This window comes from Centroberyx affinis, unplaced genomic scaffold (assembly GCF_046629955.1).
Source record: "Centroberyx affinis isolate AG114_WGS23_722 - 3 ecotype Tasmania unplaced genomic scaffold, CSIRO-AGI_Caff_v1 ptg002148l_1, whole genome shotgun sequence".
Lineage (NCBI taxonomy): Eukaryota > Metazoa > Chordata > Actinopteri > Beryciformes > Berycidae > Centroberyx > Centroberyx affinis.
Window position 1 is genome coordinate 1 of NW_027280465.1, and position 144,179 is coordinate 144,179.

General features: G+C 41.4%; 2 protein-coding genes and 1 pseudogene across 2 annotated transcripts; 1 reads left to right on the plus strand and 2 right to left on the minus strand.

The window, feature by feature from the left end:
* Nucleotides 1-61: 61 nt before the first annotated feature.
* plekha7b (pleckstrin homology domain containing, family A member 7b) lies at nt 62-82,977 on the minus strand (the record flags this gene model as incomplete). The annotated part of the gene is made up of 16 exons (XM_071531904.1): nt 82,895-82,977; nt 82,709-82,785; nt 82,544-82,601; nt 27,619-27,702; nt 21,127-21,238; nt 19,404-19,508; nt 18,366-18,438; nt 17,645-17,745; nt 12,305-12,483; nt 9,768-10,196; nt 8,907-9,447; nt 5,185-5,268; nt 4,388-4,522; nt 3,317-3,370; nt 1,383-1,451; nt 62-142 (listed from the first exon to the last, which is right to left on the minus strand). Coding segments are annotated over exons 1-16 (2,265 nt in total), but the record flags the coding sequence as incomplete, so codon positions are not given.
* Nucleotides 82,978-90,275: 7,298 nt separating this feature from the next.
* On the plus strand, nt 90,276-100,860 carry nucb2a (nucleobindin 2a). The gene is made up of 13 exons (XM_071531889.1): nt 90,276-90,337; nt 90,705-90,845; nt 92,047-92,154; nt 93,591-93,723; nt 94,941-95,044; nt 95,622-95,807; nt 96,050-96,140; nt 96,281-96,339; nt 96,423-96,515; nt 96,628-96,717; nt 96,868-97,038; nt 97,878-97,938; nt 98,024-100,860. Exons 1-13 carry the CDS (start codon nt 90,314-90,316, stop codon nt 98,251-98,253), a joined length of 1,491 nt encoding a protein of 496 aa, XP_071387990.1. The 5' UTR covers nt 90,276-90,313; the 3' UTR covers nt 98,254-100,860.
* A 141-nt stretch (nt 100,861-101,001) lies between these two features.
* LOC139654735 (caprin-1-like) lies at nt 101,002-114,562 on the minus strand (annotated as a pseudogene).
* Between the last annotated feature and the right edge of the window lie 29,617 nt (nt 114,563-144,179).

Sequence of the window (144,179 nt, forward strand, 5' to 3'; positions counted from 1 at the left end):
CTCACTAATACACATACAGAATACATACTAGAAAAGTAACGATAGAAATAATAACAAAAACCTTGTCTTCCTTCAAAGTGCGTATCCTGGCCTCTAGCTCCTGTAGAATCTTGTCTTGCTCACACAGTCGGCTTAATTTCACCTACAGGAAGAAAAAAAAACACAGGCAGCACTTGCGGAATACTGAGTATAAAGGAAAACTGGGGAGAAAAGAAACAGCCTGATAAAAACTCCTTTTCTACATCACAGAGGCGCTCTCTTCCTTGATACTGTGTGTTTACCTCTATTAATACCACAGAGTATAGACATAACACAACAGAAGACTGGGAAGAGATGAAATAGGCGTGATGAGATACAGTATCTGTTTACATCTGGAACAGAGGTCTACTCCGCTTTACTTGTCTTCATGCAACTGTATTCTAACAACGCGGCCAGATAAGATGAATTGATCGTCTACTGTAGTCTTCACTGTCTGTAAATATGTCAATATGGCTCATCTATATGAAAAGCCCTGAGGAATTGCTCTCATCAGTGCAGTGTGAGATATCAAAAGGCTTTATACTGTCTAGTCTGGGGGGCGAGATGCTGGTAATACCCATTATGAGTAATCATAATCAAAAATCCATATTTTCAAATTCACTTTTGGAGAAAGCCGTGTTTATTGAGAGTGACAGATTTGTTTTCCCAGAAATGGGTTATGTGTTTATGAAAACAACATAAGACTGCCTAGTTCACAGTCTTTCTCACACAGTGTGTATTTTTTCTCAGATCTATTTATCATTCTGTTCAATTAATAATTAAGCTGTTTTTATTTTGCTGCCGTATATTGTTGTTTTTAATTGCATGAAATATTCATTGTTCAGACAAATTCACTCGCAATTTCTTATAAATTGTTAAAGTGGAACAATGCTAATGATGAAAAGCCAGGACATCCATCTTATTTACCTCTATTCAGCACAAAACAAAGAATGAGAAAAGCAGGATCAGGCAAATCAAACTGAAAAATTTAACAGCTCAACATCTAAAACTCCCATTACATGTATTTTTCCCTTTAAATTGCAGGGAGGAAAATAAAAGCTGTGGTCGATACTCTCAGGCCCTCACTGTGCAGCGTGGATGGATGTCCCCACAGTGTTGCAATGTACATACGCTCCCTTCCCTCCACAGCCTCTGTTTACCACTAACTAAAGAACATACACACACACACACACACACACACACACACACACACACACACACACAGACAGAACTCAGCTGTCTCTGTAGTGGATGGTAAGAAGTAGGAAATGATAGATCTTTACAAAAAGAAAAGAGATGGATAAACTGGGTGCTTATCAGACTGCTTCTTTGGGGGCTGAGGAGGATGGGAATGACTCACTTACATCAGCATCGCTTTCTGCTATTTTCACAGGTCTTGATGGTCTTTCTTTTAGGCTTTCACGTCCAGTAACCTGAAATGCCCCGTATGCACAAATAAAACCAAATCTTTAATACCAATAATTGGAATGATACCTCAAATACCTTTACCGTAAAACTCCCATTTAACAGATAATTATTGCATGGAATTTCAAGAAACGGCATACAGTGAGACCGCTTGACACGTCAAGCTGGATGAATCTGGACAAAATAAAACATGTAGGAAAAAAAAACAAAAAAACAAAAAAAACAATCGCACATTCGAGACACAGTGAAATGCATAAGCTGGTATAACAAAACTTTGTGCAGAAGCGGAGCAAAAATATTTATGAGGAGACAGTTTCTGTATCTTCGAGTTTGGGGAAGGCCTGCAAACCACAAAGCTGCTCTTTCCTGGCTGCTTATTACTGTAGCAGGTTTAACCACCATGTGCTTGATATGAACCACAAGGGAGGAACATACTGTATGAGGCAGGAATGCACTTCCTCAAATGATGTTACTATGATTTACAAACTACTTGGTTAGAGAGGGAAATCATATTTTTTTTTTCCAAATAGTGAATGATAATTTTATTTAAGATTTCAGTTGGATGAACACTGAAAGAGCCATTGATTCCATTATTTCTTCTTTTAAAAGGCCATGATATATCACTTGAGTATAACATATACTGCAAGCTGTCTATGTCATATAATCAGAGTGCCAGCATATTTCTCAAAGAGCACCCTTGGGCCATCTCTTTAGCGCTAACGAGCAAAACAAAAGCAAAAGGGTGAGGTATCAAACATACATTCACTACATCCAGGAGTGTTTCACGGCATGCAAGGGAAGCTCCTTGTCATGAAGAGCTCCCATCATCGCATCTCATAAATGTGTTTCAGTATCATCCAATGAATGATCAGACCAAGGTATTCATATGCAAAAGACTACATCATTTCCTCTGTCTTCAAACATTGCCAGGGATGCATCGCATTCCATTTGAAAAGCAGTGGAATGGTCTGTTTCACTTTGTATGCACACCATCCTTACATTCCAACTGTACCCAAAACTTGGAGTGGAGTTTTCAAGCACATTGTGTATTGAAACGATCATCGGGTCAATACTTTGGATCTGTTTTGAAACAGGAAATGGAGAGGTGTTACAGGATGTACTGTACACATCAATAGATGAACTCCCTCCATTCCGCAAAATAACACCCAAAATCTTTATGTTTTGTGGTGTTAAACATACAAATCGATGCTTTGCATTGTTGTGAATGGGAGATATATTCCTTATAGGTAAAGGAGAAAAAGATATTGCTCAAAAATATAGCAGTAGTAGGCTTATGTCACTGTACTATTTGTGACACCCAAATAGGAATTGGAGTTCACATGACTCATAATATTGTTTTGAAATGCAGTCATGTGCTTGTAAAAACTTCAATTCCCATCAGTACAGGCTTAACAACACATACAGTATGTTAGGGTAACATGTAGCTTCATTACCCCATATGCTGCATCTGAAAGTACAGTACTATTATCAAATTGAAAATATCCTGACACATATTAAACATCAGGACTCCATAAGTAAAGGCAAAGAACAAGTCAATCATTGTTGTCACTTACTGTCAGTAAGTTGTGTGTAAGTTTTGTGGGATATTTGCTGAATTCATAATAAAAACCGGGGTGTTAATGCAAGAATGGATTGCTATCGTCAAATGGAAAATTAGCATCAACAGAAGCAAGTAAACACAGAAATGTTATTTCCATCATAAAGAGACAGTGGACAACAGAGAAAAGACAGGGAAGGGAGAGAGGGAGGCAGACATTGAAAGCAGCAGCAGGAGAGCAAGATAGCAGTCCAGAGAAGGGAGATGAGAGGAGGAAGAGAAGGAGAAAGTGACATGTACTTTCTTGGGGCCCACCTTCAAATCTAGATACTCCAGGTCCTTCTTCAGTTGTATGTAAGTATCATCAGCCTTTAAGTGAGCAGTGGAGAGATAAATCACATGAAATGAAGCTGCAAAGGATAATCCGTGACTAGAGGACCCTTCAGGCATTATCAAGTTTGTTTGTTGTTCAGGCTTTGCTAACAGGGCTTGATTTTCACTTGAACCTAATTGCAGTTCACTTGAACCTCTGTATGTAACTCCTGTTAGTAAAGCCACATTGTAATTAAGTAATAGTGCCATTTTTCAACTTCTTTAACTTAAAATGTATGCAGTAACGTCTTGTATTTGACCCCATACAGAACAGAGCAGCAGATGGCTTGTGCCCATGTGCATGTGGTCAAAGTGAGTGCTTAGGCATGGATGTTTACATAAGCATGGAAAATGGCCAGAGCATAGTTGGATATTAGAAACTGGGTGGAGTTGTCATTACTGAGCACCGTTGCAGCTTCACTCTGGTCTGCTAGTCGGACAGCAATGCACTGTTTCTGGACAGGATCTTAAGGGAGACTGAGACTGTGGCCTGAAGGCTGCTTCACAGCAATAATACCCATCTTTCATAGTTAGAGATGTATCAGTCTACACAGGAATGTAGAGACAAATGTGTTGTATTCATGACACATTTCTTATGGTGGTTGTGTAAGTCTCAATAGTTCTCAAACAAAGAAAAGCATAAAATGGAGGGACAATGCACAGTCAACAAGCAACATGCTTGGAAGATGGCATATTACTTTTTTACAAATAGACACAAGGCTCTAAAAGCCTTTAAAATGCTGAACTAGGTGGATGGGTGAGTCCAACTATTTAAAAAAATTGACTGATATGTAGCCAATAGGCAATTTGCAATCTGCACAGTCTATAGTGCAGTGCAGCCCATGCTGAAAAGGTTGAATCACCGACACAACAAAGCAATACCAACAGACCGCACAGTCTTATGAATGATGGGGAAAGAATGTATGGGTTTGGCTGGGGAGAGGGGGACCACAATGCACTGGCAGGGGCTGCAGTGTGCTGAAGGGGGGGTTGGGAGGTACGAGGACCCCTGACCTGCATGCTGGGGCCTAGAAGGCCGTTGTGCTGGTGGTGCTGCAGGTGAGCAAACGCATCGCTGGGGCTATGCACACCAGCCATCTTGGCCTGGTGCCTCCGAAGCTGAATGAGGAGCAGAGTCAGCTCCTCTGGCTGTAGCCAGGCCAGGTTTAGGGGCCAGAGGCCAGTGAAAGCGCAGAAGGGTGAGAGAAAATACTTCAGAACCATCTGGGCAGTAACAGTGGCTGAGCAATAGCAGTAGCTGAGAGAGCCAAGTGGTAGAGAAGCCAACACACTTCAGATACTATGCATGTCCTTTTACATACAAGGTGCCCATGAGCCTAATAACACTCAAAATGTAAAATCTAGAGCTGCATCTATGGAGACTGGTTTCTGAAAGATGAGAAAGGGTGCTATTAGATCAGCCAAGGGGCTTCTCTACAGATAAGGCTGTATATTCCAGTTCAGAACAGACAACACTAAAACAAATCTCATACGGCATAAAATAAAAAAAATTACAGCATAAAAATTCAAATACACTTTATGTGGATTCACAAAATCAGTCTCCCATTCTTTGTTTATGGAGCAGCTCCAGATTTTACATCTTCGTAGTGTCACAGATATGAGTCTTATTTACCTGGTTTCTGGCTTTGGACTGAGTTGTTCATGTTCACACATATTGATTGTGTTGTACTAGACTACAGGGAAACTATTTTTTTTATTGAGTGGTATTCTGCTTTTTAGTGTGAAAATGTCATCTATTTTTTAATACTATATGCCAGATATATTTGAAAATGTAATAAAGATGATCATACCGTTTTGCCATGCAAGCTGGGTGCACTGACAGTGTGTGTGATGTAGCCCATGGCTGGCATTGACCTTCTCTCTATTTGAGAAGTCTGTGGAGAAACAAAATTCATCAACACGTTATTCCAAATTTTATCAAATCAAACAGAATGTCTAATACATAATCACTAATGAATCTTCAAGCTTGGTTAAAATCTGTGCTGTATGTGTGATTGTTAGCTCTGCTACAGACCGCTCTATTACACTGTATCAAAGTTAAGCCATTGCCTGCAAGTTTGCAAACAAATTTGACTACACAGCAGATTTACTTTTTCATCTATCCCTTTCTCCATTTCATCCCTCCTACTCTTATTTGAAACAAGGTGTGCCCTGAGTTTTAGATGCTACAGGGCTCGGAAAAATTGACGTTTTTGCTTAACACACAGAATTAGTGAAGCCAGGCCCACTACAGCACCCTAAAAGGACACAAACAACAAGAGATTTAATTAACTACACATAAATTATCCCAAACCTGCTTTCTTAAAATAACATTTGTTTGCTACCAGCAAGAGAAGCACTGTAAGCCATTCCCTTTGAGATTCCCATGCCACTATTTTTTTGCTGTATAATAGGTTTTTTATTTAAATGCAAGATCTAAAGAAAGAGACCGCTGCTGATGTTTGAGATACAGTAGAGATGTTTATAGGGTGCTGAGAAGCCCTGGGCAAATTGGATTAGCTGCTAATAACACATACTCTTTAATGATATTCCACAGAGGTACATAGATCGCTATTACTCAGGCGTACTCCAGCCAGAGAGCACCATCAGCCTCAAAGATGCTGGGTCCACCAAAACTAAGTTCTGCCAACTAAATTTAGTTCCCATAAACCATTGCTCCCTTGGATGGTCTCGCACAGTCACTGCGGCTCCCTTTGTTAAAAATGTATCTTCTTCTGGAGAGTTTTCCATAATTGTGTACCATTCTATTTCAGAGTTATAATTAGTGTCTTGGCACTAGGGGTGAATGATGAGCAAACAGAGCGTCTGCGACACTTTGTTTACTCGTGTAAGGCCAGCGGGTTGGTTATGAGGCTTGTGTGTGTCGGCCAATGTGGTGATGGATTGCAGAGGGAGCTTCTTACATGTGGAGGGTGTGGTAGGGAGACAGCGCAGGGTGTGGATGGCAGGACGGCCCCTTGCTCCGTTTCCTGTGGCGATGGTGGTGGTGTGTGTGTATGTGTGTCTGTGTGTTCGAGCGCTGGGACGGCTCGGGGAACGGGGGAGTGGCAAGCTTGCGCTCACACACACTCACACCACCTGTGGAAGAGGCCTGGGTGTGGACTGTGTGAATCGCTGAGCGATTCACATGAGCATCAAAGTGTGTGCGCTGGGAAGTCAGAGCCTTCTCATGATAATCTTCCCATGGTGACCCCTCATTTCCTAGTTAACTCATAATGTCCTTGAAGTCAACATCAATAGGCACCTCTCTTACACTATGCACAGCTACCGTGAGAATGAGACCTTTGTGCTTTGGTTCATTACATGTGAAACATCGAGTTTTACCACTGTCCCATGCCAATGATAGGCTTCTGCCATTTACAGTGTGGCTTCTGTGTTAAAGAACCAATGACTGAGTATCGGCACCTAGATTCTCGAAGGGTGGGACTTGCTTAAGTAAAAAAAAAATCACAGCTTTCACACCCCACTATAACACAAAATATAGGTTCCATTTGCTTGAATGTTTACAAACAAAGCATGCAAACAAAGTATTTATAGGTTCAAAATAAATGTAACACTGTTTAATTGTCAGTTCTTGTATGAAGAACTTGTGAGAGGAAAAAAACATGTCCGTTCCAATCAAATAAACATAAACAAAGCCAGATGTGGGGCAGGAGGTTCAGCATAGGAGACACTACACTCCAGTTGAGCCTTTAAGATTTCCTCAAGGCAAGCAGGATAACATGAATTAAGTTGGACAGAGACATGTAGGCCTCACTATGGGCCTGACTAACTTATTGTCAAAGTCCAGACTTTTATTGTAAAACTCACACTTTAGCAACGTAGCATTGAGAAATCTACACTCTGTATCCAGAGATGAGCAATGGTTTGAGACCTACCAGGGCCCCATCTCTCATTTTTCCACCTTTGCTGTATGTATCTCTCTAATTATTATGATTGTCAAAGGAAAAGAAAGAAATACTTGAGGAAAGCAGAGTGCTTAATGTTCTTTAAAAAGAAAAAAAAAAAGAAAAAAGAAAGAAACACAACAATAACACATTTTCCCCAGCAGGAGCCACCAATGGCACAAGTACCACCACCATGGCAATATAGAATGCCATTTTATTCTTCCTCAAATGGGTTTCTATGATATGCACCCTTCATGAATATTTCTTTCTTGGGTAGGTGAAAGCAAAGAAACCTTGCTATGATAACAAGGTACTTATCAAGGTACCAAGGTACTTCACCTACCACCAAAAACATATTTACTTTCTCCCCCCCTTACTACTGTACAGTTCCAGAGGATACTATTTACCCATGTGATGTAAAATATATTTAGTTCTAAGACTGAGACTGCAATTATGATACATGTACAATTTTAATTCTTTTTTTTGGATACATGTAGTATGGCCTTTTCTGTTAGGGCCCCTAAGATAAAGCTAAGGAGCACTCAGTCAAGAGAAGAGAGGGAGAGGTAACTGTTGAAAAATACCATACTAACAATTCAATGGGATTACAAATACTACAGAAGTGATAGCATGATCCCAAAGTAAGGTGACACTGCATTGCAAAATGTTGTTAGCAATGACTTCACAACAATGACAAATAGTTTCTTCATGATCCTTGCTGAGCTCTGCCCAAAACAAGGATTATGACAGCACTATTTCATTAAATTGTCACTAGCAAGACTGGAGAATGGGCATTGCTGGGTCATTGCTGCTACAAAAACAAGCAAGCAGGAAGCACGATTGGATTGTAATTTCAGTCATGTGAGCATCATGTAGAGGTCACACGCCCAGTTTAGAGAAAGGGGAGAAGAGGTCCCCAGGTATAACAGCAGGTATGTTGTGAACATTTTTATTGTATTTATTAATCTCTTATTTTTTAACTGTAAATAACTGTGCTGTCACATGTGTTATGTAGCTAAGACACTGTAGCTAAGATATAACTAGCTTACCTACAATAGGTTAGTACCCTGCCAGCCACTCATGATTCAGCTGAACTTTCTCTCAACAGTAGCCTGTGCAATTATGACTTACTTGTCTCCCTCTGTAACTTCATCCAATACTAGCCTGTATGTTTACACAATAATTAGGGCCCAATTAACTTTTGCAGCTAGCATGAGATACCACTATGAAGGATTGCTGTAAAATTCTACATTTTATAATTATTCTTTGAATGGAATATTTCTTTCTTTATTTCCAAGACATTGCATTGGAAATAGACTAATGTAAATTAGAGTATTTAGAGATACCTTTAGTACTCTCCACCTCCAAAGTTGCTTGGAAAAAACATATATGCTACTTTGTATTTAATACTACAATGGTTAATACTTGGGGTAGGTTACATGGCAAAGTTTAAGAGTGATAGGCATTTATTGTCAGTGTTAATCAAGCATGCCTAGACTTTTAGCAATATGTACTCTGGATATAGTGAGTAGTAATAAGTTGTGCTCAGGTGCAGGTCTAAACTATCTTGGAGGACATTTCTAAAAATGCCTGGGATGCCTCTACTCCCCAGATGAGTGTCCTACCTGAGAAAGCTGGGCACAGATAGGTCTAGGGGAGCTGGATCTTGTGCTGTCCCCGGGCGCCACTTCATCCAGCGGCCTGACTGTCACCCTGTCCAGGGGGGTGTGCGGCCTGCGAGGGGACAGGGGTTTGAAGGAGGACGGGACAGACGGGGGGACTTCACAGGGCGACGGGGGCACAGAGATGGAGCGAGGCATCTCCACAGTAACCCTAAAAGAGGATGTGTCCGTGAAGTTGGGGCCAGTGTAGACAGGTGCGGTGGGGCTGCCGTGACGGAACTGCTGCCGCTGCTGCCACTCGTACAGCTGCCACACCATGCCCTCCTTGGTGGCCATGCGCTCATCTGTGGACATGCGGAAGTGGCTGAGCCGGTCATGGGCGTACTTGTAGTCGCTGGGCAGGTTGCAGGTCGCCGGAGGAGAGCTGCTGCCAGATGGGAGACGGGGAGTCTTTGGCAACGACTGATAGGTGACTTCCAGTGTGCTGGCTTTGGGCTTCAGGGGTGGAGTCCGCCGAGGGAGATTGTACTCTGCAGAGGGAGTGCTGAGGAGGAAGGAGAGAGGGTAATCTTTCACTTTCATATCCATTAAATAGCACATGGATGTCAGCATGGATGCTTACTGCACAGTATGAAACATAAAACAAAATAAAATCAAATCCATACCATACCAAAACATCCATATCAAAAGATAAGGCAGTTCAATGCTAAAAAAAAAACTCATTTCAGCCACTAGAGGGAGATATTTGCTCAAAATTCTGGTTATTTTCAAAAATGCATGAACACTGTCCATACATGATTTAGTCCTGTTGTGATAGTGAAATTTCGGTTGTTTCAAAATGATTATGTCAATGGCCAAACTGACCTCTTCGGCGGGTCGCCTTTCTGAACTTTCACCCAGTGCTCCACCTGAGCCAGAGCGGTCTTCCTCTGCACATGTTTCTCAGTATCTGTCCGTGGAACGAAGCCCCTCTTATAGACGACGTTTCCATTCTGTTCCGGTGGCAGAACCACTTGGACTACAGTTTGCTGGCCATTCTTGTGGGAAGGACCGGGGACAGAGTCTGGAGAGAGTCCCTCTACCCTTTCCTCCGTGGCCGGCTGGGCGGGCCTCCCTTGGATCTCCAGCCCATACCTCACCTCCTCTCCAGGAGCCAGTCGGATACCGTTATCCTGAGGTTCCTCTCTGTCCGGCCTGCGGAGGCTCTCTGAATGGGCTGAGTTCTGGCTGACGTTGATGTGATTGGTCTGTGGGACTGCCTGCTGCACAGCCTTCTCTGGCCTCTCCACCTCTCTGTCAGAAGAGAGAGAGGGGATGACAGAGGGAAGGATGGAAGTAAGATCTAACTGGAATATGACATGACAGTTACTCCTGCCTGTTCAATAACTGTGGGGTTTGATAATATTAAAAAATGCAACAAATTGCTTCATACAGCCTAGCTTAAGTCACAGAGCGTATGTACTGAAGTGTTAAAGTACTTACAACTAGTCCACACAACTTCACTCATAAAACTATTGATCAAACAGCTCATTCACCCTCTTCAATATACATTCTGATGAAGTACAGCACTATTCTAGAAACAGGGGGATTACACAGCTTGCTATCCACATTAAGCAGTGGATAACAAGCCACAATGGGCACTCCAATTAACCTGAAGTGACCCTGAATGTAATTTTTCACTCCACTGGCAGAGACAGAGAGAGTTGTACATATGGCCCGATTCATTGCCGAGTCTCTCTGAGGAAGGATGAGAGACCACAGGGAGCTTTTCAATAACTTTGTAACCACACATTTTCATATTTTTCAGAAGAGAGGAGTGGAAGAGAGGAGTGGAAGAGAGTAGCGCTCTTGGCAGAGACGCCAGACTGTGAGTGAGTCCCCAGGGAATGGAGATGACAGTCATTTTGTCTTAAACAAATAGCTTGGGGCAGCCAGCCTCTCTTCTCAATCTGCTCTAATGATAAGACTTCTAATTCATTAGGTTTCACAGCTAAATTCAGCTTTTTCCCAGTTAAGGGAATAAGTCATATGATTGCTTACACTTTCAGGTTGCTCAATTCTGTGGAAATATTTTCCAAGAGGCCAAATTTGAAGGGAGGCATGGTATTAAAAAGGGTAGTTTAGCTGACTGAGAGACATGCCCTGATGGTAGATCTCAATAAAATGATCACATCACACAGGACAACGTGGAACTATTTAGTTGTTATCATTCATTGATAATTCATTAAAGCAAAACATTCCATATATTTTATCTTTGATTATGAGTAACAGAATTAAGAATATCATGTGGGAAGTGAGTGTTTTCAAAACCACATTTTTGGGAGCACTGAGCCACATTAGCCTCTAGGTGGCATGACTGCACAGAGCATACAAACCATGTGTCACTTCATCTCATCCAAAAACACTTCCACGGTCCAAACTCATACCTCTGGCTGATCTAAGATGTCTAACCATGCAGTTACCACAGAGTTTCATACAGCATTAGACTATATTGCACATTAGTTCTGCCGTAGAGAATTGTGAATACATTCTAAAACAAAAGAACCTTGCTCAAATTTTTTGCTTTAAAATATCTGTAAACTGTGATCGCATTCTGCTGTAGATATGCATGCTGCAGTAGAACAGCTCTTGTGACTGGCCTGTGCTCAGCTGCCAATGGGCTGGAACAACCCTCATCCATGCAGCAGCCAGCTGCAGCGCGCACACACACACACACACACACACACACACACACACACACACACACACACACACACACACACACACACACACACACACACACACACACACACACACACACACACGTACACACCCCAGACACCTTACTGCCCCAGAACAGACGGGCAGCGCTGGGTCTCACTACTGGACCTGCAGTGGATGACTGCTCACCCTTTTAAACCGAATAAAGCCCATGAAGGCATGGAATGGGAGGGAATATTCGGCTGTGAAACTGACATTAAAGCATGTGGCTTTTTCCAAAAAATATTCAGCTGCATTGAGAAGAAGTGTGAATACCGCAGAGCAACACTGTAGTAAGGGCATAAAAACATCAACACATCATGCTATGGCAAAACAGATGGACCTTCGTCAGACTAGTAACGTTACTTCATAATAAAAAGGTGTTGCAAGTAGCAGAGTGCGGGAGTTTATTCCATTGTGTATTCTACTGCTTTTCTCCGATGGACCTGCACTAACCTTTTTTTGGATGTTTTCCACTTGCAAAACCGATGGAAAAAAATTCAGCACTATTTGGTTGAATGATACCCAAGTTACATGTATAATATAATCTGGAAACACACAGTTCATGGTGGCTGTTGTGCTCCATGGGGAACAAGATGTTGATACTACTAGAAGCCCAACCGGTGGGAGAAGTGAAGCCCACTCTGTAGAGAGAGACCAACCTCTTTATGGTGTGACTCTGCTGCATCAGCGCCGCCTGGTTCATGGCCCGGATCCAGCCATTCATGTCCTCTTGTGTGTCTGCGCTGAAGAAGTATGTCCGCATCCCACAGTGTTCTGCCTGTGAGCCAATCACAGAGTTCTTATTGTAAATGTAGGAGCGCATTCCTGTGTGGCTCGCCTATCAGAAGGAGAGAGAGAGGACACACGTGAGAACGACTTACTGAAGACTGTACCAGGCGGACAGTGAAGCTGATGAGTAAATAATAACAAAACTTCAAAATGAGCGATTCACTAGTGAGTAACTCAGTTTGCTTTCTTGTTTACTGAGACTGAAAGCAATCACCACAGTGAAGACAATGATTACAGCCACACTTCACTGAAGAATTAAAATGTGAGCAAATTGCTGCATCATAAACATTCTGCAAGCATTCTGCTGTTACGGCATGCAAAAGGCGGAACATGGGTTTCATTTTCAGATTGCTTTGCATGAAAGCATCCACAACACAATACAATCTCTTTAGCACGCAACTGAAGCAACTGAAGCAAACAACCATAACAAACAAAAAGCAGTGAGCAGTGTCTGTCATCAGCTTAACACGCGCACACACACACCGACACACATACCGACACACACAACGCCATAATCATTACTTTACCTTTTGTAGCTTTTAATGTAGTGTTATGGAACACTGCTCCACTGTTGAATATATTTACCTCATGGTCTGCCCTAACAGCCCAACTGCATGGCCACCAAATCCCCCGAACCCCAACCCCACCCACTCTGCCAGGCATGGGGCCCGCTGACACAGACAGCCAACTATCCCATAGCAAAGGAGCACTCAGCACTTTTGCACTGGTCCACAGCAAGGCTATTGCCTGGTGTTTCCACCCCAACATTATTTTCTTCCATGGCAATCATACAGACTTTCTACCCATTTTAAATGAAATGGTAAATATGTTGTCAACAAGGTTACATTACATATAGCAGTAAGGTACAAAAGTAAGTAAGTAAGTAAGTAAGTAATTGTAACTAATTGTAGCCAAGTTTGAAACTCACTGTTGCTCATGTGGAAAACGTCTTGGTCCAACACAGTCATCTACCTTCACTCTATGAATTTAACTACAAAATTCACACAGCTGGAGACTGCCACAAGAGCACTGACTAGCATTATTTGACAACGTAATCATGGCACATTTCTGATTGTTTGGCATCTTGCCTAAATGTACAATAACACTGTAACAATCTTACATGCACCACCGTGGACAGAGCGTGATCTCAACTGAATCCCCAAGAAGAAAGTGCTGAATAGACACAGGCAGAAATCCATCTACAGTGAGGGAAAATGAGCCCTGCACACCAAGCAAATGTGTTTTCATTCGATACCAGTATAGATACAATCCCACTTTATTATTGTCATATCCCACAAATAGCCCTCCACCCACAACAATGTACTGAGATGTGTAATGAGTGCAACACTGATATGGCTGCAAAGGGACAAACCTTTATTACCACTTTTGCTCTCCCATTATGTTGCTCTGTTCTGAAATGGTGACAGCACTTCATAATTGCAATAGCAAATGCACAGGAACAATGCATTTGCTATTGCACTTTTCAAACTTTTTAGTGAGCATATATGACCACTGAGCTCTTCTCTAGCTGAAGCACCAGAATATGAACCAAGAGTCAGAATATGAACCAAAATAATCTTTACCATAAAATCACCATAAAAATCTGTCAATTGTGAAGATTGTAGAATGATTTCAATCACTCACTTACTGAAAATCTTCGGGACTCTTTTAGGCAAAATATGGGGAGCCAATCACTGCGAGAGTCAGAGAAGAGATGACTGCTACATCACAGATACAGTGAAACACATTATAGCATGTAAAATAATATGAAATGAATTAATGTGGGGGGACGACACGTTGATGGCGATGAGCACCCAAAGAAAGCCAATGAAACCAGAGAAGAGTGTGGGAAAAATGGTTGAGACTATGAGATGGTGCAGCTCACCGTGGGACCCTGCGGTCCCACCATTCCCATGGTGATGAGAATGTGATAAGTGACATGGAGCTTGGCGGGACAAATACCAGAGCTATTGAGTCCATACCTTTCTAAGATTGATCAAATGGCTGATAGGTTGTTCTCTCCAGTGGCAACCCGCCCCTAACCTCATGTTCTACCCATTGAACTACACAGAACCACAATTAATGTAATTGGCAGTTCTTCCTTGGACCTATATGTATTGGAGTGTTGGATTTTTAAAACAGAAGATATGGGCTTTTTTTCTCCAAATGTTCAAAGCCAAACATTCAGTAAAATAAATGGCTTTCATTTGTGCTCTGGCATTGTCCATCCATGACTGCTGCTGTAGTCATGTCTATAGATCTGACATTGATGCACATTAGAAATGTGCATTCAGTGGCTGTTAGCAGTGATGTGAAACAAAATCAGCTGAGGATGGCGATTTGCCGATGAGGCTATGGTGAAATCAAATACCTATTCATGCAAGACAGGAAGCCTGTGTGTTTCAGGATAGCCGCCCGCAGAGAACAGTACTCACTCCGCCCGCGCACACACACCGGGTCACAACGGGAGGCAATTGACCAACAGGGAATGAGAGAAACACAGTGAGATGAGCAAACAGAAGAGAACAGAGCACAACAGGAAGGTACTGCAGATCACTGCTGACTCAATCACAAAGAACAGAAATGGCTCTGGCTGTGGTCTGTTGGCAGTCATCATATAAGCGAGTTAATTAGATTAAGAATGAGCAACAGTGAAAGCGCCAAAAGTGCTAAGACACCAAATTTTACAATCAGACACATAATTGTAGCAGTAGCCCACAGTACCAAACCGAGTTAAATGATGGGTATGGTACAGTACGGTACTGCAGTATTGCACAACTTAGTTCTTTTCTCATAACTTCTCCAATCAGCTGCTACTGTATATGCTATACAATGCTTTTCAGTGTAAACATCCCTCGTCCATCTTTTCAAAACATTACTTCATAACAGCATATTCCACCACATACATGTCACTAACTATAACATCCCATGGTTGAACAATGCCAGACATCCAGTGGGCAACTTTAAGTGTTGTGCCCAGACACTTAGCAGTAACTGAAATTTGCCAAAGCAACAAGGATAGATCTAATGAAATACCCCACTCTGTAATGTGTGATAGCCCAGGGAGAGCTGAGGGGAATAGAGATCTCTCACTGTAAATACTAGGTAATACAGCAGAGCGGCACTGAGCACAGGCTCATCTCACCAGGCCTTTTATACATATTCCCCCGGCAAGGGAAGGAGGAAAAGGTGCAATGGTAGAAAATAGTTTGAATGTATAATTAATATTCCCGGCAGCACAATCATCATACAAATTCCATTGTATGTAATATGAGCTTGAAAAAGCAGGAGATACGCTGTACCACACACTCGCACACACACACACACACACACACACACACACACACACACACACACACACACACACACACACACAGAGAATCCAAGAACAAAAAGCCAAAGTACAAAGGAGCTGAAATGATTGCAATAGAATGCCCTGAAGCTGCAGAGCATCAAACATTCAAGCACTATTGCTCTTTGCAACGAGCTCTGCGCTTCCACAAAGGAGGAGCTGGATAGTGTTAACACTCTGCTTGTAACCAAAAGATAGAAATCCCATTACTGCCCTGTGGCAGATTTCACAGAAGGAAAAGTGAAAAAGACTCTGCTGCCCGCAAGGAAGAGTTCTGTCGCTTTCAAGTGACAAAAAGGAACAATTACCAAATGTTTCCTGTAATTATAAATACCTAATGGTACATAAAAGCAGCACACACAGATTCATAAGTCTGTGTCACAGATTATACCAATTATAGTTTTTTGTATTTTTTATGTTTTGTATCCTACAAAATCAAAAAGCATCAAAAGGAATTCTATGTGAACCTGGAATAGTTTATGTTCATTACCCAACACTCGAGTGGATAGATACTGTTGTTCCCATGTCGTGCTTGTGAAAAAAGAGCAGTGTGTGGACAGTGCTGTGGGATGGGAAGTTGGGGGAGGTGATAATGCTGCTATCCCCCAGTCCGATAGTGATAGCAGCAGCCTGCTGACAGACGTGGAAAAGGAGGAACTGGCAGCAGAGCAGGAGGAAACCGAACATCCAGTATAGACTATGCTGAAGTCTTCAAATATCTCAATATTAATTTAAACCTTTGTTTAAACAAGGCAGGCACACCAAGAGCATAAAATGCAGGGTTTATTTGTTTTGTCAGCACTGCAAGCAGAAATGGGGCGTCCAGTCTGACAGGAACACCAGCAGCTACAGCTTCACTCCATCCGTGAAAAGTCACCAAAAGACAGATTAAGATGAAGGTACCTGACAAAGCCCATTGGTTGTGGTAAAGGTTTGAGAAAGGCAGGTAACAGATGAACAGAATTAGCTCCACATGGTATTTCTCACATGATATTGGATTGTATGGTAGCACTTATATGGATTTGTACAAAGAACGAACACAGGAAGCTCTCATGCCAACAGTGACACAGGTGGCTCCTGACAGCCCAAGCTGAGGCAGCAGACAGCAGACAATCACTTTGCTTGATTGGCCATTCTGGTCAATCAAAACAAAAAAAAAGTATATTACTGCAGATTCACTAGACATAAACTGTAGCGAAATAAAAGTTGTAACTTACTGTGGCAAGCCAAATTCTACCAATTATCATAAGCAAGTTAACTGGGTGGTGCTGTTGAAAAACAATTGTATTGCTTCCGCCCACAGCTTAAGATCTCAAAGCATGGTAAGTGAATAACATGCAACATGTCTTTGTGTGGTTTTGGTATTCTCTGAGTTACAACTCTCTGTAGAGTTGATGTACAACTTGGTAAATTCTGAAACACATAGTAAGAGCTTTACCTCCATTTTGGAAATCATGACATGACTACAAGGATGATCGATGCACTAAAACTGCCTACTGTAAAGCAACTGGCTCCACGTTGAAATGTCAGCAACTGGGGTTCAAAGTTCAATTGATGTGGCCATGCAACTCTGGCCAGTGAAAAAAAAAAAAAAACTGTTTTCATTGAACTCACGTTAGTCTAAAGGAGGTATGAAAATCAGATGTAGCCAGTGGGGAGTGTACAACCGGCCCCAACCGAGAGAAACCACAGCAAGAGGAACCAATGCGTGGGAAATTTTATCCCACGCATTTATTTTATTTATGATGGTGCCATAATAATGCGTTCTCAGAAGAATTATTATTATTATTCGTGCTACACATACACACGATAACTTTTATAGCTCCAATTCAATACCACCGTTGCACTTAGGTATTACCTTGAATGCGTATTTGCGGCTTATATGGTCATCAGGCTCAACTGGTGCAATGACATAACTGGGCAGAGGGATGCTACCCAGCACTGTCTCCTCTCGGCTGTCTGTGAAGTGAGCGCGCGCGCACGCACACACACACACACACACACACACACACACACACACACACACACACACACACATGCACACACAGAGTATTGTTACATTGTAGCAAAAACAACACAATCTCTTACTCTGCCAAGATCTTTTACTAAGTTTACGTTTGACCATAGATTTATGAGCAGCAGGATAATTAGTGAGACATAATTCAGGGATGACTCTAGTTTGCATGAGGCCATGTGGCAGCATGTGGCATGAGGTGGCATGTGGCTTATCTATTATTCAGTATGATTAATGGAGGAGATGAGCTAGATGCTATGGCAACACAACCACAGATTACATCCCATAATAAAACATTAAGGTTAATAAGGAAAGAAAAGTGGGAGGGAGGAAGGAAGAGAAAGTGAGGGAGAGAAAGAGATAGCTAGATAGTGAGAGAGAGGGGGGGGGGGGGGAAACTGCAATATGACAATGTCTAATTACATGCTGCCATTAATTGAGAGATTTATCTCCCCTCAGAGGAGATTGCGGTATGTCTGATTCCATAATCAAGTGGACGCACCATGAGACTCTCTTAATTGCTCTCTATTAAATCTCGGCCAAGTGCACTTTTTTCTGGACTCACCTTTGTAATAAAACAAGCAGTAGTCCGACAAAACAAACCATTTCCGTTTCCACAGCCGCATTCCAGAGCTGTCCTGGAGGTGAAGGGGGGAACACAACACACAATGCATTTAGAAGTCCTCTCTGCAGAAACACATTTTAATTCAAATTTTAATTAAAAAGTGGAGTTGGGGAATATAGCACTCATTAGTATCGGGCAGAGGGGAAAACAGGCTTCATGCATATCATTACAACAATAATTTCATTCCATTTAAGTTTTTCTCCTCATCACAGGACTCATTTCTTGGCACAAAGCTGCAGTCTCTACATTTAACAAGGTAGTCGGATGAAACCTTGTATCTCCAAAATGTCAAAATAGCCTTGTTTTTAGCTTCAAAGAGGTTTGAAAGGGTTTCAAAAGCCGAAGTGTCGTAGAATTTTCTCAACCAATAGAGGAACATGTAATCCCTTAACTGAAGCTAAAACATGGAAAACACCAAAATTGTAGAAACTGTTGCGAGGGGAGTGCATTTCGGTTGCAGTTCACATCAAATCATACATCATACATCTTCCACAAGCTATGGACCACTGATTAAAGTACCGTTGAGCAGAATTAATACCTAACCCTATTAATACCTAACCCAGGCCAGGAGGGCATCAGTAAGTTCATTTACCTGGGTTTCATACTAAGATAACTGGGACCATCTCTCACGGTTCCCTCTGTCCTCTGGGTGTACAAAGAATCACACAGGGAAGCACTCATAATGAGGAATGATCACATTAATCATTACGTTTACCCAGCTATGGCTTACAGGGTTGCTTTCAAACACCACAGCAGACGAACACACTCATATATCAGCTGTAAAGTGAAGTGTGTCACCATATTGCAGAGAGGGCCGACTGTGAGTTAGGTGGATAATGCGGCAACTGTGATTGACATTCTACAGTGTGATAGATTTGACGTCATGTTTACTTTTTATTTATTGTGTTGTTCTTAGATAAGCGACAGGTGGGGTCTATTATTTATAACATGTCTATCAGTCTCACAACCCCGGCTCACCTGTTTGTAGAGCCAGCCTCTCACCACCACTGGGATGTTGAGGTTCCGCTTGATAGCATGGTCCCTCTTGCCAAAGCTGTGTACCTTCCCCGAACCTCTGGAGCCCTGCAGAACAAAACAAAAACAACAAAAGTGTTGATTATGCAGCGGCTTTGCTGAAAAACTGTGGGGCAATTTACCATGCTTTCTGACACTACCTGAGGTAAGATACAGTGATTAATAGGGAGGAATACTGTGTACACCGCTGCATTGTGCTTCGTGGTGCAGAGGATCAAACCACAAAAAAATTCACAGTACTTAAAATTCCTAGATTAACTTTTCTGAAATGACCTCCTCTGCTTGCAGTAACTTTTTAATGGCAACACCTATAAAGAGAAGTAAGTATCAACACCAGCGAGTTAGCTGTACGCTGCAAGTACAAGGATGTGTGGGGCTGTGTGCATCTGTCGGAACAGATTCATAAATTATGTTTGTATATTTTCTAAAGAAGGTCATTTCAGACTAGATATTTTCTGTGAGTATATCATTCTCAGGTGTTTTGCTACACAAATATCTAGGACAAGGAATAGGACAAGGAAATGAAGTTGGCTGGCTGGCTGGCTAAGAGCAGATAAACACATGTTGAGGGTCAAATATACAAGACTAAAGAGTCATATGGTCATGAATGTCCTAGACAGACCTAATGACAAACAACAGGGCTTTCGATCAAAGTAAAACTGCATTGCTCCAGAATTGTGACTATTTGATCTGCATGAAACCTCAATGTAGACAAATCAACTGCATGTAAGTAAATGAGAGAATTCCATAACTTATAGTTTATAGTTTGCTAAAGCCACCTCCTGGCAATATAGAGTATATATTCTATGGAACAAATAGCAATATTTTGACCAATCAGACCTATTGTCATAGTTAACATAGATCAAGTATGGGAAAATAAATCATACCTCAGCTGTTTAACCCTTAGTCAAATGTACTCCAAAAATAACTACTTTTACACTGTATGCAGTAAGGGTAATTTAGTCAATAAAGAGGAAAACTGGACATAAAACAGTGAAATAACATTTATATCACCTACAATACTGCCCTCTTTATGCTGTAGAAATTTTGATTTGGCATCTCTGTGGAAGGTGAAAAGCGTTCCACTGGGAACTGGGAAGTGACAACAGGATGAAAGCTCAGCCGTTTCTACATGATTCTATGACTTTCCTATTTTTTTGTGGTGCGACCCATTTTCAGTGATGCAAATGGAAATTCTGTGATTGCATAATCACGGGAAAAGCAGGGGGTCTATCTGATTGATGCACACACCGCACCCATGTCCAGCCCCTGGGGATGTGTACTTGAGTTTCCTTGTGCTTGAAAAATTGCTAACGTATTGCGGTCTGCAGCCATTAATCAGAATGAGAATGAATGAGAGAGTGGTCTGGAGTAGATTAAACCAATTTGTCAGCATGAGCATTAACAGTTGGCCAGAGAACTCCGAAAGCAAGTATCCATCCTAAAAAATAATTTATGTTATTCATAAAATTTTTCTTCAGTTACACATGTCATCAAGTGACAAGACCTGGAAAAAAAACATACGTGAATTCTATTTTAGGATGGATTTCCATTCAAAAGGTTAATGTCAGGTTAGGCTCTGCATGAAAAGCTAAGAACAGACCCAGATAAAACAAACTCAACAAACATGGTTGAACTCTCAGAGAAGAGAGACACTGACACTCACCTTTGACCCTGAGGTGGCATCCACTGCTGTTGAGGTCACAGCCGTGGAGGACTCGGTGACCATGCTGGGAGCTCTCTGATTGGCCGCTGACTTGGACATGCGGGATTCTATCCTGCAGGTGAGGAGGCACCATAGAAGAAGATCAATAACATGGAGAGGATGACTAGCATTGGTAGTCAGACAGTGATATTCCCTCTCATTCCTCTATGTTGGGAAACTGCAGAGGTACAGTGGAATAGAGCAGGGCCATGTGCTAGATATAAAGGATATGACTGTTTCCTGACACTGCCACACGACCTGTCACAGCCAATGGCTTTGCTGTGGATCCGTTAACAGTGGGAGCTTTTTGTTCCAAGTGACACTTAGTCTGACACTCACCCTGGGGCAGACATCTTAAACACACCAGATAACAACCAAACAAAAAGAAACAAACAAAAAGCCCCAGGTTAAACTAACTCTAGTCTAAGCCATGTGTGCAGATGTGATCTGGCACACACACACACATTGCCGTTCTGGGTGGGGATCTCCTCTCTGGGTGTGTCCTGACCTTCAGATACGAGCAACATATTGGTTACATCAATCTGATAACTGCACACACATGCACATGCACACACGCATGCACACACACACACACATACAGACGTGTCCTTGGAAGCTCCTAAGCATTCCACACTACACCTCACATTTCCTCATGACATCATCACATTGTTATGGATCCAGGAAAATCAACGTGGAAGAAATACAGTATGATCTATCTCACTGAGAGGTTAGAATCAAAGAGCAGTATTGTATTACAGATCTCACAGCTAACAAGGCTTTCAGCTGGGTGCTTCTGGCTTCAAGTAGACACTGTACATACATTCCACTCCGGTACAAGGTGCTAGGAGCTTACTGCATGAGGATAAGCAGGAATCTGATCCAACTGTGCAATATCCAGGAGCAGGTAAGCCTCTGTTGTTGTAGAATTACAGGCATGGCAGCGGGAAAATACTGAATGAGAGGAAAATCTGTTTGTACCATGCAGGCTCACAGAGCTTTGCTATCTATATGTGTAGTGTAGGGATGTGTTGGTGGAGGGTAAACCCACTTAAGCTCAGTTTACCCACCTTTTTATCTGTGGAATAGAGTTAACTCACCCTTTTAATGATGAATGAAAGGTTCATGAATAAATTAATATTTATTTATGAATCTTTATTACATGAATTCATAGTGCACATCATAGTAAGTAGCATCAAACAGGTGTAGGGTGTAAGTAAAAAGGCATAAATTCATGCTCTTCTGAAAATATAATTGATTTTTCTTTATGGCAGGGGTTGTTTTCCTTATGATAATCACCGACTGGTGACCGCATTTTTATTTACCACTACATCACTGGCTGTGTGTAATAGTGTTCAGCAGAAAAAGAAGTATTCAGTAGTGCTATCAGCCTAATTAGGGATGCTGTCTCCCTAGCTGTACTTAACGTGACTGAGCATGCTCATTAAATGTGTCAAGAGAGCCGAAGTCAGCATCAGGACTGGTATAATTCTCATAAAGTCTCATTCTAAACGACAATGCTGGTGTTTCTAAAAGTTTTGAACAAATCTGCTTGGTTTAATTGTAAATGAAACAGAACCTTGTGGTATTGTATTTAGAGGATTATTTATTGCTTGCTTCCACCAAGCTCCTTAGTGCTTTACTTCTCTTTTGTGGCATTACTACAAAATTGGTTTAGGAAAGAATTTCCACAAAGATGTTGGGATTTTCTCATTACTATACTGTGGTCAAATTAGTTGTGATTGAAAACATTTTAATATTTGGTTTAAATATGTTATTGGTTTTGTATTACGCATACATTCATCCATCCAAGAAAACTGTTCCGGTGAACTCTTACTGTAAGCCATGCATCAAAAGCAGCAGGGAGGGGAAATAATGATTTATGTCAAAGCTGACATTCTGCAGGGGGCTTAAGAACACAGTACCAATAGCTATTTTTGCAGTTTGTATATACAGTATTATTTAACATCTTCTCTCAACTCTTAAAGGCAAATACAGGTTACTTCCATGGCTACTGAAAACTTACCCCGTTCAAAAACAGAATTACACAAAGGCAGCCTATGTTTAGAAGAAAAAATAAGACTATTTTTGTTGTCGTTCAAGTGCTTGTGGTGATTTAGTCTTCAACATCCCAATAACAAAACTGATCAACCTCGAAAAATTCAAACAACCTCAGTATAAAACTCTTAGAGCCATTACAAGCCATAATGGCCACCAGTATTCTAATATTATCCTTGTTATGACTACCTTTTTACATGATTAGTACATCATAGCATTCAAACAGTCAGAAAATTAGGTGGATCTGTAGATTGTCTTAACCGAAAGTGTAGAGCAGCAACAGTCACTGTTACACTGTTACAATGATGTTAAGTGGCAGCAGTGTTGCCTGGTGGTTAGAGTGACTGTCAATAATGGAAAGGTCACAGGTTTGATTCCCGTAGCAGCCATTTGTCCTGTCAAAGTGTTCAAATCTATGACGCTGAATCACTACTTGCTCACTCATTGTTAGTCTCTCCGGGTAAGAACGTCGACAAAATGCCTAAAATGTAAATGAAAAGTGAATGTGTGTCAGCAGCTGCAGGTGTGGGGAGTCAGGGCGTCTGCTCGACCTTTCAAACTACGATGTCTGATGTGTGCGGCGAGCTCCACAGTTCCTGTGACAGCCAGTGTATCACTATGATAGTGCTGCCTGTGAAGAGTCCTCCTGCACACAATCATCCACACACACGCTTGCCATTACTGACACATTCATCATAGATCACACACAGCAGTACTAATAAATATACACAACCATAAGCATATCATTCAGAAACTCATCCACGCATATTGCCTCTCACAAGCCTAACAAATCATGTGTAGCACTTTATACAAAAGTTGTATCCTAGTGTAACGTCTACAACATTTGAAGTAGAGCTCAGTATCAGCTGCAGCCACTGAGCAGTAAAACTGACATGCAATTGTCCAGTATTTAGCAGAGCCAACAGACCTTGTCTTCCTGACTGCAAGAGCTTGCTTACTATAGGAAACGGTGTGTGACCTCGCTCTCTGACAACACTGCCACTAGACCCCAGCATTGTTCCGTAAGGGAGCTAAAAGCAGCTCTATCTCTGCTGTTTTTTCCTGCTTTGTGCGCGGCACTTCTACAAAGCTAAGGAAAAGGCGATGGAGAGATGTGTGTCAAAGACTAAGGCAAAGAAAAAAATAAATAAAATGCTAGTAGAACAGAGGGAGAAAGAGGGACCACAGCGGAACAAAACATAGCTGCACGCTTCACTGGCTGGACCGCAGCCAACATTTTTACAGGATGTTTCCGCCGTATCAAGGGGACTCTGCTGTTTTATGTGAAGCTTTCATACTGTTTACCACCACTGTCATTTGAACAGTTCCCCAGGAGATTTGCTGTGGGATGTGGCGGACAGGAGTGATATTTCACATCATGTAGTGGATAAGGAGAGAGAGAGAGAGAGGGCAGGGGGGAAAGAGAGGGGGAGAGAGAGAGAGAGAGAGAGAGAGAGAGAGAAAGAGTGAGTTTCCACAGCCCAACTAGGTTACCACCTGAGAGAAATAGACATAGAGTCACCTACTGTGTGTTTGCACTATTACTATGGCCTCTAGCTGTGATGGAAGGATGGGAATATTTGACATTTTATAATCCTTCCAGCCAGTGGGGTGGACGTGGGGAGAGTTGACTTATCGATTTAAGTGTGATAATCAATAACAAAGTCCATGCCTTCGGGTCAAAGAAGGATAGGCTGATCGACATCTGGCGGGGGGAGCGCCTCCTGAAGCTCCTTCTTCCTGCTCTGTCCTCGATACGATGCCTGTCTCCTGGGAGTGCAAAGAGGTTTCACATGCTTGGGAGTGAGTCAGTGATTAGGGGGGGACCTACTTCCTATTCAGATATGGGTCTAAGTAGAATGAAACCCACACCACCACCGTGACAGTGAACAGAAGCACATTTTGTGGTCAGTGCCTGAGCTTTATGGAGTGAGGCCGTCCCTGTGTCGCACATATTCCTCACCATGACCGCACCACAGCTGTCACAGGCTCCGCTTAACCCTTCAACTGGATTATGACAAGGAGAGGCATGCACAAGCATAGGGAGGACGAGTAAACACAAGTTGGTCCAGGAATAAAAAAAAAAATAGTAACCTAAAGCAGCAGTTAGTTACTCAGCACAGTTCATAACTCCTTCCACTTAAGCCCCTGGAAAATTCCAACTATCTGAGCCATTAAAATGAGGAATACCAAGGGGAGATACAGTCTGGGAGATGGAAATTATAACATTCCCACACCAGCATCAACAAGCAACCATGTGTGGTTTTGTGTGTGTGTGTGTGTGTGTGCGTGTGTGTGTGTGTGTGTGTGTGTGTGCAAATAATGGAGCTCTTGAAACCTGATCCAAAATCTTGTCTGTTACAATATATGATGTCATGCAACAATTATTTTACAACCCCTAATAAAGGTTTATGATGTGGTCATTAGTATGCCACACTAACAAGAAGACATTTACAGTAATAGTAAGTGTAGTAAATGTAAATGCATATTGTTAGTTGTCCTGATTTCTTATAACAGATCATTTAATTTCACTTTACTTTAGATAATGCGTTCACAGATTACTTATAAGACTTTGTGGCACAGTAATAAGAATTCCACAGCTCGTAATACATTTGATGTCTTATAAACAAAATAAATATATTGGTTCCAGTGGTAAACACATTACTTATAACAGCCTCATAACCTGATCACACCAAATTCATAATACATTGTAGTGTACTATGACATTTTCTGATGTCATTATGATGAAATAATAATGTGCTTATGACCTGCGTATGATACCAAATCATCGTACCAAATATTTAATTTCTGAATGTGGATGTTATCCACTAGGACAATCTAAGTCAGATGTTTTTATTTAGCTTCTGTATTCACAGATTAGATGCGAGTTGGCAGTCTAAAATAAGACTTTATTTTCTGAATTATACGTTTTACACAGTCTTTTATGAAAACTCCTCTAAGCACCAAAAATGTGCTGTGAGGAGTTTCCTTAAGTAAACGTGACATCTTTCTCATGTTCTTGTGGGAGAGGCATAAGTCTGATGCTATTCTCAGCATGACAAGCTTAAAGAGATTAGGTTGGGCATTACAAAGTAACAGAATGATTCTGTTACTGTTGGAAATATGCAAGTGAGGGCACTCTACCTTTTAAGCCCCTGATGGTGTACAAATCCATGGCTCAACAGTACCGAACAGGGGATAATGGAGAGTTAGAGGGAAAGGCGGTGGAGAGTGGAGATGAATCACAATCAGCTTTGCATTGCCTCAACAAAACAACTTTCAGACACAGAGAATGTAGAGGTCAAATGCTCGTCTCTCAACCTGCTTCTGCCTATACTTGGAATCTGAGCAATGCAAGCGATCATCTAACACCAGCCAGCTTAAATATGATCAGACACCTGCTGCTTTATATTCTGCTCTAAACCTGTCATAAACTTGGGCAGCTTTGCAGGATAATGTACACACAATGACATGAACAATGATGAATAAAGCCAACTGCCATGATATAGTAAAAATAAATAATACAGCAAATGAGAACACTGTAATGTGGTCATTCTTTATGAAGAACGATCATGAATATTGTGTAATGGGATCAGATTATGGACACGTTCAACATGAAATGTTGGTGCTATTAAACATTCAATAAATCAAAGTGAGAAAACCAAAGTCAAGCGATAAAACCAAACTTGCCACCGAGAAATCTTTCAGTGCTGTAATCAACCTTGAACAAACCTTATTGCTGCCTGAGTCACAAGCACGCTGTCAGACAAGTTTACTTTATGACTTTATCATCTGGAAAGTTCCTCTCTATCAGCGTTATGACTTCAACTATAAGCTGAAGAAAACAGACCAAATGGCCCAGAATAAACTAATTCTAATAATAATAATAGCCATCGTTAGCATTACTTGGCTGATGTATGAGACAGATTCATGGCTCCAGGCGTGACGTGAACACGGTCAAAGTCGCATGTGAGCGCTAGTTGTCTCATTACCATAAATTCTATTAAGGCAATAACTTGAAGAAAAATGCTTAAAGAGTCTGCAGGATTGAAAGCCGATGATGTGCAAGTGCAATCAGTTATGAATACCATGATGGTCATGAATAAATTCAATTCCATTAATAAATTAGAATGCTCATCCTTTAGTGTTATGGTAACCACTGCTCATTATCCTGATGAACAGTTAATTGAAAGCCTTTTCCTCTGACTCTGGTTTTACTCCGCCTGTAACTGCAGACGAGAGAACTATTTTCCCCCGCAATCTGCTCCATCAGGGGGAATGACAGGCTATTTCCCAGTCTATTTCCAGACTCCCACTGCATGACCTTGAGCTAACCTATCTCTCCGCTAAAGCCCACTGTGTAAGCATCCTTCCCGACAGAAAAAGAGATACACTCACCTGTCCTGTAGTGTGTATTCTGTGTTTTCAGGGGATATCTGTCCGGTCACAGGGTGTCGAAACGACGTAGTCCTCTGGTTGTGGCTGCGGGAGAGAGGGAGCGGGAAGAGAGGAAGGATGGAGGGAAAACAACACCAAGGGAGAAAACAAAATTAGTACCAAGTCATTAATCATATTTCTGCTTGATCGGAACACAGCACCGCTACGGGCCTGCGCTCGCTCTCGGCTGATGGTTGAGCTTACTACAAGACCACATCAAGTTTCTTCGCTTACAATGACTGCCCCAGTCAACTGTAAAATATGTGGCAGTGCTGAAGCCAGGTCAGGACCCAGAGCTCGTATTATTTTACACAAAGTGTAAGGCTCAGCACTCTCCCTTACCCAGCTCACCAGGCTTTATTGATTTCAATTACATGGGGTCATTCGTTGTTTTAACTAGGGCATTAAAACATGTCACTGTCACAGGATGAAATAAGAAACGGACAGGTGGCTATAGTGTTTGTGTTGAGAGGAATGAAAAATGATGCTTCTCTCTAAACTATTCCATCAATTTGCCCTTTTTCACACACTATAACAGCCATCCCTGTCCTATATAAGTGTAATTCTATGGCACATTTTCTGCTTCAGTGACTGTAAGCTATAGATCCTGTCAGCTGGATTGGCCTCCACAAGTTGGGTGACCCAGGTCCCAGAGCACAGGTTAAAATTTTAGTTCTCTGGTAAAGGTAAAGAGTAATTAATGTAAAGAGGTGTAAAGAGGTAAAGAGTTATTCATGTTCACAAATATTGATTGGGCTGTGGTAGAATATATAAATAATATTGGACATCTTAATCTAGGAAATCTTAAAGATGATAATGTACAAAGTGCACTTTGTCACATTAACATTGATGTATTTTTTTTTCCAACTTTTCTGCCTTATTGGATAGTTTACAATGTTACAGAGGAGAGAGAGGGGAGATGACATCCAACCACAGTCCCAGGCCGGATTTGAACCCAGAATGTCAAGGATACACAGTATGTCTCTTAGCCAACTTAGCTGCCAGAACATAACGGTGCCTGTCTTTGTAACATTACTTTTCAATATACTACTTATTCATGTACTATAATTTTATCACTTGACATTTAAAGGATAACGCTGGTGTTTTTTAATGCATTGCTTACCGTCAACAAATCCTATGAAAATAACAAAATCAACAATGCCTTTGCTCTACTCCCGTTACTTTCTGACTTCCCACGTACCGTTTTTAGCCCTCAACCCGGAAGTCATTGGCTCCAATTGTCAGCTACAAACCTTATACAAACCTTAAACCTGAAATACAGCTCACAAAGACATAGTTTAAATTTTAAAAATCACTAACTGTTACCATGAAAAGTCAGACTGTTGTAGTTATTACCAAATCAACTTCAAATGGGAACAAATTCTTCATTACGCCGGGGACTATTTTCGGTGCTACGGAACTACTTTCCTGAGATCACAAAGTGTTTACAGCCGGCTTATTAAGTTGTTTGAGGAAAAAGTCGGCCGGCCCGGTGCATCGCGATGATGAAATATGCTGCCCAGAGCAACAGCATGGCTCTGTGACGTGTTTTTAATGTTTTTTTAATACAATGGAGTTCTATGGCTGCTGGGACATGGCTTCATTGGGCACTGGCTACATGGATGAGATTTGCTGGCAAAACAAAATCATTGCTGATTTTGTTATTTTCATAGGATTTGTTGACGGTAAGCAATGCATTAAAAAACACCAGCCTTATCCTTTAAAGAGTAATTCTGTACCCAGTTTGAGTTTCTCTCCACCTACTGTGCGATTTTAAAAAATGCAAGACTGTGGGCGTGAAGAGCAGGGGAGAGGAAAGGGGGTTTGGGTTTGAACTGGATTGGTAAGAAGAGCAACAGGATGGAGTGTCCGTGGGCATATGAATGGAGCTGCTGATGGGCTGGGGTGGTAAAATTTTTTTACTAAATGACGTATCTTAGGAGTACGGCTGCATCTCCAACTGAACACCGCCCTGCTCATTTTATCCACTGGAGGGCGAACTGAGCCAGGTTTACTGAGATAAATACGGCACCGGCACATTAGTGCTCAAATGTTGACAATATGACCGGTGCTGTTGTATTTCATAACTACATAGTACTAAATACAGGTTTAGAACTTGAAAAAAAGTGTTTTAGAATGAACATGGCGTTAGTGCGTAGGCCTGTCATCTTTTAGATCCTTATTTTACATGTTTATAGATCAAACTTGCATTAAGCACTAGCTCCAAGTTGATATATTCAAGATTGCTTTGGTGTCAAAAAGGTCACAAAAGGCTGTAGCTGAAAAGTCACACATAGACTAGATATAAGCATATCTTGCCCTGTCTAAGATGTTTCCCTGCCTTCCGCCCAATGAATGCTGGGAAAGGCTCCAGCCGGGCGTGACCCTGAATAGGAATATGCGAGTGAAGAGAATGAATGAACATACAGTATCTTGTTGCTCGCTTGAGTGGCTCCAATCTTCCTTTAGAATTTTGATGTAGTCGTATGCTTGCAATAGAAATTATGCAGTTAATAAAATAATAATCTCTCTGCCCCTCTCTTCATGCTAACTGCTAAACTGCACTGCTGTATCTGTAAAAATGTTGAGTATGTTGACAAGGCGCATATCAACCTCTGAACAAATACTTTGGCTAGGCTGTGATTCAGCGACAGGTTCTGTGCTCAGAAAGTGAAGCAGGACTAGTTGGCTCCCTCTTCAACTGATTTATAAGTAGCACTCTTTTGTGGTGCTTCGATATCCTACCACACACAATAAAGAGAGTATGCAATACATGGAAGTCTGGCAGGAACATAATGTTAGCTGGCCAATCAATTCCATTTTCTTTTTAATCTTTTGCTGTATTATGAATCAAAATCAAATATGACCTGCATTGTTTGAATGTTAGACTAATAGCAAGTTTGCAAGCTAGGCTAAACTATTCTGCTCTACAAAGGCCAACAGCAGGAACTACTTTTTTTGTTTAAAGGTCATGACTACACTAGGGTTTATATCTCATATCAACCAAAATAATACCATTAAAGCATAACTCTGGCAATTTGCATTTCCTGGAACCTAATTTCCCATTGCAAAATACAATCTCTTGACAAATGCTTCACTATAGTTTCAATTATGTCTTGCTTGCCTGGGTCCAGTCCTGCAGGGCCAATGCACACTAAAAATCAAGCCCAAAGCACCCAAAAGCACCCAAAGCACGTCTTTTTCAACACCTTGATCTCAACACACTGAAGCAATGTAATAATGGTGTCATCTATGATGACAGTCATAAATATAGACAACACCTCTAACCTTTTAGCAACACCTTTTACTGAGACGACAAAGGGTTTGGAGTTAAATATGTTATGTCATTAGTTTATAGTCTTGCAAATCTAACCAGGTGAAGCTATTTGATATATTTGATCTATTTGATCAGTGCCTAAGCAAATAAAATGGCAAACATTTATCAAAAAACATTGTACAATTATTGTTATAGTTATACAGTACCATCTTAACACACCATGAAAGTGATTCCTGTACAGAAATAGATGTATATAAAGTTTGTGCATACGTTATAGTGACAGCGCTATGAGGTGCAATCTCATTGATAATACTGTATAGGCCTATGCTATCCAAGTACTTAATCAGCACCACCTACAGGCCAGTCAGTGTTATGACAAGTTCAAGCACCTCTGAGGTGCACTAATCAAAAGAACCATCACCTGGCCCTTAAAGCTTACTACCAGTTGATTCAGATACTGCAGTTCAGCATTGCCTCAACAAAATCTTGCAGACAAGCCATGATCTAGACACTTGCCAGCATTGCTGTCAAGCATAAAAATGACCTCTATTATAGCTAACTAGCTAAGCTAACAAAACAGACACGGTCATTCTTCATTTCACCAAGTCTTCAATCTACTTGATTTAAGACATTCCACCATGAGTTAGTTACTTGGCTAGCTAGTTCACTATTCCTCCTCAAAGAAAAGATTTGATTGACTTCATCTGTCATCACAACGGAGATATGTTCATCCAACCAGCGTCTTGCAGTATGAGGGTAAACCCACTTCCTTATTGTCAAATACACCAGCAAAGATCAACTAACCTTAAACAGGGCCTTTGACATGACACAGGGAAGCATAAACCAGATTACTTCTTTGTCATACTTTCATGAAGTTCCTTGTGGCCTTTAAAAAACAGATTTGGTCCATCAGTGATCCCCGATGTAATCTTCTACTCACTAGCGAAATGCTTCCACAAGCAATTTGAATTGTAGAGAATATATCCCATATGCCATATGTCCCTAAGACATATTCCATATGTCTTAGTGACATCAGCTAGTGTAGAGCGAAGGGCAATTATAAAAATAAATTTGCGTTGTATTAGCGTATCGATTTTTTCACCCTGCCATAGATCTTACATGAATTCAGCTCAGCTCAAACTGTCCACTCACTATATCCTAATGGACTGCGATAACACAAAACAGCCAAAAAAAAGCATCTCTCTTTCACACTGCACCATCAAATTCAACAGCCTGTGAGAAATACTATATCAATCCAATCACTGTGGGCATGTGGAAAATGCCATGGTGCCAAGTATTTACCAGTTGGTGTAGCAATTAGTATTGGAGGGAACAGGTAAAATTGGCGCAGCTTTCATTACAGACTATTGCAAATGTTAAAAAATCACTTTTTGTTCTTCTGTACTGGCCTGGCAGTGATTTTCAGTCAAAGTTCAAAATACTGTGAAATAATGTTCAATGCACTGTAACTCAGTGCAATAGGACTACGGGTTTATCTTGGGTGAGGCTGTTTGCGATGAATGTCTATGGCTACCTATGTTTTGTTATGTTGCCACTGATACCCAGTACCGCCTCTCAATAGCCTGGAGCCTCAGAAACATCTGTTCTGTAAAAGTAGTAATGTCACAACAGCATTGTTATGGAGGAAATGTCCTGCATCGGCTACTCCTGTGTCATTACTAATGTCCAGCCGCACAGGCCTCTCCATGTTCTCTACTCAAGCGTAGCTAAGGAGGAGACCGGGCTATTTATCTGAGTGGGTGGATGACAGCTCTAAAGTGCTGAGGTTCTTGTCCCGTGTAGGCTCGGGAAAACTGGGGAAAGGGGCAGGCTGCCATATTCTACTGTACTGCAATGTTATGCTTTCGAGTCTGGCTTGTGCACTGTCGGATATTATTCCCTCTCAATCATTCCTATCTTCTCCCATCCCCATTGTACAGATTCTATTAAAGCAGAAATGCCATAAAACTCATCTTCAACTGAAGCTGGGACATACTGTGCAAATGGAAACACACAGTAAATACTGCAGTGCATTTTCGATCAAGCAAGGTCTCTGCAGGAAGAACTCAATTCAGAGAAAACAGGCTGCTTTATCTCTCTCTCTCTCTCTCTCTCTCACTCTCTCTCCCTATCTCTCTCTCTCTCGCTGTCTCTAACACACACACACACACACACACACACACACACACACACATACAATTACACAAATAGCAGTGATAAACATGTTTACACTACCATCAGTTATAACAAGGGCAAATAAATGACTATCTGCCTCTGCCAGTAAAGGGTGAACCCTCTGAAGGACAGCTGCAGAGCTTTACTATTGAAAAGGTGCAGGATGATACAGAAAAAAACCTGGTGCTTCACTGCATCATCATGCAGCAAAGGGAGAGGAGACAGACCGAGGAGGGAGATTTATGAGTTGACATTTCTCAAAAGTTCACAGGGTGTATTAAATGGGAATGTTGCTAAGTGATTCTGCACACACACAACATGACATGAAATAACAAACAATACAAAACATTCACACTTATGTGCACATACATACCCAAAAAAACAATAAAATCACAAAGGCAAACACACACACACACACACACACACACACACACACAAACACACACACACACACATAGTAACACACACACACAGGCCTGTCCCAGGCTTTGTTCGTGGTAAAAGCACATAATTTGCTGAACTGCACTGGGCCCATACAGCACTGCACCAGCATCCCCTGTTAATTAGGAATCTGCATTCTTTGAGGCTTTTGTTTTAGCCGCATTACTTCTGAACTATTTGTCATGGAATTCACAGCATGCCCACTTATTGAACAAATACTGCAGCACAGTAGATCTGTGTTTGTTTGCAGAAAACCCGTTTCCATGCTGACTATATTATCCTAAATGGGAAAATGAGCTCCTGCTGCAGATGAGCTAGCACTTTGCCTTTAAGATTGTGTATTGGAGAAACAGCCTTGTTGGCAGTACTAGTGGGATGCAATCACTAGAATTTAATGTCTTAAAAATATACATGAACATATGGTACCATTAGGGCTGGACGATATGGTTGAAATCAATATCACGATAATCATAAAGATTTTTTTCGATATCGATATATATGACGATATGGCTCACATAAGCGAAATCACGTTAAATTTTCACATAATATTCCTTCCATACTTCATTTTGTCTGAATTTCTAAATAAAATTAGCTTGTTCTCATCAGTTCAGACAGCAGAATTGTGCGTCTCGATATGCCAAAATCACCATATCATCACAATATAATCCCACTGAAAGACGATAAACGATAATATTGAATTATCGTCCAGCCCTAGGTACCATATTCTGATTGTTACTGTAAAAAAAACATCTGAGACAAAACAGTTCATATGAGAGGTAGGTGAGCAATTAGATAAGTTTTCATTCATATAGGTTTCTCTCTTGAAAGATAACTTAGACATCACATCAACTCTGTTTTCACCCTTCACTTGACTGATCCTTTACTGAATTTCCTCTGATCAATTTAAGGATGAAATATTTTCAAATGCAAGTCTATGAGCTAATTTGACAGTGCCATTGTTGCTCCTTTTCCATCTCTACCACAGAAATGTAAAAAAAAAAATGACACAGTACTTTTCATTCAGTCTTGAACTGGCCATTGCAGTGGACCAAATGTTCATTAGGGAGCATGTTTGTTTACATGTTCAGTGTGTTTCTATGTAGAACTTATTAGGGTATTTTAGGGTATTTTAAATGCAGAATCTGGAACTGGCAGTGGAGCAAGTACATTTTGTAAATATTAGTTTATAGATAAGAAATAGCATGCACTGGGGTGCCCCGGTGGCTCACCGAGTAGGGCACATACCATAAGGCCCAGTCCTTCCCGCAGCGACCCGGGTTCGAATCCAGCCCGTGGTCCTTTGCTGCATGTCCTCCCCTTGCTCTCTCTCCCATACCTTCCTGTCTCTATCTCTCAAATAAAGCATACAATGCCAAAAATAAATCTTTAAAAAAAAAAAAAGAAATAGCATGCACTGTAAATGATTAAGAATCCAACAGACCAATAATAGTAAGGCATCTGTAAACTTTTTCCAACTCAACATACTTATGTTAAGATATGGGAAACTGATGGGAGTGTTTCTCAGTGCAAAACATCCAGGTTTCAGGGAAGTTTTCCATCCAAACACAGGTATTCCCTCACACTTACTAGCATGGGGAATCAAAACACTAACCTTTAGGGCAAGTCGTGTTTCTTTTTCCATCAGGCCTGATAAACAAGAGAAAGAATGACTGGCAGCTCTCCTTGCAGAGAGCCTCAGGAGAGCATTTCTCAGCATAGCAGTGTTTACATACAAGTGTCACCGCAGTGTAAACCAGACCAGGTTTAATCCCAGATGAGTAATGAAGAAGTTAGTCTGTTATACACTTTCTAAATGGATCGAAACCTGTTTTCATATAGGGACGGGATTCCTATTAGAAGCTATTGTAAGTGGCAATTAAAGCCAGACATGAAGTACACCAAAATACAAAATACTGTTGGTCACAAAACCTTATGCTTAAGTATGGACCTACCCAGCAGCATATTAATGTTTTTCTGGGCTGGGAACTGAGCTGAGGTCCTTGCGTTTCATGGAAAGTGGGCTGAACTGGATGTAAAACCCAGTTTTGATTTCAGTCAAAGCTTCTCAGCTACTCTCAGCTGGGAAATGCCTCCTTCAGTGAGTGCATTTACACTCTATGCAGCTCAAATCAAAGCATGCTCTCTCTCTCTCTCTCTCTCTCTCTCTCTCGCCCAAATGCACCACTGTGGAGTCCAAAGGTTCAGCTCTGGCACGCCATACCAATTTACTCAGCAAAACAACGGGCTCAGGGTAATCCCTGTTCCAACAGTAGGGCTAAGTCTTGGCAGCATGGGCACAGGGGGCAAGGCATCAGGGTTTGAACACCTCTCTCTCGCTCTCCCTCTCTCTCTCTGTCTCTCTCTTTCTCTCACACACACATACACAGGCTCTGCATCGCTCCACCAACACACATCAAAGACTGGGATCACACCGTCCTCTTACAACCCAACAGCGTAAAACCATCTCTCCACCCTGCTCTCCCTGTGAAACACCAGTGAGTAGAGTACAAACTCCTGAACTTAATTCCTGGTGTATTCACAGCCCAGATTTCCCTGCTCTTCTCCTGTATAAAATGTCTCTCTACTTACTCTTCTCTGCTGTTTCACGTGCAAAGTGGAGACAGTCTCACCTGCCGTGTGAGAGTGAATCATTGTGAATCAGCTGCTAGTCTGGCTGTGGTGCTGCAGGTCACAGAGATCCTCTTGGCAGTAGCAGGACAGGTGGGGGATGCACACAGGGTCTCTCATAGCAGCTGGCATCCGCATAGCGCAGAGAAGAGTGGAGCCAGCGGGAGGAAAGCAGAAGGGGAACTCTATCTCCTCTTTCTCCCGCTCAGGCGCGCTAGCTGTCTCTAGGAGTTTCACCCCAGACTTGCAGTGTGGATGGTAGAGATCCAACTCCCTCCCATCAGGGGAACGCCTCGCTTGCTTATCAGACCCCCCTCCCTTCCTATTCTCTACCTCCCTCTCTCCACCTCTCTCTCCCCCACTTTCCCTGAATCAAATTAGCCTAACATCAGCTCTTTGTAGGAAAAAGTAAGTTAGCTAGCTGCCGTAATACTTCTGCCCTATATGTGGCTGGAGAAAAACTGTTCACTTTTTACTGGCAAATAGTCAGCGAGTTCTTTTTCCCACTCAGATCGATCATGCTCACTTCCCTGAAGTCAGGGTTTGTTATTGCATCATCAAGGAATCATTGCATGGTGAAACTGTCATATCTTCCAATGTATTTTGCCTGGTGTTTTTGTACCGCTTGTATCCTCTGAGTGGCAGCACTGCAGCTAAGGTAGTAAAATACAGGAAGGAATTTTGGCACAACTTCAACTTTTCACAAATAGAAAGAGAACCTTGGTTTTGGTTTTGGATTCTGATTGGCTGAATCATCCACATTTTGGTTGCTCCATATACACTTGCATAGTTCCCATCAGACATTATAACAGTGGGCAGAGAAGTCCGATTTCCCATTAACAGACACCTCTTTGAGGAATGAAGAGGCACTTTTGTTTGTTCAACTGTCTCTCACACACATGCAGGATTCACCGCACCTTTTGCGAAGCCTCTGCTGTGTGGCCAGGTGTAGGCCGGGGTTCTTAAAATTATTCATGCAAATGGATCCACATTAAACACAAGACAACCAGAGTGTTCAGCACTTCAACTTCAGCACTTCAACCACGACCTCCAAATAGATTGTAACTTGTAAATAAAAATCTAACAATTCATTAATTTTACTTAATTTTTCTGGGAAACAGCTGCGACCCCTTCAAGGGCACCTTGGGGTCTTCCGTACAGACTTCGTGAGGAACTGGTTTAAGGGCAACATCGGCCTGTGACCTGGGCTGAGAAGAAACTGAAACTAATCCTGTGGAATGCAGGCCAGAGGAGCAGGTGGTACTGACATAGGCCTAGGGTAAATATTGAACCTGATAGATAGACAACCAAGAATTGGGAGCTACAGCTAATACACGCTATTCAATATACAACAAACTCAGTTTCACACAACCAGATATTAGAAAAGGGACCCATTTTCAACAAACCACATTTAATAGGTCATATTTATTCTGTCCAAGATGCTGTTAATGTGGGACATAGAGACAGCTCTCCTTTCAAAAGAAACAATAGGGTAAATGTTTGGTCAATCATTAAGCTCAGGCATATACTGATTGATCAATCTGTGACAGCCACCGCAGCAGAATAGATACACGACCAATGAAACATTGTCTTATAATAGATAATAATAGGATTGAAGGATTTCTTGGTCTTCTATGGCTTGATAAAAACCACGACCCCTTGGACTAATTAAACCCTCTCAAAACCCATTGGATAAACTTAAAAATGCAAGGTGCTCAATTTGAAAACAAGGCTGTTTTTCTTAATTTCTGAAAAACTGACATTTGGGAGATACAAGGTTTTCACCCGACAGCGACAACAGTAGCCTGCAGCGTGCATTTCAGAGTAGATCTGAGCTAAGTAGGACACAAAGTCCCATCAACTGACTAATTGTTCATCAATGTTGTGCAATTCAACTAATCACCAGAGAACACAGGCAATCATTTGATTTAGTTGGGCTGCTGAGTTTATGACCAGCCCAATCCAATTAGCTGTAGCAAATTCAAAATTAATATCAGCAAGCCCTTGGTAAGCAAATGATGCTAATTTTCTATAATATAAAGAATAAGATGAAAGCAAATGAAAGGAGGGTTGTAAATATGCACATCATTATATGAACTGTGACAGGGCAAATGAGGCGCCAGGAAGAGGTACTGAGCGCTTTAATGGCAGTCATTTCTGTGTATGACAGCTCATCCAGGCGGTGTGAATGTGTGTGACAGGACATTAGACAGTCAGAGAGAGCTACCACGGACCTCCAGAAACATCCTGTAATGTCCCAGGCCTGGCTGGCAGAATGAATTAAGCTACAGCAGCAGTGGTTAGTGTGCAGTATACCCAGACACGGGAAGTTGAAGCCATTAAGGAGATAAGCATTCTGCAGCAGGATTTGCACATGTCCGTTGACCTTTATCAGTTTCCATAGCACTGCACTGCACAGCCAACTCCGCTTCATTTCCCTGACATTTGTGGAGAAATTATCAGTGCAGTCTCTCGGAAAAGCTATTGGGAAACTCCATTGTCATTCAGTGTGAAAATGAGACTTCCCAGGGAGAGCTGGGAAGTCGGCACCCCACCTAACACACACATCACACTGACTGACCTTTTCTTGTCACTGCACTCATTCTCTAACGTCATCATCATCATCATCATCTCATCATCATCATCATCATCATTCTGGAGCATTGTCTACAATAGCAGAAACTGTGAGCTGAGTTGACATCGTAACCCTGTTATTACAACCCTACTGGAGAAAACCCTGGCATGCAGTCTAAAATAGCATCAGTGAAACCCTGTGGTCCAAGCTCTGCTGTTCCACGGCAGCCGGCCATCCGGCAAACCACTCCAGCAGCACCGGGCACACTGGGCACAGAGTGGCACAGACAGGCCTTAACATGCCCTATGGAGAGCAAAAACAAGTGGTGGGACTTGCCAATGTCTGTGCCACTGGAAGAGGGAGCTTTTGGGGGAAAATAAAAGAAAAACAAAAATTAACATTCAATACACACATGGTTCTGACACAGCACATTTCAATGCAGAGTCACAGCGGGCCTCTAGGCAGTGCTGTTCCAAAACAGAAGCAAGTCAACAGCTAATTGCATTGCAGTGAATGCGAGAAGGGCCCGCGTTGGGCCAATAATGAGGGATTAGGATGAGAGAAACGCTGCCCGTAGAATTTATTCTCCATACACAGAAGCCTTCGAAAAAAGAAGCACCACTCGGACTGATGTTGCTGTTACTGTTATTAAGATGGGGCGAGTTGGCAGACGTCAGGGGAAATGAACTAACATCTATTGCCAAAAATGGGTTTTACTGACCAGTTTCATTTCATTTCATGTCTGCTCAATTGGAAAGAATGTGTTTCAAACCCGAAGAGGACTGCAAAAAAAGAAGTTGACTAATGGAGGCTTAACTCCAGCACACAAACAAAGAGAATGGCCATCTCAGCAGCCCCCATCCTCCATCCTCCACCCTCCACCCTCCACCCCCCACCTGCGTTGTTCCAGTCTGTTTTATAGACCCACATTAATAGCTTGTCCGGGAGAAAGTTTGCTCTTGGTTGCATTGTGATAAACACTTATCAACTGACCTGCTCTCTCTTGTCATTGTTCCAGCCACTGCCTGCAGTCCAAGGGGGAGTGAGAAAATGGCCCGAGGGAGGGAAGGAGAGCTGCAGGACTGTGTGCACATCAGCACTTCTATTACTCCACTGGCACGGAATTAGCCAACTGATAAATATTTATAAAGGATGATTTGAAGTAATTCATCAAAGAAATTGCTGTTTTATAACCCCTCCAACCATGACAATAAAATGACTTTCAAAAGCACTTATCTTGGGGATCAATAGAGACAGGGATATGCTGTGGCAAAAGAAAAGTTAGGAAGTCTTCTGGAGCAAGCGATCTCTGGGGGGTAAATCAATGAAGAGTCCTGCAGCTTCAGGTCAATATTTAATGCCACAGATCTATCCAGCACCTTACTGATGGCCACCCAAAGCAACCAACAGTCACCTTTACTTAAGCTGTGCAAACAGGGATTGGTCGAAGCTTGTGTGTGTGTTTGTGTGTGTGTTTTATAAGGGGGTAAATGCAGGGGTAAGAGTACAGCAAGTTAGGTGCTCTCTTGCGCACTGCATCCAAACTAAACTTAGATAATCTTAAACTTAAAGTTGATACTGTGTGTTTTTTGGTCTGTCACTATCCCTGGAATGTCATGAAAAGCATACTTGGCCGTTGCCGTTGCTGAATATTGATAATATGAGGAACATTTGTTTTCTATCTGTTGTGGTCAATTAATATTCAAGAACAAGATCTTTATCACATATTTAATAACATATTATATTTAGAATTACTTACGGTGTTAATGTTGGTATAACTTTGGTATGTCCAGCTTTCTCTAGACAGAGACAGTGTGTATTTCACTCTCAAGTTTAGATTCATCACCTTCTGTGGACGAAGAAATGCCCATCCCCCCTCAATGAGGGGGGATGGGACGCTCTTCTCTATTGCAGCCACACTTTATAGGCTGATAAGACCGGCGTATTTTAAAGTAAAAATCTTGCCTAGTGTAACTTTAAACATCCAAGCAGCAGAGTTGGTTTGAATGTCATGACATTTTATCTAGCTTGGCAAAACTCTTCTTGGGAAACTTAAAGCCGCATCGAAAAGTAAACTCTATATTTCTAGCAGACATGCAATCCTCTGTCCTACTGGCCAGTTTCCCTTCAGTTCCTAAAACATCTATTTCACTGCTGGGGTGAAGGTTTGGCTTAGTAAACCTTATCACATTCCAGAACAAAAATACACCATCAGCAAAAGCATCATACAGCTGAGAGTGCAAGACAAGAGAGAGACAATCCATGCGAAGAGCATCAGGGAACGCTATTATCTTTTTTTAAAACCATAAAGCTTTAGCTCACATAATTGGTGCTCACATCCACTGATTACATTTTTTTAAATAAATAAACCCTAGGCTCTAATTAATGAGACAAACTGATAACTCAGTCAATCACTCACTAACATGTTAGTTACCATGGAAGGTCTGACCTCACATCCTTCTCTTTCAGCCAATTCTGAATCAAAAAGAAATGCAAACACCCCACGCCTCTTTTCCCTCCTGCCGCCATCTAACCCCCACTGTGATCAGCAGATCAATACGGATGCTCATTATAGGGCAGGAGGTTCAAAGGCACTTTGCCTCCCTCCTGTGACACACACACACACACACAGACACACACACAGACACACACACAGACACACACACACACACACAAATACGCACACCTCCATAGTACTGATTCAAGCTTCATCACCAATGGCCTGAGCCAATCTCAGGTCAAGAACAACATGGCTCAGCCAATCTGAAGACAGACACTACTTGCCTCAGGAAATCCCAGGTTAATGAAACTAACACAATGACCTTTGACCTCCAGTCCCCAGAGACTCAATGAGCATGGTGCATAGTATTCACCATTGTGAGATAGAAGGGGATGTAGGTAAGTGACTGATACAAAATGGAGAAATAAGACAATGAATGAATGAAGTCATCATTTTCTAAAGAATGATCATTTGTAATAGTGAGCAATAATGACAGAGAAGGAGAAAAATTATATTGCAGAGTTACCCTGCCTGCCTCTTTATCACTTAGACGCGCCGCCCAAGTGATTTTAGCCTGCAATCAAGTGAGAACAGCCAAAATCCTGCCCAAAACATGCATCTGGCATCATTTAGAAAAGAAAAACCTGACATTATTCTTCTTTATTGTGGTGGCATTTCTTTTGGGTGGTCGGCTCTAGGCACACTCAGGCTGCTAACGTCATCAAACCAGCTCACGTTCACATGCAGCGATACCTAACAAGCTCTACTCACTGAAAATATGAGGTTGTAAACTGGATTTGACAGCAACGACTACAGTAGATGGGAGACGATACAAAAGAATTAGGGAGGAGGAAGAAGGGGGAGAGGTGACTTATGGAAATTTTAGGATGTGATTTCTCTGCATATGCGCTGAGACCTTTATGGCCAAAAATGTGACATTAATCATATTGTAGTAAAATGGTTTGCTGGCAGCCATATCTGACAAAATGCAACGAATCCTACAGTTCTGCAGTTCAAGTAAAGCTGCAGGAAACGTCAGATAAACAGAGGAGCTTGTTGATAATGAGGCAGAGGAAGAGACAGGGTCCCATAAAACAGGGTGAGCACAGATTTGATGGTGATGATGATGATGATGATGATGTTGATGATAAGCTTTTGATCAAGAGGTTGTAAAGTTAAGATTGCAACTAGGGTGAAATGCAGCAAACAAGACCGCAAAATCTGCACAGACATTCACAATGAATGACAGTAAGGCGTGTATGTGTTTTTGGCAGGTTATGTGTGTGTGTGTATGTCTGTCTGTCTCACCAACTTGTTGATAGCCAAAGGCGATAACATTGTCTCCTCCCCTCCTGTCACTGCAGCTTCCAGAATGAAGAACTAACACACACACACACACACACACACACACACACACACACTGGGGAATTATATAAAAAGGCCTCACTGTTTCTCTGGCTCGGCTGACCATGTTGTTCTTGCATTTATTAAACTGGGATGTTTTCAAACAGTATGCATTTTGTATCACTATGCAATATAACAGGGAATTGCAGGGACTGCGCCAAATTAACTACAGATTTCTATCATTCCAAGCTGTAGCTCACTGTAACTCTTGGGACGACATCGGCTCACCTTGCAGCCTTTGCCACCCAAGTCCCTCAAAAAGCCAAGGAAATTGATTGAAATTTATGATTATGATGATGATGGTGATGACAATGATGATGATGATGATGATAAAATACAAAATATCAGCTATCATAGTGGGGTAGGGAGTAGGGATGTGACAATATATCGAAATTCAATATATCGCAATACAAAAATGTGGCAATATACAGTTGAGGCCATATATTTAAATACACCTAGGCTAAAGACATTCAAACTCAATTTTTCTCCACATATTTCATGTTACCATACATTTCTTGTGTTAAGTCAATAGGGTGTCTACTTTATTTCCATAAGAGATCATTTCAAAATAATAGCCAAGAAAGATATTTATTTCAGCTTTTATATACTAGAACAGATTTTCAGTGGGTCAAAAGTTTAAATACACCAAGTTGACTTTCTCTTTAAACTGTATGGAAGATTCCAGAAATTGATGGAATTACTTTTGGAAGCTTCTGATATGCCAATTGTCATAATTAGGAGCTAATTGGGAATGCACCTGTGTTTTAATGGGGAGTGCACCTTTATTTAAGGGCCTACCCTCAGAGTCAGTGCCTCTTTGCACTTGATACCATGGGAAAATCCAAGCAACTTAGCCAAGACCTCAGAAAAAGAATTGTGGCGCTCCACAAGTCTGGTTCCTCCTTAGGGGCGATTTCCAAGCGACTGAAGGTCCCACGAGCGTCTGTGCAAAACATTGTACGCAGGTATAAAAATCTTGGAACCACACAGACACTGAATCGTTCAGGAAGAAGGAGAAAATTATCCCCTAGGGCTGAACGAACCTTGGCCCGAAAGGTTCAACTGAACCCCAAGACAACAACAAAGGAGCTGGTGAAGGAGTTGGAGGCACAGGGTACCAATGTGTCTAAATCCACTATTAAGAGAGCCCTACATCGCCAAGGCCTGAAAGGCTGTCGTGCACGGAGGAAGCCCCTACTCCAAGACCGGCATAAAAAAGCGAGAATGAAGTTTGCAGATGATCACCAGGACAAAGACATAGCCTTTTGGAAGAGGGTTCTCTGGTCAGATGAGACAAAAATTGAACTGTTTGGCCACAATGATCAGCGCTATGTGTGGAGGAAAAAGGGTGAAGCTTTCCATCCAAATAATACCATCCCAACTGTGAAGCACGGGGGTGGCAACATTATGTTGTGGGGTTGTTTTGCTAGAAATGGGACTGGTGCACTCCAGAAAATAGATGGCATCATGAGGAAGGAGGATTATCTGCAAATACTGAAGCAACATCTCAAGACATCAGCTAAAAATTTGAAGCTTGGTCGTAATTGGGTCTTCCAGCAAGACAACGATCCTAAGCATACTGCCAAAGTTGTGACAAAATGGATCACAGACAACAAAGTAAAAGTATTGGAGTGGCCATCACAAAGCCCTGACCTGAATCCAATCGAGAATTTGTGGACTGAACTGAAAAGGCGTGTCCGAGTAAGGAGGCCCACAAACCTGACCGAGTTACACCAATTCTGTCAGGAGGAATGGGCCAAAATTCCGGCAAAGTATTGTGAGAAGCTTGTGGAAGGCTACCCTAAGCGTCTGATTCAAGTGAAACAATTAAAAGGCAACATCACCAAATACTAACAGAGTGTATTTAAACTTTTGACCCACTGAAAATCTGTTCTAGTATATAAAAGCTGAAATAAATATCTTTCTTGGCTATTATTTTGAAATGATTTCTTATGGAAATAAAGTAGACACCCTATTGACTTAACACAAGAAATGTATGGTAACATGAAATATGTGGAGTTGTGAAAAATTGAGTTTGAATGTCTTTAGCCTAGGTGTATTTAAATATATGGCCTCAACTGTATATCTATCTATATATCTATATATGGCTTGCCCATCACAATTTCACAAGCTCTCCATCTAAATCATATTATTTTCAATTTGGAATTACATTTTTAAATAGTTGTGTACATTCTAGTAAGCCAATGTCATTGCTAGAAACATCTGTGGCTCAGAAATAAACATTTTTACATTGTATCATGGTTGTATCAAATTGTGAACCCCATATTGGGTATTGAATTGTATCATGTGATAGGCATATCGTCCTATCCCCAGTAGTCAGTCAGTCAAAAATCCATACTTTGTATCATGAAGGGGAAATTCCACCCTCAGATACTCTGTTATATATGATCAATCAGAGTTATTTTGTAGTGTTGTAATTTACTTTTTTGGTATACACAGTTTCCCTCAACCTGCCTCGTCTACCTCTACTTCAGTTTGTGATTCCAACATTTCCCAGAATGCCTGTTGGTTTTACGTGTCGGTGGAAAGGACAGTAGTGACAGTGACTGTTAAAATGGTGAAACAAGGTATACTGTGCCCACATCAGAATCTAAATCCTTCCTCCTCTCAGCCTAAAACAATAGCTTGCCAGGCCTGTCTTGAGCTGACACAGCCTCCTCTCTTACAGACACAGCGGAATGGCAGCCAGGCAGGCAGGAAGACATGCTAGCTCATTCCACCATCCAGAATTCAATTCTCTCCCTCTGATGGGCTACTCCATCTTGATTGTAGCCGATTTGCAGGCTGTAATTGGGATATGTGATATGATGCTCTGATCTTCTGCAGTCAGCCATTCAGAAGGGCTGAGGCGCAGGCTTCATTTACCAGTGTAATGAGGTGACAGCTAGGTCTTGTCTGAGACCGCTATGGGCATCCTATCTCAAAAAATGCCCTTGTCATATCTACACAAAGCAATAAATATGAATATGAATAACGACCATACTCAGCAGAAATGGATTGATCTAATCTGGAGTGAGATAGTGGATCAAATTCTTGTTTCCTCCATACCCTGAAATCGCTGAGTCTTTCAAATCTGTAGTTGAAAACATAACACCCCACAAGAGCATCTAAAAGCCTTTACTTTCTGAGGAACTATGAAAACATGTCTTAGCAGCTACTGTATATCTCAGCAGTTAAACGCAAAGAGAGTCCGCAATACACACAGAGACAAATCACTTAAAGGATAAGGCTGGTGTTTTTTAATGCATTGCTTACCGTCCTATGAAAATAACAAAATCAGCAATGATTTTGTTTTGCCAAGAAGTCTCGTCCATGTAGCCGGTGCCCAATGAAGCCATGTCCCAGCAGCCATAGAACTCCATTGTATTAAAAAAACGATTAAAAACACGTCAAAGAGCCATGTCGTTGTTCTGGGCAGCATATTTCATCATCGCGATGCACCAGGCCAGCCGACTTTTTCCTCAAACAACTTAATAAGCCGGCTGTAAACACTTTGCGATCTCAGGAAAGTAGGTCCGTAGCACCGAAAATAGTCCCCGGCGTAATGAAGAATTTGTTCCCATTTGAATTTGATTTGGTATTAACTACAACAGCCTGACCTTTCGTGGTAACAGTTAGCGATTTTTTAAATTGAAACTCTGTCTTTGTGAGCTGTATTTCAAGGTTTTTAGCTTACAAGTGGAGCCAATGCTAAAATCGATACGTGGGAAGTCAGAAAGTAACGGGAGTAGAGCAAACGCATTGTTGATTTTGTTATTTTCATAGGATTTGTTTACGGTAAGCAATGCATTAAAAAACACCAGCCTTATCCTTTAACCTAGGACAGAGGGGGATGTGAGGGGCTGGGGGACGTTAGAGCTGCAGTCTCAGGCAGGAGAGAGAGGGAGGGCAGTGAACTCTGGGTAGGAAAAGAGTGATAGGCAAGGCTAGTGCATTCATCTGCAGCCACACAAGATGAAGCCACCAAGAATATAATGAATCTTAAAACACATAAATGATCGTGTCAAATAAAATGAGTCTTATTCATTATGCAAAAACATCACCAACGGTCAAAAATACCCCCATCACAAGAACATTCTCATGGTGTAAAATAGTGATGGCTGATCAAAGATTTATTTCACCCCCAAGAGAGAGATTAAAGTTTTAATTCATTCAAATTTGACCAGAACTCACCCTTGAATTCCTCCAGGCAGCTCCTCCCGTATGTAGGAGGCATAACCAGCAGAAAAATCACTGCATTGTCAGCAGTATATAAATTAAGAATATTAGAGAGACTTTTGAGGTTCTGGCTGATAAAGAAACACAAAGAAAGAAACAGACTAGACGAAGACGCGGTGGGCCCTACGTCGCTTCTGCTCAACATCATGCTCCTTATCCACAAGCTCCCATCTGTGTGGCTTACTGACCAAAACAAGGCGCTGGATAATAGGGGCAGTGAGTCATTCTGGAACCAGGACACAGTCTGACCAAGCAGGAAGACATTCATTCCTCCCAGGTCATAGACATCCTGTTCGTACACACCCCACCTCGCCCTCTGATCTCAACCAAAAAACACAGGAACACACAGCGATTCAGAGGCAGCCGGGCGGCGGAGTGAGTAGGAAGAACTGGAACATCAACTGGAAGAGCCAGCAAGCAAGCATCCACCCTGCTGAAGTGTCCTTGAGCAAGGTACTGACATCCTAGACATTGCTGGACACTCTGTGGAGCGGGACAGAGTGAGAAGAGGATTTTCCCACAGGGTCAATAGTGTATCACAAAGTCCCTTATCACTTTACAAAGGGCGATGTGGTGAAGATATTCAATTTCAAGTGCAACAAATAGAAGAACTACGATATGTGTTGTCATGATGCACAACATGGAAAAAATAATAAACCTAATATATCAAATAAACCTTGTTACCATGCAACTGAGTGCATAACCTAATAGAAAAAAGGAAAGAGAATCTAATGCACCCTTCCCATAGACTAGTCCATACCCGGGGATGCGCGCGCCACAACTCCGTGCAGACTTGCCAAAAATGCGCATAAACAGCAGAAATTTGGGAAAATGGAAAAATCAGGTTCGTCAGTCCCTGCCTATGCCAATGCTCAATGCCCATGTGCAGTTTCAGATTGATTGGCCAACCCAGTGAGGAGCAAAATGGATGCAGACAGACAGACAGACAGACAGACAGACAGACGGATAGAGTTTTCCTCAATTTATAGTAGGATAAAGTTAAAAAACCCTTAACGTAACTGGATAACAGCTTGCATACAATTTAAAAAAGAAGCCACAATACATTGTGAAAACATAACATATACTGTAATTGCCTGACAAGGGATCACAAGGTGCTAACTGAACTGTCAAAACAACAATCCATAGTTATGCGCTACATCTAAATCCTTCATTATCCTACCTTTCAGCTCCAAGCTAAAGAAACCCCTGAAACACCAAAAGTGAAATAAACAAAAATGTATTTCAGTTCAGCACAAACAGATAGTCACAAGAAAGGAGTAATTTAAAAATCCTGAGTGTCTGCCCAGCCCTTTGAGAGAAATGCTTCAGTCCACCCCCCATCTTAAAAAGGTTCTGTTTACCAGTAATCTTGCCGACACAAATATAGTCCAGGTTTGCTTTCTGCTCCAACAGCAGCTCTGCCACAGTTCCTTTGCAGAGCTGCAAAGGAACTGTGGCAATCCTCAACCCATTCACCATGTCCAACATTATTCTCTCCTCTGGACATTCATGGGAAAGCCATGAAACTATGTTTACAGTGCTGTGAGATTATTAAACATTCATGCACATGTGAACACACACACGCACACGCACACACACACACACACACACGCTGTCACGAGCACAGGGAGTTTTCTGCTCATCTCATCAGATTAAATATGTTTCTTCTCATTTCTCTGATGAGTGCCAAAGCACAGTCAGCACTATGATAAGAGGAGAGGAGAGGAGAGGAGAGGAGAGGAGAGGAGAGGAGAGGAGAGGAGAGGAGAGGAAGCAGGAGATCATTCAGGGAACACATGCTCTATTTCATGCTTCCACTTAACTACATGTATCATTGATATTCCTACAAAAGACTGAGGCAGAACTGTCACACCATCCTCCTTGGGATAAAACAGATTTACAGCAGGTTCTATGCATTCCTAATGGAGACGGTGCATCACTGCACAGGCCCTTAGCCGTCTTACTACACAGTGTATGTGTCTCCATGCAGCCATGGGAAATATCTACTTATGCTGCTGGTTAGGGCTTAGGAGAGAATTACAGCCAGGCAGTTTGCCCTCACCCATGCCTGAGGGACCCTGTGTTCCTAGCATTGCCTAACTTAAGGGAGGAATGGCTCTGAGCCACTTCATCCATGACAGCAACTCTGCAGCACAGACATAAGCAGAGATGACAGTTTTGTTTTGAGAATAAAACAATAAGTCACTTCCAGAAGTCATAAAAATCTCAACTAAGTATGCAGAGCTGAAACAAAAATGAGGAACATGACTTTGATGGTAAAGAGTCAGCATTTCATTTTTGATCAGACGAAGAATGTAATCTTCCCGAGTGTAGTAATAGGAGCTTTAACAGAATGGCAGGCCAAGACAAGAGCCATCACTTTATCTAAGCATTGTGCGGCAGAATAGCTTACATTGCACCCCGGTGGCTCACCGAGTAGAGCACGTACCATATGAGGCTCAGTCCTTCCCGCAGCGACCCAGGTTTGAATCCGGCCCGCGGTCATTTGCTGCATGTCCTCCCCTCTCTCTTTCCCATACCTTCCTGTCTCTCTCTCACACTATCTCTGTCTAATAAAGCATAAAATAAATCTTAAAAAAAGAATAGCTTACATCTGTAAAACAGCTTTGTTCCCTAGACTGAGCAGTCAGCATCAATCCATAACACCGCACCAGGCATGCAGTTCTATCAATCTAATGATGAAGAGATATAAGACATATCTTTATCAAAACAAAGTTGCCCTACCTGCAGGTTCTCAATGCAAGGCCCATACAGGAACAGCCATCATTTGCCAGACTGACTCTGAGCATTTTGGTGTCTTCAAGCATAAAAGAACTGTCTGCTCCAAGAGGTTCTGCAGTACCAAATGAATGATCTGTCAGTGGCATGACTCTGTCATTCTTCACCCTGTCAAAGCGGCGCAATCTGACTGTCATTCCACATACACAGTCCCCTGAACACACATTCAGACCTACACACACACACACACACACACACACACACACACACACACAAATTGCATATGTTCACAGTCAGATAATCTGTCTGATCTCTGATCTCCATAATCCTGGGACATCAAAAATAAATCAAACATCTGAAAACCAAAATTTTTTTGCAGACAGTCACGGCAAACAGGCTGAGAATATTTGAGATGGCTACTCTAAATGTATTTGAACAATAAACCATAAAACTAGATTAGATTAGACAGACAGATACAAGTTCCCATTCAATTTATTGCAGAAAAAAATGTCTCTGTAACCGGTGTGAGTTGTTACATTTGAGTGACTTTCACAAACACTGAAATAACTTTTGCTAGCATAGCATGTTTGTTATCGACAAATTCAGCAACTGTTGTTCACTTTCCCCTTGAAGTAATGTCGGACTTTCAACACGAGGTACCTTTAGAGTCATGTTATTTTTGTACTGCTTCTGACACATCACAGCTCTGTTTTACCTTCAGCATGCCTGGCTAGACAATAATGGAACCTAGTGATAAATGGAACGTGTGTCTGCTCATTAAAATAATGGTCCCCAGATGGATAAAGCTAGTCCAATGACACTCATCACAGCAGAGTGCAGAGGGCGTCTAAATGTGGAGAGGACTCTGCAAAAACAGCTGTCAGAGCTGTATCTCATGTAGTCCAAAGACACACAATACAGTATATTAGTATATTGTTGTCGATCTAATCTTCTCTAATGGATGAGGCTAGCCCACTCATTTAGACACCTTGACTTGAGCCAGACTAGGACTTTCACATTCAGCAAGGCAAGGGCAAGTAACCTGCATCATATTCACCTTGGCATACACACAGTAATTCCTTTAAGTCCTGCTTGGCTAGGGCAGCCGTGTCTCCTCATATTCACTCACCCTAGCTACGAAAAAGCTAATTTAGCCCAGGTCTATGATCAAGCTTCGTTGACATCATATCTGCGAGTGTAACGGCATGAGGAGATGTAAAGGCCAGAGGCATACTGTCTAACAAGGGCCAGCACACAGGCCAACATGGCAGAGCAGCCTCTGTCTGGCCGAGCCGAGCCTCGGGGAGCACAGAGATGAAGCTGCTGCATCTCTGTAATGCAGCGCCCCTGCTGCCACCAGCTACACCACCTGCGTCAGGACGGGGTATCTTTGCACGTCCAAGATGTCTGTCATTTCTTCACATTATGAGGTGCTCACGAGGAGCACCTCTATAGCCGGGCTTGGAGTGTGTGTTTCATTCATGCTTTGAGTTTTTAAAGTCAACATAGTTTCACTCACTCACCCCCCCCCCCCAACAAGAAGCATAAGCGCATTTGTTTAGACAGAATTTCCTCTCCACTCATCTTCTGCCAATTGTGAAAGGCAAACACAGACATACAGTACAGTAGCTAGGCTCACCAAACATCCCGAGGCCTGAAACGCCTCACAGACAAGGGGCTGAAATATGACAAATAATGCTAAAATCTCATTACACCCCCACAACCTTTTACCACAGACAAAACAGGAGGAGTATAGTTATTTCATTGTGCCCGTGAGGCTAAGGAATGCATTTATCTGTGTCCAAGGTAATCCCTCTTTTCCAATACCATTTCATGGCAGCCATGTCACTTGCCGGTGCTTATGTCCAGGGGTAGAGAGGGTGGGGGGGGAATAAATAGTCATTGGATCCGCTAACAATCGGATTCAGCTAGCCCTCATGCTGTGAAACATACCAAATCCCCTTATACCATCACGTCAGCGACATCATTTTGTTATCCCCACACACACACACACACACACACACACACACACACACACACACAAAATGAAGATTTCTTTAAATAGGTTTGCATCTGTTTAAAATCTATATAGGGGGTCATATGAGTCCTCTACTTCTAATTACCTCAATACTTCTTAATAATCTTTCGTGTACCATACTTTTGGTCATGGTATTAAAAATACATCAGGGAGACTTTGTCAGCAAAACTTGATGACAGTGAAAGAATATGCCTATTTGCTGAATAATACATTGTACAAAATACAGAGAGACAAATCTAAAAAAAAGTCAGATTACTAGCCTAATGTCTTGGAATTGTTCAGGTTGCAAATTATAAAGTCATCTAACACACAAGCTATGAGAGAAATATGATTAGCCTGGTAATTTCTGCTGCAGAGAATCTCGCCCCTGAGGCTGTTTTATGCATATAGGCCTGTGACCAAGAGAGAGCTTGTATAGCGCTCCACGCTTCTCCCTGATGTCGACTTTACTGCGGCAGAGTTGTTTTTACCACCGTGTTTGCCTCACTGTGTATCTATAACGTCACCTCAGAGGAAAACGACGCACTTTTCTCTGACTGCACATCGAGATTAGCAAATGCAACCGTCCCGCACTCATACTTTATCATCTTCTCTACTTTTCCCACACCATCACTTCATAGATACCCCCTTTGATATCTCTGTTGACATGACACCACCTTCTCTTTACCTGACACTCTTTTCTTTCTCTGTTTCCCCTATCTAGCTATCTATCCTTCTTTCTCTTTCTCCTGCAAATGCACACTGAGTCAGCTCTTTAAGTTGTGTGTGGGTGTGTGTGTGTGTGTGTGTGTTTGTGTGTGTGTGTGTGTGTGTGTGTGCGTGTGTGTGTGTGTAATCTGCCATCCGCTGGGAGCAAACTGTGGGCTCCAGGCTTGGAGGGACCTCTCCCCTGCAGTTCTCATTACAGAGTCCCTGAGCAGACACACACACCGCAGAGCAGAGCAGTCACTGAACACACTCCGCTGGGGAGCTACACCAATACACAGGGTTAAGCCAACACAGCTACTCCATTACTGCAATGCTCAATAGCAATGACAGACACACAAGCACCACATACACACAGGACCCAAATGTCCCAATACAACAGAAGCACACAAAGTCTTCTAGGATGTAGTCTGATGTTTTGAAAACGCTGATCTTCTCATGTATTGCAGAATATTAGCAGTGTGGATGGCTTAACATCTGTTTTGCATAAACAGCATGCAGCATACATAGCTATCAAAGCACTGTGTGTTTCTCTCAATCTGTTCCCTCTAAATTGTCTGTTGAGCCTGCTAGTCCCCGATTAGATCCACAACAACACCAGTTTGTAATACAGATATGAGAGAGAAATTCAAATGTACCTAATCACTACATTATATGGCTAAATGTCGAATAATACATGGTTACTTTAACATGATGGTATAAAAACTGCTCTAATAATTCAGTTGAAGCCAAGGCACATCTGTCCCTCCATGGTCCTAGCACACATGGGCTATCACATTACCATTTTATCAAGGAAATTAAAGCGATGGGTTAAATAAATTAGGTAAGGTTCCACTTGGCTGGCAGAGGGTAACTGAATCTAGAGGCTATTTTTAGTTCCCTCAATCCCTAGAGTGTGGAGAGATTCTTGAGACTTAAGAAGCTTATTAAGTCAGGCATCAGAGGAGGAAGCTAGGCCACATCTGGCCCACAGCTCCAAAGGTCCAACTGGCCAACAGCACCGAGTTTTTACCAGAACAATCCCTTCCCTGGAATTTCTCTCCCGCACAGAGGCTGATCTAAATCACAAACTGGGGAATTTAAAAGGTCATGGTCTTAATAAACAGAGAATGTACTCCCTTTTCAAATGCCTCAACCTTCTGTTAGATATCATCATCATGTCTATTCTTGGAAATATTAAGTCTCCCTGGAAATGCACTGAATTTCTATCACAAGAACAGAAACATGGGAGTTTAAAGAGAGGTCACCTCCTTTTCCTGATACTGTCTCCCCTCTACTCCTGAGAGCATTGTCCCCTGCACCAATTTTAGGTGTCTCATTTTTCAGACTGAAGAGGTCCGGCCACTCAAAACTGCGGTTAACAAAGATATGACCTCTATACCAGCTAAGCATACCAATGAGGCACTGTGACTCTGAGCCACATTTCACCCTGTGGCCGAGGGATAGGAGGGGATGGGTGGGCTTTGCTGAGCTGGGTTGGGTGTGACTGGACTGGGCTGGACTAAACTGGACTAAACGTGACTGGAATTGACTGGGTGGAGCATTGAAGTGTGCACCAGATCAGGCCTTATCAAGCACTGTGGGCTGGACCGGACCAGGCTAAAGCAAACCAACAATCTGATTAAAGCAGACAAGCATGCTGGCCTGGATGAACCTACATGAGGCTTAGTCATGTTGACTTAGAATGAGTTTGGTTATGACTGCAGCTATTCATCCTACAACGATGATAATATGAATTCAAAGTTGGGCTGAACTCTCAGTCCCTGTCATCTGCAGCTCATAGGTCACAGTCTGTGGTTTGGTGTTTGTAACCCACTGCTTACGGACAGAGCCCTCTGTGGCTGAGAGCACAGCAGGAGGGCTGACAGACCAGCGAGCGCAGGCAGGAATGATAAATAGGCTAAGTAACCTTATTGCTGTGGCTGACATCGAGACCCCAACAGAATGATAACAAGCTTGATATCATATGCATGGATCTACGAAAGGGCCGTTTTCATCTCATATCCCAATCATGGCAGAATCAACTAACGAGGCTGCAGCAGCCTAGAAGTCATAGAAGCCGGCTTGAGACAGCAGGGTTGCCAGTTCAAATCCCTGGAGCAACAGGAAATTTGGGCAGAGAAAATTAATGAGAAACACTTTCCAGGAGCTCCTTGGTGGCAACCAGTACAAAACCTTAGTTGTACTGGGGAGTCCCCAGGTCTGAAACCGTGGGAATGAGAGGCACTGCTGTAAAAGAGCATGCATGTTCAACTGACTTTCCCTGGATAAATAAATATCAAAAAAGCACTATTCAAGCCCTATAGTCACTGGTGAGCTACAGCAATGTTATTGCTGAAGCCAATGATGCAAAGAACAAACAATTTCAGCAAATTGAGAAATAAATAGTCCATCAGCGCATGAAAAAGTGTGAGATGCAGCAGATGTGAGAATATGTATGTGTGTGTGTGTGTGTGTGTGTGTGTGTCTGTGGGCCTGTGTGATTGTGTGTGGGCTGGGCCCTCAGCAGCTGTGCTGTAGGGCTGAAGGGCTGAGGAGCAGACCCATGTAAACAAGCACATTCCAAAGAGGAGTGTTTCTCTGTCGGATTGAAACAATAGGGAGGAGCTGGATCTCTGGGCTGCATCAACCTTCCACTACTGTGAAACCTTAAGAGACATACAGTATTAACCATAGGAGACCATCATAATTAGCAAGAGAGAGAACAGTTCTGCTGACATCAACACAGTAGTCAATGACCTGTGATGATGAAGCACCATAATGAGCATCTTTCTCTCTCTTTCTCTCTCTCACTCCCCATCCCTTTATAGACAGCTGCATCAGTACACAATGATAAACTGTCTTCCCAGAGGCAATCCAAAGGCAGTCAAAAGCTTTACTCACTAGTAGCCAGTTGCCTTTTCAAAACGCTCTGCCATGAGGAAGGATGATACACACTTCTCAGCATGCACGTAACTGTCCCTGTCTGTGCCCATACTCTTTGTACAAACACTTAACCGTAGGCAATGTAAAGCAGATCCTCTCCTGCAGCTGCTGGAAAGCTTTAGCAAAAACACCTTCTGTGCAGCTAGCAATACAATCCTCTCTATTCGTTGGGAGAGGGGCTGGGATACACACCTGCGAGTCGCACGATACACTGGGATGTGTGAGGCTGAGTTTCCTGGCTGGCCCAACATGCTAGGTAGCTGCAGGACTGTGATCTGCTGTGTGTGCTCCTCTCAGCTGGCGGTGCTGCTGCTGCTGCAGCTGACGTCCTCCACTCAGCACCGTCCCGTTGATTCATTCAAAACATCCTCTTTCCCGCTTCTCCTGTGCTAGGCTGTTGGGGTGGAGCTAAAGAAACATGCAGAGCCCACACCTGATCACTGAACCCCTACAGATACAATCCCCTGACTCCCAGTGGGTTGGGCTTAAGATGTGATAGGCAGAATTTAAAGGCAGCCAACCTTTACACTGCAGCATCTAAGAGGCCCCAAAGCACCAAGGAGAACTGCAGGGAGGTAGAGTGAGCCATAACCCATCTAACAGCATATAACAAGACCTTCTCCTCTTTTCTCCTCCTCTCATATTCCCTCCCTTTAGTGGTTCTCTTTCTCTCCACACCTCTCCTCTGCTCTCCTCTACTGTGTGCATTCCTCAGCAGTGCTGCTGTGACGTCAAAGCCCTTCCCTGGGCTGGATGCCCTATCTGCTCCATTCCCTCTGCACTCATGCAGGCAATACACACAGTGTGCACGGCGAGTGTGAGTAAAGAGGGGAGGGGAGATGAGGGAGGGAGGAAAAGAGGAATTAGTGAGCGAGAGAAGAGAGAAAAAGATGAGGGAGTGATGGAGGGAAAGTGAAGAAAGATTAGACTGAGGGAGAATAGCTTGCAGGGGAAAAGGTGTAACAACAGGCAGCGCAAAGGAAAGGGGGAGAGAGTGAGTGGGAGAGAAAGCATTCACGGCCTGAGAAATGGCAGCCAGAAGTTGGCAGTGACCCAACAGCCTAAGAGACTGATTACTAGTCCTGCTACAAATGCCTCCTATCAGCTAATGAAGAGAGAGGGGGGTACAGGTGAAGGATGGCTTATGCACTGGGAAAAGACTCAGGAAGTCAACCCACAGCATACACTGACAGTACCTGTACACACACACACACACTCACACACACACATACACACACACACACACCATCACATGCAGGTTACACATCCAGCTGCTGCTGCCCTCATCCCCTGAGCCTCATCCTCTGCTGCTCTATCTCATCCATCTATACTCTCCTCCACATCTCGTTAGCATACCCCAGGAGTCAAAGGCGCTCATACTGCAAATAAAGACCTCTTTAGCACTGTAGAATTTACACCAGTCTGACACTTCTCTGGGTCTCACCTGCGCCAAATGTCATTTGAATAATGTATTAGCCTGTTCCTGTTTCTCGATTCACGGCACGCTGCATATAAAAAAGCAAAATCAAGATGGATATGTCAAATCTGAGAAATGAAGTGTATTTAGTTTCTTGGCATTAAATAATCTGTGTCTTGCTAAAAGTAATGGTAAATGATCAGAAACCTCCAGGTTTTTGCTCAGTGATTTTTACGACCAAGCTGGTCAAACCTCTGAAAATTGCATGGCAATGCAGTGTGTTCTGATTATATGCATTGTAAGTTTAGATGAAAGTCCTTTGAATTGAGCCTAATCAAAATTGCTTATCCATGTAGTACTTGAGGAATATATTCATTTTGTAAAATTCCAGGAGAGACTGATTGCATTTCACTATCAAACAATATCTAATCTGAGCATGTAGCAAACATCAGTGTCAAACCTTTGGTGCTGGTAGTGCTAAACAAGTATTCATCCTTTTTCCTCACCCTGCCAATCTCCCATCTGTGCAGGCCAAAGGTCACTCTGATCTAAAATGGCACCATTTGAAGGGCATTTGTTCAGTGGCACTGCTCTTCTTCTCTGAAACCAAACTGTATTTCATTGAGGGGTTTGTTTGTTTTTTTAAATCGATCAGAAAAAAGGTGATTTTTGCATGTTGTACAGTACACCACTACTGTACAACATACAAAAATCACCTTAACTTCAAAGTTAGTGTTTTTTGATTTTTTTGTTTTTAAATCAAGCCTAGTGTGTTTGTTTGACCTTAAACCAATGTAATAAATATATGTAATAAATATATATTTGTAAATACATGTGGCTGCTGTTGTGAAATTCATCACAGTAATTACATCTTTATCACAACAAATGTGGCTTTATGTTATAAAAAAAAATGTGAGAAATAGCCTTAAGTGTGCTGTTAATCTATACTATAAAAAATGCATTCCAAGCACAAAAACAACATCAATAAAAGCATACCATGGCCATTAACATGACTCTCAAAATATGACCCCTATTGAACTGTTTGCAGAGGCCACTTAGTGCATTGGCCATTTATCACCAACACAACACTGATGCTGTACAATCACACTTAGCCACAAAAGTTACCTGAGGCTGAATTTAGCAAACATGCTAACTGGAATGTGACTGAAATACAAAATACATGTCTTTTATGAAGTCTTTGAAAAAGTTAATGATTCATACACTGCTAAGAAGCAGAATAAGAAGAATCTTTATTTATAGTGCACTTATCAAAACAGTGATACAAAGTGCTTTACCAGAAAAATAAAAATGAAAGCATTGCACACAAACAGAAACCTGAACAAATAAACAAATGAACAAAGAAAAAAACATAACAAATAGAATAGAATCAAGATTATCCTCTAAATCAATATACCAACATACTAACAAGACCAATATACCAGCAAAACATTCTACCACAAAGGTCAAATACACAGGACAACTAAAATAACAAAACAAACACAGACCATAGTTCCAGTAAAAACAAGCCTAAAAATGTGTGTTTTTAAAAGAGTTTGAAACTAAGACATAGAGTTGGCCAGCCTGGTCTTGTCGAGCAGGTTGTTCTAAATAAGCTCTTACCGAGACAAAGGTGTCTGAAGTCTGTGTGTCACTATATAATTGTTTTTTCTACTCTCCTTAATCTATTCAGTACTCTTCCCAGTATGTTTCTGATATCTTCAGAGTCATCCTGATTCTCGGCTAGCCACTTACAGTATATCCTCTTACACTGCTAGATTGCTACTCACCAGAATGTGGACAGATATGGAGAGCAGTGAGTCCAATTCAAAGGCCTCAAAAGTCCAGTTCTGTCCTGATCCTGTCCTCAACAGCCGCCAATGCAGAAGATGACCAGCATGCACACACAATACCACAGTGTCCCTTTCCGTTTCCCTTGACGCACAGCAACAGTGCCTGATTTGAGTGTGTGCAGAGCGCTAGGTGAGTGTGCGAGGAAGGGCACAGAGTGCAGTGTCAGATAGGGATATTACTGCTGTTTCAGCCCCCTCTCTCCGCTCCCTCTGTCACCCCGAGTAACACCACCGGCACTTATATAGCTCTACTTGGCCTCTCTGGGGAAGAAAAGATGATAGTGCTCCATTGTTCGGTCCCCATATGGAGGATGGAGGAGGAGGAAAGGGGAAAGGTCTGCCTCGCTCAGGAGCATCTCTGCTCTTATACAGCCACCAGTCTCTCCAGTTACCACAGATGAGCAGTTATCGTCACATTGTGTTGTCAGATCAGCGTTAAGTGCTGACCTTGGACTCTGAGTGCAACCAGAGCCTTCCGTCTCAACCTGGGCCCTCTTCCTCAGCTCAGGTCCCCATCAGAACGGGAGACAGAGAGGGGGGGATGGAGGATAGACTGGAGCTGAGTCTAGCTGGATTAGACTGCTGGAACGCTGGGTCAATAGTCCACAGACAGACATATAGATGAGAGCAGAGGGCTGGATGAGGGTGGTTTAGGTTGATGTATACATAATCCAATGGGCTGATGGGTCAATATTCATACTTGGCTCTATCACCCCGGTCCTTAGAGTGTTGTCATCTTGACTGCTGTATAAGTGAAGCTAGCAGCTGTTGTCCCAATAATATTAATCATATCTATATCACTCACACAGCGGCAACAAATCTGTATAGGGTGACGACTCAAATCTGTCCTATTGGTTAATTAGAAAGCAACAAAAACAGCAAAAGGGCTTTGCAAATATGGCACTTGTGTGAACGTCTTACTTGAACTGATATTTAACTATGACTGCTCAGAAAGGGAGGGGACATTATCAATAAACTGTTCAATACAAAAGTGATACAGCAATTTTTTTGTCAAATTGAAAATGCAGGAAAGGAGCACTGTGTACTCTGATCATAAATTATATAGAATCTTAAACAAAGCTGTAACTATCTTTCAATGGCAAACATATTGAATAACATCATGCAATTAAAGTAGTAATTAGAAAACTATTTGGGTGCTCAAAATCAAATAAAGTTGAAGAATGACAGAACACCATAGGAAAGCAAAAATATGGTCTATACTCAACAAGGCATTTAGCGGGCATTTACATTTTTTGTATATATTTTCATTTCCCTTTTATCAATACAGATAATAGGGGATATGCAAGTGAGCTTGCACACTATGGAAGGCCTGACAAAAACATTTTATGCATTATCTGCATTGACTAAAAATAAAAAGCCATTAATGTGGACTTTTTTTTATCAATGCTGAGAACATCTGACCTGAGTTGTGAAGCGGCATCAATGGTCAGTAAAACGTCAAGTGGTTCAAGATTCAACAGCAGTATCTAGTGGCTAATCAGAGAACAGCACAGCACTGTACATGCACATGCACACGCATACGCACATGCACACACATGCACATGCACACTGCTCAGAGAATGGTTCATTGGCAGACATTACTTTCCTCCCCATCTACAGATATTTCACCTCTCTTTAACGTCCTGTGGCGCTTCCACAGCCCCGGCTCTGGGCTATTTGTCCTGTGATCATTCGTGTCAGTGAATTAGGGAGGAATATAGTAACAACTAAGGGCCAGAGGAAAGACAGTTAGCCACTGCCCAACCCATTCATAATTAGAGTCATAAATGCAAGCAATGGATCAATTGATCTGCCACAACGGTCTGAAACCACTGTCTGATGTATTATTTATCTTCAGCTACGTGCAATGAGCAGGATAGAGATGTCCTCATAGATGACTAGGTCTCTGGGAAAAAATACAGTGAATTTACAATCTCTGAGTCCTTCATTTAGAAACTGACAAACATGAAACATGCCACAATCACCGCTATATCTCCAAATTTTTACCCATTGAGTAAATTATAGACAATGTTTGGTAATGAAGACTGAGGACAGTGATAATAAATTACTCACAACTCTCCAAACTTCAGAATGGAGAGAATTGATTGGATCATGAATAAGCAATTAGCTTTGCATCTTTGCACTAAAGCAAATTAAATTGGATTGGTTGTGAGAACTCACACAGCTGTGTGGTCGATGTGTTCAATAAATGCTGCAGTGAATGAAATTGCCCTAACCACCAGATCTGCTCTCACTAGCATTGGCCAGACAAGGCTTTTCATTTATCTTTTTCACACTCAATATTCCATTAATGGGAACAGCAATATTCAATCAAGTAATCCACAATGAGTAACATTCTTCACAGCTGCTTACTGTATTGAAATGTTAGGTGATGCAGACTTCATCATTTTCAGCAATACACGTGAAGAAATGTATAGACTGAAACATTAGAAAGCAAGAGCGTTGTAACTAATCCTTTGAGTAAATGCCAGACGAGGTAGACACACATCTACTTTCTAGGCACGGAGTTGAAAAATAGTTCATGTAGAGAGTATAACTCACTGTCTATTGCTCCCAAAACTGTTTATTTTTGTTTATTTTTATCAGGACATGGCAACATTTTTGAGTATCAATCAGGTTCAGGATCATCATGTATTTAACATTTTGGCTACACCTACAGTATATCGCCATGGAAGTTACCTAATCAGAAGAATGTTTCAAGATATTCAAGGGGCAATTATTTTGCAATTATGTACGGTACTCCACTACACAAGTGACATGTTCAAAAAAACACACAAACATGTCCACAAAGTTTACAATACTTATTTCTTTGGGGGAAACTAACATCCCATGACTAGTCTTTGGGAGGATGTTAGCTTCCTGTATTCCCCCATATTCTTTACAAACTAAATTTAATCCCCCTGCAGCAAGGGGACTTTCAGTACATGACAAAACCTGGACTGAAGGAAGGGCAGACTCAATGCCAGAATTTTCATTTACTAAACAATAGAGCACGGAAATCAGCCAGAAGATTCCTGTCATGATCTGAATTATAGATCCTTCAGGTAAACCTCTGACCCACTGGCATTAGCTGTAGCACTGGTGGAATGTGTTGTAGTAAGCCATATTCAGTCTGCATCCTGGTGCAAGGAATCATGGGATGATATCAGGGAAGGGGAGAGTTCATCCTCAAGCCTAAAAACAAATGAACAGGTTCTAATTGGGCATTTGCTTAATAATGCTACTTACATCTAAAAAAAAAAAGAAATTCAAAAAAGAAAATCAATGCTATATGTTCAGCAAGTGTTGAGTAGAAGTTTCAGAGTAAAATAAAATGTAAAATATTTCCATGCAATATCTTAACCTTGATTGAAAACAAGTGCTTCTTATCGAGTGCAAATCTGGATTTTGTACATTCTGTATTTCACTAAGAAAGGTCAGATTCCTTTCTGTCGCTACAAAGACTTTCTATTTATATTCCAACACTTTTCTCACATCTCTGTGGCCCCTATAGCTAATCACCTCTCTTGACACCCATCTGGTGCGATGACAGCAGTGTAAAACCTGCTTCTCTCTGCAGTGGCTCTAGTCGCACCGAGGTTCTGACAGAATGCGGCAGCAAGAACTGTCATCTGAATTCAATCAGGGGGAGGGAACAAAGTCTGTTTTTTCCTCCAGAGGGGCAGCTGAAATAAGAGCTTCCTCCTTTTACTGCATGAAAAGAGTAATAAATGTCAAATCCTAAAAAAAAAATTGTTGTTTTTTTCCCCCCATATAGAAGATACTATCATCTATGTCAGCTGTTTTTTGGCCCGCCAGCTCCATTTACATGAAACTGCACATAATCACAGGCATTCAGAGTATACTAACGTTAGTGTACATGGAACGGTTTCTATTACAAAAAGACACAAGTTCCATTTTGCTGTGCCAATAACTTTTAGCCAGCTCATGTTGTGTTACCTTGTCTCAGTCTGCATCCCCTCCCTCTCCAATCTGGAGGGCTCCAGCTCAGCAACCAGCGCCGTTTCATGATCGGCCAAGTGTTCAGCCCGCTGGCCAAGAGGCAGGCAGCAGCAACAGTAGGTCCCCATCCCGGCTCTGGCATCTCCCCTTCCCTGTTTGTGCTCTGGGTCCTGCTCCAGCTCTGACTGGTCACCCTGCTTCAGCTCAGGCTGTCCGGACAGCGACTGACTCATTCTAGATAACGTATATCATCGCAGGAAAGTACACCTCGGACTCCCGGCCCTTAATGTATTCATTCATTGCAGGTTCCAGGGTTAAAATATCACGTCCGGACAAGGCCTGATGGAATGCCTCTTTTCCATTCTGCAGCACAGGCGTCCACTGTATCAGACTCTGAATCTACTCTTTGTTCTCCCCTTCTTTATTCACTGGGCTGCTTTAACCTCCAACTCTGTTTGTGCGCTCCAACAAAACATAATGTGTTGTTTAACTGACATGAGCGTCGCCTAATCAGTCACTGCGGACATCATGTTGACAAGACGCCGCTGTTTGTAAAAGGTTTTGGCCTCAAGCGAAGGTTCAGGCAGCTTTACAAGCACGGAGAGGAGATAGAGGCACTAACAGAACAGCTGGCTGCGATTTCAACGTGATATGAGGGTCTACTGATAATGACAAACGCTCTCTATAAATCACCTTATAACAGTGAAAGGACTGACTAGACCACAAACAACCCATTTTGTCATTCCTTGAGCATGAGTCCTGATATCAATTTCAGCATCCCCAGGCCTGCTGCTAAGGACAGCGTTAGAAAGCACACTGTTTCCATTTTAACAGGATAAATGATTCAGGCTACAAGGCCAGGTTGAGAGACAGAGAGAGAGAGAGAGAGACACAGAGAGAGAGAGAGAGAGAGAGAGAGAGAGAGAGAGAGAGAGACAGAGAGAGAGAGAGACACAGAGAGAGAGAGAGAGAGAGAGAGAGAGAGAGAGAGCCCAAGCCCACCCACCCTTCCCCACCACTGCCAACACTTCCATCAGAAAAAAAGGAAATCATTAACAAGTCTTGTCACAGCAAAATGGCCCTGTCATTGCCTCTACCTCTGGTGCCAAGTCCTCAACATGGAGCAATAACTCTGCAATAAATACACCTGCAACACTCACAGTTTAAGGAGACCTCACAAATTTAACAAGATGACAGGAGGACAACAGCAGTGGTTAATTGTCAGACAAGAGTCCCACCACAAGGATAATAACTTTGGACAATTTGAGAAATTGGCAATGGAAATAAAGCAGAACAAATAGTCAAGTCTGAATGCACATTAGTGGAAACATCATGCCATTCTGAATGTTATAATCTGTTCTGAGTACTATAAAATAGTTTGGATATTGTCCTCTACTGTCGAGCACCAAATCCCTCTGTTTTAAAACTTGGTTGGAGCATGTTGGATATATATCTGGAAATAATGAAAGACATAAGGGCATACGCATATGACCTCAATCTTGCAAAGCTTCTTGTCTTACTGCACAAAGTATCACACCAAGAATCCGCACACTGCTCACCAACAGGAAAAAAGATCCATTCACTGAGACAACGGAAAAGTATATTTTTGGCTGGGCCGCAACAGCGGGGCCAGCCCTACAAACGCGAATGTCTGTCACTGACTGACTGACTGACTGACTGACTGACTGAGTGACTGAGTGATCAAGTTACACCATTGGTCGGCCGTGGCACGTGGCACATCATAGGATCACAGAGCCAGAAATTTCAGTTTCGTTTTCTCCGCCGTCTAGTTTCTCCGCTGAGATCAGGAGCCCATTTCTCCCACACAGTAAGCAGGCTGACCAATATCATGCATGTAAGCTGAAGCTAAAGTAGAATCTATACAGTTATATCATATCACCGTTTATGTCGATGCATACTGTATGCGCGAGCTCAGTCCACCTGAAGCCCCTCTGTTCTGAGAGAGACACAAGCAAGCATGGAGGTTTCATCACGCTGAGGGCTTATTTCCGACCTTCCCGAAGTTTCCCGGGGCCACGGTTCCGGCCAGTGCCACTAGCTGGGTGCCAATTTGTTCCCGATGATCCGGCCGAGATTTCGGCCGGGGTCCCGACGACAATGCGTTTTCGGCACCGACAGGACCAGAGCGCCTGCCGCTTGGATCGGCAGGATCGATGCGGGCCGTGGGTGCGGTGGAGACAACAGCGGTGGAGAGAGAGACGGGACGCGCTGGAACGATCAGTATGGATGTATGGACTATTATTCTGTATTAGCAGTCTACAGCGGAGTTAGTTAGACCATTGGTCGGCCATGGCACGTGGCACACTCATACACGGTCCAGCCATACACTAGGTTTTGACCTAGTCTTGTTTAATGAGTGCCAAGTGACGTTGAGTGACGTGCAAGAGCTGAACAAAGTCTGTGTCAAACATTTCGATCACATTGTGTTCCTCAGGGACACAATCTAGTCAATATACCCAACACATATATATATAGGCTCTAGCAAATTTTTACTGTAAATCGGCCATGCATGCTCAGCATCTGCGTGGTGCGCTCATGCGTCCTCTTGCACATGCTTGAAAAAACATGGCACAACTTGGGATAACCTGTTTTCTTCAAATGTGCTCCCTGGTGCCAATTTAAAAACTAGTGGCCAGAAGTTGCATTGCTCAGCTTTAACATGAGTTTGCCAGGGTTAAGAGAAGATGAGGGTTAATGCATTTTTAACATCCTAACAAGAAATACATAACATTCACAGCACATTCACAAATACTGACTCAACACTAGGTATTCATGTAATACTCAATACAGAATTTTCAAAATAACAGTACTGGCAATATTCATTTTAACTGAAAACATGCCCTGGGTTTAGCCATGAATATATGTGTTAAACTGTGTAATATGTGAAACTGTTTGAACATCTGAGAGGGCCGTTTCAAACCAGACAGCCGTCCTTTTAGCTTCATGATTGTTGCTACAGTTCGGTTCCAGGAAGCAGACATATGACAGCAGTTTCCAGTCCCACCAGAGATAGTCAGTACCAGTCTAAGACCTGACCTAGAAATGTGGTCCAATACTCAATGACCTGTTTCCTTTAAAGAACTCACTGTGTCATGGGGAGATGTGGTAGATGGGGCATATGACCACATATGACACATATTTCGTACAGCATGACTTAAGACTTTTTTCCAAATTGTTTGAATGCATTTCTCATCTCCAATCCACCAAGCAGCATTTATTTCAGTAAAATAGCAACATTTAAAACTAGATCAAATTACCTGCTACCATCTCTGATGCTTTGATTTGGTGGAAGAAGATGAAGCTTAAATGAGACCATATCAGATCTGCATTACATTAGATATTGCATTTTATCATTACAATAGAAAGCATTCAGGACCAGTGTTCCCTCTAAGCTGTGTGTCTAATAATTAGCCTATCACACTGACCAATTAATAATATCTTGTTAATCATCAATTATTTCACTTCAGTGGCACAACTGTTCCTGAAAGCTACAGAACTAGAAACTTGCATAGGCCTATGAACACATGTCCTAGTATTCATACAGGCCTATGCAAGATGCCATATACACAGGGCCATGGAAATGGGTTAAAGTAAACATAAAGTAAACAAGTAAAGCCAAGATAAACACCCTTCTAAGTTGTCTGTAATATGTTTGGTGTTGGAGAATTTTTTTGTATATTTTTGGCAGCCCTCTATAGTAGGCCTATTGCATAGGCCTACATAGCAATCAATGTATACTTGGAAATTGACATTTTGCAAAACCAAGCACCTATTGGATAGCTATCTCCATTTGAGACATTGGCATTGGAAATAAATTAGAACAAATGTCAAGTCTGGATGCACATTAGTGGATATCCACAACCGTACGTATAGTAGGTGTCCAAATATCAGAACATAATGATTGTATGTATTGTATATGATATTGATGATTTGTTTAGATATTGTCCTCTACTGTCGAGCACCAAATGTCTCTTTTTTTAAAACATGGTTGGAGAATCTATTGAAGGGTTAGTGTATCTCCATTTACTGTAATGATTCCACTGATAATTTGTACATGGTGTTTGTTATTCTGTACACCCTCATACTAAATTCAACCTTTTGTCTTGAGGAGTGACACAATGTAGACTTTTATTTTGAAAGCAAATTCGCCTTTCTCTGGTCTTATTCTAGCTGGCTGGACACAGCTCACACAGGTGCGGATAATCAGAGTGTGTGGTAAACATGTAACGCTTAATTAAGATGCTGATTTTCATTGGCTATCATCCCAGCTATCGCTGAGAATAGGGCAGCATTAATCTGGCTCCGTCACAGTAATCACAGTCCCAGTGAATTTATGAATAAATTCAAATTACTGAGCTGTAGATTTTGCACAGCGCAATGTTGTTGTTGTCGGGTTAGTCATCTTAGACAGGAATTTGCCTGTTTAGGATGACAGAACCACTTCAGAATACCTAATGTCAGTTGAAGGTCATGTTACTGTCTCAACAAACAGCTTGCAGGAAGGGAGGGAGAGAGAGAGGGAGAGAGAGAGAGGGAGAGGGAGAGAGAGTGATACTGAACTATGTTTACAGACGAGTTCTGACAGACAAGCATATGTGAGCATCATGATAAAGATATAGGGTGGATACTAGAGATGCACCGATTGCAATTTTCTTGGCCGATTCCGATTTCCGATTTTTTAAAAGTCTGACCCTCCGATTTTGGCCGATTCCGATTTTCTTTCTAAGAACTATAATTGACAGCACACACAAACATTTTTGTAACTTTTCTTTAATGGAAAATTAAAATTCAATTGTATGTTCATAATAAAACATTGACTATTAATAACTTACATTTTCTCCAAAACTGCACCAGGTTACAGGACCTTCTCTCACTCTCACTCAAACAAATCTCAAAATAAAAAAGTGCTCCAGGTTACTGGACAGTACAGAGCTTTTTTGAAAAAATAAAATCCAAATGAAAATGTATTGCAGTATATCCCACTTTATACTTTCCCGAAAGACAACAGGTGCAACAGATCTATATAACCACACACTGACTATTACTATTATACAACAGGTAGTTCCGACCAAGCAATCTGATAGATCAACTAGACATTTAGAACGTGATCAAATCAGCATGACAGCACACCTAGCCGTGCTCATCACTAAATATTACTCCGCCATATTATCATACAATATATTTAAATATAACGCTACGCTAACTCTGTTCAGCCTTGATGTTACCAGACGCTCTGCATCCTCCATCAGCTGTGCCGGTGAGTCGGTGACACGGCGCTACTAGCTTAAAAATACATGTGAAGTTCGCGGACATAGTAGCTAAATCTGTCCATGGAAAAAAAAAATTTTTCAGCAGATACCTTAGTTACAACAAGATTGAGCTAGCAAGGCAGTTTTGTGTTTATATGTGTAGTATTTATTCAGTTTGGGAAATCCCGCGATCTCTAGAAAGCATTAGCTCAAGTTGGCTGGCTGACTCAACAGGGACTAGAAATCGTCTCTGTTGCTAGGTCGTTACTAAGGCTCCGCCTACTTGCTGGAGTAGTAAACTAGGTTCCATTACATAGGAGTCTACTGACTTGACTGATTGTTTTACAGTTATTAGTCAGACCCCATGTATTTCCAGGGAAACGGAGATAACACTAGCAAAACGTTTTTTATTTTGAGAGCGAATTGCCCCACAATATGAATACATTTTGTTTGTATCTTTTATTTTGTTGGTAACTGTTGTATAATCGCAATATTACACTCGAGGGTGTGCGTTACCGTCATTATTGGCACGACAGTGATGCGGTCAGAGTAAGCATCACGGTAACGCACACCCTCTCGTGTAATATTGCTTAATTACAGCAGAGTTTTTACCGTTGTCTTAAATTTGACCGGCACAGAATCGGATATATGAGACTGATCGGCCGGTCACCGGTCATGGCCAATCAGCTGAAAACCGGCCGATTCCGGTCACCGGCCGATCGATCGGTGCATCTCTAGTGGATACTACATGCAGTCCTGGAAAAGACAAGGTAGTCTGTCTGAATATGAGGAGTGTCTAGGGTAGAACAACTGGAACCTTCCATAAATCAAAATACAGGTTCATTATGTTGCAATATCTGCAACATATTACAAATGTAAACCACCATTGTTAGCTTCAAAATACATTCAGAAATTGTGTTTGACTGTCATCATTCCTTGTATTATGAACTAAGTCAATACATTTCCAGGCAAGGTAATGTTTTCAAACAAACAAAATAAACCAAAATGAAGCCAGTGGATGAATGATCTTGGCACCTCAGATACTATACAATTAACCTATTGCCTATTAACTTCTATCAGTGCAAAAATGAGACAGGTCTGATATGGTAAATATGTTAGTAACAGGCTAGTAGGTATTTTTGGACAGTAATGGTAAGTATCACTTATTTAACTTTTCCCTCCATCTTCATATCTCTGCTTACATAAACAAACACACACAAGGTGCTACTTGTAAAGCAGTCCTATCCACATTTTTTCAGGGTGTTTAGAACACACAGGCATGATTTGGCGTCAAATTCATTTTGTCAAATAACAGAAGAACGATCTCCATGTTGTATTGTAAAATGCGATTGACTCAATACCAAAAAACTTTCTGTGGGTGGCTTTTGATTTATTTGGAGTACAAATGTCATACATTTGATTTAAGCCTATGTCTAAGACATGCAAATCTGCCTCACAACAATAGAATTTACCATGGCATGGCAGTACCTGGAAATTGGTATCATGGCAGGTTGCACAATCTCCCCTATGACTATGATCATGAAGATAATAATTAGGGCATGAAAGTGGGTTGAGGATTGGGAAAGGTGGCAGAGAGGAATTCCCCTCACACCCATCAAGCCATATATGGACGATATGACAACTGTGAATACAACAGCACCCCGTCTAAAAAAGGCTGCATGGCAACTTGAACGGTAACCTAAAATGCTAAAGGATGACAATAAAATAAAAAAATCAAATCAAGAAGAATGTGCAAAGGTTTGACTGGAACTGACGCTAACAAAGTCTAAAAACACGACAGCAAGAAGTGTTGCACCTACTCTCGCAACTGGGCATAAGTGAACTCCTACAGAAGCAGTTCAACAAGCACAACTGGCTTCTACACAGGCACATTGTAGGGCAAGTGCAACAGGGTTGTGCAGGCCTTGCTGTTGGCACAATGCAGTGGAGGCTGTTAGTGGAGCAAAACACCAGGAGGACGTGGCAAGGTGTCCCGAAGCAGTTACTCTTCCTTTCTCCACTTTCACAGTTTTTCTGGGAAAGTGTAAAAAGGAAGAAACTTAGTTGGAAAAAACTTTGGAATATGGAAGTGTGCGTCTAGGATTAGACTTATTATTGGCACAACCTAGGATGCAAGGATATTCTTGTTTAAGGATGATACGCTTGGCAGTAAAACCACGTGCGGAAGTCCCTAGCATTTGAGAGTAAACAAATTCATTCTTCCACTGCTGGGAGAAAGAGCTCTAAGCATCAAATTGGCTTTGTATGTGAAGGTGAGCAAGTTATGAAATTATTGTGTAGGCATATATTAGGGCAGTTAAGAGAATCTAGGGATTAAGAAATGTGAGTAGACATAAGCCAGCAATTTAGTCCCGCTAGAGATAGTCAGCACCATCTGAAGATCTGACCTAGTATTATGGTCCAATATTCAACGACTGTTTACTTCGTAGAACTCACTGTGCCATGGGAAGATGCAGCAGATGAGGCATATGAAAGGAAGGCGCTAACATACACTGAGCTAGCAGCTGAGGTGGAACGGCAAGGCTGAAAACCCAGGGCATACCCTGTGGAAGTTGGGTGCTGTGGATTTGTAGCTACATCCACCAACAATTTACTCGGGGAGAAAGGGATTTTTGCCCAGGGATTACGGCAGGGCACAAGGCCGCTTCGGAAGCAGCCGAAAACAGCCGGCAGTCAGCTGGGGTCCAAAGTAGGAAATATGGGCAAGGCTTATATGCAGTGTTGGGGAAGCTACCTTGAAAGTATAGATTTACAAGCTACCAGTTGCTTCACATCAGAAGCAACTGACCTACAGCAAAGCTACACTCAATAGAAATATAGCTACTTAGAAAAAAGTAGTTAAAAGTACTAAAATTATCATATCTACAACTGCAATGTGACATAATACAAAATCACATGACTGCAAAAAAGTGTGTTCACTGCGTTCATAGCTGCCTGCCAGAGACTAGAGTCTGGACGTAAACACAAACCAAACAACACTCTGGGTTGGTCACAGGAGGACAAGCAAGGAATGTTAACTTCCTTTTGTATGTGATGGCCTTTCATTCAGTCACCTGTCTGTCTGGACATAAAGCCAAACCAATCACCAAATTTGGGTTCTTCACAGAAAAAAGTATAAAGAATGTTTACTTTCTGTTGTAGGTAAACTTAAAATGAATAAATAAAAGGGTTGGTGTAACATCTGACTTGTACAGTCTTGAGATTTACAGAAGTAAATTAAATTTTTCGAAATAAGTTATTATATTATAAATGAGTAATTATTGGGTAATGTTGTGAACTATAGGTTTAAGCCTATGCAGGTACACTGTGCTGTTCGAGACTGTAGTTCTGTTGAGTGCTGAGAGGTGGTTCTGGGATGCCAGATCCTTCTGGAGGTGTTGTTGGCCTAATTCAATGAAACATCTTTGACGACAGGTGCCCACTTGTCTCTAACATTCAAGCACAGCTCTCCCAAGTAGCACAAGGGATAGCTACATCATATGCTGTGTATTGGTAAATTAGACGGACGACCGCTGAACTTGGGAAGACTGTCAGAGGAAGTGAACAGCTGCCTCACTGCGTCTCTCGGCTTTACCTCAGCCTTGCTGGGACAAAAGCAGCGGTGCTAATCCTTCTTCTGTCTGCTGCCTGGGACAGCAGATCTCTGTCTGATTGGTATTCAGTGGCATGCGTCTCATCACTCTTTCTTCATCACTTTCCCCTGACACTTGACACAGAAATATTGGATGTCCAAACAATGCCCCTTCACATCCACGGTCCTTTGTGCAAATATGAGTTTACTTATCAAATCCAATACTGTCCAGCCTCATCTACAATACCTAATGGAAATCTAGACAAATGTCAGTAAGGTGAATTATGTTGTTAAAATATAGCTTTGTGACATTTCCTAAGGATGAAGTGTAAAGTCATTGCAGTGTATGAGATACATTATCTTGATCATTTTGTAAGGGGTGAATCGTTTATCCACGTAGCTACTAGCAATTCTGCTGAAGAAGCAAGACGCAAAGTTGCCAACCACTGGAAGAAAGTATAGTGAGTTTCTATTTCTTTACCCCTTAGATAAACTTGAATGGACTCTCTTCCTGCCTGTGTCCCCAGGATGCAAGGACCAGTTGGGGGAAAGGCTTTTAAAGTGAAGTCTGTCAAGCAAAACCCATAGCTTCAATCCATGGAACAGTACAAAGACGTACCTTAGAAGTTCTGCCTCACTCTGGAACAGTTTAAAACTCAGTGTTCAGTATCAAAGGTACGATTTGACAGTGTGCGGAAACCAAAATATTCCCAAATAGCTTGAGTTTAAAGATTTAGTCTTTGAAAAATTGTTACACAGTTTGAGGGAGTCTCATGTGCATAGCTCTACTTATTTCTTGATAGAGAATGAACGTAATCCTACCATACAAAATGAATGCCTCTCAGATTAAAAGGATCAAAAATTTGTAAGAGCAAAGATCATTTAAAGGTTAGTGTGCAGCACTATCTGACTTGGCAATGGGGTTCTGAACTCAATCATCAATCATTGAGGTGTGAATTTGCTCCGTTTGTAGAAAGAGAAAGCCTCATTAGGAGAGCCTTGAGAAAAAGCCCTGTAGGGAAACTAAACCAGCTTTGTTCTCTATTAAAATGCTTTTCTTAAAACCTCCCAAAACGTCTCATGGCTAATTAACTTACGCCTCTACTGCTGTGAGGAAATAGTGAGCAGGAAATGCCAATTAGGAAACATAAGGCACAGGAGGCGAGAGGGCAAATAAACACTCCTCCAAAATCTGAGAGAATAATAAAAGATTGATAGAGCTTTCACATCAGATGATCAGAGGAAGTTGAGACAGAAGCAGAGGAAGTCTCCTAGTATTTGGTGTGCAGTCTATGTGAGTTTTTTTCATAGCATGGATATCCAACACTTCTTCCTGGACTGTCTCACAGCATTGTAAGCCCATACAATGTGAACTGTGTCCCAAAAGGACACCATTGTACCTCGGTGGGATCATTTATTCCTAAGGGAGCTATAGGGTTGCACATTTCCTATGCTCATTGAGCGCCCCAGCCAGGGATGTAGTGGAGGGTAAACTCACCTAAATTCAGTTTGCCCTGCTTTTATTTGCAGAATACTACCCACCTTTTTAGGCTGATATAATTATATATGAGGTAAATTTATAGTATGAATTATAATAAGTAGTAGAAAACTAATGTAAACTATATGGGAGTAGGGTCTTTAAGAAAAATACATTAAATTAAATCATTGCTTTTGTGAAAATGTAATTTATCTTTGTTTACATTGGTGGTTGTTTGTCTTTTGAGGATCGTTGGAAGTCATAGTTTACCCAGCTTTTCATTTACCACTGCACTGGTAATGAACTCGAAAACCACTTGGCACTGGCTCTGTGTACCACTCCAAAACAATACCTCTTTGAATAGTGTCATGAATGCATGCACCAGAATCAAAGAACAGATAAAAGAATGTATTGTTAAATTACTGATTAAATCATATCAAAGAATCATCTGGTTAGAAGCATTAGCAGATGAAAGTTGTGCATAGGATAAGTGAGGAGGGAAGGTGTGACGACTGAATGAAAACAAAATGTTAAATGGGTAAAAAAGATTAGTATGGTACAATTTATTTGTAGCCTATTAGACCATTGACTAGAGCAGACCAAAATGAGTAGTCCAACAGTCCATAAAATATGGACTATTTGACAAAAATATGTTGTGTTCCTAATAGAGTAATAATGGATCCCACCTACACATTTACCAGCTAGAAGTCAGCTACCTTTTACTGACGTGCCACACACTCAATGCATCCACTCATAAAGCAACCTACTGTCCACATCCCATTCTCAATCCCACAAACAACACTGTACTGTCAACCTATAGGCACAATTACATATAGAAAGGGCAAAATTATTATCAAGGCAAGGCATAACTCTAAGGTAACTAAGGTGGCAGATGTTGCGCTGTCCAAGTGAGCAAGATCTGTGCCATGCATGATGTGCAACGGCCAGTGACACCGGAGCTAATTGGAGTGGACTTGAGCGGTATACTTTCCAATATGCTGCTCAGTCAAATTAAATTGACACTGCTCCACGACTCGTCAGCTCTGCTCACATTCACTGGCCTATAACAGGTTGTTTATAGACCTGTATTTTGGGTCACCATGTAATCTAGGCTTGGTTTCTTTATAGTTCTTCCAGTCATCACTTTATTTTTATTTTATTTATGTCTATATAACCCCTGTGGGGACACATTCAGGTTTATGACAGTTAGGCTTCCTGTTATTGTGATGGAAACCTAGCTTGCATGTGTTACACATCCCATAGCCATACTTGTCATTATTCAGCCTTTTTATGCTTTTGAATTTCTTACTGACATTCATAAGAACCCATTAGACATGCAGAAGTCAACATAGACCTGGCTCAGTTGGACACATTCAGTTCTCAACTCTCATCTCCAGGGTTTGAGATGGGATGCTTTTGGAAGGGTGATGATTTCAGAAGATGATTTTCACATTGGGTCAGGTCCTAGGAGACAAGACAGTATAACAGACAGAGACACTCTACTTCAATCTGTTGCCACCGAGGACAACAGTGCAGTACCAGTATCAGGTCTTTTGATATGCATTCACCATTACATTATTTTCTACACCAGCGGTCCTCAAAACTTTTTGGCTCATGACCCATTAAAATGCCATGCCTAGTTGTAGTAGAATGTTCTTTTTCCTATCCCATAAATCTCAAGACCCCCCCCAAAGTTATCTCGCGACACCCTGGGGGGTCCCGACCCCCAGTTTGAGAACCACTGTTCAACACTACTACTTTTCTAGAGGGGGTCAGCAGAAAACAATAACTGCACCACCCACACTAAAGAATATGTCGTCTTATGAAATACACACTGTATTGTCCCTTGTGATTAATGAATAAAGGAATGTTCTACAATAGGTCATAAATACGCTGCTTTTGGACAGGAGAGAAAAACACACAATGGTTGCAGCTAGGGCTGGGTGTCATTTGGATATTTCTGGGAATTTGAGAATTCAATACCAAACAACACTTTTTTTGATTGGCCTACTTTGCGTATATGAAAGCATTTCATTTTTTTTTTCCAGAAATCCAACTGTTTGTTTCTGCAAATTAATGCATGTCAAACATTTTTTCTTGTGATGTAATATATTATGCTATTACCATCTCTGTAACATTTAATAACTATTCAATTAATCAAAGTGTTGAGGAGTTAAGGGTGCTTGTGGAGACGGGTCTGTCACTGCCTGGGGGGGCTCCGTCATCACATTGGTAAAGAGAGTGGTGGCGGCAGGACTGGTGTTGTTAGAGGGGCTGAGTGGCCTTTAGGCTTGAAATATAATGATCATGTTCCCTTGGTTAGCTATTTCTTGGTTAACAGAGGGATAGAATGAAGCAAAAGATGTGGGTAAGTGTCGGGCTATGCAATGTCTGACTAACAATAACAACAAAGCAACAAGCTTGTACAGTAACAAGATAGCACAACCAGCAATGTGTAGGAATATGTATATTAAATTGTACATAAGTGTTTTTTCCTCAATAACAATGTATGTATGCATGATTGTATGTATGATGTGATGGATGCTATGTGTATGCAACTGATGTTTTTTATTAAGTGATACAGCAACACAGAGTCCAACACAAATTTCCCCCATGGGGACAATAAAAGCACATCTTATTATTAATATCTTCTTATTACCATTGTTTGCTGTGTTTGAGGCGGACTCAATACTGCATCACGTTGATTGCATTTCATTTCACTTTATATTGTGTTATAAAATATAATCTCATCTTCATCCAAATCTCTTCTAGCATTGTGGAGATGTTTTTCCAAGTCGGAATGCACACCAAAGCAGAGTTTGTTGTTTTGAGTTGGTTAGGCAGCGTTCACATGAGCATTTGTAATGCATCAAAAAACGGGCAATATCCCATGCATTGACACCTTTGCACTGACAGGTGACATGGATTGATAGAGTGCAATGCATGAAAGTATCACAACCCAGTGCGTCAAAAAAGTTGAAGCTAGTCAGTAGTTTCACAGAGCGCAGGTAAACATCACTCACTAACAGACATCATGAGCCAATTAAATTTCATAGACTGTTTCAAAAGGTTTCAAGACACACCCCCAACAACGCAACCTAGGTGGCTTCAATGCATACTTGTCCATGACCGTAGATGTGACGGATGCCAAGTGAACGCCACCGTAGAGTGTGTTGTGTGTCTGGCATGTAGCCAATGACCAAGTGTGTGCATGTCCAACACGTTGTTACTCTACCACTTACAAGTAATGCTATATTCACACTGTAAAAGCAAACCTGAAGTTCATTGTTTTCAATAGAACAAAGGTAAACTCTGGCAGTGCTCGCGGAAAGTGCCGCCTACCTCATCTGCAGGTAGAACTTTGCAACAAAAGTTGAATTTTCCCACCATCAAGTTGGCACCAAAGGTTCTAATATTTTATATACACCTAAAAAGTGCTCTTTGCAAACTACAGTATATTGAAGTGATTTAGTAAGGAATCAACTGGGCACACAAAACAAATTCCAAAGGGACACTTTATATGTGTCGTTTGATCTAGGCTGTAATAGTGAAGCCTAGATCAAACGCTGCATCTCTGTTATCTGCATCCATGTGTGAAATTTCATTTGGATACTGTTTGAAAGCTTTTTGGGGTGCCAGTTTAAAGATTTAAAGATGTTTAAAGATTCCATCGGTTGCATTGCTTAAATGTATTAAATAGTGATTAAAATGTGGTATTCACCAGAACAGCCTCATCTCACATTCACTTACAAAATCAGGCAAGATTCTGCTCTCCATCTTAAGTTTATGTCACTGGATTGTGAAAACATAGCAGTAACAACAGCAGTAAACTCGTAATGTCTCTTTCCATTGCTACATAATTGCTACATAATGATAACCGGTTTTACCTCCCATTAAAACCTAGTGATCAAACTCCATAAACTCACTAAAGAACTGAGTCACAGACATCAAATGCTGGATGTCTCAGAACTTTCAACAACTCAACGATAGCAAATCTGAAATTGTCTTATTTGGTGTCTGACCTCCAGAAATCTTGGTAGTCTATCCACCCACACAAAGTCAGCGGCCAGAAACTTGAGAGTGATTTTTGACAGTGACTTGACTTTTGAAGAGCAGGTGAATAGAGTACTGCGGTATTGTTTCCTACAATTGAGAAACATCAAAACCAAGTTGTTTTTATCCTCCACAGATTTAGAGAAGGTCATCCATGCTTTTATCTCATCTCATTCAGACTACTTCAACTCCCTCCGTTAAACTCTAAAGTCACTCTCACATCTCCAGCCTGTTCGGAATGCAGGAGCTTGGGTTTAAAGAAGTGACCATACTCCTCAATTTTAGCATCTCTACTGGTTACCAGTTAGATATAGAATTGATTGTTTTACTGGAAATCATGTCATTTTATGTTGGTTTTTTTTCGTAAAAAACTTTTTCCTCTTGAATGTGTTTCTTACTTTATCTCCTGATTTATTTTACTATTTACTTGTACTATTTCCTATTTTTTTGCATGTTCCTGTAAAGTACTTTGTAAACTTTGTAAACAAAAACCTTTTAGATAAGTGCTGTACAGATTAAGTTTATTTTGTCATTATTAAATCCTTTTTGGAGATTAATTCAATATTCTGCACTGAGCCACTTGGCTGTAAGAAATTTTATGCATCCAGCTCTAACACTATCAGTACATCCAACAATGAGGCACATGAGGCATAAACAAGCTGCTGCCTCAATGATAGGCACTGAAATGGGTCAGCGGTGCGATAGGCTGGGTGAAGCTTTTTGGCTTTTTGAACCCATGATGCAGATAGTTCAGGTCTCCAGCCCACAGCCTGTTCTAGGTGTAAGTAAATGTGAGTTTTGCCATTGCAGCAGTGTCTGAACAATCCCTCCTTTGTACTCCACCACGGCTGGTTTCCACCAGCAACACACAACCCAATCTATCGACCGTTGTCACGGCAGCACCATGTGGACTTGACTTCTGCTCAGTTTGCCCCTGCATGCTCCTTGGACAACTGAGAGAAGAGAGGAGAAGCGGGACGGAGAGCAATGGTTCAAATCAGAGACCCTATTTACTTTGTGGTAAGAATCCCATATGTCGACAGGAGCTTTTCACAAAGTCTGGCGTTTATGATGTGGAAATAATATGGCTGTGACACGAAATTTCACAAAGCAAAAAAATCATGATGTGCTCCACAGAGCACAAAAATATTAAACTCAGCTGTCAAAAGTGTAATTTTCATGAATGGAAATTGTGAAATGGCTGAAGAGCAAACAGGTTCACTTGTTTAGTTAGCATTATAGAATGTAGTTATGAATTTAAACAAGCACAGATCCTGTACAGAGCCACGGCGCGTGTGTTCAACTATGCACTGAAGCACTGCAACACGGTTAAATTACCTAATTCCACTGTTACTTAAATACCACAAGATTTAACTGTGGAATGTTAAGTTTCACTTTTGTTTTCACACCGGGGGACTCTGTGGATTGGGTTAAGTGCTGTTGGTCTGCTGTCTGTACATCTCCAAATGACAGACATGGCGTGATGCACATTAGAGATCAATTTCTATACACTGACCAACTTTTGATTTTGTGTCTCTGTATGGGAAACACTCATCTCAGTCAAAAACGCCCTCTAGACGCCATCTGATGAAGCACATCATCTCACTAAGCATTACCTGACTGCCTGACCTGAATTTGGCTTGTGATGCCCTCAGAAAAAAAAAAAAGACTAAGTAAAAAAAAAAAGTCAAAATTATAATATACAAAGAATGCCTTAACTGGAATGCAGTGCAAATATCTAATCAAAGATTCTATCCTTTGCACTTTTAACAACTATTTTTTACAAAACGTGAATGTTTACAACAAAGAAATGGTTTCACTGGCAACAGAAATATAAATATGTCAGCCCTCTCTCAATCAGTTGTTTTTGTCTTATTTCAAATCAAAATAATAGTTGATCATTATATAACAGATATAGAAACATGTCTCTCGTAATTCCAGGGAGAAATTTAACTTCAACTTCAATTCATGCACAGTTCACTTCTCTGATGGATGTCAATCGGTTTTCAGCAGAGACCTGATTTTGATTCAAACACTTGTAACAATGCTGATTCAGTGTCGATTTTGATGTCCTGTGCAAGCAAAGAAGTCCAAAACGTTCACGCAACTTCACACAACCTTATTTTAGAGACGCCCACTTTTTGAAGAACGCATGTACAACCTGATGCATGGCGCCAACACGGCAACATTTATATCTTCTTGTCTTGTCACACTAATGGTCATTAGGACAAACATGCATTCAACTCTCCAACAGTGTATTGTTAAGCTGAATCAGACCACAGCCAAAAACCAATTGGAATGCACTGCGGAGAACTAAAGGCGATGCACAGACTAATTAGTAAAGTAATAAACAAAAAGCTGTCCTACATGTTGTCTTACCGCTTAACCCAGAAATCCCTGTGTGTTGAAAACTTAATCATCCTATCCCATCACACATGTCCGAATAACCAGTTTTAATCAACTGCTTTATCACATTGTGGAGCGAGAAATATCTTTAAACACCATACATATGTCTTATCTCTTAGACTAACATAACTGTCAAAATCCATCATTTTCGGCTTCAGGTTGTACATGAGTCTGATGTGCTTTTTTGCCTGAGGCTGTATGACACTCACTTACATCCTTTTGCAGTGTTGGCAAAACGCCAGCGCCAGCCTAACTGCAGTGACTAGCAGGGTCAGCTCTATGGATTTATTATCTTATTATACAATTTGAGGAACCACTTCCCAAATCAGTTGGACTAAGATGCAAGTGTTTTCAATAATAAAAATTGCATTTGATTCTTAGCATGCAATACACAAATTAATCAGGGCTTTCCTGAAGATCAGACACAATAAAATGTGTCTTTTTCAAAATTAACAATGTAACAGAGAGACTTTTCCTATTTGAAACTGTTACATTGCCCTCATGCAGATGCCTCCACTGCTTCAGCCCTGTGCTTATGTAGGCAAAACCCACACAAGTAGTAGTATTAATAGGAATGTAAAAAATGTAAAAGTGTATAATAGGGCCACAGTCCATGCTGCCCACCCTCCTCTTTTCCAAAAAACACCAAGATTTAAAAGATTGCTCCTGTTAAGTCTTCAACGTTTGATTGTTACCAGCCAACATCAATGACCAAAGCATACATGGCACTTAATTTATTCGCTGATGGTTTTTTTCTGTCTTCAATCTGTCAAATAAACTCGCCTGTGTATCCAGTATCATAACCTAATTAGCTGAGTGGTGGAGGGAAAAAAACAGGTAGACTTGACTTTCAGTGAAACCTCCTATAATTACCCTGTAAACACACGGGACAAATACTGAAAGCATGGCATCATCCAGGTCTCCAATAAATCAAATAAACCACCAGAGATAAATTCTATAAGACTATGAGAAACTGACAGCACTCCATAACCCGAAAAAAATAATCAGCAGAAATCAAAGGTCCCCCAATGAGCTGTAATGAAAAGGTCATGCTCATCAGAAGCTGTACATCAAACAGCTGTTCCTCAAAGCAATTAATACATATGAACACTTAACAGCAACAAGGGGTCTCCATGGTCAAACTTTTTAAGAATTAAACCAATCAATTCATGATATAGTAGTTCAATTAGTCCTAGATTAGCACATCTTATTATTTTAGTTTTCATTCTGACAATTAACTTTAAGTACATTGTAACTAACTACTCTGATGTTTTTTTCACACGCCAGTGCCATGTGGAATGATATTAACTGCGCTCGAGACAAAATGTTCAAGTCACAATGACTTGGTGTGTTCCTGCCTTCTGTTTGGCTCCAAGAGATTTGCCTTTACCTTCGCCACCGCTGTTAAAGCAGCAAGGAAACAACAAAGACACAGGCAGGGAGCAGGGAGCAAAACAGGATCCTTCCAGCAAGTCATTTGGGCAACAAGTAGTAGACTGATTTAACAGCCGTGACATTTAGGCTACCATATATCACGCAGTTTGCACTGTTGCATTGTTCCCTTTTCTTCCATGGCTGGAGCAAAACAAGAGAGAGAACGAGGGAAGCACAAAGACACCCTTTATTCAACGCATAACAGAAGTGTCGGCAAAAACACATTTCTCTGATCATTTTATGTGCCCTTTTAAATCCCACAACTTTGGATCCCACATTTCCGTTTGAACATTTGTTCGAAGTTGCCATGGAATGCATGGACGGCGATTTGTTTGGCCCAATGCAACATATTTATAATTTTGATGTGACTGTACATGCAATAAAGTTATTTAAAGGCAAGTATTACAGTATCTCTATCATTTTTAAACTAGTTATATTGTTTCAGCATGGGTTCAGAGTATGATCTTGGTTTATAGCGTGAAAAAATGTTGTCCCCATCTTAAGCATGTGTCCAGGACTGAAAACTGAGTGTGTCTGCAGTGCACCACATGTCTCTGAGCAAAGACCACTTATTCGCAACTCTCAACATCAGCAAGACTACAGCTATGGGGATGTAAAACCCTCAATACAGGCCTTCTGTCTGGGATAAATGGGGCAAACTAAAAGGGCCATGACAGGGCTATGAGTAGAGGAACTACAAAACCTGAAACAGGCCACAGTAGGAGGAGTCTCTATAATAATTCACTGACTTATCAGATGGGTTTCAGTGCGATTTGCTGGCTGCTCTTGTGTCCCGAGTTTCTCTCACAGGGACCCATCTGCTGTACACTGAAAGCCACAGCCCAGACTCCAACCAGACAAACATGGTATTAAACACTGCAGTGGGAAATACACAACTAATGCCAATGACTCTCCACTTAGCATCTGGGTACACAAATAAAACACTGAAAACAGCTCAGCCAAGCCGTGTCACCCAGAAAGGACGTCCATTAGCTGAATAACAGCTGTTTTTTTTTATTCCTTAATACAACGGTACAGAAGAAAGTGACTTTGGAAATTCTGTCCTCTCTGCTTCAAGAATGTAATCGTGCCATACATCTCTGTCACCATATGGTCACACAAGCAAACCTCTCACCTGCACCCTTTAGTGCCTCTCTCTCTCCCTCTCTCTCTATGCCACACACCGACACACACACACACACATACACACACACCAAGGCTTTACACCTATCTAATGGAGAGAGTAGAGGTCCTGCATGGAGGATGTGAGGTGAATTTCAATAGCTTTCCTCCTGTCCTGCTAGGCTACTTCCCTTTTTTAAAACGTGGGCACAATAAGGCAAGAGATAATTGGTTTCACCTATCCAATGGGACGTCTGTGTATATGCATGATTGTATGTATATGTATGCATGTATGTATGTAAGTGGGTGTGTTTGTGTGTCAGTATGTGTGCGTGCGCGAGCATGTACGTACATACAGTATTCATTTGTCAGTTGTATGTGTATGCTGTTTAAATAAAAGACTGTGTCTACACTATAGCCTTTTAATCTCTTTTAAAGTACCAGTGTGTGTGATAGTAGCCCATCACAAGTAACGTGTTCCCAAGCGTGTCATGATGCAGAAGGGAAAAGAAGCAATACGAGATGCTATCATTGAGCTTCTAAGAAAGCCCATTATATTACACACAGGCAACACACAGCAGCAGTATAAAACAAAAAAAACTGATGGACTCGGGGCTTTTTCTCACGGTCAAACAATGCACATGAAAGCCACTCACTTGATGAAGTAGCTGGCCCCTTCGTCCGTGAAGCCTTCTTCCCATCCTCTCGGTAAATCTATAACATGAGTAAAACAGGCTGAACACTTCGCCAGAGAATACAAACTGCAGCAAACACGCTCCCTGCTAACGTTAACCCCAGAAATTATTATTTTGTACGCGTACCTGACCGTATCATGTGTCCCGAGTTAACAGGTTCACCAGTGCGAGGATGTAGCCAAGTAGTGCTATGAGTTTTATCACTGCAAGAAAGACACCTGTTACTGAACGGTTAAAAAACCCTTAACACTGCGTAATGCCTTATCACCATAAAACACCAGGCGTGCATCGTTGCATAGTTAAAACGCTCACTTAATGAAGAAGACCCTGCCGTCCCTACAAACTCCGTACGACCAGTGGTCAGGTAGGGTGTCCCGTCCGAGAGGTGCCGCCATGATCTCGTCTCCGGCTCGGTTTATTACGTTCCCCCCTCTCCAGTCCGCAGACTTTTCCAGGGAGCCCAGATATCACCGCTAGGGCTGCATTACTTTTAAAGGGGAAGAAGACCAAACTTGTGAAAAAGCCACCTTCCACGCAGCGGTTTTGTTCCACTTGAAGCCGACGAAAAGGGACTAACCTATTCCCACTAATGGCCTGAACGATGCTTGAAACATAGCTCATACCTACATAATAGCATAATAACTGTAGCCCATTGCGGCAAGAAGTAGGGTGTAGCCCCCCAGTATTAGAAATGCATTGGATTAACGCACTGGACCTTGAAGCTTAACATTCCAGGACAATGATTTTGTCACATGCATAAATCAGAAATTTGCCCTTATGACAAAGATCTATATCCTATAACAAATTTTAGAATGATGCTACATATATTAGGCTTCAGCAAAACTGCAAGTCCCTCTAGGAGTATTATAGGATTAATGTAGTGATTTTTCATTAAGGTGATAGCATGGGACTGTATATCTCAATTAAAAATGAAAATTAGCCTGCTTGAGGTGTTCTTTTTAACCTACCATGCTGTATTGGGGGGTGGTCTGATTTAGATTAATTATCCCTATTATTATTTTACTCACTTTGATCTGTTACTGTATGTGGAAGCAAAGGGAGGGGGGATATTGGGATCCTTATTGATTAAATAAGGAACCTGGCATTTTCCAAGAAGGAATGTCTTATTATGGGCTAATAAGATACAGGAGGAGACTATAGGAAATTAACACTATTAAGATTTGATTTTCTATGGAGGCAGGTTTTCAAAGTTTCAGTTGGGAATCTTTGAGAGCAGTATCATCTTAATTAAAATAAACTGTCAGGGAAAGAACAGGAGAAAGTTAGTCACAACCGAGGATGAATTCAGAGAGCACAAAACATTCCCAGGATGAAGATTATTCTAAAAGCTTTAATTTTACTGCTGTCATGACCGTAAAGCCTTAGCAGTATGAACGCATGGAATCACCTACAAAAAAGAAGGCAAAAAGCATTTGGATATGAAACTCTTCACAAGGTCTCTGTAAAACTGGCAGTCTGTGTGTGTGCATGCATGCATCTGTGTGAATGAATGCACGTGTGTACGTTGTATTGGAGGCTGTGGGTCTGGTCTGTCAGCCTCGCATTACTTTTACTGCAGTCACGCCTTTAGGACAGAGAGCCTTCCCGACCATGACACATTACAATAACGCTTACACTGCATCAAACAGACCTGCCCAATTTACTGATGCTGCCCATAAATTTAACTTGGGGTGCGACTGAGGGCAGGCAATGCTCAAAGTCACAGTATAGTAGAAGGAAAGGAGCTACTTCACTGAGCATTGAGCACCCACTGGGAGACAGGCAGCAAGGTTTCACTTCATCATTCCTCCCTCCTATGCAAAAGCATCATCATTAATATAGCTCTCTGCATGTGGGGTATGAGTTCTTGTAATTATGAAATGAGAGAGAAATGCAGCTCTCATGATTCCAGGTGTGTAGTCATCATTTTACCTGAGAGTACTGCCGAGTTTCAACTGAAATATTTATTTATTTTAGGGGAAATTGTATCCCAATAAATTTGCCAAACAACCCAAACAGACATGTAGAAACTATTCCTTCGTGCTGAGTTTCTTGTTAGGTGTTAGGTTATCCATCTCCTTTGTGGGAAAGAAAAAAAAACTTTGGAGTGCACCTCAGAGAGCAGGGAGCATCAAACATCTCTCAACATTATAAATATTTGATTTGCGAATCCCTTCTGGGGAGCCTTTGTTGGCATGTTCCCCAGTGGCATGAAGCACTGTTCCACAAAGACGGTGGGAGATAAAACATGTTTCCTCTGAAAACCCATTTGACTGCAGCGCAGCTAATATGCACAAACCAGTTCAATGAAAATCTGTCTTATTTGCTTGATTGAAGAATAAAAGAATAAAAGGATGACAAAAAACATGATTTTTCCCAGCTGTCTTCTTTACTTAGGCTTCCAATTCACCCAGCACAAATATTCAGACATTAATTGCTCAGTAAATGGGAGATCTATTTTACTGTTAAGGAACAAAACGAAAGTGGCAATCATGAAATGCATTACTCCATCTGGCACGACAGGAGAACAGCTGCGATTGCACAAATGACTTCTTACAAAGCTACAGAGATAGAAGCAACACCTTATTGCGGCTATTTTCTGTGCATCACACTCAAATATCTCATTCTAAAATACCCACTATAACCTATTTATGATGCCGTGTATATCTCATTTAGATTTAAAGAAGAAACTATGCTGTATGCCAACAGACAGACTTTTGGGGCATCAATGTTAAGGTCAGTCTGCTGATGGAGAGCAGAGGAGACTGGCAGATCTGGAGCGTACGCAGTGTTTGGGCCTCTCTATCTCCTGACATAGTGCCCGCCTCCCTAAATTACAGCTCCTGTGTAAACAACTCATCAACAAACTTTACTAAATTCACTAGTAACACAACCCATAACTTTAAATTGGTGGCAATCAGTGCACAATGAACTTGCCTTGGGTGTGTATTCCTTTTACAGGAACAAGACAAACACCCAAATGAACCACGGGGAAGGTGGAACATTATACTGCAGTGTAATCATCTGAGATCCCCGGTCAATTAATCGCTGCTATTTGACCTTGCTTCACAATTTATCATCATCCCCACTACACACACACACACACACACACACACACACACACACACACACACTCATACATACTCATTTACACACAAATACACACACAGTTGATACGCAGTCCGGTGCAGCTCTGCAGTACGGTCTCTGCTGCTGCTGCTGCTGCTGCAGCTGCTGCTGATTCCTGCCTCTCGGCTGCCAGAGGCTCACAATGCAGCAAGGTGACTCAATGTTATTGTCTCCTCCTCAGAGAGCCTCCTCCCGCTGAATCACGGCTCACTAAAGGGGCTCTGCACAAAATGTAATAAAGGACTCTTTCTCATTCTCTTCTGACTATCAGCTCTTCAATTTATCGGCAGGATAGGCATTTCACTCTCGAGGCACGGGGTCCTATCTACCTGGCAGCTGCCCACATGGAAAATCAATAACATCTTAGTTGAAACGCATTCTTTCAAATTATCCCTTAATCTCAGAGAGGTCAAGTATGTAAATGAGTATGTATGCTGTATCCAAACGGCTCAAAGGCCCTGAATTATTGTGAAAATGTAGGGTGAAAATGTATTGTGTTTACAGACTATTCTCCTAGATTATAGGAGGGGAAGTCATCATGGTGTAGCTGCTGATTAAAAAGAGGTGCTGATCTTTTCCACTCTTCTAGCTTTCACTTCCCACATTAGCTATGATCTAAGACAATGATTAATTGCCTTCCAGTTTATTGAACTTTATTACACAGACACCTACAGGGCAGGGATGTTATATTAAGTCATAAATCCACCATTTTGGGTGAAAACCAGATTCATTGTCGTGCTGTATCTGCCAAAACTAAATAGTCATTTTATATTCAGATTCTTTATTCTGCATGCTCAGTTACACGCTCAGTTACTGTATCAAGTAAATGTTTTTATGACACTAAAGTAATACATTTATGGCTTCTCTCTGAGCTGGCCCAAGCAGCTGCTTATAGTCTTACAGCAGCACGGAGGCACCTCATATGAATACATCATTTTAATCTATTCTCTTGAATTCTTTCTGAATATTTCACACACAAAGCGCATGAATAAGAGATAAAATGCATGAATAAGAGGTACAGTTTTCTACATGTGTAATTGGCTCAATAAAAAGATAAACCAGTGGTATTGCGGGTGTCATCAATGCTAACAAGGATAACAATTTCCAGTTGGCTTTAATCATGCAATTAAAGCCAGCATATTTGACCAATTGAGCTAACTCAAAGCATGGCCCCACATCCAGCATTTCTATAGGAATATGAACGACTGCGATAACTCCGTCTACACACCGCAACAGCAACCTCTGCTGGAGAGATGGGGGCTCACCATGTGACTCGACACATGACACCAATGTTAAAAGTTAAAATTCTCCTCAAGGTGAGTCTCTGCCTAGCCTTGAACCCACAAGTCCTGTGTCTGTACTTTTAGTGTGACCTTTGACCAGATTAAGGACTAGACAATAGTATCACATGCGACTAAGTCCTACCAGAGCTATACTTTTACAAATAGCCAAGTCAATTCAGATTTATTTATAAAATACTTTAAATACACACATTTATCGCACAGTGCTTCACAGATACTCTAGGACACAAATAGAGATAAACAAAAGATGAAAAACAAAAGATGAAAACAACAGATCAAATATATCACAAAAAGACATGGGACCAGTGTGTGTGTGTGTGTGTGTGTGTGTGTGTGTGTGTGTGTGTGTGTGTGTCCATATAAAGCAATAAGTTAAATAGAAAACTGCTGACATTATTCAGATGACTCACGGTGGAGAACTGCACAGATAGATTGTAATTTCCTTCGAGGTCTCCAGAAAGCTTTGACCATCTGTAACTACAGCCTCGAGGTTCTGTGTGAGATCTCCCCAGGAGTCCAGTGAGCAGGACAGGGGGTGAGAGGTGGACCTGCACCCATTAATCACACACTGCTGCTTCCTGGCTTGGGCAAAAACTGTGAGACAGAGCAGTGGTTTTGAGGAAGAGACCCTGCGCCTTAGTTTTTTTTTTTCAGAAAGTGCAGTGAAGCCTGACAAGGATCTGAAGAGAGAGAAACACAACAGCAAAACATGACTCAAAATCTTGCAGTCACATCTCAAAAATGACTCCTGTATTCTGGAAAACATATGCCATCCTATTCCTTTTCTTTCTTGTTGCTTATTCTATAAACTCCACATGATAAAAGTTCTATGTGTGGCTAAAGATTATGTTTATTGATGTCATGAAAATATCAAAATATCTACAGTACTGTAAACAAACATAAAAACCAGCTGTATGGTGTTTTGTGCAGTGTTCTAGACATTTGCTTTAATCACTGGAGAGCAGCTGCATACTGACACTGACATGTTGTGGTGGACTGCTGGTAGTGCAATGAAGAGACAGTGGAGGTGTTGCAGGTCATGTAAGTCAATCCAATAACTTCCTCTCCTTCATCAACAACAAGATAATTTACAACAAGACAGCTGTGATGTGCATATTATCCTAATCATCCATTAGAAACAGGTGGACAGATAGAATAGAACAAATCTGAATGGGATTATCACTAGAATGTTAGATAATGACACCTTTGATAAGACTACATAGAGGTCTACCCTACCATTAACAAAACATATTTTTTGATTTACTGTGTATAAGAGCATCTTTTGGCTACATTTACCAGTACAAATTATCTGATGTAATTATTCCCTGTGCTAGTACAGTTTTTCAAACCTCTTCCATGTTAGCCTGGTATCCAGCCCCTATGAATTGCAGTTTTCAGCACTCAAATTTGCATGGCGATTCATAAGGAATGAATCGCCTTATGAATCGCCATGCAAATTCAAAGTGTGCTGAAAAAGAGTGCGATTCATAGGGGCTGGACACCAGGCTACATCCATGTAGGATTTCTGAGAAAAACTCCTCTATGGTGGAAGAAACAGACTGGAGAATCTTGGTTTGAACCAGAGAACCAGTTACAGACCAGAACAGCACAGTGGAAATGGAAACTGACAAATCATGACAAAGCAGGGCTCCTCTGGCCACCCTGGCTCCCTCTGCTCCTCAAATACAGTATCCCATACACCACCAATGAACAGGAGGAGATGTTCAGTGTTATATGGGCCAGGGTGGCATGGCAGTGGAGGAACTCATGATGTTTGATGGCTGCACAAATAGTGACCCTCCATGCCAGCCAGGGACACCCAAACTCTTAAATTTCAATTCATCTCTTGTTGTGGATAGAGCAAATAGAGCAAATCTACGTGATCTCAGTTATGCAGGATGGGACGCTCTTCTCTATTGTAGCCCCATTTTGTGATTTAGGCTGATATGATAGCTGCTGCCTAGTGCAGCTTTAACCAAGCAAAAAAAAGCTGTGCACAGTGTGTGACAACCCACTTCTGCCACCATAAATATACCATTATATGCAAATTAAGGCACATATCTAAGGTATGGTAATGGAATTGCAGGCTTTGGGCCCCAACAGGTGTCCTTTCTCTTCAGCCAAAGCCACTGGCTGCTCTTTTTAGCTGACATTATTACCTAACATATGCTCAAACCACAAATCCCTACCTTCCTTAGTAAGAAGCAGGTGCATATGGCCACAGACCCATGGCAACCTACTTCCACTGTTCAGTCTCAGTTGCTACTTTGACATACATGCTTATTTCTGTGATATGTCTACAGTATATTCTCATTATTCAGTAAGTAAACAGTCCACTGAGTGCTGAATCAAAATACCAGGTCTTGCCTTAGGCCGGTACTGATTTAGTTGGTACTGTTTGGTGTTACTATTGTTGATCTGCTTCCCTCATATTTTCCAATCCCTGGCCTCGCCTAGCAGCCCTACAGTACTTAATTCATTCCTGCCTTGTCCTTCATGTGCCAAGCCAGTTTGTTGCATAAGGTTGTCACACCTAACAGGTAAATAAATGCTAGTTTGCTCTCAATTAGGCTACTCCTGGCAGGCTCGGTTCTTGGTTCTACTGAAAGGTACATTCACTACAAGAACACTAACTTTGTATAACAGGATGCATCCAAGCATTACTGTGTCTGATAATCTGAATACAAAGAACATGTGGGGTCTTCACATAGCCATTGTTTATTTTGGGATAGTGGCAATAAATCAAAGGTTGTCCAAATAATGAATCAAATCTTAGTTGTCTCACTATCACACACTTTTCCCAACTTAATCTCTTACTTAGCTTTAGAAACTGCTTGGCTTCCCATTTCCTATTTTTATTTCTTCTGAAAAACAGTGATCAGAACCGTGTTCATCTGATGAAAACAAAGCCAACATTCACCATTCAGCATCAATATCTATCATGCATCATCCTTCACTCATCCAAACTGCTAATTATGAGAACAGAAAATGTTTAATGGAAATGGGGATTGGGGTCTGGGACTGACATTATCAGCCACCTGCTCACATTAAGGATAGAAGCCGCTTGCATGGGACCGCCCACCTGCTCTGTCGTTATCTCGCCACGTACGAGTCAACGCAACGCACCATGCTAACCCGTTTGACGGACAGCTGGGGGCGACCACTGCGACATTAAAACGCACGTTAAGAAGGCGGGTCTTATGAATGGAACGGAAAACCCACCACGTAGACAACCTAGCGTGCTCACACTAGCTAACCGATATATTACACCAGCTGAGCGAGCAACGGGAAAGCAGACCAAATGAGGTTCGGGATTCACAATAAAGTGAGTACCACAGTGACATATCCATGGTGCTACTAGTGAAGCTTTTACGTTAGGTTTAGTGTCACGGACATGTAACGTTAACGCTACTTGGACGGTCAGCAACAGTTTCCTTCCTTGATCATCATGATCTGTCAAAAGCTAAAGCTAGTAACTAACCCATCAGCTAGCCACCTCTTCATATTAGCTAGCCAATAACGTACAGCCTTTGATACAAGCTAGAACAGAAGTGTCCGGGTATTAAATAGGAGATAGAAGTGGCAGGGCAGGCAGCCTAATAATAGCTTAGCTAACCATACAAGGAGCTGTAGATTCACAGCAACAGTGGCGATATATAAACTGTTGTAACGTTAATTAATCTTATTTCCAGATGTGCTGGAGTCGGGCCCTCCTCACCAGCTGGCTCGTGCTTCTGATCCAGCTGTTGTGTGTAGAGGCAGTGCCTATCAGTCTGGACAAGACAAAGGTCAAAGAGCCAGAGCCAAAAGCTGAAGAGCCTCCAGCTAGTGTGGTAAGAAGACAGAGGAGTAGGTTTCTCCCATCATTACCTTTCACCTCTATGTGCACAGTAAAAATGGAAAATCCATCCTGAAACAGAATTCATGTTATTTTTCTTGCTGACCATATTAGGCAGGTCAGGCTTGACTTGTGAAATATCTCCCAAATCTGGAAGCAAATCCCTCCCAACAGAGCTAAGGCTGTATTGATGTCATCAGCTGCTTCATAGACAGTGAACTGAGATTTTGGTTACAGGTACCCAGGGAGGTTTTACAGAGACAGGCACATTTTTATTTAATATCCAGTTGCACTACAGCTTAATTAAGCTCAACTGGATGCAAATGCTCAAACATAATGCTTCCAGGTGTTGTTACTTTGTAAATACACAGATTAGAGCCTCTGATTTCAACCTTGGGGGAGGGAGTTGTTCATGTGTACATATTGGCTGAACTAGGATTATACAAGTGGCATGTAAATTCTGCCTTGAGGTGATTTTTTTTTTGCTTTAAAAGTAAAGTACACACAAATACAACCTATCACTGTTGAGGAATAAGTAAGCGCTCTTCAACCACAGAACAGCTGCCCTCCTAGCAATTTGTAGATTATAGACATTTATGATGAAACCTAGCATCTCTACATCAGAAGTCTGGATAGACGATCTGTTATGTTGGTCAGCAGACCTGTTTCTCATGAAAGCAAAATGATCTGTTAAGTCACTTAAGCAGACAATGGTCAGTCTTGAGTCCGTCAAACCAATAGTATGGATGCCAATAATGATAATAATAGCCAGTCTTATATATATTCCCACTCGGCACAGCAGAAATAGCAAAGACTATGTTACAGTAATATTAATATGTAGATTAATGCAATACCACGCACATCACTCCATTATAGTCTGTAGTGCGTAGACCAATTATGTCAATAGAAGAATCACAGCTCATATTTAATTCACGCATTTTGTCGACAAACGTTTTACTATGCAGGGCTTCCTCGTTGACTGAAGAAGCCCTGCATGGCTTCAGCAAACTAATGTGTATATGAGTGCAGACCTGTAATTCTTCTACAGAAATATAAATGGGGAAAAAAAAATACTGAAAGCTTGAAGGTCCACTCAACATGGTGATAAATGCATGATGATTATTGTAGGACTACTTTATGTGTGTTAGGTGTACTATACTGGATAGAGTGTTTAAGATACATTGTTTGATTTGTAGGACACTGGACTCCACTATGACCGCTACCTCAGGGAAGTCATCGATTTTCTAGAGAAAGATCAGCATTTCAGAGAGAAGCTCCATAACACAGACATGGAAGACATAAAGGTATCACATTTTCTTTTGTTTAGTCTTATCAGCAGGGTGGGAAATTGCCACCAGTTCCTAGACAACTGCTAGTAAATTGGTTGATAGTAAATTGTTTTCATTTGTCATGGAATTTGATAAATTCTCTGAGGAAGTCATTGAATATCAGGGAAATTTACAAATGGGTCACTTTACAGGCATATACTAGAATGTATTTTACAACTTCAAATTCATTTCATTAGATTGTGGTGTTCAGTTGTTTTTCTCCACAGCAAGCCCCACTGTAGTGGAAACCAGATGGTCTACCCTATTAGACTTTTCTTAGACATTTCTGAGCTGGAAAACAACATTAAAGGATAAGGCTGGTGTTTTTGAATGCATTGCTTACCGTCAACAAATCCTATGAAAATAACAAAATCAACAATGCGTTTGCTCTACTCCAGTTACTTTCTGACTTCCCACATACCATTTTTAGCCGTCAACCCGGAAGTCATTGGCTCCAATTGTAAGCTAAAAACCTTGAAATACAGCTCACAAACACATAGTTTCAATTTTTAAAATCGCTAACTGTTACCACGAAAAGTCAGGCTGTTGTAGTTATTACCAAATCAACTACTACGGAACTACGTTCTTGAGATCGCAAACGTGTTTACAGCCGGCTTATTAAGTTGTTTGAGGAAAAAGTGGGCTGGACCGGTGCATCGCGATGATGAAATATGCTGCCCAGAGCAACAGCATGGCTCTTTGACGTGTTTTTAATTGTTTTTTAATGCAATGGATTTCTATGGCTGCTGGGACATGGCTTCATTGGGCACCGGCTACATGGACAAGATTTGTTGGCAAAACAAAATCATTGCTGGTTTTGTTATTTTCATAGGATTTGTTGACGGTAAGCAATGCATTAAAAAACACTAGCCTTATCCTTTAACAAACCATCAGAGAATGACATTTTTTAGGCCATGGAAGTGCTCTGACTTGGTTATGGAAAGTCATAGAAAAGGAATTTTGTGGTTCTTTTAACCCTTGCCAGCAGGGCAAACATCTACATTTAGACTCCAAGTAAAACATGAAAAAAAACACAGAATTCAAAATGCTGCCATGCTATTCAAAATAGTCAAAACCTACTCAGAGTTGTTACAACCTTATCAAATCTACAAAACGTTGCCTCGTAATCTTGCCTTACATTTAGACTTGAAGATAAAAGACAAATGTGCATTGAACAATTGAATACTTTCTCCCACACACCCTTGACATCCAGAGTAGTAATGCTGTCCATGTGATATTTTGTTGCCTTACACAGTCCAGGCTACTAAGCTGTGTGTTCCGTAGTACAGTAAATGTTCAATTTACAGTATGTTGCAAACCAATGGTGTTGTACTGAATGGACTTAATTTTAGTACATGTATTGTTACATTGCTAGTGTTAAATAACCATTTTGTCATGTATGTATTATACAGCAAGGCAAGCTGGCCAAAGAGCTGGACTTTGTCAGCCATCATGTCAGAACAAAACTGGACGAGCTTAAGAGACAGGAGGTAAACCGACTCCGGACTCTGATTAAAGCCAAGCAAGACCTTGAAGGAGGGAATGGTATGCTGTGCTTCTAATCATAAGTATTTTTTGTATTGTAGTACATTATTTTGAATTTAGATTTATAGTCAGAGGACCTAAATAGTACATTATTACCTTTCATTGTATAGAGGACCAGGTCTGCCATATCAATAAATAAATTGGTCAATACACAGAAAAGGGGATATAAGAGAATAGATAAATTGATAAATCAAGAAAACTATAAATGAATTAATCAATAAATAAGAGGGAGGTTTTTCTTTTATCCATAAATACAAATGGAATGTATTTATTTTTCATTCATATATTTATGAAGTCATTTATTGTTAACATTTTGATATATGTTCCCTTCAGCATATGCTAAAAAAGGGGAGTCAGTAGGCATGGTATTGTAGTATTCAGGAGTACTAATCAAACTAGCACTGTTGATGAAGATTCAGCCACTGCCAGAGAGGCGGTCAATTGAGGCAGTAGACTTGACCAACTTATTAGCCAGTAACTACACGCAATTATTGCATGTAGTTACTGGCTAATAAGTTATGCCTCGCCTAATTATATGATTATATGATTTATTGCGTCACAATAAATAATATAATTAGGCGAGGCATTACTTTCAGCTTTGTTTGCCAGACGTGACAAGTCTCTAGCTATCATGTGCTTGTCCCGAGTCATTACTCGTACCCCTGATACTATTATACATGTATTAATTGTATTCATTAATTTCCCCTTTTCTGTGTGCAGTTACTAATTTATTTATTTATTGCTATGGCGGACTTGGTCCTCCATATTGATGTGCATGTATACAATAATACTGAACAATGAGGCCTTTATATTGCAGTAGCTGTAGCTCTAATGGCCCTAATCCAGCCATATCAAACTGGTTGTTAGTATCACTAGAGTGTAGTAGTTATTGTTGTATGGTTTTAGCTGTTTTCTGCTGCATAAATATTTAGTTATAGTTTAGAGTATAGTGTGCATCTATAACAATCTATATAATGCATATATGTAGATGCATAACAAACTGAAGAATCCTGAGAATTATCCTGGCTTGTAATAGTGGGAATATTTGTAAATGAGTCAACAGCAGCTCCATCATAGTGGAGGCTACTAGTAAAGTGTCACATTCACACCACTAATTGGCTGTATTACAGATAGATCTCCCCCCCCCCCCCCCAAAAAAAAAAAACCCGATCTTTTCTTCTTCTTTATATTAATGTAAATTATTACCCTCTGAACAGACATAGCAGTGGATCACCAGGCTCTGTTGAAACAGTTTGAGTACCTGAACCACATGAATCCACACACATTTGAAGTGGATGACCTGGATCGGCTCATCAAATCGGTAAGTCTCAACCACTACTTAACACTATAAAAGAGCGTTTGATGAAGGGCATGCTCACACTATTCCACTGCCAGCACCTTTTTTGCTTTAAAGTGAATGGGGAGTGGCCATGAGGCAGATGGAAAGCAGACGCTCCGGAAAAAGCGCTGCACTTGTAGAGTGCAGAGTGGAGCACTTTAAGTTTAGAAAAGTTAAATACACCATGACCGCTTTATTTTGTGAGCCGCCAATCATAGTGAAGAAGAGATGCAGTTTAATGGTTCGTAGGCAGCTGACAAGCAACAAGCAGAAAGAAAATGAAGGCGGTTTCTGGTGTCAGAGTTGTACTTAAGTACTGTCTGCTGCAGCTAGTCATTACAGAAACGAGTGTCACATGACCTGCTTCTCATTATCAGCACAAAATGCCTTTGACGCAGTACTTTTACTACAAAGAAGTGGAATAGTTTGAACATGCTTGTACTTCTCATATGATATTAACAGTGAAGTATGACATTCCGCCACATTACTTCTGCATTTGAATGAAGGTAAATTCAAAACATCTGCATAATTAGGACTTTTTTTTCCCCCTCCAATAAAGGCCACTAATGATCTTGAGAACTACGACAAAGAGAGACACGAGGAGTTCAAGAAATATGAGATGATGAAAGAGCATGACAGACGGGAACACCTGAAGACGCTGGACGACGACGAAAGAAAGAGAGAGGAGGAGCACTATGAGGAGATGAGGAAGAAGCATGCCGACCACCCTAAAGTCAACCACCCAGTAAGTCTGATTTAGGTGCAGACATCATAACACACCGTGTGTTTCGTCTGGTCTATAGGTAGAGGAACTCTTCCGTTAGTATGCTGCATTTTGTGGTCCAGATTTGATATGAATCCACTTGTTGGAAACCAAATATATCCTTCTTACTTACATAATGAGGTTCAGGTCTCCTTGCAATTTTGTATACTTTATTATGTACCTACCCATCTACTAAAAATATCAAAATTTGCTTCTGTGTGCAGGGCAGCCAGAATCAGCTCAAAGAGGTTTGGGAGGAAGCCGATGGCTTGGACCCTGAGGATTTTGACCCCAAGACCTTCTTCAATCTGCACGGTAATCCCTCCTGTTTAGACTGGAGCAATGATGTCCATTCATCCAGAGCCACATAATCTGTATCATCATACATAGTAGGTGCTGCCGTATCTGTCCACAACAGTGTGTGTTTTATTTCTTTTCTTTTCTTGATGATGCAGATACCAATGGAGATGGCTTCTTTGACGAACAGGAGCTGGAGGCATTGTTCACCAAGGAGGTAAATTCATGGCAGCTTCTAAATTCTTATGTATATAACAGTGACTGGTCTTTGTACTGAGAGTTGGTTTCTGTGATTTTCAGCTGGAGAAAATTTATGACCCCACCAATGAAGAGGATGATATGGTGGAGATGGAGGAGGAGAGGCTACGTATGAGAGAGCATGTTATGAATGAGGTAAATTGCCCTCCTTAATTTGTGTCATCTGCTTCCTTGATTCTGTTACTTAATTTTAGAATATGTGATCAGTGATCTTGCATAAAGCTCTTTGCTCCGGCCTTCCTCCTAGGTGGATTCCAACAAAGACAGGCTGGTCTCCTTAGAAGAGTTCCTGGTCGCTACAAAGAAAAAGGAATTCTTGGAGCCAGATAGTTGGGAGGTGAGACTATATGGCCATTGACTCGATCATGATTATGTTTTTTTTTTTTTGTCACATGTTCAACAGTCAAATGTACTTCAATCCTAAAACATTTTGCAAAGAGAAGCATGATTGTAATACAGGGTTTCACTGTCACCCTGCGTTCCTCAGACCTTAGAGCAGAACCAGGCCTACACAGACGAGGAGATGAGGGAGTTTGAGGAGCACCTCACCCAGCAAGAGCACGACCTCAACCAGAAGGCTTTCGACCTCCAGAAACAGAGGGAGGAGCTGGAAAGACAACAGGAGCAGCTTAATGCACAGAAAATGGAGCTGCAGCAGGTGAGAAGTGGCACTTTCTCATTCTAGAACCGTCTATTTGCAGACTTATGGTTGGTCAAGCTGGCTGGCAAGCTGCAGTAACCGCCACACCATAACAGTGAATGTGGCAAAGTGTTAACAGCCAAACCTGACGCCGCCGATGTACATGCAAGCCAGTGAATTAATTAACTTATTACTTTAGTGGTAAATAGTAGCAGTATTGTTACATTTGGCTTGGCTACTTTGTGAGACGAAAGGTTTGATTTGTTGGCACTATGTCCACCTGATGAAAGGACAATCACAAAATTGGTTGGAATGTGTTTGGTGTCCGGGATGCTGCCAACCTCTGGTACCTTAAATTCAAAGTGACCAGAATTGGCTGGTCAAAAGAGCCGATCATGTTCAGAGAAGTCTAGAATAATAACAAAACTGTCATTGGGAATCAAGTCTGAATATTTGATAATATCCAGCATTAATCTGATGCATTCATCAACTGCTCAACATTCTGATAATGAAGTAAAAAATTAGCTGAATTTCTATACAAAGGATGATTTGTACAAGGATTTGTAAAAATCTGCAAAGAATAAGGTGATCACTTCCATTTCTGAATGGTGTTATTTCTAGATTGACTTTTTCTCCAGTTCAAGTTCAATGAGAACAAATAAAAAAAACAAAAAAAAACAGCATTTTTTTGTCTGATATTGTGATGGTCATGTAAACCCCTGGTTACTGGGGAAACTGTAAATGTTTTACTTCAGATACCACATTAATCTGATTACTCACAGTAATCAGTATTGTGTGCTCTTACCAAATGTAAAAATATGCTATACGAATCTCAGTCCATTTTCTTTCTTTTGCAGGCAGTAGAACATATGGAACGGCTGAAAACACAGAAAGTAGACCCCCCTCCGGAGGTTCACGGTGAGTGTCAGTTGCGCCATTTCACTTTTCTTGTTTCAGTTTATTGGTTGACCTCTGAGGAAGTAAAACTACTTCTTTGTTCCAGTTGAAGGAAATGCTATTCCGGAGTTGCACGGAGTCGACAATCAGTTACCTCCTGGCCACCACGCCGAACCCCAAGAACACCAACCTGCACCCCAAGCCCCTCATGATAATACCCAGGAACACCACGAAGGACAAAATCAAGACTTGGCCCAGCACGGTCTCCCCCAGTCACACCAGGATCTTCCACCAGGACACCCAGATGTTCCACAGGCCCAACATGACGTGCAGTAAGGTTGCTATCAGGACCTAGGCCTCACCTCCAACTGGCAGACAGGATTGGGACCATAATATTGACATGCCTGATCCCACGACTCCACAACCAGACGATTTCAGTAGCTGCGTTGCACATCTCCACTCCAGTGTGCAAAAGAGTGGTCCCTCCAAGTATTTGTTACTCCTCTTTTACCAACATCACTTGGAGCCGGGAGGACACTTGGGGCACTGGGGAGAGCAGACCAAATTAAAGGACTTCCTTGGGGAATGATACCAGTGTTAGGTAATAACTGTGATCCTTGGATTACGTAATCGGATTACAAAAATAAAATGACTGTAATCAACCCAGGACATGCATTTTAAAATGTGCGTATTTACCTTTTTCAAGGATTTTAGTTGTTTTTTGATTACATGAGAAATTATCTTCAGAAATGTTTTGAAAGTTAGATTATACAAAAGTATCCCGATATTTGTTCATCATCTTTTGACCTTCTGTATACTGTTGACAGAACAGAACTGAAAACCACATGCAGCTGACTCCCTAATCTGATGTCTTTCCCACACGGGCCAGTTGGGTACATAATGTGCAGCTTATGAGGGGGATGAGTAGGTGTAAAAAGTAATTTTCTGACTTAACTATCTTTTCTTTCAGATACCCCGTCACCTTAAACAAAAGAGCATAGTTTTTGTTTGACATGCATGTTGACGTTTTTCTCTGGACAGTGCCCCACATTTCAGAATTTGAGTACAATTGACTTTTTTTGATAGTTGGTACAATAATTTACATCAAGGGCCTAAATAGCCAAAAAGGCACCGCAGCATTTTTAATCCATATGTAGAAGATTTGGATGGCCTTCCCAAAAACATTTCAATCATATAAGGAGAGGAGCATTTTCCATAGACAAGCACTTTGTAACCATAAACTACATTTAAGAAGGGTGCACGCACACTATTCCACTAAAACACACTCTTTGAGTCCATAATGACCAGCTGCCACTATCACCATACAGTACTCCAACTTTCAAACTCTTACCAGAAACTCCATAACACAGCCAATGTGCCCTGCACTCCGTATGCTTGGTGTCATGTAATCATGTTATAACTGCTACCAACTTTCTACCACTTCCTTCTCCATTTTCATTCTGGTTGTTGTCGAAAACTGCGAACTGCTTACGTACCATGAAACCTGCCCTTTCTTCCTTGTGATTAATCGGCTCACAAAAAAGCAGTCAACGTCAGGTGCTCCTCTAAAATGTTGAACTTTTGTCAACATGAGAAAACGTGCTGCTCTGCATAAAAAGACGTCCGTCACAGCGTCTTTCCAAAGCGGCCTTTGGTCCACCTTGCAGCTGCTCCCCATTGACTTGGATGTAAAAAAAAAAAAAAAAAAAAGGTGCCGAAAACTTGAAAAAGCAGAATAGTGTGAAATCACCCATTTAAAAATGCTGAAGAGTATGAACATACCCAACACAGACAACCACACACTGTTTTTTCCATGTCAGTCATTACAGCCTTAAGTCTTACAGATGCTTTTATGGGAGTCTGAGAGAATTTACAGTATGTCAGGCCTTTGTCAAAATGCTTCTTTAAATAACTGAGGTCGGTAAAGTAGCCTGCTTGACACTGAGTGGGCAAATGTTGCACTTCAGAGTTAATTCATTTGATTTGTTATGCTTGACAAGCATTTAACAGCATTTCAATTTCAGTCTTTTGTTCATACACAAATGTGTATGTGAAATGTTTATGTATGGGTTGATCATAATTGATCATGATTTAAGATGTGTTTGTTTAAATGGTTTTGATGTTCAGAAGCTTATTTTAGTAATTAAGGTGTAGACTGTTGTCTTTTATAACAATTGTGTGTTTGAATGTATTAGTATGTTGAACCAAACAACTGTTTAGCTGTTAAAGGCAGATGAATTGAAAGATTCAATTAAAAAAACATTATCGCCAAAGCTCTTTGACTCAAGAAAGGCTGAGGCCAGTATTTCTAGTGTCTCGCATAAAAAGATTCAGCAGTCTTTTTTTAAATTGTCCATTGATATATTTAAGCAAACGTTTCAGATCATGAAAACCTCAGAACTTGGTCTCTTCTTCAGTTCACATCATTGAATTTGGCAATAGCAGTGTATTTCTCCCTCCTTGAGTCCCAAATGATCTTCATCCTCAGATGTAAACTTGGCCTCAACTAATAGAATTTGAAAGCATGCCATATTTCCCCCCATGAACAATTTAAGTTTTTCAGTGATTGCTGTGATATCCAGGTTGCATCTCATTTTTCATTTAATATTGTGGTTTCTTCTAGCTGGCAGATTATGACCATGGTAAACATAGGTGTTGACTGTTCATGCCACCTTTCACTGAGGAAGGTTTAACTTTCATCCTGTGAACTACTAACAAGTCCACCACCTTGTGGTTTTATTTTCTACCGAATTCACCCATGGAGTAATCCTTTTCTTGCCATGTCAGCAGTTTTCTCAGTGTGCCAAATGTTACTTTCAGACAATATTGCATTATATTTTGCACAACATGTACAGAATAGATGGTGTTTTCTGATTGCTTGCTGCTGGATTGAATAAAATTTGACAATGCTGTACACCTCAGTTCAAGATAATAAAACGGTTATGACCCTTCATCCAGCTTGTGTAACACGTTTGATCAATTAGTCAGTGAACCATGAAACAGCTGTATCTATAATGTAAAAGAGCATTTATATGTGTGGACAATCCATACATTAAATATATTGAATAATTCACACAAGGCAAAGAAAACGGCACTTTAGATCTGTTATTACGTGAAATAGAAAGCTTCAGTATGACCATAGCAAAATGTACATAACAGAGAATGACTTCATCGCAAGTTTACTCTAAGTGCTTGTTCAGTCCCATAGTAAAGCATGCTTACACCTGAAGGACTATCAATTGTATAGTCTTCTTATATGCCTGTATATATAGTACAAGCCATTACACTTCAGTAATACCAATTTCTTTCAGCCACAGCAAATAAATGTACAGTTACTGAGACATGGATAGCCCAACAGTACACTAATTCAAGATTTATCAGGTTTAAGGCTATGCAACGGCATTATGATTGTGAGAAAGATTTACGTTGTACAGATCAGACAGAAAGACAGTCCAGTAAGGGGATTGGTGGTCCAGCAGTATGGGTACAGTAGGTCTAACAACAGGTGGAAGGTGGTGTCCAGGATTACCTGGATTGCTGCATAGCCATTTGGCTCATCCCTTGGCTGAGCTTTAACAGTCCTGCTCGGCCTGCAACCGCCAAGCAGACAGACACAAAATCACTGCTTAGCATTTCACATTGGTGAGACAAGAGACAATTCAAGTATTTAAAATGACTTGCTTCAAATTAGGTTTCTGTCAAGTCTCATGGGGGTAAAATAATGGTTGCAGTGTTCAAGAAGCAGCTGGTTAAAAAGATTGAGCCAAGGTAATGTCTAGCTAAAAATAAAATCCAAGAGCGCTGAATCCAAAATAGCCAACATTTCCCAAGTTGCAAATTCAAATTAGCACTAATCTTATTTTTCCTTGTGCACTCTCTGCGAAGCATGCAGAATGGTGTGTCTTCTGCCAGATGGAGGGGATTTAAATCATGTGATTACTTCCACAGACTTGGAGAATAGATACCCAAATGCATGTGGGCATATTTAAATTAGCTCATTAATGTTTTGTATATACTCCAATGACAGAAGACAGACTACTTCCTTTTCTGATTGGTATGAAGGGCTCAGTGAGCGAGGAGAGAGAGAGAGAGGCAGACAGGACCCATCTCAGCAAATGATGACCAAAATTTCCCAACTGAATCAACCCACTTAGACACAAAAGAGCAGATAGGCTTTCAATAGCAGCACTGGTTTACAAGCCCCAAATGCATGCCAAAAACAGGATGCAACCCAGATCCAAACCAAAAGAAAGTAGCAGCAAACAGCAGGTAATACAACACATCTTTATTGAAACAGTCTCTCAACCAATAACATCGGCATACAAAGAAGTGATGGCGCGAGAGGGGAGAGTGAAAAAAAAGAAAAACATTAATAGCCTCTATGAAAATCAAAAGAATTAAGAGGAAAAAGTGGCTGACAGCATGGGGCAGTAAAAGAAAATAAGATTCTCATGGATTGGACTGACAGTGGCAGGGTATTTTTTGCATTTATTTTGTACAAAAAATAAATTAATGAAATCTTTCAAGTTTACAGGAATATCTATTTGTTGTTTTTAACACCCAGACTTGCTGATAATCCTAAATGTTGTGAAGTTCAGCATTGCGTGTGTTAAAACATTAAGAGTATCTAGACCAAAGCAGGCTGACTCTGAGTAGGCCAGGAGTTAAAAAAATAAGATCACCAATGAGAAACAGAAAAATTGTTATAAAAGTGAACTGGGGCGAACACATTCATAATCCTGAATGTTCAACGTGGCGCAACTTGACGGTCCTTAGGATCCTTTAGGATCGCATTGCTTGAGCATTACCTCGGGAGCAACCTCGAGGTCCCTGGGCAGCTCCCCGCTTGTAGCCTTGCTGATAGCCCTCCTTTAAGAAACAGAAAAGACATTTAGCATCACCACTGTATACACAGACTCTCCCTTAAATCTCTAGAATTCTTCTGTTGGTGATCAGGATGAGTGCGAAAATCACTACATTTCAAAATGAAAAAAAGGAAAATTGAGTCATTACAGATCAGATAGTAAACAGTAGTTTGTTGGGGCAAAATGTGTATTGAAGGAAGTGGCAAAAGGAGTCCTTACCCGCTGGTAGGTGTTGTTTGAATAGTCCCGAGACGTGTTAAATTGGGTTTGACCATAACCACTATTGGGAGCATTCGAGAAAGGAGGGCGATAGCTATCATATCCCCCTGAAGATGAAAGACATGGTGTCATTAATATTCCACCAATACATGTGCAATGAATCACTCCTTTGTCAATATGTCAATACGTCTTCCAATAGAATGCATCTAATCAAGTATGTGCAACTTGAACATGTATGTGGACACAGTCTCATTACTACAAACCATGAAGCCACACTGCTACCTGAACCTAATGTAAAACGTCACTTGATGTTCGTACCTCTGAAACCGTTGGAGGCCCCCCGGTAGCCGTTCATCATGCCACGGGCGTTCCGCGGTCCACCCCTGGGCACGGCCCTGCTGTTGTAGAAGGACTGGCCCGGCCGTCCGAACCCAGCACCTGGAGATGACTGTTCATGGCCCCCTGCTGAGGGCATGACCTGGTCCTGGGGCTGGAACCCGGCGACAACTGGACAGGAGGAGATGAGACAGTGGTCAGTTATGAAGGTCTGCTTTAAATCATAAAATAACTTTCTGCCAACTGCACTGCTGCAGCTTTTTCCATTTATTCAGTTCAATTTTCCTCTCATTACTACTATTGTTTTTTTTTTTCTTTTAATGTAAGAGTGAATGTAGAGTTCCTGCTACTTCTATTACGCCAATCTTTTTCAGTGCATATAAACTATTCGGCCCGAACACTAGCATCCAGGTAATGCTCCTCCCTCACCTGACTGTAATGCCTCCTGTGCGATGTCAGGCTGGTCTACGGTATTCTCTGATTGGCTGCTAAAGCCCTGTCCATAGCCACTAGGGAACTGACTGGGCGGCTTCAGAGATTCTCCTTGACCATCACTGGCTGGGGGCACAGGGGCGTTCATGTTAAATACCTGTGGGGAAAAAAAAACATAAAACCCGTGTTTTCAGAGTTGACTTATTACACATGCATTTATGCACCACCTAAACACAATATAAAAAGTTAAATTTCCATTACAATGTCAGCTTGACAATTATAAGGCATTAAACAAAATGTTCAGTTTGTTCATAAAGCCCCATAAAATCAGAATGCATTTGATTATGAAGCTTTATATGGACATGAGAAAAAGACAAGAGGGCACTAAGTGGGGTGGAGGAGATGAAGAGCAAGACATAGGATTGAGAAATGAGGAGACATACGCCTAATTGTTGCCAATTTAGAAAGTGCACCAATAATCGACCAGTTTTCTGCTGTTCTTGGGCAATACTATGGGATTCAATATTTGATTCAACTTCCTCACCACAGCATGTTAAAATGAGTATGGAGCCTGACTGATTCCAATAGAGTGGATTACCTCAGAGTCCAAACAGAGGTGCATGGTTTAATTAGACCTGTATACAAAGCCTACCGCTTGCATGGACTGGAATGGTGCTGCGTTGACATTGATGCCTCCGCTGTGGGTGGGTTTGGAGACAGGTGGGAAGGCAGAGGGCAGGGAGGACGGGGCAGGGGACGGCTCAGAAGACAGAGACATCGAGGCCTGGGGAGGGACGAAGGAGGGAAGGCAGGAGGGAAGAAAAGGATTGAGGAGAGCTCAACGGGAGACACCGAGTACATTTACATGGACACCAATACTCCAGTTACTGGGAGTAATCAGCTTGAGGCAATATTTAGTCTATGTTTACATAATTGAAGTAAAGTGATTTATCTTATAACTCGGTTTACATGGACTAATTTATAGTCTATATACACTTCACTATGTTTGCTTTGTAAATACAACATCCAAGGTTAATGCGTCTGGTGACCTTTGACCTGCGCATTTTGAAAAAGCTGAAAGAAATCTGGATGAGGCGTTTACATGCCCCAATAAATGGAAAGATTGAGCAGAAATCTAGGTGTGTAAACCGGGTTATGCTTACTCTGACAGGGTTCACACACATCATCTGGATGTCAAATTCAAGGCCTCATTTATTACTCATGATCTTCAAGAAGTCCTGGTGAAATAATTCATTTTAAAGATAACCTTTTTTTTTTGGCATTTTTGCCTTCATTACAAAGTAGAAAGAGATAGGAAAGACTGGGAAAGAGAGAGGGATGACATGTGACAAAGGTCCCAGGCCAGACTTGATCCTCCTAGGACGTCAATGAAAATATCCATATCCATCTTCAGGATTTGAAGCATTGATCCTTGGATAGAGAACGGTCCAGAGAGCTGAGGTATATTGATGAATTTGGGTGCTATTTTTAAATTACAAATCAAGTACTTTCAAGGCCATCCATTCATTTTCAGAAACGTTTAAGAAGACTCATTTTATTTTTCTCAAATCCACAAACTTTAAAAGATTTTCAAGGTCAGTGGCAACCCTGACTCTGATTATGACCTTACTTCGATTAAGATAATCAGATAGAGGCGTTTACATATCAGTATTTCCTTAATCGGGTTCAGATTAAATTATTAGTGTGCATGTAAACGTACTCACAGACAACACAACCAGTCAATGGCCTTCAGAAACAGTTGAGGACAACTGTGATGAGTGTCTGCCATCCCACACCTATCACTCATTTTGCATGAATCCACAAGCACATGCACCACACAACCAAAGACCAGAGAGGTGGAGCAGCAGGTATCTGGAAATGTGTTTACCGGGTTGGGATCACTGTCATCATCTGTCTACAAGCAGGACTCTGTTGTGTTAGCGGACTGGTAAAAGAGGGGTAAGGAAGACACCATGGGGCCCTGAGTGCAGGACGGGGGTGGGAATTTGAGGGGAACACCTGAGCTAGGTTTGTTTGGCACCAACATGAGAAGACATTTAGCAAAAACCCAAACAAGCTGGGCTCAAACTCAGGAAGCAACTGGTCTATTTGCAGATGTTGTCTTCGTTTCCAGCCAAGTTTAACCAACCTTTTCCTGCCGTGTTTCCATTGTACTTACTTGTGAGGATTCCTGTGGTCCAGAAACCGTACTTGTTTGGGGAAGTCTGGAGTCTGAGTGGGCTGTTCAGATCAAAATAAAAAGGGAGGCATTTAAGAAAAATTACCTTACCAAATAATCCTTCCTTCCTAGGAAATTAAGTATTAATTTATCCTAAGATTTTTTACACAGACATCCGGACTACAAATTACTAGCAGCTCTGAGAGGAGCTGTTCAAACAGAGTCAAAGCAAATTAATTGGTGCTCACCTGAAGCGCAGGCCATCTGCTGTAGGTCAACAGTCTGCCCAGGCTTCATGGGCTGGGCAGACACAATGGCTGGGTCTAGGGCCTGTCCATCGAACTCCAACATGGAGTCCTAGGGGAACAAAGCAAGCGTAAATGTAGGGTTAAGTCATGGGTCAGAACTCGGGGTGGCACAGTGAAAACATGCAGAATGTAAACTGGTGCTACATCCGTGGTATAACAACAGAGAGGATCCATAAGGTGTTCAGAAGAGCCAAGATGGACAGGTCCTCCTCACCTGCATGAAGTTGTAGGTCCCCTGCATCTGGGCCATGAGGTCTTGCACCACCTGCTTTCTGACCACTGGGTCGGTGGTCTCACCGGGGGTGTCATGGTTCACATTGACGGGTGGTTCTGGAGCCAGCTGGGCAGGGGGCTGGTGCTGCAGGGAATTCACCATCTATCCCACATACGAGACAGGCACATTAAGGCCGATTCACATGCAGCGCTCTAAAACGCTTGGAAAACGAGAGGCGCGCTGAGTGGGCAGTGAACACAAACTTTGCGCTTGGACAGTTGCGCTACGGGTGCGCCTGGCGTTGCCAAGCAACCAAAGACAACAACTTCACAGAAAGTTTGTTAGTAGTTATCATAGTAGTTATCTGAAATAATGGATTACCATCGCAGTAAAACTGTCGTAGTAGCTTTACTTCTTGATCTACACATGGAGCAGAAAAAGATCTTGCCATGAATGCATCCCTCTCTCCAAGCCCGCAAAAATACAAGAGCACGGAAATATCACAGGTAGATCCTGGACCTTCATTTGGATGGTGAGCGATTCAAGGCTTATTTCAGGCTTTCAGGCTATGTGACATGCGGTGTGCTTGCGGTGTTCCAAAAAGTTGAGATATTTTTATCTCAGTGTGCCATGGTCGCGGTTGGAAAAAAAGGTGCATCGTGACCGCATCGTCCCCGCCATTGAAATGAATGGATTTGAGCGTGCAAAAGACACGGCATGTGAACCGGCCCTTAGGGATGTGAAAATGGTACACAGAAACACAACCTCTTGGAAAAATATAGACAGTGGTAGTAAGTAGTAGCATACCTGGGCCTCCACTGTCCACTCCTCCACTTGGTCTTTGTCTGTACTGCTGTACGTGGTTTCTGGAATGAACTGTCTGTTTACAAACTACAACAGAAGACCACAAACTGAAAATGTAATACCACACAACAAAAACAGTTTTGATGTTTAATATCATAATTTTTTCATGCAGCACATTTGCAGTGGTCACAGAAATCTCACCTCTGTGGCTTCCACTTTAATGGGCTCTGTGTATTTTTCAGAAGCTGTTCCTTCTGAAAAAAGGTGGGTCAAGCAAAGACATTTTCTTACAGGGTCAATGAAGTATTTCTCACACACACAGAGATCTGTGAGAGTGGTGTGATGCTAGTTACCGGGTTCTGATGGTTGCTCCACAGTCTTAGATTCAGCCACCACAGTCTGCTCCTCCTCTTCCTCCTCCTCCTCCTCACACATGCCGTTCTGATGCGTTTGCGCTCTGTCAAAGTAACCACTCAGCAGCACCTTGTCCAGAGTATCCTTCAGTGCCTTGTCTGAAATGAAGATATTGTGACATGTCAGAAAACAACAGCACAAATTTGAGGACACACTCTAAGGCACAATAGACTTCAAGATATACACAGACAATTCACATTAAATGTATTATAGGAGACACGTGTTAGTCTGCATCCTCCTCGGGCCAACAGGGGGTCACACATCAAAGCATTTAATTTTAACAACAGTGACAGGTGGCTCTCAACCCAAACAACTATCAGCGCAGTAGGAGCAAGGAACAACAATAGCCACAAGGGAAAGAAGTCCAGGACTTTTTATTTATCATCGTTGGCAATTTTTTAAATTGTCAAATAAAGAAAGGAAAAAAATTATGGTAAATATGATATAGATATAATTCTCTAATCCTATTATTTTTAGTTATCATCTCTACCTCTCTAATATTTTGGTCTAACAGTTACATTGTATATGTTTCCTGTAATGCTGACATGTATTATCTGTTATTAAATTCCAAAAATGGCTACAATGGATATACAAATGTTTTTACATGGAAATCTTTTCCAATTTGGACAAGCAAGTTCATTTGTAGGACAAGTGAAAATCTGATCCCGAAGGGAAAAGTTCATGTCAAGTGTATTACAATGCTTCACGCATAATGACAGCCAACACTTCCACCCACTTTATTTGTAGAAAATTGCGTTTTCTATTACACAAACTTTGTAGATGGCCACCAGTAAAAGGTTTGAAGTGTGTTTACGTGTCATCATTGCTGTTGGAAAAATTGTGAAATCCATTCACAACAAAAGCACCAGAGGACTATGAATATACAGTATGTGACTGCCCATGGATTGCTTATTTGACAGTAAAATTTGGTCTGCAATATATTCAAGAGGCTAGTGAAACAATGATGGGCAATGACTGCTGTCATACTTGATATTACCCCACACTGGAGTGGGGTAATATCAGTTAGTTATATCAAGTTAGTTTGCATTAATTCACCACCCCCATTCACTCCTCCAGCTGCCTAATTTGGAGAAAAAGGCTGTTCTGCAAATGTTGTGTTCTGATACACTCTCATTCATTGCAGTCAATACCACATTGCTTTGTGTAAATAAAAGCACTGCCACAGACTTGCCCACTTTATCTTTCCAAATTATTAATATGCTAAAAGTTAGAGGGCTACACAGGTCTTTCTGGGGATCTTTTTTTCTTTAAAACCAAGCATTAACCTGTGTTATCTTTTGTTGAATGCCATTTGTCACATGATAATTTTCCATGATGCTCCTGCTGGATGGAGGCTTTCTGAATTGAATTACAAATGGTCTAGTCGTACATAATCCTACGCAGTCATATTTTGCTGTCATTGAAATTGTATTTATTACATCGTATCGTGGTTGTAACGAATCATGAACCCGATATCGTGTATTGAATCATATCATGAGATAAGCAGATTGTCCCATCCCTATGTACAACACAAGACATTTTACGATTTGCACAACATTAAAGAATGAAACCAAGGTCCATGTGAAAACACTTACATGTGGTTCCTGCCACAGCCTTGTCCCGGCCCTCTAGCAGTTCCCACAGGTGTAGTGAGGCCTCCTCATACTGGTCAGTCAACCTGCAAGTCAGACAACAGGGTAAATAAATTCATACTTCTGTAAAAAATAGGACAGGACCCAGCAGGAAGCTGCAGACACACCAGCATAAGACAATAAGAGAGGATGAGATATATTCTCATGTATTCTGCTCCCTCTTCATAGAACTAATTGCAAAATGCTTATAAACTGATGAGTTTTAAACCATTTTGCAATTAGTTCATGTTCCTCTAGCCCAGTGGTCCCCAATCCCTGACCTACACTTGGGATGCAAGGTGAATGCAATATGACACCGTTATAAGTGCTGTGATATTTACTTACATAAAGCTTCTGACTATAACCATTTTTCTGGTGAGAAATTGATAGCCGAATGCCACAATTAGTATTACTATAGTTTGGCCCTATGCTTAATTTGCATTTATGACCCTGCAAATTGTGTTCTATATCCTTTCCCATTGAGCTGCTGGAAAATTTGCACCTTTTTACAGCTTATTAATCATGTGTGTTATACGAAATATATTCGTATTTGATCAATTAAATCATGTAATAACATAGCCACTGCACAGAACGTAACCACACTTCTCTCTTTCCTAAATGTCTGACCCACTGGAAAACACAGGAAGCTCCCCATACCTGACATCGTAGTTCCTGTCAGGTCCCACCAGCTTGTAGAACTCATCAAGGGTTGTGAGGTCAGCATCAGAGAGCAAGGGGGAACCAGTGGCATCAGGCCGTTTCAGGTCCTGCCTGACATTGTCATCTCCCAATCGGTCCAGCAAAAACTGCAGCTCCAAAACCGTCTTCAGCCTCCGTTGCTCCATCTCCTCCCGCTGCAGCTGCTCCCGTCTCGCAGACTTCTTCACTGCCTTTTGGACCTGAACACAGGGTCAGAGGTCATGTTTTTAGACATTTTGGCTAAATATCAAACCCAAGAATGTCAAGTCGATATTTGTGCCCGTGGAAAACGTTCATCTAATGTCTTTGAGATAACAAGCATCTCAGAATGTAAGCACAGAGAAGCATATTTTCAGTTTTAGATGGGATGTGCTTGATGTTGTGCGTGTAATTAATTAAGACGCACAGCTGTTCATTTTCCCATCTGATTCAACCTGCTCTGTACCATAGACTATAGTGCTGTTTGGATGTGGTGTGTCGTTCTTGCAATGAATCTTCGGGCTTCCTATTCTTGTCAGCCAAATCACCATCCGATGCATCCTCGGTTGGCAAGTAAAGATCCACAATACTCATCCATCCTCCGACCTTGCATTCTTTTGTTTTGGACACATGCTTTGGCTAATAGATTATGTCAAATGCGACATGGAGGACAAAAAAATTTACAAGGAAGATTTTTTTTATCCATTTATTTTTTAATGTCAAGTTAATCAAATTTAAATTACATTAAGAGAGCTGGCTGTGCAACCGTCACTTCGTGACGCACAGACCAGTAAACTGTCAGCTCCTCCTCTCTTCACAGTGTCACTTGTGACGTAGCCCTTCCTTCTCTTTCTCACTGTGGTATAACTTGCGATGACGTGTGATATGATGCAATACATTTCCCTGCACATGAGCTATCCTATTGGTCAACCTAACATGCATGCAACAGTTCCTGTGTGTTAGTTCTTCAATAATAATCATTAATTAAATGTGAATATAAAAGTTTGGAGGATTGGTGCTAAATACAGTTCCCTATGGCAGACACAGTTTATGGCCGTTTATGAAAGTCATATGGATGAGAGTCTGCTAAACAGTGAATTATCACTAAGTATGTGCACTCAAGACTCACCTCTTGGCCCAAAGCCAGGAAGCTCTTCTGCAATTCTCGAGCAAACTCTAGGTTTTCATGATCTCCTGGAACTTTGACAAGGCCTCCTTCAGGTGTATCATGGAAGGGAAATTGAAATTGAGGTTTGTGTTTAGTTTGTAAAAAAAAAATCCTCTTCTGCTAATGTTCTTGTTCATTCTTTTGACTCAACTATGCTTTTGTTAGCCAGAAAATATGGTATTACAAAGGTAAATAATCTGCACTTGGAGACATAAATTATTCAGACACAAATCAAAAACAAAGAAACCAAATAAACAGGGAAACACTACAGCAGCTGATTTCACTGATTAGCAAACATTCAACCAGAGAGGGGGTACTAATCAGTGAAATCAGCTGCTCTGGTGTTTGGTTGGAATGAAAATCTGTATACACGTGGCTAAGATAAAACAATGCTCTGTGTACAAATCAACAGCCAATGAATTGTACATACCAGCTGATCCTGATTCAGTCTCTCTCCATTATTCTTCCTAGCCTGATAGTCATCCAGTTTGGACTGTAGGAATATAAAAAAAACATTACACATCCTTGCTTAACAGAAATTAACTTGTCAGGAAAGATTAATTATTTTCTAGGCACAAGTTAGGGCAGTTAGGGGAAGCCAGGTATTGGGAAATGCGAGCAGACATAGGCCACCATCTTACAGTCCCACCAAAGAGAGTCAGCACCATCCTAAGCCCTGACCTAGTATTGTGGTCCAATATTGAACAGACTGCTTATTTCCATGCCATGGAAGGATGCTGTAGATGAAGCATATGAAAGGAAGAAACTCAGATACTCTGAACCAGCAGCAAATGCTGAGCAGCAAGGCTGGAAACAAAATGCACCCAGTGGAAGTTGGATACCATGGGTTTATAGCCATATCCATAACTGGTTTACTCAGGGAGTTGAGGATTTGTAGTCAAAATTTCACTAGGCCAAAAACAGCCAAAAAGAGAAGCCCGTGGCTCAGGCTGAGAAGAGAAGACACCAGTTGGGGTCCAAAATATGTAAATCTATCCAGTGACTAACACAGGAGTTACTGTACATATCATGATAGGATGACTATTGTGGCTGGAGTGGGTAGTCAAACCATTCAAGCTCTTGGTATAATTGTCTCACATAATATAACTTATAGTTAGCTGATAACATTTGGTTTTTGAATTGTTAAGCAGGCTGTTTCAAGCTTAAAGGCAGCCCAGTATTGTTTGTACAATTTGCTTTCTGAACTGCTGAGTGGGCTGTTTCAAGCCAGAAGTGTCAGTTGTCCTGTTAGCCTGTTGAGACCAATAGTGAGTTTAGAAATGATTGAGTAATGTTGTGAACTAGATATAAGCATAATCCATAACACATTGACAACAAAAAACAAAAAAAATAAAATAAAAATAAAAATCACACCCTTGCTTAAGATTTGGTGTCATTATTTAACAATAGAGGAATTATGTGAAAACACATTTTGAATCTTTAATAAACAAGAGATACCTTTTTCTTTTCCATGTTGCGAACCTTCTTGTCCATCACACCTAGAATCTGCTTCATGGCCTCAGATTGATTCCCAGTTCCCAACTCTGGACTGGCAGACTGGACAGCATTGTTGCCAACCATTGCTGAAGGCATCTATAAAAAAGATTATAATGCAGTTATAGAAAAAAGTTATGGAAATGTGTTTGTGTGTGTGAAGGGGTCATACACATGCAAACTCACATCTACAAGCTGTCCAATGTAACTTCAGTCTTTTTCTGTGGGCCAATGAGCAGCTCAACTGAACCAGTCGCAGTTTTAAAACGACTCTCGGACTGTGTCTGTGTTGGCTGCTATACCATAGTAAGCATAAAAAGGGCACAAAAGTATTGGGAGCATATGAAGCATCTCAGCGTTTCCTACTGATTTTTTTGTTGACATGGCAGGTGGTGGGGGTAAATTCCAGGTTTGCTCCTAGATCAGTTCCAGTAAGTGCTGGTGTATGGATCATATTTGGATATATCATGATATATGGACAACGGTACTGCAATTTAGTTTATTTTTTCCACACATCAGCTGAGCAATATGGCCTCTATTAACGTACATGTACGTGTGTGGGGGGGGGGGGGGCGGTAGCTAAATAAATGTAAAGGAAACACTGATTTAGCCCACCTATTAATTGTTTAATGGTTGAAATAAAACAACTGATGTAAAAGCATTGTCTACTCCTGAAAAGTTGCTCACATTTACAGTTCATCATATTTTACATCTTCAGTATAATTTCCCTTGTTTTTAGTCTCTTAACACTGACGTTGAACCTTTCACAAGAAATCTTGTTTATTTTATTTCCTTTATATAATAATTCGTCACTATACTGACTGACTCGACAATCAGGTGACAATCAGTCTGACCTGAGGAATCAGATAAACAAGGCGGATCCTTGAGTTAGCTGAGGACAGACCTAGATTGAGAATACCCAGGGTTGACCTTATTCATGGTCTGTGTTTGGGACAGCGCTAGCATTACCTTTGCTAACCTAACGCCATCCAGTTAGCCAGGGTTAGGATAGGCTTGGCTGAAGCTACAATCCCATCCATTCCCACACACCACAACACTGGGCCCCGGTTAACATTACTGATACCGGCATCCCGGTTAATCGTCGAGCTAACCAGCCATCTCCATTTGTTTTAACGAGCGAATAAAATAAATCATGGCAATCGGAACCATTTGTTAATCGCCACGTACATTTACTCACAACGTTAACGCTGGAAAGTAATTGCCTTGACAGAGGATGTTAACGGACATGAAAATGCCGGCCTTATTTTCAAAGTTCAAAGCCGGAGCTTCTTATCTCCCTTGGCGACGCCGGCCAAACGTTAATTAATGTTAGATAGCTAGCAATAAGTAACTGCGTCAAGTAACAGTAACTGGGAAATTACTATAGTTGGCTTTGTTAGCAAGCTAGCTGGTCGGTGGCGCAACGGTACATCAATTTTACTTAAAAAGCAGGTAACGTTACCCCCTTGTCCTAATCTCCATGTCGCATTGTTAGCTGGCTAGCTAGCGTGCTGGCTATGTTAGCTAACTAGCGGTTAGTTGTCTCGCTGGATGTCAGTTTCGAAATTAGAAAAAATAGGTATTTTTGAGCGCAAACAAAAGTAGCGAATAGCCACGACGACTTCAATCGTGCAGAACAATTGTCTGAGAGACGAACTTGGACGTTTCGACTTCTCTTTTTGTCCAGTCCAGTCGTCTCGACTAAAGATGACTGTACATTTAAACGATTTTTAAAATACCCGTTCGTCGTTGATAACAATATTACCATACCTTTATACTCTTTGTCCTCAAAGAGATTTCCTTTGTCGGATTTAGTTGTGTAGGTGCAATATGTTTCTTGTAATTTCAGTGGTATTTTGTCGTAGGCTACTGATGCTCGTACCGGCCAGTGACTGACTAGCTGTTGCTGAGCTAACGGCTACAAGGACCCCTTTGCTAACCCAACGATTGCCTGACAATAAAATGCATGAAATTGCATAGAAGGTGGATAGACGGTAGATAGACTCTATCTACCGTAATAGTTACAGTAATAGTATGGTAATATGTTGTAGTTGTTAACATGTAGTTCAACTTATACTTTAAGTGCATTTGCAGCAGATTAGTGGCATTTTAGTGACATACTTTAGGTAACTACAAACATTTTTTTTTAAATATAAAAAGCTATTACAGCATACAAATATTAAGCATTTGTGACAGTTAAAGGGGCATTAAGCAATCTGTGACCTATCTTTGACCTCTTATATAATTTATCTCCCCCTCACATGTCTCTGGCATAGCCCTCCTCCTATCCCTCCCTTGAGTGATGCTGGCCTGTAATTGACAAACAATAAAGTCACTTTTTTACAACAGGGACAAATAAGATAGCTAATTACCAAAGAGATCCAACAGAAACATCTAGCGAATTGGTAATCAAGATAAAAAAAAAATACTATAATTAAAACTGCAAGCAGTGATGAGCGGGCCCTCGCCTCCGTGTGCAAGTCGGGGCGTGTTGCAGCCGCGGGACATGTAGATGTCCTCAGGCCTGGACTCTCGTCCCTCATGTGAAATCCGGTGCAGATCGGACAACGTACGCTCAAGTTCACACAACTTCCTGTCGCCAGTAGGCGGCGCTATGGCTATAACCGAATATCGGCACGTAGACGCGTTCAGGCCGGGACTCTCATCCGACATGTGAAGTTTGGGCCAGATGTGACCACGTAGAGTCGCGTTACAACCCACTTCCTGTTTGGTGTCACCAGTAGGTGGCGCAATGCCTGTGACTCCCAATCGGCCTGTAGATGTCCTCAGGCCTGGACTCTGGTCCAGCATGCGAAATCCGGTGCCGATCGGACGACGTAAACTCAAGTTATCGCAGCTTCCTGTTTCACGGCGAAGCATCGAAATTCGCCGCGCCGCCATGGCAACGCCGTGTGACGAAAACTCACAGATCGCACAACTTTGCATCGTCGATGTCTTTTATTCACGCTGACCAAGTTTGACGTGGATCCGATCAACCGCCTAGGAGGAGTTCGTTAGAGTACGACCCCTGCAAATTCACACAGCTTCCTGTCGCCAGTAGGTGGCGCTATGACTATAACCGAATATCGGCACGTAGATGTGTTCAGGGCGGGACTCTCATCCAACGTGTGTAGTTTGGTCCAGATTTGACCATGTACAGGCCAGTTACAAGCCACTTCCTGTTTCGTGGCGAAACACGGAAATTCGACGCCACGCCACGCCCACGCCGTGTGACGAAAACTCACAGTTCGCACAACTTTGCATCGTCGAGGTCTTTTATACACGCTGACCAAGTTTGACGTTGATCCGATCATTCGCCTAGGACGAGTTCGTTAAAGTACGACCCCTGCAAACGGCCAAAAACGCCCAAAAATGTCGCACTCAATTCAAAATGGCGGACTTCCTGTCGGGTTTAGGCGCATGGTACCTATGGACTTTTTTTTAAGTCTGGACACGATACACGTGCCTACCAAGTTTCGTACGTCTAGGGGAAACGTACGGCCGTGAGTATTTTTTTGAAATTTTGTAGGGGGCGCTATCGAGCCATTTTGCCACACCCATGCGCGAGACCCATAAAATATATAATTTTTCGCCACTTCTGACGCGCGTGCAAAGTTTCGCAACTTTTTGAGCACGTTTAGGCCCTCAAAAGTCCGATTTTTTTGTCCAAGTAAGAAAAATAATAATAATTCCTTCAGTTTCAATAGGGCTTCGCACGAAGTCGTGCTCGGGCCCTAATAATAATACTGCTTTGTCATCTGCTTTTTGTTTTGTCTTGAGAGCAAGGCTTAGCTTTCATAGCAGAAATATTTTGTGATGTTGGTCGCTCGCTTATAGCAACATTCCTGCATTGGCAGTGTCTTAAAATGACATGGGTTTTGTTCCAAAACGGGCCAGAAAGTACCTTTTAAAAGCCAGAAATCTCAGCACCTGGAAAAGTAATCACTGAGTCATTGTTATTGCTCAACAACACTATTTACCCCCCACAGATATGGTTTGTGCTTAGGGGCAGCAAAAAACGTACGTATTGGTGCTTTAAATGTAGTTTTAATAGCTATGAAGCTGTAATATATTTGATTACATTTGCATTGTTCATAAACATTGGAATGAAATCTCAAGTGAAGCTAGGCCTTGCCACCATGCTTCACAGGACCTCAGAACCTATTTGAGATATCACAGTATTATAGGAGCAAAAAAGTTTGCTAATTTCACAGTGTGTAATGACACATTGGTATATGCAGTTCACACTTTTCTTCAAATGTACAAGGATGTCAATTCAAATCCCACAGAACTCATGTTTAATAGAATCGTTCTCCACCAATTTTGCAAAAAAATTCAAGACAGCTCAATTGGAAATCAAATTTAGAATTTTGGATCAATCTTATACCACTACTTCTCTTCGGCCACATTTAACTTCAGTAAGGCCTGTCGGTGCACGTTAGTGAGCATTTCTGCTTACCAGCATTTCATGCATTGTGAAGAGTTCTGCAGCCATAAGTTGGTGCAGACTTGTCAGCTGACTAGGATTTTACAGCAGGCAACAAAGACAGGCTCTTATTCAAGGACATAAAATAACAACAGCCTTTTAAGCACCAATACGTAATGACTAACAATATATTATACTAAATGTCGGTGTCTTCTTTAGGCGCTTTGTGTCCAACTAAACCACCCCCCACCAACCCTCATACACACACACACACACACACATGCCTTAAATGTATATTACTTAATATTAAAATAATAAATTACTTGAAATGTATTACTACAGAGAGTACTGTTGTTCTTTATTGTAGCTAAAAAATCTATATGAACACAGTCCTTACATGGTCATTAATACAGCTAAAATCACAGGGGTGTCCCAACTCTCTTGCTCACTGTTGATATGAGCTTTCTTGAGCTTCAGACACTCCTGATAGGGCTAGTTGTTAATATGTTGTCTGTGATTGTGGTCATTTGTAGACTGTAAATGACTTGTATATGCAAGCAATAATGGGAACAATTTTAGACTGAAGAAGAAAATATTGTATTGAGACAGGTGGCCACCTGGAGAGGCAGTGCACAGATGGAGCACTATGCATATGATTTGCACACAGTTATGAATGGCAAGTGGAATTACTCCCTCCATGGCACCCAAGTTTTCTTTTGCTGCCATATGTTGTCTCAGAAAACATTTAAATCCACTGTAATCGGCTAAGCTGGACAAATGGTGCAGTCAGATATAAATAAAAGGATCAAGTCTGAATTGTGAAAGAATGTCAACCAAATAAGAGGGGCATGGTGATGAAGAGAAAGGAAAATAATGAGTCAAGATACTGAGGAATGACAAGTACTGAACTTGCTACAATGCAAACCATCTCCTTCTGTAATGGGTACACGGTATGGCAGGATTATAAACACATCAGTAAGCCAAATTTCTCAATAGTTGTTAACTAGTAATATTTTTTTGTGAACAGCTGTCTATTGTGAGGAATACCATCTAGGCTTATAATTGTGTGTACAGTAAAGCCATGACTGCAAGGCCACTGTGTAACCTAAGTGGAGATCAGGGATCCCAGAAAGACCACTGTTTTCATCATAGCATCCAGATATGTACAAACAGAATCCAGTACAAACAGAATGAAAACCACTAATAAACTAGAAGAAGGCTCTCTGGTTTCAATCCCTGATCTCTCCTTGAGCTGAACTCTGAGCCTGAGAGACTAGACCTGCTATTGAGACACAGAGCAGAGCTAACTTAAGGAAAGCCCCGCTGCTGCATCATATGAGATCATATCAAGCAACATAGACCACAAGTGTGAAAGGTTTTTTCTCACAGAGGATGAGGTGACTAAATGAATGTGTTGAATGACATACTGTACATGGACGAACTGAAATAAAAATTCACCCTTGTAACAGCAAAGAATGGACAGAAGATGGCGCAGGTCTCCCTTATATTGGAAGAGTATCTCACTGTTAAAAGAAAATGTGCTGAAACAGATTTGAAGTAGCTACTGCCACACATGGTCTTCTAGAGTATGAATCTTGGTGTTGTTGAAACTGAAAATTTGAATACAACACAAGCAAGGATCTAGTCAGGGGAGAATGAGAGTAAGTGCCATAAAGCTAAGTTCTGGTCCGACAGGACATAGGTGCTACGAGGCAGTACATAGAGGCAATGCATAGAGTGCATAGAGGCAGATAAAGATTTTTTTATTTTTTTTCTATAGATTACACAGTCCATTTTTTTTTTTTTGGAAGGTAATGCAGCTTTGAATTATTTGTGTCATGATCTGCTGCAAGTGTGTATATAGTAAATGGGAGGCAGCTAATTAACTACAAGTTGGGTAGAGATAGGGTCTGCAAGATTGTCACTGCATAACTAGCAAGACCTGCTACCCAAATATGCCACAAAATGAGTGACAAGTGATTAAAACGTGCATTCTTCATATATATAATACAATTACATATAACAATGTTATATATCAATGTGCAAATTATTTTCCTGAACTTAAATTTCCTTTCAATAGTAATGAAAAAGAAAGAAATATATTTTCTTTTACATGAGCAACTGCCAATCAGGCAGCTTTGGCTTTTGTCTCAAACTCTTAGAGGTTCTATAGCAGCTAGACCAAAAGCTCCAAGTGTAAGTTCCTTACCGCTAAGAGTGTGAGACAAAAGCCAGTATGTGATGTCACACTGGTTTCTATTCACTGTGTACAGAGTTTAGTTTTCAGTGTTTTGAAGTGCCCCCACACACCTCAAATTGAGGTATGAACCAGAAAATGTGTTTTGACGCCTTTTCTTTCACCAGTCTAGTGTCTGCTGGGATGAAAGAAGGAAAACAACAAATCTGATTGTAATGACCAGGTTGTGCACACAGATACCATCAAATCAATGCTGTGTCTTCAGCTCCCTCACCCAAATCCTCCCCTTCAGTGTGACGATAGACTTGATAGACTGCGACTGATAGACTCTCTCTCCAATGGGTATATTTGCTATTTTCCTACATTCAGTGTAATTTCTCTCTCTCTCTCTCTCTCTCTCTCTCTCTCTCTCTCTCTCTCTCTCTCTCTCTCTTTCTTTCGCTCTCTCTTTTTCATCTCTCCCCTCTATGGTTTCCTTAGTTTTGTTATTTGTTATGTCATATATCTATTTAGTACAATAGAGAATTCAGAATGCCATATTTAGAGGGATCAAAGAGTCAGATTTAGGATCTCACACTCTGCATCACGGGGTGAACAACAGCACGTGACAGCATTGGTATGATCGGGCCTTCGAAGCTGCAGACTTCCTCACACCTCCTTATGATCCCTGTGTCTGGCTCTCTCCCCCATGCTGGGTATACGCATACATGGAGCGAGGTGGGGGCGCATGGGTGTATAGATCTGCAGCTCCTCTCTCTGATGTGGGCTGCTGAGTAATGGCCATACATCCTTCAGCGCTCTTCTCCTGCAGCACATCTGACTGGATTAAATATGTGCAGAGGATTTATTGGCTGAAAAACCACAAGAGCCCCACAAACACTCTAGCCCCAGACCACTCCTAGTGCAGCCCAGGCAAGCGCAGGAATTCAGCTGCAGCCCCCTGGCTTCTCCCTTCTCCTTCCCTCCTCTCCCTTTCACAATATGTATCTTTATATCCTCTCGTCCATGACCCTCCCTCTCACCCATATTTTATCTCAACCATACATGGGCATTATCCCCAAAAGTCCCTGTGTTCTCTTGTTGCATAACTATGAGTGTTTTTCTTTATGATAATTCACAACAAACACAAATAGGTGAAATCAGGATTTTGGCTCTTTCCGCGGGAGTTGCTCTCCACCAGCAGCCTCTCTTCAATTAGTTGGTTAACATTAATAATTCATGGCCCACATGTATCACAGACAGATTACAAACATCTCCACTTAACTACCAATCATTATCATTATTACAGCCAGTGGATTTTATTCACCGTCATGCAAAGATCGAGGTTTAATTTTGGAGTGTGATTCAGAGGTGGATTTGTTTACAATACAGTCTTTTGGAACAAACTATGATGATAACTATCTCCACTCCTCTCCGTTTTAAAATCAGACACACCATTTTCTTACTGCAGTGCACTTACAAGACCAAACCAGCGATGCCTTTGGTGCTGTGGGTATTTTCAAAGAAGCCATATGACTTAAAATTTCTTATGTCACAGAGAGTGGCTGTGACATTATGACTTGTGTTTAAAGCTATGTGTACAACGAAGGCTGCAGGCCTGATGCTCTGTAAGGTCACCATGTTTGTCTGTTTTGTGTGTAGATTGGAAAACCTCACAGGGTGACATAGCGCCCAGCTGGAGATGAGCAGGATAATCCTGCTGGTAATTACCACAGACATCCATCAGGGTACACATCCATGCATGTGCACTCTGGCACTGGGCCTGTGGTCGGGATGGCCTCTCACTTTCCAATAGATTCTCACACACTCTTTGTCTTTAAGTCTTTCTGTCTCAACGTATGAGTCCCTCACAACCCTTAGTGACCCGGACATCTTTCTCTCTCTCTGAGAGTCTTGTGATGAGTCTTTTTATACTCAGATTGACCAGAAAATGTACAAATGGTCATCCCTGTGTGATAAGATGTAGGCCTATATCTGCAGAAAAATGTTGATTATGATTTGAAAGACTTTTCTTTACCTACATAAGGCCAATCACCAGTTAATAAGGCTCTACTATGTCAGCGAGTACATGGCAGTAAAGGGCATATATCTCTGTGCGATGCGTGCCCAAGCAGCACATGACTCACGGACTATGTAAGAGCCTGGCACCACTGCAATAATCGCACATACATAGACCAATGGGTATATTTGCTATTTTCCTACATTCAGTATAATTTCTCTCTCTCTCTCTCTCTCTGCCACCTCTCTCTGGAAGGGAGAGAGGTGGCTCCTCTTTCAGGTTTTCTGGTGTGCATGGCTTCATAAGTTTAGTTGTGTCTCTCCAGCAATGTTGCAGGTCCTCAGTCGGCATCAATAAGCAATAAGCACAAGTCCCACAGAGTTCCTTGAATTCGGTCAACACAACAAGGACTTTTTGAATTGATATACGGTATGTGACAGGTGGTTAACCCTCATCCTACCAACATATTTAACATACTAACATACTATACTAACAGAGGACTACCAACTGGGGTCCCTGGGGACCCCTACTGTAAGAAACAACTATCATAGCAAAATGTTAACTTATTTCTTCTCAAAACATTATTAGTTATGTAATTAATGTCATCTGAAAAAAAACATATTATTATTATTTTAGGAAAGGTACAGTTAATTAAATGATGTATTGCATTTCTGACTTTGAACATCATCTTACCTTAGGAAGAGCAGTATTTAGGGTCGTCGACAGAGCACATGAGGAAATCTGTGTCTGCTGCATCTGTGTCTGTCTCCTTCAAAATGACTGACAGAGTGCCCCCCCCCAATAGTGTGTAATACTTTAAATTAGGACCCATGGCAAACATGAACTCAATAAATAGTTCCATCTATTAAAACTGCATAGGCGGAATTGGGTGCTTTTGACTGGGGTCCCCCAGGATCCCAATACATTGGTATTTTTAAAAAGCACTAATTAAAACAGAAACAGAAAACAATGATATGAAGTCAATAGGAACACATTGATTGACAAAGTCATGAAAAATTGGAATGATAGAATAAAGCACCTGTGAGATATGACAAAAAGTATACCTCTGGGGTCTGTGGGAACCCCAGTCAGTAGGATGAGGGTTAAAGAGTACTGATATATAGCTTCCATTCACAGCATCTGCTTTGCATATTATATAGTTCAATGACAGTTGGCATATTTTGACTCTCATCGTAAACTTAGCCTTAAGGTGTATTAAGAGCAGTCAGAACCAGGATACAGGCCAGACCTGTGTGAAAAATATGTATTCTGCTCAATTTGCTGGCTACTGAGTGAAGTACTTTAAGTTTAATGGAAGACACAGGTTATATATCCAATAGTGATGGGTTTTTGAATTACACTACATTTCAGCAAATAAGACAAAAGTTATCCCCTTTTGACTCTTTCTTAGTCCAAGAAGCCACACAGTAAACATTCTCCATTGGTAGTAAAAGTAACTGATGGTTCATGATTGACTGAGTGTCTTCTCAACCACACTGAGCGCTCTTTGTGGGTGAAATAGCACACAGCTTTTCAACATATTCCCAACCCAAAAAGTCTCTGATGTCAAGTGTTAGAGATCATAGAGAATCAGATATGCCATAGACAGCAGTGCAGCTAAGAGATGCATAAACTCAATCAAATCAAAAGTCAGATGAAAAGGTCTTTGAAGTCTGAAAACATGTTGCTATACCATGAAAGTGACATGGTTCTCTCACTCACACACAAAGCCCAGATGCATTTGCCTACTGTATTAGGGAATAAGAGAGAGGCACAGTCCATGCACAGAAACAGGGAAGTTCAGGCATATTTGTTTTGTATTGTTAGATGGTTGGCTATCACTGTGAGCGAGGGAGTAAATGAGAAGGTGGAGGAATGGTAAACTATGACCTTTGACTTCCTGTTCTGGCATTGCGTGACTAGTGTTGGCTCCTGAACCCCAAACCTTGCTGCAGCTGCTCCATTGGGTCAGCACTAACCTGGTCTGATCAGTGACAGGAATCCACACACAAACTGATCTTATCTGACAGCGTGAAACCAGAGCAGGCCTGGCACTCCTGTCCTACAGAGCTGAGCCCAGAGGGCATCATGGGAACTGTTGGGAAGCCTGCCCAGGGACAGAAAACTGACAGAGGTTCATAGTCTTCCGACCACCTCTGAGACTGGATCTGGAATATCATCTGTCAGTCATGGTTATAGGGCAGGTTTCCTGGTCATATTCAGGAGAAAATATAGGAATTCTTAATAATAACCATCCATACTACATGACACAAGATAAATTACGGTAAATGGTCTTATTTATTATCTTGAGAAGAGAAGAAAGAAATACAGTAAAAGTGCAAAATATTTAATTATGTGTGTCAGCTTAAGGTTTTGCATTTAAGGGGAGTGTAAGAGCAAGTATGCAAATGTTTGCAAATGTCAAAGAGAGACTAAGAATAAGTGATACAGAGCAAAGACAAACCATCTCGATTTGCAGCTTCCTACAAGAATCTATAGCAGTGTACAGCATGATGTGTCAGTGCTCTTACAATAACATGTATTTCAGGCCATAACACTATCTCCTTTTGTAAATTACCAACATATGTTCTTCTGTGCAGACCTTCAGCTTGGCAGTAAGTTAATTTTCTGGAATTTCATTTCCCATATACTTCATACATACAGTATTTTAATAGCATTTTTGTTAGTTTTTCTCAGAAACCATTTCTCTCTAATTATGTTGAGGGATACAGCAAACTAATGGTGAGTTTTTGCCATCAATCATTTTGTAAGACTTGATGTCATTTTTTTCAAATGATGGATATCTCATGTTGGAACAAAAATCTTCATAACATAAACCACCACAAACACTTTCTAGTACTACAAAATCTGTACTGTAGTGGAGATCACAATTGTATGCACACGCACACACACACACACATCCATTTGCACGTACACACACACACACACACACACACTAAGTTCTTAGCATAGGTCTTTGTAGGACAAACACATGGTTGGGTAAGATGATGAAATTTGATTCGATCTGTTACTAAGGTGCTGAATATTAGAACACACTTTTGAACTTTAGTGAGTTGGTCCATTTAAACCAGAATAAAAGTGAAACTTTATATTTATGCACTTGTACTGCCAGCAAAACACCCAGAGGCTACACATAGTGGTTTCCAACCAAATCAAAATAGGCGGATGCCAGATATGGTAGATCCTTACCAGAGATGACAAGAGATGAGTTGAGCTGAAATATATATTGTGCGCTGCTTTGAAACATTCTGTGGTTTCCATCAAAACTCAATCCATTTTACAGTAAAGTGGATGGAATGTGTCATGTTTACTCTGAGTTTAGATTCAAATCAATTTGGATGGAAAACTAAACCTAAACTTGGAGCCAAATAACCTCTGATGTAGGTCTGTGTATTCTAAATTTATGGGAGAGTTTTGGACTTCCACTGTTACCTCGGGTGAAATGTATCCATACTGAAAAACCAAAACAAAACTGATGTGCAGATAATAATAATGCATATTTCAGTCAAGCAGGTCAAACTGGAAACATACTCGGATGTATCCCCACCCCTGAAGATGGTATCAACCACCAACCATGAAGGGCCACAAAAATCTCTGACCTCTTCAAATATTGAACATGCCGTGTTGATAAAGTAGAGGCTTGGACTATCAAGTCATACGTTTGGATACATATTACTTTGAATTGAATCATTATCCTAAGAATGAACAGGCAGGCAAGTTGTATGACTTCTTATAAGAGAAGAGAGAAGAGAGAAGAGAGAAGAGAAGAGAAGAGAAGAGAAGAGAAGAGAAGAGAAGAGAAGAGAAGAGAAGAGAAGAGCTCTAATAAACTAAGCTTAAACATAATGTTGATACTTTATATAAATGAAAGAGTGGACCGGGAAGGCCTGTACAGAAAACCACACGGTAAGACTGACTTGGGACCATAGCGCCTGAATGAGAAATGCAATACACATTCATCACATGCCAAATTGGTTGAGCTTAAACAAACACGTGCAGACCTGCACAATGACAAATGCATAACAGTTTTAAATGAGCATGCACAGAGCTCTGATATATGCATGATTGTTTCCTATGAGCATTCATGCAGCATCAGGACACACAAGCGGATGACGCCTGGTTTACATCCTCAGCAAAAGTCTCTGTCATGACTCCTCTGTATCCCAGAATTCCCTGTGCTTCTGGTGAGCCGTTTGCTCGGAGAGAGTGAGTATCTGGACCCTGTCAGCATTTCCTTAGAGACCTCAATTATACAGACTGGCTTAATTAGATCAACTTTGATTGCCATTCCAAATGACGGGAATAACCTGAAACTGTGTGTTTGTCATCCCCACCCATCTCTCTCTGTCTTGGTGCTTATTGGACTGCTGTGTACAATCCTGTCCAGCTCCATGCCTGTCATGTCTGGAGCTGGTGAATGAGTGGGCGTTGTGATGGTGATGAAGGGCTGACGTGGCAGGTGCTCTGTGGATGATCTGGGGTCAGGATCTAGATTGAGCCTGAAGAGCCTTCAAGGAGAGGCAGACTTTTGACATTACACACCAGGCGTCTGTCACAGTATGTGGATTTATACAGAGCAAACAGGACCTTAAGGCTCCAACGCAGACGCACACGCTGGCACGCAAAGGGTGACATCCACTTAAGAATAGCAGCAGAACCACTAAAATCCCAGAGTGTACACAAGTGATCACGACTTCAGACATCCACTGTTCCACAACAGGTCTCCCTTTGTGCATGTGTGAACAGGGGAACATGTGTTTTTGGTACATGGGTATATGTCATGTTATGTTTTGCTGTCCGTGTGCATGTGTGTGTGTGTGTGTGTGTGTGTGTGTGTGTGTGATTTTGCATGTGTGCATGTGTGTTTGTGATCAGACTGCCTCTGTGCCTTGGTTAAATTGCAATTTGAGATAATGTGCAGATTTCCAATGGGCTTGTGGCAATGTTTCAAAACCACACAACTCTCACTCAACAACAATGCTCTGTCATGCACTCTGAATATCATTTGTAGACTACAAGAGTGCCCAATGCAGAGACTTTGCTGTTAAATGTCTGATGGTCATTCACTGTAGAGATGTGATAGATGGCCGATGTAACAATCTATGTAGATTAAAGACTAAAGGTAAAAGGATTTTGTAATTAAGAGTCCTTACACTCTGGAATAGTTTGCCTTGAAGATTTATTTATTTGAAAAAACATTTTTCTAAACTTGATTGGTTTTTTTTCTTACCTGTATTACGCTGTAAGTGTAATGGTGGCATATTCAGCCTTTAATGGAGAAAAGTTGGATTCTGAAAAGCTGAGTGGTAGTGTTTCAAATAAACTGAGACTGACATGTGAAGTTAGACTGGAAACATGGGAGAGAGCAGGTGGAGGAAAAAAACATTACATCATTATAGTTTCAGTATAAACATACAGCACAAATATATTGATATGTTATGTGATGCTCAGTATATCTGCTCAGTTATCTGCTCAGTTATTTGGCAAAAGTAAGAAACACTCCATGATTTTTTCTGTTGTAATGGAGAGTTAGATGAAATAAACATATTCATGTCTTTTTAGAGAGAGAGAGAGAGAGAGAGAGAGAGAGAGAGAGAGAGAGAGAGAGAGAGAGAGCCTGTGTGTGACTTTGTGCAATGTGTAGTGTTTTCAGTCCAACATCTGAGGCTCAGCAGTTCATTATGTAGTTAAAGCTCCAGATCAAGTGGTATTGGTGGTGGTGTGACTGTGCATTCATTGTGAAGCGGCCTTATGTTACACCAGGTAGAGAGGGAAAACAGGCCGTTGAAATGTGAGCTTGGCAACCTTCCCATCTTCAACCCTTAAATTATGTGGCTTTATTAAGTCTGGCTGAGAAATGCTCAATTTGAGCATATACTTTTAAAACTGACACCAGTTGAATTTCTTGATCAGGCACAGGCCTTTCGAAGGGCAGCCCCACCCCTAACACTCGCTCACACACACACACACACACAGACATACTTGCGCAAATGCATACGCAATTATGTACCAACATGTGTGAGCAGTAACTGTTCCAAATTTTGAGCTGAGTTAAACACTAATGCTGCAATTGACTTTTTTGATGTTTTTTAAAGGCAAGCTAAAACTTCCAAATTCATGTTTTCTTCAAAAGAGCTGGAAAACCAAAATCATTCTAAGTGTGACTGTAATGATTCGGTAAAAGTGAAAATGAAAATAGGCGAAATTCCCTTCATCCCCCTCATAACCTGCTTTGATTTCTTAGGGGGGGGGGGGGGGGGGGGTCTGATCCCTGGCCCTTTCTGTGGGAGTTTGCATAGGTTTCCTCCCACAGTCCAAAGACATGCAAGTCACGTAGATTTGAGACTCTAAATTGCCCGCAGTGAGTGTTACCTCTGTGATGGATTGGCAACCTGTTTCCTTGCCGTCCACCCAATGTATGCTGGGATAGGCTCCAGGCCGGCCTATATAATACCATGAAAAGGATTGTGTAGAGAATTAATGAATGAAAGTACTCTACAGTTGGAGCTTGTGGACTATGACATTTCTTGGCCAACTAAGCCCTCTAAGCCCCCAAATCACACTAAGCATTTAGGTGAGAACAAGCAAAAATAGGCAAGATAACTGAGGGAGGAAGAGCTGCTGTGTGGTGCTAGCAGCAGCATCTGTATGTGCTAACTGTATGAACCACGGTCAAACACAACATCTGTTTGGCTTGTCTTGGTTTGACTCAAGGTCTTGGTTTGTGTCAAGCTATGGCTGTTGCTTCCTCTGTATTGTTCCTCTGTTCCTCTTACAACAATTCTTTATTGCTTATTGTATAATACAATTTTTTCTGCTTGATTTCAGTCTGCTCTAACTTGAAAATCAACTTTCATGATCAACTCCACTCTATGTTAGTTTTCTTGTCTTGAAGAATTAACACAAATTCACCAAACAACCACCACTGTATTTATCCAAGGGATGCTGCTGAGTTAGAAATAACTCTTTTGATTACAAAATGTAATACAGCCTCTATTGTGTCCATCCATTTCCCACCAATAAACAGTGTGAGAGGTCAGAGGGTACATGTTTGGGTTGCTGAGGATGGGGGCAGAGCCATGGTCCTGGTTTTAAACATAGAAACTTCAGAGAACGCAGGCTCTCCTGTCAGTGGAAAAAGGCCAAGCCGTTCAGATAGCCAGCAGGGCTTGTTTCTCCCTGTCAGTGAAGAGAGGAGACCATGAACAGCATAAATACAGCACTTCCTCCCCCTCCTGGTTTTCATTCTCAGCAGCGTTCTCCTCCCACTCTGTGCATCTCCTCATGGATCCTACTGCTCCTACACACACACACATACAGTATATATAGTATATACACACTCCCAATTAGGCAAGACAGTGTGTCCACTTATGGGCAACCTCTAAGAGATGACATAAAACAGGACTATACAACTGGAAATGAACGTTCCTTACTTGATATCATATAAGTCTGTGTAAGCAGTGTTTGGCAAAAAAAAAAAAAAGTTTTTCCCATCCATAATTACGCTTGACATAATTTTGCTACAGCGTACTTCAGGACAAAGGCACGCAGGACAAAGTAATTACAATGACCTTACAGATGCAATCAAGAGCTCAGTGTCCTCCAGCAGTTCTCCTCTCTTTGTTCCACAGGACCATCTTAAGCGCTTGTGTTTGCTGCTTGTTCTGCAAAACAAACAAAGACAAGCAGAGCTGGAACAGTGATTAGAGAAATCAACAAATCCTCCACAGGACGTGAGCGCATGGGCCTCTAGGCCGGATCAGGTTCTTTGGAAAGGGTGAGTCAATGAGGTTAGAGGACGAAGGGTGAATGGGAGGAGGAGTGTGTGTGTGGGGGGGTGCTGGTGCTGCGGGACCAGAGGTGTGAACTCAGAGCCGACAGAGCAGCCTGTCTCAATTTGGTTTACCATATCCGTCATGGGAACATCACTTCTATTTTCTTTTCATTACAAGACCAATCTCTTCACAATCCTTCCAAACAACAGTGGAATAACAGCTTATTTGCTCTGCGTGGCCTTGGGAGAAGGTGGAGTAATTGTAGTCTGTATGGAGGTCCGCTGAATCCTCTTTGTTGTTGAGCTCAGCCTTCGGCAAAGGTGGAAACAATCTTTTCACTCATTGTAAAATCAGCGGGTAATTGGCGAACCATTAGATTTCATTTTTTTCCCACATCAATAGGCAGCCGTCTTGATTTTCTTCTGCTTCTCCGCTGACTTGTCTCACTAGCAGACCCCCATGATGCTACAAATTGAGAAAAAGATCAACAGTGCAATGTACAGTAGACTCCAAGTATCTTATTCCAAATTAATATAAAACGTGATTCACAATGGTGGCATTTTGAGCTGCCGGTTGTGACTGATGCTTGCAGAGGAAGGCGAGGAGACAGTGGCAACCAAAATAGACTACATCTTTTTGCACACAGCTTCAAAAACCTGAAGAACGAACTAGGACGCACAATTTAGGACACTTTTTGTTTAAAGTTTGCCCAGTTAGAAAACATGAGCAGATGTTTCCCTGTCTGAGTTTATTTGGCCAGACAGGTGAGTGATGCATAATGCCATGGCTTGGCACGCCTATGCATGCCTCGGCTCTGTCTCTGCCTAATTGGCCTGCCCACACATAGCCTGGTTCAGATCAGAGCTGACAGTGTGTGCGTAGCAGACATACAGGATCATTCTCCACATACGTGTGAAACACTTCAGGGTCTGTTTAGAGTTTCCCTGAGGACTGGTTTAACTGTACAGATGGCCCTGGCTTTGAGACTGGGCAGTGTGGGTACTCATTTATTAAAAGAAGATAAAGATGATGATGGCAGGATATCAGTTACAGGAGAGATGGCGCCTCTAAGGGTCTGTGTAGTTGTCAAAGTGAGAGTCAGATTTGCTGGCAAAATGTATGAGTGACAGACCTTAACGTACTGTATCTGCATTGCATCAAACCAAATAAGTTGTCAGATTCCTCTATAGATTATGAAATCTGGGGAAAACTGTCCAATCTCCAAAAAACCCAAAAGATGTAGATCACTTGAGAAGTCTTTAGCTTCCCAAAAGAGATGAGCTAAGTAGAGATGACAGCTAGTCAAATCTATATATCTCAACATAATCAAGAAATCAATGTTGTGTGAGAGGGAAAATAGAATAATGGTCATGAACGGTTACGCTATAATACACTAGGAGCACAGTTTGCTGAAAGCTGGATGGTACTTAGCAGCCAGGAGTCCTTGAGATAGTTTCCTGCCATAATAGTATGTGTGAAAAAGAAGAACATGAACCTCTCATTTTCAAAATAATGTTAACACCAGAGTGGAACTGGAAAATGTCTGTTTTGAGAAATAAATCCAGGACTTATCTTATGAGGGAATCAAAGGGATGTTTCGAACATTATGGTGGCAATTATCTGTAGATGGATGGTACTATCCAGCTATTCGACGTGCTTTTTTGAAATAGGCAGACACTCCGTATACCCCCTTTTTTTCTGGGCTTAGCTTTTAATGTAACTGCAATCAACCACAACAAGATTTTTGAGGCCCAGCATTCATCCCTTAGAAATCCCACCAAACGTGAGTAGTATTGGAATTCCGGAGCACCATGCCAACCGTGAAGCCTCCCTGCCTCTCACAAGCGCTGCACGGAGGGGCAATTTTCCTCCGGCTGAACTTCCCAAAGCTGCCTCACCTGGAACCAATCTGTAACACAATCGAAGGGTCCTGACTTGAAAGCTCGTTCCTTCCCTTTGATAGTCTCTTCTTGGTAGCCTGCATGGCGCTGGAAACAGTCCTTTTGTAATCTTGCAGATACAAAAGAGCCAGGGATCGAGACGAGTATCCACCCATCAAAGTGTATTATGCAAATAATCGAGAAACAAAGCTCAGATACTCCCTGTTTTTTTCCTTTTTTTTTCCAGGGAGGAGGGAGAAATTGGGCTGGCTTTTGGAAATTTTAAGCATTGTTGTCATCTGCAATTTTCCTCTGATGTACACTTATTTATCTTTTCCTTTGACTTTTGATACCATAACTTCTGAGGTAATGACATATGGTGACCTATGGCCGTAGGTCAGCGTTCTTGTTTGCTGACTTTTTGTCGACAGGTGTGTGGCAAGGACCGCGGATCTCCTTCAGTGTCATTCAACAGGTTTCTTTCCCCCAGTAGCTCTAAAATTTACCCCACCACTGCTCTGACGACTTTCCCAATGGGCAAGGAAAGCAATTAAACTTTAATAGCTGTCCATTTAGGGCTCCTGGGAAATTTAGTCTTGAGTCAACATGCCAAACCCGATTTCCTTCCCTCACTTCAATTGCTCCCTCCAGCGAGATTGTATTATAGGCCTTCCCTTAGTGATGCAGCGTGTGGCTGTACTGTACATATATGATGTGGAGCCAATCAAAAGATAAATCTTCTGGTCTGTCAAATAGCCATTACAAAATACAATAGGTCGTAGAGACCCTAAACATGAGACATGTATTTGCTACAAAGTGGCCCATTTATCACAGAGGTGCTAAATATGGGATAATGAGCATAGGAAGATCCACTGAATCCACTCCATTCGCAAACATTCAGGGGAAGAAAAAAAAGTTATTTTGGTGCAGAAGTCTTTGAATAGGTTATTTACTTGCTCATACATGTGATTTCAATTGAGTGATTAGCTGTAATTGAATCACCAGCAGAAGAACAGAGCGTATGGATGTAAAGCATGAAATGAAAAGGACATCTGTTCAGGGAGCGCTCTCTCTCCAGCCACAGTCCCTACCTTTGACAGATAGTCGGTAAGTCACAAGCCGACGCAGACACTCGGCCAACAGTTTACGTCTGCCTTCTGCCACTCTGCCCAGAGTGAAGCCCGGGCCAAATAATACACCCCTCTGTTCATAGCCCATAATCAACTTATCCTGTCTGCCTTTCATGTTTCTTATTCTCCTCTCACATGCCAAGCCTTTAAACGTATCGTGTCTCTATAATTGTTTCATACCCTAAAGGTCTTACAAGGAGTTCTAGATGGACTTAAGATTGAACTTTTGCTTAAACTTTGATTTTGTATCAATCATTGGCACTGTGTTACTGTGTAAATTCAATGTAGATTCAAGATGTTCAGCAGCAATGTTGTTGTCAAGGAACATTGATAGCTGCCTGCACTTGATAATCTATAGACCTCGGTTCAAAACTCTCTGTAATATTGCATAATAAAGCTCCCTTAAAGTGGCATTAAGCAATCTATGACTTTTATTGATCTCTATTAGCGACCATGGAATTGTTCTCTGGCACATTTTACAGTGGCGTGTATTTGACACAAATAATAAAGCCACATTTTCACAATAGAAATGAGTAAGCTAGCTAATTAGAATACGGAGCCAACAGAAATGTCTGGTAAAGAGGAAATACATGACGATGCATGTGTGTGTGTGTGTGTGTGTGTGTGTATGTGTATGTGTGTAGGAGGGATAGAGAGACTAGGGGCTGCAAAGTGAGTTTTCAAATCTCAGCACCTCACAAAGTAAAGTAAGTCATTGATTTTGATCAACAATCCTATCAATTTTAGGATTGATTTTCACTTTAAGGCTGATGCAAATCCAAGTTTTAGTGAAAAAATACCCAATCCTAAGGATAAGTGTATGACCTTGCATGGCGTGCTAGCCTAAATGTATTATTATAATTATATCATATATTATCATTTTATTATATTATATATATATAAAAAGTCATGAGTCATGATGCCAGAATATGGCATGATACTTTATGTATCATAGGCTCGGGAGTTAGACTCTGCCAGCATAAGAAAAATACCCAGAGGAAAGTCTTTCATGACCATCAATCCTGTAATATACTACTATACTAATAATACTGTCTTCCATGACCTATTAACATGTCCTCAGCATTTTAGAAAACCATTAAAAGTTCTGAGAAAACACGAAGACACATACACAAAGCCAGAGAGCAGAACACAACAAAACTTGTCCTGTGACATTTGCTTTTTCTGAATGGTTATTAAGTTTTATTTTATATCACTGCCACTGAGCGGGCCGCACTGTTTTCCTATTACTACAGCTGGCATGAAAGAGCGACTCAGTGCTTTGACTACCACATGCTGCTTCTACTTATTTCCCTTTTCACCAGTTGTTGTAAAAGTGCAAATTGCCTCACCTGTACTGAGAGGCTCTTTTCACATTGGACTATTTTTTTTTATTCCTCACAGTGATGTCATGTCACACATTCAACAGTTACAAAGTTATTAAGCTTACTGGCTCAGTGTTATTGCAGCAATTTAAGTGACACGACTGCATAATCAAAGCAGTGTCGTATAGTTAAATTAGGCTTGGACGGCTGAAGATGGTGACAAAATTGCGCTGCATTAGGAGGTTTGGGTACTGAATGGAGAGTGCAGATTGATGCTCTGCCAGAGCGTCTGTGAGCTCCATTATTCAGCGCTGTGTACATTTGTGTCCTCAGGCATCTCGCACTCCCACATTCAGTTTCCTCTTCCTCTGCCCTCTCAGGCTGATCACCTCTCTCTTTCAGTCAGCGGATGTCATAATATACTAAAGCAAATTGATTCTTCTTGCTTTTTATTTTTTTACTTGGCTTCATGTTAATCTGATTGATTGGCTGGCATTGTTTGAGTGCAGTTCAGTGGTTCTGTCATTTTTTTCTGTATTCCAGAGCAAAGGATGGATGTGGGGGTTAATCGGGAACAAAAGTTCTTCTGTCAAGCATCCCTAAATGTTTTTAGGCACTGTGTATTGTGTTATGAGATACAGTTGTGTTGAGTGTATATGTTGGGAATCTATTGGGAATCTAATTATAATAGCTGAAAGGTTTCAAGAGGCAGAGACTGGTCTGTTGACTTGGTCATGTTTGTCCATAGGGACTCGGGATAGAGAGATCCAGGGCTCCACTCTCTCCTTGTAAGATCAGACTCCTTCATGTTTGACTTGCACGACCCCAGCCTCAGTAAACAACACATGCAGCTCTAATTAGAATCACTTGGTCACCCAGAGGCAGGATGAACAGGGCTTTGTTGCCAGCATGGCAGCACCCCAGAACCTGACATCCCTCCAAGGTGGTTGGACCGCAGGAACCATATGAATATTCCACACCACCAAAACAAAAAAGGAGAAATAGCAGCAGTAATGATACTAATACTGTTGTTGCTGTTGTTGAAAATGAAATGAACAAAACAAAAAGAAACAATAGTTAAAGCAATATTTCATTTTGATATAACACTTAAATGTTTTAGATGCTTACCTGGTGTGACATCATTAAAAGTCAGTTGCCTATATTATACGGCCCCTGAAGTTTGTATGTCAGGTGTTAAAATTATTTTCACAATAGACAGCAAATAACATCACGACTGGTTAGCAGGATGCCAGTGTTGGTGGGTGACTGCTCGGGAGCTCCCATGAAGATGTAAGCATTGAAAATGTAATTGATTCATTTGAATTTGAATCAAGTAACATTTGGACTAGGGAAAGGGAGGATAAGAAACACTTGTAAAGACAGGTAATGCAAAGGGATGATGCATATGACAAATACCATACAGAAAAACAATGCAAGACATCTGAAAAACAGTGCAGTGACACAAATTTCCATGACTAATCCCACAAAGGCATGTTATTGCCGGGACTTTTTGGAAGTTTTTGTCTACTGAATTGAAATGGATGGCTGAATGGTTGGATGGCTGGATGGATGGATGGATGGATGAAAAATCTTAGCTTCCTATCTCCTTAGCTCTTATGTCTCATCTTTCACTTCTTAGCATTTCTATCTTACATGGATTTGAAGCTTATTCTACTGCTGCACTCAGTGTGAGTGAAAAAGAACATTAGCTAAATGCCTGAAATATGAATGCAATGAATACAGTGGATGAACTGAAGGAAAGGCCTAAGGACTGACTTACGAACACTCAAACTGATATGGCAAAAATAGTAAGCATTCATTCTTGTAGGATTCCACAAACTCGCCAAAGTGAATGAATGAGCTGTAAAGAAAGGCCATTTGCTTCTGTGCAAGTGTCCTCTCAAATTGAATAAGGAACATGACTCTGATTAGGACTCTGTTTGAAAGGACTCTTTTCTAGCAGCTTCCAGGACATTCCACAGTATTATGGCCAATGAGTGCTCTCTCTGTTTCCTCTTGGTGGTGACCTCGGCCAGAAAGGTCAGTCCTGCTGCAATACCTGTCATCTGTGCTGTTATGCTGCTAGATACACAGGCTCTTGTTGTGGGCAAGCAGAGGCACTCAGCTGATGGGACACAAGATTAAAGTCAAAACCTGCAGACATGAACACCGGTGTTTAGAAATTTCTGCAGATCTCTTTTTATTTTATAATGTGATATTTGCCCGTATTTTCAAAGACATTAAATTACTGAAAATGTAAAAACATAAATCCTTATTTTATTAATTAGTAAATTAGTTAATTTATTCATTCATTCATTCATTCATTCATTCATGCATTAGTTCATTCTTTCATTCCTCAGATGGAACAGATCCAGGATGCCTTCATATTTAAAAGGGGGTGTGATTCAATTTTAAAAACTTACATAAGCTATTTATCTGGCTTTAAGAACTGAGCAAGTATTTGTGAGGATAAACAACTCCCCCAAAAAGCTAAAAACTTTGAATCAAGGTTCAGATCTGTTGTAGAGGCTGAAGTAGCTCCATTGACAGACTATGTGGTGTGCTTGTCGCAGTTTTTTATACTCCAAAGAACTCCATGTTATCGCTATCAATTTGAAACAAAAATTATCCCTTATCCCCTGAGGACCATTCTGTGTATGGCCCCGTTCCCATTTTCTGGCTTTGTTGGCTTCTTGAGTTATGCAGTGGCGTAAAATCACAGATTAGGAGGTGGGACAAACTCTTCCCTCTCATTTGATGCTTAGGGTACAGAAGTGAAGTTTACAAATCCAGACTGGGTTGTCCAAAGTCATAAAAATGAAATATTTAATGCTGCAATCTAGTGGTAGTCCTCTTTTAAAAAAAGCTTGTTTTCTCTAGAAAATGATAGAGGGTGAGGATAAAGTACAGACGTCTCAAACTGACGTGAGGATTTCCTGAGGCAGCTGAGTTTCTACGCTGAGCCTCATTTGAACCGACATTTTTATGACACAGCCAGCCCTCGATGACTACAACTATTTTGCAAGATAGGCCTCTGTCCCTTAGAGTTAGCGAGTTAATGACTTTCAGAAAAACATCATCCAATTCTGGCTCACATTTGGCCCATCATAAATGTGGTGTCCCAATCTAATCATTCCCCATGGCACTCTCAAACATGCTTCCTGATTGTGTACAATGCCATTTACTGTGGCTTTTGCATCTTAAAATGTTGTGGTGCCTCTCTCTGGTGCAGCTAATTAACAGTCAGCCTTTGCAGTCTTACCCAAGATACACCAGAAGAAACAAAATTCCCATCAAAGTAAATGTGAACCGCCTCGTATGAGAATCATGGTTATCAAATGCAACTTTAGAGTGAGGGTTCATGGGGGAACGACACAAAACCAAATGATATCCAGGAAATAGACAATGTTTAGTGTTATACAGTATTTTCCTTTCACAGTTTATCTGTCCATCCATGTAGAGTCTATTCTGCAGATGGGAGAAGGTCTTCATTACAGTCATTTATTCCTGATTTTTCCCCTGTTGCCTGTCCATTGAAATCAAGCACTGCGTACGTTCATGTAGTTGCCCTATAAAGTGTTTTATGTGGTGTCATGCTTGTTAAACCAAAGTGAGCAGCAATGCACTCTACATGGGTCTAGTCCAGATCCACCATGTCAAAGCCTTTGATAAACATGGAGCCCCCTCTGTGGCATCATACAAGTGTTTTATGTGGAAACCCATGTAAGATGATACCGCCACTGAAAGCCTGTTAAAAGTGCCTGTCTTTTTCCACATAAATGATACATATTGTTCTTGCTCATTTGCATGTTCTCCCCATTTTCAGGTGGGTTTCCTTCTGCAGTCCAAAGACATGCAAGTCAGGTGGATTGGAGAATCTTAATTGTCCAATGGTGTGAGTGTGACCATTCATTGACCATTGACCATTAATAGGAATATGTTGGGAAAGAGAATGAGTGAATGAACATTAGATATCTGTTGTCTAAAACTGTATATTTTGTTATAAATATACAGGACTATTAAGGGATTATCTCCAATGAGTATTTTGAAGCATATTTTATTTGTTCTAGGCAAATAATATCCTTGCCAACTCAAGAAAAATGTTTTGTATTGTCTTTCCAACACTAAAACTCATTTCAGTTTAGATGAGCTAATCATCATAACAAGGCTGGGTCTGGGTTCCCATGGCTGAGGGAAAATATACTGCAAACATGTAGCAGATATTTTACCACAAACCTTTCCGCAAACCCCAAACTTTCCCAATATTTTGTAAGTCATTCTGTATACATACGTCTACAGAGGGATTCCCAGCTGGATCAAAGATGGATCTTATTCAACATCGTCTGTCTCGGTCCAGATTTTATAAATTGAAGACAGATTTATCATATTTTGAGTCTGAACACAACAATTATATAACATCTAATTACCCTCTGTGTTGCCATTAAGAGAAAGAGGAACCATGCTATGCTCAACAAGAGGGTCAAATTCTTTACAGCGGTATTTTAAACATCGCAACAAGGGACCATGAAAGAGAGCAGAAGCGAGGCTAAGCAGGAAAAGCATGCCACTCCTCCCACAGTCATGAATACTCATCCAAACCGTATTTTGAGGTAGCTGGGAAATGGGAAACCAAATTTGGACATGATATTATACATTTGGCTATCTCGACTGTCACCAGACTTTAAAATGGTACCAATTAGAAAATCTGAAATGCTAACAGTCATAACGAGATAATGGTGGTAACACTAGTCATTTTGCTGAAAGTAGACTTAAAGTAGCCTTCCCAGATGGGTGGTGTGTGTCTCTGTGGACTAGGTGATGCATGGGTCAGCATGGAAACAACTGTTCTAGATTAATAACAAACAAATCAGAATGCTTCAGGCAGTAATTCGCAAAATTCCTGTAATTTATAGCCTTAAACTAAGCATCAAAGGGATGGATATATTATCAACTTGGGAATCCAGCAATAATGTCATAGACTTTACAAATGCCTGATGATGGGCTTGTTGTAGTCTGTTTTGTTTTGTTGAACCAGACTGTTGCATTGCCTAGGACTCTTGGACATGAGTTAGCTTGCAAGGCTGCTACAGTTAGCTAGGCTACAGGCTACATCAGTGTTTGCTGCCCAGCTCAGAGACAGGTTGGGAGAACAGACAGGGAGGATTGCTGTCAGTAGCCCAGAGTGGAAAGGTTTTAGGGTTAGCTAAGACAGACAGACTTGGTCGCCACTTACCGAGATTCACAGCTGAAATCTCCTCTAGTTTATAGCTCCTGTTTTTGAAAATAACCATCTTTTATTGGCGCATGTGGCCTAATAGGCTAGGGAACAGATGAGAGATGAGACAAAACAGCCTAAATTATTTGCCAAAACTGACCTTTCTACCGATTCCTTTGGTCTCCTTGGTATTTCTAAATTGCATTTGAATTCACACTAAAATAATGTCAAGAAGGATGTAGATAGAGACAATAACTCACTGACCACATTTCTACTTCAGTCATTAGTTTCAAGTGATGCTTAAAAAAGAACTATGTCGGCAAAAGAGAGAAAGGGAGAGAGAGGCGATTTATTGGTAGAGAGGGACAGAGGAACAGTGACTGACAGATAGCCATGTAGATAGATCTGACAAAGAGAAACGAGCTGATAGCTGAGAAACCACTGACAGATAGCGTTACAGCTATTCTTATGTTGTGTGTTACCAATCTTTTCTCTTTCTTCCACACAATGAAGGCTGACATGATTTGGCAATCAGTTTCACCAGCGTCATGACACTCTGCACACACAAGTAGTCTTTTGCTGTTGTCAAGATCAATCAATCCCTTCGGTGACAGCTACAGCTTTAATATGGTCAAACGTCTGTCCTGCCTGGAGAAACTCAACACTCTACTAACACACAAACTAACACACTAAAACCCTGTTGTTGCATCAGACTAGAGAGACTACTGGTTTGGGAGGTCATTGGACCAACATGAAGCTGGAATTTCTTACCGCACATGGATTAAGCCATTCATTCCTGTCGTTACCTTACACATTTATGGAGTATTGGATGAAGACATAGAGAAGAAAAATATGTGGTTACCAAAAGTGTCTCGGGCCAAGTCTGCAAAAGCTTTGTTGGCAAATTTACCAGAAATATTGCTACCAAGTGCAACGCTTTTGTGAATCTTACAGCAGGATTTTGAGTCATGTTTATTAGTTAATAAATACGTAAGAGAAAATTGAGTGGGGCTGTTTCCTGACATATGTGCCTGTGTTCAGCAGCAGCCCTGACCTTTGACCTCAGAGTGAGCATCCTACTGGCTGCTGCGGCCCTCTTCTCTGGAGTCTTGGTGATGTCCGGCGGCCCGAGTTCGTAGGTCACGGTGATGACAGCGAGCACCTTGCTGCGAGACTTCTATCTGCCCACCAAAATAAACATAGGAGGGCTAATGTTAGGGGTCTGGTCCGCCCCTCCCACACCACCCCCTGTCCAGCTCTGACCGAATCTCACAGATAAAACGCTAAGGATGCAGAGGATCCTGCCTCCTCTAATCAAAATACTGTTAGGGTCAAAGGTCAAGCTGGGAGCTCACAGCCCGCTTTCATCCCAGCAACGTTGTTCCAGAAAATGTGGCTTCACTCTGGCGGAGGGAGAGTCTCGTCTGTTTTTCTTGTCTGGACTCCCATTTGAGGAGCTTTTCACCACCACCTCTGTTTGCCTTTCTCTTTTCTCTACTTCATACACATCATCAGTCAATGTGCTTCGGAGAATGAGGAGAATATGTGTGTCAACTGTAGCGATGTTCCTGATACTCCTCATCTGTCACTGTCTGAGAAACCCATCAAGAACTAGATGTCAAATCTCTCCTTTTGAAAACTTTTAGATATAACAGAATGAAATATTCTTGTTTTTTTATGATCTCGGGCACCAAATGATAAAATACAGCTCAGTGCAGAGGGTTATAGCACAGTGCCAAATCTATAACTCTTTTATAACCGTGAGAGGAACTTCTCACAGTTCCTCCATAGCTTTTTACAGTTCAGTCCATAAGGGAACCATCTACGCCAGAGAGCTGGAAACAGAGACTATGAAGGCGAGACCTCAATTCTGACAGACAGCCCCACCCCATACACACACACACACACACATACACACACAAAATGTCTACCCATAATTTACAATTTTGTATAGTGCCAACTATGACATTGACAAGACTGAAAAGAGAGCATGCTTACATGTGTGACACACACGCACAAACACAGTCATGCATACAATACACACCTCAGTAACAGTAAGATACGAGTCACTCATACTTCTACCAATTCATATTAAACAACAAATATACTGAATACCTGCTGCATGTGTAAAAGTTAAATGCGTTGGCCCATTACTTATTGATACCTGCTGTTCTTTTTAAAATGTTGGATGGAGCAGGTGCATAGTTACTCAGCGCATTGTTTATATTACTAAATAAATCTCCAAAACCTGCATGAGAGTGTTTAGCCAACAGCTAGTAGTAATGACCTGGCATAATATAACAGAAGGACAGAGGTAAACATCCCTAGAGGACACCTGACAGATGACCAAGGGAGGAAAGCTGCCAGGCAGATACACAACTTGGCCTGCTCTGGCTATAAATAGTGCTGTCAAGTCATTCTGATTTGTACCTAATTTTCTTTACAAGTGCTTCCATATGGCAGTCGTATGCAAGAGAGAGAGATGGGGGGTGCCATAAAGAGGAGTAGGAAAGACAACTTTGCTCTCCTCCCTACATTCCACACTCCTTACATGCTACTGCACACTGGGAATCTCGAAAAGGTAAAGCATACAAGAGAGCGTCAGTCTCTGTTGTTGTTCAGAAGCAATCAGCTAACTTGAATCAGGTAAATCCCATTATTAAGAGATGGACTTTCCACGTTTGAATGGTCAAGTTTTTTTTTTTTTTAAAACGCTACCCATATGTGATGCTAAAATCTTCTTATTCTTCACTGGATGCATCATATTTTCAAGCAAGCTGAAACGACCTCAGCTCAACGGACTGTTTTGCATTTGTTTACATACCTTAAGAGGAAGAAATTGAGATAATCTTTGTTTAATAGGGTAGACACGTTGGAAATCAGTGGTTGATTGTAATCCAAATGCAGCAGCTTTTATTCATTTGGCTTGACTATTTTAAGCTGATATGATAAGCTATTTGCTGTTGAAACAAATCAGTTGGAAAACCCCATAAAACCAGGCCAGATATTATGTTATGTTATGGTTTTACATAGACTTTCATTTTGAGTTTCATGGTGGGGTAGTGAAATATTAGTAACAAGGGTGAGGTTAGTATAGGACAGAGGATCTTGGGTTAGCCAGCAACCTTGAAAATATCTAGCTGGAGGGCCTGAGAGTATACAGTGTGTGCTGTGTCTAAATTGAAGACAGTTGGCCTCATTCACTGTCGCTGAAAGTGAATCCCATCTGAAGAGAAATCATAGAACTTAAACTCTGGTTTCTGGCAGCAACTGTCCTTCAAGTGCCAGTGGCTCTTCCAGACCTTCACAGAATACATGACAAGTGGCTGTGGGCTTAACACAAATAGAGATGCACCGATATGGATTTTGAAGCCGATACCGATATCCAATATTTTACCACCCATATCTGATACTGATATGCATTTTTGAAAGAATTTGTTGCAGGTTAAGCTTTTCCGACATGCCTATTTTAAGATAATTAACTGTTTCTTAAACAAAAGACCAAGTTAGTTTTAGTTTTTTGTCAATTCCAAAATCGGCCAAATATCGGCAGTAAAAAATAATATCAGACGGATACCAGTATTGCTTTTTAAAGCTGATAACGGCTAATACCAATAGTCTGCCAATATATTGGTGCATCCCTTAACTGTCAGAGACAACAGTGTAGGCTCTCAACTTTCTAGGCTGTACAGACAGTCTCAAAATATTTGTATATATTTGCAACACTAAATTAAAAGCCAGAAAAATGTACATGAAAACAACAAAATGGCATAATAGGGAAGGAGAGCCAATGCAACAAAAATGCTGACAGCATAGCCCAACACTTCAGCATCTGGACCAAGAGAGGAAGGGAGGGAGCATAATGGGAGACAACAAATTGCTGGACATTTGTGTAATTTATTCAGAATACAGTGCCATCTAGATTGCGGCCTGCAACCTATTTGCACAGCATTATCTCTCACAGCAGTGGTTGGAGTTGGGTGAGGTGCCAGTGTGGTGTTTCTGAAGTATCCTCACACTATAGTACACACTGGCATCACATGTCTCTACTGCTTGTTTTTAACTTGTTGTGGTATGTAAAAATGTATCAATCTGTTTTATTGGCAACAATTGACTTTTAATGGTAACTTTGGAAAGTATTAAAAGTATTATTTCAGTTTATGCCCTACAAAAAACAACTCACCATCTAAACTCTCATCTTCAGTATCAATAGGTCTCTAAATTACTCCTCAATTGATAGCCAGTTCTCTCTTCTGACAGTTGGCCACCAAGCTGGAGAGAAGGGAGTGATGGAAAAATCAATTGTGGGCAGTTGTTTTTCACACGTTCTGAATAAGTTGTCCCGGGTCTTGGAAATGTGTACAGTAGCTCTATGGGAAAGACTGTCATCAAATTCGCTACTAGGCTGCAATCACTATGTTGAAGTGTCATTATCCTCTGAAGAGCCCTGCGGACATATTTGCGGCCATGGTTTCCAAAGATTGTAGAGCCAGCTGAAGACCTCCCTAAAAGCCCTCTGACCCGTAGAACCAGTACGGTCGCTCTTGAGAACTAAATTATAGGTAGGGGCACACACTAGGCAAGAGAGGTTACCAAGCATGCAAAGCATTAGTCATTTGCATACCAGTGGGTGATTGCTAAATAGTCAAGAGTATGATTAATGGTAACGGATTTATTCTGTCTCCTACATAGTAAATAACTTCTTGGTGAGTGTAGCTTTGTTTTCCAGAGGCGGCATTTAGGAGCAACAGTGTGACATTCATGCTGTGATCCCAGTGAGTCAGGCAGGATGTAGTGCAGGGCGGCTACAGGAAGCCATACAGGTTCTAAACTGTCCAGTGTACCACTCAGGCCATAACCCAAACCAACAAACACTCTCCCAACACACCAGTACTGGGATTGACTGTTGAATGACAGTGCTTGGTTTGACCAGTAATACCTTCCAGGGGTTATCTGATTGAGACAATCTGCAATCTGCCAGCCCTAACCCCAACTCCAGAACACACACACACACACACACACACACACACACACACACACACATTCTGACATACACACACCTCACTCACTCACTGTGAGCTGTGTATGCTGGCTGGGTGTGCTCTGAATTTGATGAAGTGGGATAATTCTCTCAACTGATCATATCAGTAAAGGAGGAATCCCAAGATCAAGACCAGACTCTCGGGGTAGTCACATATGGGACGTATTTTTCCAAATCCTAATAAACTTTCATCTGCAGATTTTGTGTATGTTGAGGGGCTGGGTGGGTTGGGCATCAGCGCCAGGCCTCCTACAAGTTCCACAGAGCCCCGAAAGTAGTGGAGGTGTTGTTGAGGAAGGCCGATGGAAAATAATAATCCTGAATTGAATTCAAACTGTACTGCATACACAAGCACATACACACACTTTCTCCCACATATAGAATCCCCCCCCACACATGCTCATGCAGCCACACACACAGAAGAGAGAGAGAGACTGTGCAACAAGCCATAATAAAAAAAAAAGAACAATTAAAGCAATAAAACAAAATAGAACTAAATAGAATATTTGTTGAA

Bases quoted from the DNA above. Each gene is read 5' to 3' on its own strand.
- nucb2a (XM_071531889.1), top strand. From the start codon at position 90,314: ATGAGGTTCGGGATTCACAATAAA. The intron at 95,045-95,621 runs GTAAGTCTCAAC...CCTCCAATAAAG, and splicing joins TGGATCGGCTCATCAAATCG to GCCACTAATGATCTTGAGAA. The intron at 96,141-96,280 runs GTAATCCCTCCT...TTGATGATGCAG, and splicing joins GACCTTCTTCAATCTGCACG to ATACCAATGGAGATGGCTTC.